This window comes from Sorex araneus, chromosome 6 (genome assembly GCF_027595985.1).
Source record: "Sorex araneus isolate mSorAra2 chromosome 6, mSorAra2.pri, whole genome shotgun sequence".
Lineage (NCBI taxonomy): Eukaryota > Metazoa > Chordata > Mammalia > Eulipotyphla > Soricidae > Sorex > Sorex araneus.
The window spans coordinates 143,315,822-143,460,000 of record NC_073307.1 but is presented as its reverse complement, the minus strand read 5'-3'; the positions used below and the strand labels follow the sequence as shown (position 1 = coordinate 143,460,000).

The following is a 144,179-nucleotide window of genomic DNA, read 5'->3' as shown; positions in this document are numbered from 1 at the left end:
CAAGCCATCTTAAAGGACTACTGTCTGGAATCCCTTTAAAGCAGGGTCTAGAGGACTTGCACTGTGATAGTCAAGTTGATTTTTATATAGGCTGGGGGGAGTTGGATCCAACAAATAATAACATTATATTGCCTTGTCAAAACAAGTCATATTGCACACATTACTATAACTTATTTAATAAGAAGAGTTTGGGCTATAATCTCATTGATGTCTATCAAAGTTTTATTAAGCAGAATTAATATTACAATAGAGTAATTTCCTAAGGAGTTTTAATGCAGCAAGCTATTATTTATACCGGCATATAAATTATCTTGAAACATAATTACTTGTATTTTATATTTTAGCTGTTCCTGTGATACGTTTTGTTAGCAAAACCATCTCTTTAATATAAAACAGATTAGAATCAACAGTAGCATAATACATTTTAATTTTTCACATTTAATGATTCATTAGTTAAAATGCATTCCTAAAAGAGGACACAAAAGAAGATATCTTTTTTTAATTGACCATATGGCCTCACAGAGTTTCTAAGAAGGTATTGCAATGATAAGACAAGATGTCATGAAAATAAATGAAAAATGAAAAAATGAAAAATGAAAAAGATATCAAGGAGTGATAAAATGTAAACTGTGAAAGGTGATATGAAGAATTGGATATGAGTAGATTTGTGAAGGAAAATCTATAGGAATTGGTATATGACCAATGTCCTGTAATAAAGGAGAAGCAAATGTTTCAAATTGATGACAACTCATGGAAATAACATAGAAAAAAAGAAAATAAATGTGTACATAATTCTGAGTAACTCCAGCTTATGTTTTAGGAAAAGAAGGGGTAAAACAAAGATATTAGTGACTAGAGAGAAGAATGAATTCTAAGGTATAGGTGGGCACAAAAAAATTAAGGAAAAGGATAGTGTCAAGTTTATTAAAATATGAAAATCAATAATGTTAATAAAAAGTCAAGAATCCCATTTTATTTTGCTTGGGGGCCTCAGGAAAGACCTGAAGGAACAGTATTCAGTGCAAGGAATCAAACCTGGATTGGCTGCATGCAAGGCAGGTGCCTTACCGACTGTACTGCTTTTCCAGTTCCAAGAGATGCAATTTATAATACTGTCTAAAAGATTCAGCAGTGATGCCTATTTTATTGCTCTTGGTTCTTTGGGTCCTCTGATCCTAGGGTGATCAGAAACTTCAGCTGTCAAATTCTCAGGAATACATCAACTGTCTTTCACTAACAGAAGGTTTTATTAATAATATTGTACTAAGGCTCTATTCTCCTTCTAGCGTGGCACTGCTGGTAAAGTTAGAATTTCTAAAGTTCCTCAACAGTGAAAAAAGGTAAGAATAAATAGTGGAAGGAGTCCAGGGATCATGAGACTGGAATAGAACAACAATAGAATCAAAGAATAGAAGCTTTCAATAATTAAAAGCATGAGAGGTACACAGGGAATTGAGATGTGTGCACCAATGTCAATTCTATTTTCTTTCCTTGAATCATCAACTTCCAAGTAGTTGTGACTTCCAGGCTTATTCTTTCCATTCTTATATTCTTCAAACTTTAACCTATATATTTTAGTGTCACAGAGGGCATATCTTGAACATTCAACAAGCTCAAAAAATTTAACATGAAAAAATATGAAGCCATAATCTCTCCCCATCAAAATCGATATAAGTTTAATTCACCTAGTTTTTTGGACAAGAAATTCAATGATGCTATGTCTTTCTCTGTTGTTACTTTTATTCATGTACAAAACTTTGTTAATTTCATTTACTAAATGCCACTCACCTACACTTATTTTTATCTTCCTAAAATTATTCCAGTCTAGACCACCTCACTACTTGTCAGATATTCTCAGCATTTGCTTACTTGTCTGCCTATCGACAGATCTGGTTGTTGAAAATCCACTCTATCTAGTGTAAGTGGAATGGTAATTTCAACATGCATCATCAATTTTTCCATTCTTATTAAAACTTTTCAAAGTCTTCCCACTGATTTTTTAAAAATAATGTTCAGTTTTATTCATCCAATATTAAGAGACTAATAATATGGGCCTTACTCATCTGAAGGCCCATATTATTTTTCTGTATTTTTCAATTATTTCCAGTGTTCCTATATCCAATCTTACATTTTTTTATAAGTTTTACAGTCTCACCCTATTGCTTGCAACCATGGGGCTTTTGTATAGTTTTACCTTGGTCTACAGTATTCTGTCTGATATATTTTAATTATATTTATTTATCTCGGTTGGCATCTATTCATTTTTTTCTAACTTAAAAGTTACTTATTATGTCTCATTGCATTTGTATATTTTTTAATACTTGGAAATGATTTATAGGTTTTATGATATCCAATAAATAAGTAGTCCTTTGGTAAGAAAATGGTGAGGTGTTGAACACCAGGGAAGCATTCAAGAGTTCATAATTTGGTCTCAATCTCTCAGTGAGAGATTGACAGTGCTTTGACTGTGCTTTGGTGTGCGTGTGCATGTGTGTGTGTGTGTCTGTGTGTGTCTGTGTGTATGCATCTTAAGTCTGCTGAAGTTGACTATCCCCCTTCCCTGAGGTAAATTGTATTTTGATTATACTCCGACAACTTCAGCTCTGGGTAACTATGACTGCATCACTGACATTTAATAGCTGGCATTCCACCATCCACTGAAGCCACAATCAGAGTCTAGGTGAGCCTTAATAACCATTAATGCTACTATTCCATTCTGACTCCAAGTGGAATAGTATAACCCTTAAACAGATACTGCCACTTCCAATTTCGTGTTTTTTCTTTTCATGTCCTGGTCTATGCAACCTAAATATAACTAATTATAGGGATTAGGAATCACATTTTTTTTACAAAAAAGTATAAGTAGCTATCTTTATGCTACAACACAAGGCAAGTCATCTTATATTTCATCCACTTTCTATTTTCCAATTTTTAAATTCTTTAAATGAAAGTAAATTTTAAAAATGAATCAAGGCATGAAAATAGAAGTGGAGGAAGTAGGAAGTAAAAAGTAACAATTGGCAATCCAGGGTCTAAGGTTACCTTTTCACAATAATACAGCTCTCTGAGCCAGTTGAGCTCTTTGTATTTAAATGTGGTTTGAAAATGGTGAGCTGCCTTCAGCAGTTTGCAGAATGTTGCTTGAACTCCTGTCGTGTAACAGGATATTCATTCATCTTCATCAGCTATAAATTTGGAATTCCAATTCAATTTAAAAATATTTATTGAGCTCTTAATATGTGCCAGGCATTCTGCCAGACATCGAAGCCACAAAGGCAAACAAGACACAGTCCATGACCTGTAGACTTTCCACTTAGACGGAAAAGACATGGGAAGAAAGAAACAAATGCAAATAAGCAAAACCCACCAAATGCAACATGATTGTTACAATAAAATCACTGAGGCACAGAGACTATATTTGTTGAATGTACCTTGCATCTTTGTGACAAAAATGGTGCCCAGATTGCAGAAGGCAACGGACAGTAATTTTATACTTTAAATTAATGAAACCTGCCGAATGAAACAGAAGAGGGAAAAACGCTAAGGTTCCACCTAGATAAGGGCTCGAGCCATAGCACAGCAGTAGGGCGCTTGCCTGGCACGCAGCCAACCCAGGTTCAATTCCTCTGTCCCTCTCGGAGATCCCAGCAAGCTACCAAGAGTATCTCGCCCCCACGGCAGAGCCTGGCAAGCTACCCGTGGCCTATTTTATATGCCAAAAACAGTAACAACAAGTCTCACAATGGAGACGTTACTGGTGCCAGCTCGAGCAAATCGATGAACAACGGGATGGCAGTGACAGCGACAATTAATGAACACAAAGAGAAACTCTCAAAGTATTCTCAAGGTATACAATATCATGAACTAGAGTAACAACTCCAAATGAATGAATGATTTTAGTCTATTTTGGAGAGAATTTTATAAATTTAATGATTAGGCTTGGCTTCGATGGGCTTTTATATATTTAGGTGAATGCCTCACTTAACCCAGGTCATTTTAGCAGAAATGAAAGAGCAGCTGCATATAGAAAATTTTCTAGAAAAATTGCAATTAGACTAGACATGGTCTTTGTTTCTAACCTATTTCACTACTTATTCCATTATAGAAACAATAAACTGTGGGAATGGAGATATATAAAGTAGAGCTCAAAGAGGGAAAAGTACTGGGCTTCTGAGTCAGATCAGCCTGGGTTTTCACCTTCAAGCTCTATCATCGTCCTAGGCCACCTAGAGTCAATTGCTGAATCTTCTAAACCTCAGTTTCCACATCATTCAGTGTATCACTATCATCCCGTTCATTAATTTGCTCGAGCGGGCACTTCACTTCCACTGTGAAGTCATGTGAAGATTAAAGTGGGCACATCTCCACTGTGAGACTTGTTGTTACTGTTTTTGACAAATTGAATACACCACGGGTAGAGTGAGCGATCGAGCAGTGGGTAGGGCATTTGCCTTGCATGTGGCCGACCCGGTTTGATTACACATCTTTTAAAATTAAAATTGGTAGATATTTTGCAGGACTATTGTAGAAGTTAATGTGTAAAATTTCCATTAAATTAGAGATAAGAAGCTAGTTAGGTCTGAAAAAATAGTACAGTGTATACAGAGCTTTTAGTACTCACAAATGACCCGGTTTGGTGCCTAGTACCACATGTGATCCCCAGAACACCTCCAGGAGTAAGCTTTAAGCACGGTCAAGTGCAGGCCCACAAAATTGCATATTAATTTGCTAGGATTCCATAACACATTTTCTTCTCATGTAACTGGGTTCCCTGACAGAATATTCAACCAGCCATGGATAGAAAATCCATGCCTGTGATAGTTGTATCTGTACTGAACATACAATTCTTGTCCTTGCCATTATTCCCTAAGGAATACAGTATAATAACTATTAATGTAGCAGCTAATTTGCATTATTCTAGATTTAATTTTTCTAGATATAATTTTTTTAGTATCAGGAGGATGTCCATGGGTTATAAGTTAATATTACTTCCTTTTATATGGCGACAACTACCAATTTTTTTTTTTTTTTTGGATCACACCTGGCGATGCACAGGGGTTCCTCCTGGTTTTGCACTCAGGAATTACTCCTGGCGGTGCTCAGGGGACCATATGGGATGCTGGGAATCGAACCCGGGTTGACCACGTGCAAGGCAAACGCCCTATCCGCTGTGCTATCGCTCTAGCCCCGACAACTACCGATTTTAGCATCTACAGGCATCCTGAAACTTATCCTCCAAGGTCACCAAGAGTAAAAGTACAGTTTGTACCAAGCTGCTTAAATAACAGAAATTAAATTCTCCACATTTTTAAAGAGTTGTGGGATCAAAAGATCAGCAAGGCTTGCTTCCTCAGAGCCTCCTCAGCTTTACTTTGTAAGCAGATGATTTCTTCCTGTGTCTTCATGTAAGTGTGCTTGGGTCCAATATCCTTTTTTATCATTAGGGTAAGAGTCATGTGAAGATTAAAGGCCATTTTAGAGATATTATTTTTAACTTTATTGCATCTTTAAGACCCCAAATTCGAAAGTCACATTTTGAGCTATATTAGGAGTTTAGCAACCAAATTTCAGCGGATAAAATCATCCCCTAGACAATGTAACTATTTGTGATTTTATTACCAATTTTTAAGATAATTTTGTTCTATCTTATTGATGGTACTGTTAAATAAAAGGTGCTCAACAGCACCATTACAAAAAGTAAGCAAATACATGGGTCTACCTGGTAGGGTGGTCAATATTTATTATAAGATGTGCCGAGTTTAAGATAGATCTATGATGGCAGTTTAGTCTTTATAAAAACATAAAACTTTTCAAAATATTTGAAGAAATTTTGAATGTGCATATATAACTAAACTTTAAATGGAAAGAAATTGGAGTTTGGGGGCTAGTTTTAGCAAATTTAGCTACTTTTAAAACATGATTCCCACTAACCTACTATATAAAACAGAATCAGATGCAATAAAACCCAGAATATAGACACTTCATGTTGCAGGACTTGCTGATTGTTCTGGCCGAGCTCAGACAGGTGCAATATTACCAGCGTCATTTTCTGTGCATAGTAAAATTGATATAAAGAGCAGCTCAATAGAAGAGATACAGTCTGCAGTGAAGAGTTTATAACACTTGTCATAATGGATCTGTCAGAAGAAAAAATGTTTACAGTTCATTGCAGAATATAAAATGTTTGCTAAATCAGCAGTAAAAGTCGAAGCTCAGATAAATTTGCAGCAAGTGTAGCAATACAACACAGCATAACATAAATACACCCAGCAGGAGAGTATGAGAAAAAAAAAAACGGCAGCAACAACTTAGTTCTGAGAAGGATTTGATTTATTTCATAAATAAATATAAGGGGTATTAGGAAGATTAGTGCATTAGAATGTTAACACAAATCAAGATGTCCTGTGCCAAGCGGGATTGCTTGCACAACAATAAACTGTGCCAATGCCAGGTAAGTCACTGCAGTATTTTATTGAGCTCATTTGAAGCTGGGAAATTTCTGTATGGGGGGAAGGAAAGTAATTATGGATAGTGGTGTTAAGATGTCCAACTGGAACATAAGCAGTTGCATTGCTGGTTCTGAGTAAGAGAGGAGAAAATAAAAAAATAATGTTACTTTAGGAAGTGTCTCTTCTTGGGTTGAAAGGAATTAAAATGTGTAGGTAATATTTAAAATATTTTGATAAGGAGAAGAACTTGGAAACTGTATGAGATCCCCGTGACAGTTTTCAATGATATTCATATAGATTAGAAACAATCAATAAACCTATTTCTGCAAGAATTTGGAATTGCCTGTGAATGGGTCATATCTTTATTATTATATCCATAAGTATGAATGCTCTTATGAAGACTCTATAGCCTGTTAGGGAGACGGGGTACAGTATGAACCCTCTCTGCATCTTCCAGTTGCAGAATCCAGCTCTCTCCCCGGCCTTCATACAAGTTCCCTATAGCCAATCTTATTACTTTCATCTATATCATTTCTTAATTTATTGTGAATTTAGCCTTTACTTCATTCACAGTTTGATTCTTGAACATTACCCTCATTATAACTAGGGGCGAATTTCACATATATCCAAATAATAGTTCCATTATCTTGGATTTCCAGTTCTTTACCTACTTCTAGCCAATAATTTTGTCCTCAAATATATTAACTATAGGTCAAAGTCATATCTTAACTATAGTTTAATATCCTGTAAATTCAGTACCCCCATTTTATAAATTTTATCTGGACTGCATTTAGACCCTCGTCTTTCTTCTTTCTAGGATATTCCTTGAAATATCTGATAAATATTCCATTTTGTCAGGATCGTTAATTTTTTGACTTCATCTCCTTTTAAATGTTTGTTATCTTTGCTACCTCCTAAATCTTAACTGTGATTCTTAAACAGTTTATATTTTGTGGCTATCACTGTAATAATTCCTTTTGCAACTCACTTCAATTCTCTCACTCACTTCTGATTTTTTTCTTTTCTTTTTCAATTCTCTCACTCATTTCTGATTTTTTTCTTTTCTTTTTCAATTCTCTCACTCATTTCTGATTTTTTTTTATATCACACCCAGCGATATACAGGGGTTACTCCTGGCTCTATACTTAGGAATTACCCCTAGTGGTGCTCAGGGAACCATATGGGATGCTGGGAATTGAACCCTGGTCGGCCGAGTACAAGGCAAACACCTTACCTGCTTTGCTATTGCTCCAGTCCCTCATTTCTGACTTTTTATTGTCACTTAAAATATGATTTTATATCATACTTTTTTCATACCTTACCTGAGCTTAAAGTTAAACATTCGTGGAGAAACATAAACAATCATCCCATTGTTGTTTTACTTTGCTGCTATTCTTTGGCTACTTTTTTTTTTGTCAACAATACTAGTTTCATTGCCCATTCATTTATTCTGCCAAACAACTTTTGCTTTCTCTTCTTTACTTAAAATCCAACATTTAATTTTCTTTCATTGTTCTTAGCTGTTTGCATTATGTTCTATTCCACAGACAAATTTTCCACTGACCTATCAATATATTTTCTCATGTTTTTCTTCCTTTCCTTCTGTTCAAGTGGAAAATTTATTTGCACCCCTCTTTGGAGAGAGTTTGACTAATGAATTGATCTAATAATTTTTTCTCCATTCAAGAGTATCATTTTGATTATTCTTATGTCTTTCATTATTAATTTTCCTATTCTACCTGACCATCATTCTTATAACTATGATTTTTCTCATCTTAATGAAGCAAAAACAGTCTTTTTTCCTATTTCTCCAGCTATTGCTGTGACTTTTCTAATCCTGACGTTTATATCTATAGTCTTTAATGCTATTTCATTGGGTCTCCTTTGAGCCATGTCTAATTGCTTCATGCATATCTACAAATGTGTAGCTTAGTAAATTGTTGACATGGAACTTCCTGCCACTAAATCTGACAGTATTCATTCTAGTTATCTGTTTATTAAAATTTTCAAATTGTAATTTTATTGCTTTTTTTAGAAAATTAAAGATTCTTGATTCACTCTAAACTTCCATAATTCTTAATCTTGGTGTCTATTACGGATATTTCTTTTATCACCCCTAAACTAAAATTCTCAATTCTTATATCTTTATATGTATACTTACACTCTCTTTGGATCTCTGTTCTCATGCAGATACTTAGTTTTATCAATTATCTGTTGTTGCCACCAAGTATATATCTCTCTACCCCGAGTTTCTATTCTCAAATTCAGAATCAAATATGGAATTTCTAACGTATATATACAATATCACATATTTCTGATATTATTCTGTTAGGTAGAATAAAAAGGACTTAAAGAAGGATGGAGGGGAAAGTAATACACAAGATGCCTCCCACTTTGGTCACCCAGTGAGTTTGAAAGAGCCAGACCTACTTAAAGTTACAAAGCACAATTGAGTTGGTACCTCTCAATATACTCTATTAATATACTAAGGAACCAACCAATAATATTGGTCTGTATCATTATCCTTCATTTATCCAGGAAAAATCCACTGATTAAGGGTAGCAACTAAGGAAAGTCGAGCACAGTAATTCATATCAGCTAAGAGATCTGTGTAAGGAAGTGATGATTCCATTAGGTATTCAACTCACTCATACATAGGTGTATTTGCCCTTTATCCACTGCATGAGGTATGAACTCTGGAAGAAATCAGGAAATGTAATACTGGTCATTCCATTCTTCCGATTGCTGAGGTCAGAGCATTTCTGCAAAGAAATTGTCAATGACTGGTTACTGGTTCCTGAGTTTCAAGACATAATTCAAAACTTGGTCAAGTCTTTCTTCATTATACTAACTCATCAAATTAAAAAAAAATGTAAAAGATCCAACTAGATATACACTCTGGCAAGTCTAATAGGTAAGATAACAAGTATTTCTACTTTATGTTGAGATTATTTTCAAGTAAGAACTAACCAATATTTATGAAATTGGGACAAAACTTTAAAACTGAAGAGAATACAGAGCTGACAGTTTCCGTAAGCTGATGCCAATCTTTTTCACTCGGTTTCTTTCAGAAACTTATGCTTGCCAAATGTAAAATGATTTGGGGGTTTTCAGTAACTGCTCACGTGAGTAATAATATCTCTGCTGTGCCATTGCCATAAATTCTACACTGACACAATACTGCATCATTTCTTAAATCTAAGTAAGCACCAGGACACTCAGTGAAACATTGCATCTGATGAATTTGAGTAACCTGAGACCAAGATCAATGCAGCTGTCAATTGTTAGGAGTTGCTTTTGACAATCACATTATTTTTTTTTAGCCTACAGATTCATTCAACAACTTCTGCTGATTTTATCTTCAGATATACTCAGAATCTAAAAACACATCTTACTCATGTTCACAATTTAATTCTCATCCACAGATGATTTTCTCCCCATGTTGCAATAGACTTCTCAATGATCTTCTGTTCTTTTCCTGCCCAATGGCCTTTTCTCAAAACTTGAGTTACAGTGGGATGTGAGTCAAATAATATGACTCTTCTCAGCATCCTTTCAATGATTTTTGTATATCATTGTAAGATTTTAGTTAGTCTGGCTGCTACCATTCCCTTAGGTCTCATCTTAGTTCTTTATTTCTTTGTGGAGAAGCTCCCAAGCAGTGCTCAGGGGACCCAGGGGACCTGGGGCACATGCTGTGACACCAACTGAGGTGTGTTTCAATGTGAAGGGCGAACGTAGTGCGCTCAGCAGTGTGAAGATCCCCAGAGAAAGATGGGCAGTCCATGAGGGGGCCATCATGAATGCATCTGATAGTACTCAGGGATCTTTAGAGCTCTACGTGATGCTCAGGGAAGTTATGCAGAGTTGGGGATCAAATCAGGATCAGATGCATACAAATTGTTTGCACTTAACCTCTAATGTTATCTTCATAGTACAAACCTATTGTTTTTATTCTCCCCATCAGTTTCTCTATTGCTGTCATACTGGCTTTCTTGTTACTTCTTGAAAATAACCAGAACTCCCACCTTAAAGTAGATACTAGCATTTCTGTCTACTAGAGTTTTACTCAGACTATTTATAGGACATGTCTACAGGCTTTCTCTACATCCCTACTCTAGTCCCAGCTTTTCAGAGAAGTTTTGTAGCCTTGTTCCAGATAACATTACAGTCCTATACCTTCTCTAGTCAAGTTTTCTACATATACTGACTAAAGTATATTATAGCATATTAAGAGAACCTGATGTAATGTATCTGCTGGTGGTTTTCATAGGTTACCTTTTCTGAATTAAGGTACTCATCCTCGTCTATTGTGAGTTTGCTGTTAATGTCACACAAATTTCCTTCTAAGATGAGTTGACTACTGCCTATCAGGGGTTGCTTGGTAGATGAACAATGACAGATCATAGCTAAAGCCTGGTGTACTCAATGGTACCAAAGACCATCTTTTTGCCTCAAAATGAAATTAACTTCTGTATGTCAATTGTTTTTGATACTGAACTCATACTGAAGTTGAACACATATTCCACAACAGCATTTTCTAGAGACATAATTTGGCTTAGCATTTTTCCTCTCTCTAAACTGGTTTCTTCAGTCCCTTTCTCCTCACTGTTCTTTTGTTTTCCCCAATAAATCACTTCAATAATAAATTCTTGTTTCAAGCTCTGGTGAGCTCAAAGAACTCATCCTAAGATCACTGAAAAGAGGAGGTGGCTTTATAAAAATGAACACAGACATCTTCTCATCAATCTATTTTTTTGAAGAAAAATAAAGGCTGTGAAATTGAGAAGGTTACTTCCATAGAACATGTCAATGAACACCCATTGAAAGTGACATAGTATGCAAACCAATGGACTCTGAGTATGTAGGAAGCATAAAATAAGACCTTTCAAACAGTCAATTCTGTTCTTACCTTTAATATACTACTTGGGGATCAAGGAAATTTTACTAGCTTTAAGACTAGGAATTTTTGGTAGACAATGAGCCTCGCATAAAAAGTTTGGAATTTAAAAGTCCTCTGTTTTCTGCGCTAAAGTAAGAATTGATAAGATCATGTTGGTGATATGACATAATACTGTTTCACATCTGCTTTCTATAAATTCCCTATAGGGAATGCCACTGAAGTTACAAAATATAGGTAAAATACCTAAGCACATTTTCACAATTAAAAAAAAAAACCTGTGCATCTTTAAAATCAGTTTATATTGACCTATGTGGAAATTAACCTTAAAAAAAGTTGGAAATATGTTTATCAAGAAGTGTTCCTACAATCAATATTCATGGGAAAAAGTAGATTTAAGCAAAAAAGTGGGAATTAGAAAATAGTATGTTAGATATGTAAGTCCAAAGGCAGTGTTTACAAGCTCTAAGAGAAGATACTTTAACAAACTCTTTAATTTACTACCTCTTTGGTTCCAGATAGTGAAGGCTTTATATTGATCATTTAGAACATTGACATGACCCACCATGTAAATATATGTGGCCTTCAACTAAGCAGATATTTTCATCTAAATTAGCTCTGAATTAATTTGTATAAAGAACTGGCTATTTACTACATTCCCAGTAGTAGTGGCAAAAAGTTGCAAAGAAATTGAAAGTTTATAACATAGATCCACCAAATTTTAATACTAGATGAAAAATGGGACACTCATTCAAAAGCACATATGCACACCAATACTCATTGTAGCACTTAGCACAAATACCTAGGATATGGAATCAATCCAGGTGTCTAATGACAGATGAGTAGATACTAAGTGTGTGGCATGTACACACATGAAATATCATGCAGCTTCAGGGAATAATAAAATCATGCAATTAGCTGCAACTTTGATGGAATTGAAAGATATCTTGTTAAGTGAAGTAGATCAGAATAAAAAGGAAAAGGACGGAGTGATCTCATTTATCTGCAGAACATAGAAGGATGTGTAGAGAGGATGCAATGAATCAAATGAGGGGGTACCTAGATTGTCATTGACCCTAGATTATAGAAATTGAGAACGGGGGGCTGGAGTGATAGCATAGCGGGTAGGGCGTTTGCCTTGCACGCGGCCGACCCGGGTTCAAATCCCAGCATCCCACATGGTCCCCTGAGCACCGTCAGGAGTAATTCCTGAGTGCAGAGCCAGGAGTAACCCCTGTGCATCGCCAGGTGTGACCCAAAAACAAAAAAAAAACAAAACAAAACAGCAATTGAGAAGGACAAGAAAAGAATGAAATAATTAGGGGGATAAGGTTGGCATAAGAAGAGGTCAAGAAGAGATAACAGGGCAGGGCCCAGAGTTTTACATTGTGCTATCAAATTGAGTTATATTTATAATTCTAAACCACAGAGCCAACGATACTGTAAGCATTAAACCCAACTAATAATAACCAAACTTAAAAATGTCCCTGTCAAGAAAGTAGACTGGTAGATGGGAAAGAACCCTTGGGGCATTGGTAGAGGGACACCGTTGGAAGGATTGGTGTTGGAACATTGCATGCCCGAAACTCTGTCATGATCAACTATTTTTATTTTATCAACTATTATTATTTATAAAATAATAGTGACTTAATAAAAACAAAAACCAAAAACAGTGCAATGGAAATTTCTATTCCTTTTAATTAGCTACTCAAGCAATATCTATGTACTCCAGTCATGTACATGATACAATTCCAGGTACTAGAGCTATGAAGAGAAAGATCATCCTTGACCTTGTGAAACGAATGGTCAAATGTGGCAGAAGAATTATATGCACACAAATAAATAAAAGCTCCTGAGTCTTATTCCAAAAGCCAAAGAAATGCTGTAGGAGCACAAATGACAGAACCAACAACTCATCATGGGAATATGGGGAACACTTCACCTTGGCTTCACCACTCATTTATGTATAAGTAGCTGAGCTGTTTCTAGAGACAACTACAAAGAAATTGCTTGCCTAATATATCATTTTGAATAGCTACTCGCTGAAACATTTTAAACAGTTGTTTGGAGCAAGGCTTTGTCTCCAGACAAATGTGAGCCTCAAACTATCCATTTAGCTTATGGCATGTAGCAAATCAAGCTCTTACTTAAAAATTACAAAGATTTAGGAATGAGTGTCGAGGGATTCATATTTTGCAACTTGGGGAAATTTTAAATGGCTGAATCTTAGAATCTTTAGTAAAATAAATAAATAATACTTATTTAGGGATAAAACCACCAGAACTTCCTATCAAATTGATTCAATATGGTGGCAGTTAGAGAAAGAAACCCAGCGAATGCTGATTGCTACCTTTCAGTAATCAAACTATTTATTCACTCAATAGGTAAATGAAGATTCAAGAACTGCAATTATTTCTGACATTATATATCTTTACATTCATTAAGAACTTGTCAAAAAAAAAAAAAGAACTTGTCATAAGCCTGGATATAGTACTGGGTTGAGACTCTTGCCTTGCATGCTACCAAATGCATTCAATTCATGGTATGTTCTTCTGAGTAACATTAAGAGTGTTCCCTGTGCACAATAAGCCCTGATTGTGAACAAGTGTAGCTCAAAAACAAGCTCAAAACAGATAGAAATGGTTAATCACATACCAACAATGTCGGTCTTAACACTGATATTTATCTGTTTGAAAAATATTGATTTTAATCGCTAAAGTCAATGTATATTTAAGAACTTTTGGGGATGTCCTAAAAGTATATCTCTAAAGAAAATTCCAGGTCAGGGGCTGGAGTCAGAGGGTAGGGTGTTTGCCTTGCATGCAGCCAAACCAAGTTTGATTCCCAGCATACCATATGGTCCCCAGAGCACCGCCAGGAGTAATTCCTGAGTGCAGAGCCAGGAATAACCCCTGAGCATTCCTGGGTGTGATCCAAAGAGAAAAAAAAAAAAGAAAATTCCACGTCAGTGTTCAATGAATCAGAGAAAAATTGGAACTTGACTTCAAAATTAGCCACAGAAAATCAGTACAGGATACTATAAACAAGGACTTCATGATCATATTAACATACAATTAGTTACTCACTACTCACCTTTGTAAGTTTTGTAAGTTTTAATTGCATTTGCTAGAAAGAGAAATAAATATTTTTTTTGGAATAATAATACAATTTTAAGATAACATCTGGTGAATACTTGTCTTAGGGGGAGTACATATTAATGTCCTGTGCTTTTCCATCTCCTAAAAAACACTTTCTAAAATGAAATTAAAGTGGTAGTTGCAATGCTTACCAGAGTCAGCTTCATCATTGAATGAAAATCACACTTTTACTTCAGCATTTCTAATGATGTCAGTTGCTATTATAAGTAACAACTTCATCCTAAGGACCCCTACTGTCAATAACATAAATGCATGAGAATAAAAGCAACTTGTAAATATAGAAGTCTTTGGTAGCCTTTTTAAAAAATCAGAAACACAATTACCATTACAAACTGTAGATTTGACTTTTAACTCCAGCATCTCTACAAAGTAGTTGTGTGACCTTGTAGTACTGATTACTGAGGCACTCTAAGTCTCCTTCATTCGCAAAAAAATTAAGAATTAATATTCTTATAACAGTGCTTCTGTAAAATGAACTGTTATAGTGTGCATTTAGTGTTGAATATATGTATGGTATTTTAGTTGTCAGTAAATGAGCATGAAATTTTGTGAAAGAAAAAAATTTTATATTTTTCTTTCGGTTTTTCTATTCTGTCCCTAATCTTAATAATTGTCTTGCTTCTTCTTACTTGATGCTATAAAAGTTTTGAAATAAATTCTCCCCATTGGTACCAATTCCTTCAGTGATGAACTTGACTGCAAGTTTATCTACTAAATTTTATTCCAGTTTACCAAACAGCACCTACTATCGTGGCTAATAATACAGAAACAGAGTTTCAGAATATAAACACTCATAGAATTGCAGATTGTTAAAACCGAAAGTGGTCTTAGAGATTTTACTCTCCTTGTCTCATTTGACAGATAAGGAAACTGTGTTGATCAAGTTTCTGAGACTTAGAATATCATTCGGTTAAGATACAGGCCGTTTACACATTCCAACTGACATCAGCAAGGGCCAGAGAGATAGTACGGGGCCTTACACACAGCTGACTTGGCTTCAACCCAACACTGTATTTGATGGTTCAATCTCTGCCCAGGGTCATCCCTGAGTCTCAAGACAGATGTAAGCCCTGAGCACCACTGGGTCTGACCCTCAAACCAAACCAAACCAAACTAGAATGTAACTGACACCAGCCCCGAGTGAATTTAGACTCATTGTCAACTCCTAACACTAATTTTTGGTAAGACACATGTATCATTTTGAAGTCATTTATATTTACATAAATAAGAGAGTGTGAGGCTGCTGAGGATTGAGCTCAGGCATAACAGAGACAACCACTTCTAGAAAGGAAAGGCAGGGGGAGGCGGGGGAATGGAAAAAAAAAAAGACCAAATACCACTCTGGAGTCAACCTAAATTTTTACTCAGTCTGGTCTGCACACTAAGGATCAAGCAGAGCTTAATTTCTAGCCTAATTTACACCACCAGCCACTAATCATAATTTGAAAATTTTCTAACTCACTCAGTCAGCATGAGATCTCTCCTGCCCAAAGTGGGCATGAACTCTACCCCATACCTACAACTCAAAGAGTCCGACTTTTGTGTCTTGAAGCTGTAGTGCTAGTGACATACCAAAGTAATCCTTATGTTTTGCTTCAACCAGGTGTTAGCTATTCTAGACAATATTTTGATGTTATGAGTTTCCTATAACCTGTGAGTTCAGATACATCTCTGCATATCAATATTTGTATTTAAGTGTGTAACTTTGGCCATAGTCTTTTACATTTGAAACCTCCATTGCAAATTGGAGGCAATAATGACGTTTCCATTGACATCTACTCCATACTATTAATCAGCTTCATAATTAGTCTTTTTTAATTTCCCACACAAGAAATTTTTACTTAGAATTATGCTTATTTGTCACTGATGTCTCTTTTAAAAGATTTTAAAAAATTGTTTGTTCTTTTAAAAGATGATACAACTTTAGTGCTATCTGCTGTGCTATCAGATAGCACAGCGGGTAGGGCGTTTGCCTTGCATGCCGCCTGACCTGGGTTCGATTCCTCTGTCCCTCTTGGAGATTCCTACAAGCTACTGAGAGTATCTCGCCCACACAGCAGAGCCTAGAAACCTACATGTGACATATTTGATATGCCAAAAACAGTAACAACAAGTTTCAAAATGGAGACGTTACTGGTGCCTGCTTGAGCAAATCAATGAGCAAGGGGATAACAGTGATACAGTGACAGCGATACAACTTTAGTAACTGCTTGCTCCAATTCTTTCTGAATAATAACTTATTGTTGGGCACTGATGTCTTGCTAAACTATAGTCTTTGTATTTCACATCTGTTAACCCTTTTGATCCTCTTAACAAAGATCTTTCTTGCAGATCTAAAGTTTCTAAGTTCACTTTTCTTATCAAGGTGAAAATAATGAAAATAAGTCACAAGTGTTAAATCATTTACCAAATTTCTCATATGCAATAAATAATGGGGAGAGCAAGGATTTGAAACCAAGCAGACTCATTGTGCACTAAAAAGATCATTACTCACAAAATCAATTGCTGCCATGAAAGAATAAAACAGATAATGGAGCAGTACTGTGTGTGCCCAGCAAAGGATAGAATAAAACATCCAAGGATATTTTAAATGTAGAGGGAAACATGGTATAATAGAATTAGTGGGCCAGAGTAATAGTATAGTAGGTCAGGCGCTTACCTTGATGCAGCTGATCCAGGTTTGATCCCCAGCATCCCATGTGGTTTCCCAGGACACTGCCAGAAGTGATTCCTGAGTGTTGAGCCTGAACTAAGCCCTGGGCACTGTTGGTTATTCACACCCCCGCCCCCAGACAAATGGAAAGAATAGGAAACTCATAATTTATACTTTAAATGAGTGTACTGATTATGTAAAATATCTCATTCTCTGGTCTTTATATACCCATTGAATTTTGATACACATCCTAACTGTCCTTAATGTCTTTTTCAATTTAAATAATGCTTCAATTGGGGACCAGGGTGGGCAGCGATATTCTATTAAATAAATGGCCATTGTGTAAGCTTACTCATGACTGTCTGGGTGACCCCAAATTTTGACCCATCCTTGTGTGTTTGTTTGTCTCATTCTCTGCATCTGACCCCCTCTGGATGGAGGTCAAAAATGCCAATCCAATTGGTTTTATTTTGGTAAATTATCACACAAAGTTCTGAATGCTTTATAATCCATGCTGTTGTTTTTTTAAATATTTTTATGTATCTATATTGTTTTCCACTTTATTTGAAATGATGGTAGCATAAGTATATGCCTACCACAGAACCTGACTGCCTCCCATCCTATGTGATATGATAGTCATAGGGAAAGCGCCTGCCCTGATCTAGCTACTTTCCATAGCATTTTATTCAAAGTCCTTGCTGCCCTTGTCAGCAGCAAAATCAGCAACTGTAGCCAGGAGTGTCAGTAAAGAGGCTTGATTAAATATAAATACGTCTATGGAGTCATATTTAACACAAACTTTTTAGGTCACTGCAGTTGGGAATTGAAAATGAATTTGGATTTTGAGTGTGAGATTAATTTCTAAATAAATGAGGCTGAAAAATAGACTACATGGCACCTAGGGGTACTTTGAATGCAATGACTAAGAAAAAATATTAAGAACAATTTAAAAAGCTTACCACATGAAATATACTGTCATTTCTTTTGTTTATCTTTCCTCATAAATATATCCCAAATAGGAAGATTGTAAGTGAAACATGTGAAATAACTTCTACTAGTGGTACCTCTTAAAATGAAATAGAAATTTCTTTTTCCACTCACCTAACTCTCTAAGCATAGTGGAAAATGAATAATATAAATAGACTGTGTGTTAAACTTATTGGAACATATGCTTGAAGCTTTTCTGAAGCATTTGGGCTTTAAAGATAATTTGAGGGGATTTCTTGTCCTAGACAAAATGGAATAGCCCCCTTTTCACAGGCTTTCCCTTTAACAAGTAAAAAGAAAATAAATAAATAAAATAAGACAAATCCTAATGTAGGACAACAATCAAACACAAGAAGATGAAATGTGCAAGATGGGTTTAAGAGGGATTGTCTCGATACCTTGGGAATTGTGGAACAAGAAAATAACACTGGGCTTCCTGTTTCCTCACCAGTCCCCATATATTCCAGATAGGGTACAGTTGAAGTCCTCAAAGCTAATAACCAACAACAGATCAAAAGAAATTTTGAGAAATTTCGTTATCTCTCTCAAATGACTAGAGAATTGGTGACCTAATGAGGGAGACAGGCACTTAAAACATTTTAATACCTATCTTATGGCCATCAATCAATTGCCAAGGATAAGTTATTATCCCCACTCTAAAATGGACTTTTAGCATTGACTAAGATTGTAATGTTTGTCCCCACACACTCAACCCTCCTAGGCAGTGTTGTAATTCCCCACATTGGGACAATAGTGCCCCTGAATAAGCGAATTCATCCCCAGCTCAGTACAAACAGATGGCATTGTTTTTCCAGTCAACCAAGATAGTGTATATGGATCTGAACAGGGAGTTGGTCTCCCATTATCCACCCAGCAGAAACACACTGTGGTTCACTGTCAGCAAGTTCTAGTGAAATGCTGAGTCTCTACCCTCTCCCGGCAGCAATTAGACTTTACTAAATGGTGAAAGTCAGAATAAGTCAGCATTCCCCTCTCCCCCACCCCTGTAGTCAGTAGGACCAGCCAGGGAGTTGTGTCTCTACAAACCCATCAGGTGCCATTGAGATGTTGATGTCAAGACTTTGACACTAAGAGCTTTGTAAAAAGTTCCCAACTCACAAAACTCCCCATCTCCATGGGAAGTCAAACTTCCAGTTCATCTGGTCTCAGTGATGCACAATGAGGTGGTGCCAAGTGGGATTAGTTGAGACTCTTGATATCAGACTCTGTTAGCTCTGTTCTTCCTTATTTTTCCAGTTTCCTATTCCTATACTAATGCTTCAGGTCCCAGATAACATCTTGGTGCTGTTATCCTTGAGGTCAACTTCAAAATAAGACAACATTCAACTAATATTTTTCTAAGTGGAGGGATTTCTGCATTTATGGGAGAAAAAAATGTATAAAGGAAATTGGCTCAGTGCTATTTAAGGAGAAAAGAGTTTGGCATATTTGACAGACATTCAGCATGTTAGAAAGAAACTAAAATTGTTTACGTGCTATGAGGAGAAAAAAGTTGACAGTGTTACAACATAAAGATAAAGATACATATTAAGCCTTTGGATTAATCACAATTCCTTCTCAAATTGTAAGTTTGAATCCAACATTTAAATCAATCTTTCTCCCTTCCAACTTGTTCTAGAAGACTTGCCACATAATAGGTTTTCAAAGTATTCATTTAGTTGTTTATTCATAAATCAAATAAAATCTTAATAAGACTCTAATCTGGGTCAAACACTGATGTAATTTACATCAATTTTGTTCCATGAAGCATTGAATTAAATAGGATATTTGTTGGATAATGAAGGATTGACTTAATGAAAGAGAATGACAGAGGAGAGAGAACTCCTTAGGTAGTTGGAAATAAAAAGGCTTTAGACTGAGAGGATCACCCCTCCTTGTCCATCAAATTAAGGCAGAAAATATCACAGTGAAAAGATATATTATTCTCTCCGTATTCAATAATGCATTTGAAAATCTAACAAGGTTTATATAAAAAAAAGAATGGAAGGTATAAAAATGTACTTGGCAAGTACATTTCAATTTATTTCAGTTCATTTTTCTTTATCTCTTTCATCTAAATAGTTCTTTTCAGTTAACAGGATGGAATTGTGAAGTATTCCGTGAGATCCCCAGAAGCTGCAGAAACCTGTTCAGTGATGGAATCAAATCTTTATGTCATTGTGCTTTGGTATATGCCCTGTTGTAACCTTCAAGCCTCAGCATCCTGATAGCGTTGCCTTTATTAACACATGCCAAATCTGTTTAAGAACCATTGCACTTAACAGCAAGGAGTTAAATCATCCCCTGGAGACTGACTTAAAATAGATTTTGATATAGGTTTTATTGATTTGCTTAATTCTGCTTAAAGAGCACAAGCAGCTTAAGTATGAACAATGCCTCCAAGTCAGTAGTGCGATTCCACCTAGGCCTCTCCTCTTTGGGTTTGTCATCTATGAAATATCTTCCCCTGGGTCACATCAAAATCTAATGGATTTTTTTGGTGTTTTTATTGTATTTTTATTATATCTTTTACTGTATTTTTACAATGCCAAGATATATCAAATATGTATCAGTACTTTGTCTATCAGATGTTTCTGATAGAAATACTCAATTTTTTTTTATTTTGACACCTTGACCTGATTCTAATTAAGTCATTACCTGAAGAATTGAGTTTAATTTTTCTAGTTACTGTTAATATTTGTTCAGTTTGTAAGGGTGGGTAAAGCATGTCTATTTTGCTCATCAGAGAATGTCACATTTTTAAAAAAGCACTTTGCCCAAAGTTTATTTTTCTATTTTTTTTTATAAGAATTTTATTTTATTGAATCATCACGTGGAAAATTACAATGCTTTCGGGCTTAAGTCTCAGTTATACAATGCTGAAGCAACCATCCCTTCACCAGTGCCCATATCTCACCTCCAAAAAAAAAAAAAAACCCACACAGTACACCTCCCATCCGCCCCCCCCGCACCCCCCCCGCCTTGTAACTGATAAGTTACACTTTACTTTCTGGTTACTTTGGTTACATTCAATATTTCAACACAAACCTCACTATTATTGTTAGGAGTACCCCACTAGAGTCAGACCTGTTGCGAAGAGAAATGAGGTTGAGCGGCCACTACTGTGGCCACGCGGTTTTGGATTTCTGTACTTTAACAACTAAGTCCAGGGAGATTTCTTCCAGATATTGGATCATTGCAAGCTTGTAAACCCCATCTGTGGTCGTCATATTATGGTGGTCCCCACGCCCTTCACCCCCAGCAAGGATGAGGCGAGAGAGAGAAATGTCTTTCCCCTCCTGGGCGGGCATGAGGCTGCGGCTTAGTTCTCAGGCTGGAGACATTCTGCGAGGAGCTGCCCATGCCGAAAGCAGTTTAGCTGGGTCTGGATTCACACTCTTGCAGCTGCGGAGAGGCTGCACACATGTGCGGCCGCGGGGATCACATCTCGGGGGCAGCCCAAAGTTTATTTTAATAAATATTTAATATAATATTTAAACAGAAAGCTGAGAAATCTGTCTATACAATGATTTGTTTAAAGTTTTGAACTATTTTAAAATTCTTGTCTTTTTACCCTTTCTTGTCAGACATTTAAATTATACAACTGTAGCATAACTCATGATTTTTATTTCCAGTGAAACGCAGAGCTTGGTTAAGCTATTGTTATGGTGTTTGGACACCATACTTTGAAAAGTTCTCATCTACATTGTTGGATTACTGTATATTGAATCTCTTTACTGTATGGCTGAAGAAACAAATAACAAAGTTCCAGGTCTGTACTTAAGTTATTATATATATAGTTAATGTATATTAATTTAAGTTAATTTATATCGAATACATTTGACACATTTACCTTAGAGATCAGGGATTCCTGGTTTTCACAGTAAAGTACAAAACTGCATATATACAATGTGTTATGGTTCTATCTGAGTCAAGAAGTGAGTCAAATAACTTAAGGGATTCTAAAATTCCTGGAATATTGTTAATCTGGAACTTTTCTCTGCACTACACATGCATTCTGATAAAACCTGATGAGAATACCTTAACAATGACCTTATATTTATTTTACACAAATATCTGTAATGATATTTACCAATAGACTCGTCCTCTTAGCATCTGACTTGTTTTCAAGGTTTGAAGGACCATTATTAATAAACTTGAGGTTCATACCCATGCTCCTTCACCCAGATTAATCACCAAATACCACATGCCAATTTAAATTTCAGGTTATGTACAATCCTGTACCTTTTATTGACTACAACTTGTTCATCTGATTACGGCCACCTTTCTTGTTTGCATTTTCTACTCGTAAGATCCAGTTTCAACTTTTGTATGGACCAAACATGTTGACCTCTCCGTGTGTGTTGCAAGCCATAATGCCCCAAAGTAGAGAGAAAGTGTGGGGAATATTGTCTGCCATGGAGGCAGAGGGAGGGTGGGCAAGGGGGGGTTATATTGGGGATATTGCTGGTGGGGAATGTTCACTGGTGGAGGGATGGGTGTTTGATCATTGTGTGATTGTAACCCAAACATGAAAGCTTGTAACTATCTCATGGTGATTCAATAAAATTAAAAAAAAATCCAGTTTTAGAGAAATTTGAATTTAGCTCATTGATTTGCTTTAAGAGTTCTATGTTGACATTTTAGTAGCTCTCTGGAAGACTGAATAGCTGAATGATTACAATGTACCTCTACCTCTACTGACCTGAGAAGTAACTCTCATATTTTAAGTCAGAAAAACATAGGGTCAAAAAAGCTGTAAGAAACGGGAAGTTGTAAAAAGCATGAATATACACATAATCATAGCAATTGCCATATTTTCTGCTCCTGTATTTTTTTGAGGGAGTTGTTTTAGTGGTAGTTAATGATATTGCTGGTGTTGGTGTCTGGGGTCACACTTAGGAAAACTCATAAGGTCCTGTGGTACTAGGGATCAATCCAGAACCTCCCTCTCCACCCATTCATTTGAGCTGGACTATAAATATAAACAGTTGTTTATTTCAGAAATCAAGGAAAACTATAGAACACCTATATGTTTTCACAATTAATCTTGAGTTTTTCCACTTCAAACTTTCAAACTGTTGTGTTTTTTTCTATATTTTGCCTTTCCTTTGCTTGAGCAATAAGACCTCCTGATCATTGCCTTTCTTCCCATTCATCAGCTGATTTCCCTAACTTTCACAGATCATTTTTCCCTAAAAACTTCCCAGTTTCCGAATTTCTTTAAAAAGAAGTAAAGAAAAAAATATGTGTTTTAGTTAGTATCATATCGAAAAGAAAACAATTGAACAATTGAATAAAAGTATTTTCTTTAATAACAGTAACATTTTTCAAAGTAATAATCTGCTTCTTGGCATCAAACCAGGTTCATAGAAACCACAAACTTCTCAGCCCGTTGATAGAATAGAAGACAGCCAAGTAATGCATACTAAAGGCAGTCATTTATCGCAAATTTACTTCATTGCATTGTGTCATAACTCCTAAGATCTGAAATGAGAATGTACTCCCACTTTTATTAGCACCTTATACTGGAGTTTCTGCTCTTCTTTTTAATCTTTCTATTTCATGTTTTAAATTCTAGGGTTTCTCTATTCTTTATTTCTTTGGTTTCTGGGCTACACCTTGTGTTCCCTAGGGGTTACTCCTGTCTCCGCTATCAGGAATATTCCTGGAAGTGCTCAGGGGAACCATATTGAATGCCAGGGATCGAACCCGGGTTGGCCATGTGCAAGGCAAACGACCTATCCACTGTACCAATGCTCTCACCTCCTTGATTCGATCAGTGCAATAAATTGTCTCATTTTACAGTCTTTCTTCAGTTTAATTTTCCTATGATAATCTTTTCTTGATTTCCCAAAATGATTTTTTTATCCCTTTATCATTTTTGGACTTTAGAAAATCATTACCTCCTCCTTTCCAATTACTTTAAATGCACTATCCAACTTCTCCAACTACAGAGGGCATGGAAGTTAGCACCTATGACCCATAAAACTTGAAATAAGTAATTCTAAACTCATGATAGCTTTGTATATAAAAGAGTTGATGTCTTTTTCTTGAGTACCTCACTGTCTCTGAGAAGGGTTATAGAAAAGTAGGGATAAGGAGAACAGTACCGTTCCTACCTACTACCTGTGAAGAGTCCTTGGTACTCATCGTCTCTACCAATATAAAGTTTTCGAATGTTCTTTTCAGTAAACAATTCTTCACTGAGGCACGTAAGTGTCCTTACCTACCAAAAGACAACTAGTCATGCAGATGGTTAAAAAAACTTGCTTGAAAACAAGTACCAGAACAGAGAACGAAACATCTCATCTTGATGCTCTGAAAAATATGCATTGAATTGTATAAGAGATCAATTTGGTGAAACATTTTGGAAGAGTAGGTGGAGATACAGCCAAAATTTATCTCGTAAAGTTTTCTCATCAACACAGACCAATAAAGAATAGCTGTAGAGAGTTAGGATGAGATGTCTTTGTTTCTTTACAGTCATTTTTGTATAAACATGATCCTCTGCCTTAGTTTGTCTCATGCAGACATGTGATAACTTGAAAAATAATAGAAAGAAGATAGCTCCTTCCGTCAAGGGGATGTGGCTGTTCTACAGGGCACGGAGCCTAGCAATATGCCTGCTTACAATAGGTATTATGAGAGGGACACTAAAGGGAGAATAAACACAGAGCCATGGAGGAGCTCTCAAATCACACCCTCACTGTTCAAATATTCATGAACTGATGAGGCGGAGAAATTGTTCTGCTCCGTTACAGTATCTGTCCCCATTCCCTCTTCCACACATGTAAGCAGCAAGCACTTACTGTCAGATTGTGACCCTGGGGAAGTCATTCATTTCCACTTGAACCAGCTGTTTCAAATAACTTGTGCATGTTGTATTTACCAAAGGAAAATTATACCTTTTTTCCCCCCTTTGATTCACTGAGGGATTTTTATTTGGAAAACATTTACTTGTATCTTGAAACAGCTGTGATAGATTTCACAGCAAGCTCCTCACCATGAGAGAAGAACCCCTGCAAATTCTTCACCTTCTTCAAGGTCTCCAGTTGTGCCAGCAGGGGGGCATGGAGTGAGTTGAAAGGGTATAGCATGTTCTCTGCTCATCAGAGCTCTGGAGGGGCAGCTTTGGAAACATGTATGAAAAAGCAGACTGTGGAGCACGAAAAAAGCTTCGAAAACCAAAACACCAGACCACCAGAGCCATCCATCAATCAGTGTTTAGCTTCAAAATCCATACTTGAAAATTACTAAGCCTTTTGATTCATTTCCTTGAGAATAGATGAGCATACCTACACTAGGTATCTATGATGTGTTTTTAATTTGTAAGAAATCCTCAAAAACTATAGTCACTATTTTTTTGTTTATCAGGGAAACAAAACTTGCTATATTTTAATACATAAAACTTACACATCAAACAAGATCCTTAGGACAACAATTAGGGCATGCCTTTACTGCATATTGTTTTTGCATTTGAGTTGGTAGAATTGCACCAGTAAAGACCAATCAGTTTCACACTAGATTTTTTTCCACTGCCCACTAATAACAGACAGCATCACTATCACTATTACTATCACTATCACTATCACTATCACTATCACTATCACTATCGCTATCACTATCAACTTTATCCTGTTGCTCATCAATTTGCTTGAGCAGGCATTAGTAATGTCTCCATTGTGAGGCTTGCTGTTACTGTTTTTGCCATATCGAATATGCCACAGGTAGCTTTCCAGGCTCTGCCGTGTGCGTGAGATACTCTTGGTAGCTGTCCAGGCTCTCTGACAGGGACAGAGGAATTGAACCTGGGTCGGCAGCATGCAAGGCAAACACCCTACCTGCTGTGCTATCGCTCTAGCCCAACAGATAGCATGTCCATTATAATTATATTAGGTACCATACAGCATGTTTAGAGGGCATGTTCTTTGTTTATAATACCTAGAAATTATCCTGGCATGTGACAACTATTCCAGAAACATGTGTTTAATAAGAACACGTGGAAATGAAGAGTGTGGATGGTGGTAATAATAAATAATACCATGGGATACATTTAAGTGAGTAGTGATAGAATGCAGGGGTTCAAATAATTACGTAGATAAAAAAGAGTGAGATACACTGTATTTGCCATCATCATCATTTGGGGGTTAGGCAAAAGTGTGTTATTTTTAAACTGTAATATCAGATTTCAGATTTAAGTTTTCATGTTAAATATGTATATTGAAATGTGTAAGATATAATTAAGGACTTTTTGCTTTCTCAGAAACCATCAAAAATGAGTGAGCCTGTGGGCAAAAAGGAAAATTCAGTCAAATGGGAGCAGTTAAAAGGTTATTGAAATAATTTATGGTGGCTGGAAAAACAATACAGCAAGCAGGGCAACTACCTTGCATGCAGCCAACCAAGGTTTAATCTCTGGCATCCTATGTGATCCCTAGAGGTATCAGGAATCATCCCTGAATACAGAACCAGGAGTGAGCTCTGAATATCACCGGGTGTGGTAAAAGTGAGTAAATAAAATATAACAGTCTTGTTTTCTAGGGGCTTGAGAGATGGAACAGTGGACAGGATGCTTTTAGGCAGGTTTTCTTGTTTTCCATTTAGAACCTACAGATTTCAAAGAAATGAATGTTAGAGATCTAAGATCATAATCTTATTTTGACCTGACTCAGTTTACTTTATAATGGGCTGTAGATTGAAACCTTACTAACCCAGGAATATGTGGTTTGGGGAAATAAGATAAGTATTGGAAATAAAGTTTATCAGAGAATAGATGATTGTTCTGTCCAGCTAAGCTTTATTATGACAAGAGATAAGTTTTGACATAAAGCTGACAGACTAAAACAGATCATACTAGCTATACATATACATGTTTATGTACTTGTACCTGACAGAGAAGAAGATATAAAAATCATGGGTATTTCCCTACTGCAGATAAAATTGACTTTATAAACCTGAAACGTGATGAGAAAACAAAATAAATAAATCATCCTGATCTATAATCAGCTTTTAATTTCACTTTATCACCGTATCACTGTGCTCCCGTTGCTCATCAATTTGCTTGAGTGGACACCAGTAATGTCTCCGTTTGTCTCTGTTGCGTTCAGGATCAGAGACATGAGGCCCATTATTGTTAGTATTTTTGGCATATCAAATACACCACAGGTAGCTTGGCAGGATCTGCTGTGCAATATTTTGCATTGCTATCTTCCGGGAGCTTTATTTTATAGTCTCTGGGTCTTGGCCATTGATGAGATTACATGGCACCGGGTGTAGTTTTTGGGTGTGACTGCCAAGCTACTGGAAATCTGGGGATCTGGGTGGAGGAGGCCCAGTCCTGATCTGAGCAGGCTCATATCTCAGTCATGGGTCCCGCATACCTGAGTTCCTCTGTTCATTCCTTCAAGGGTGAGACTTGTCCGTGCTTGAGGAGAGTGGCCTTGAGCATGACTGTGGCTGGGTTCTGGAGGTTATTGGCTGTGGGTCTCTGTTTGGGGCCCTCAGGGAAACTCAATCCACTCCCCTCTGAGGGCCCCCCCCCGCCCCGTGAAGACAGCTTGGCGCAGGGGCAGGAGATCCTCTGGATCTTGACTCTCACTCCAACCTCTGGATTCTGATTCTCACTTTGACCTCTGGATTCAGACTCTTCTAATTTAGAAGACTTATTTTGAAAGGTTTGGTATCCTTAAATGAGATTTTAAAGCCTAATGTTATAATTATACAAAATGTAAAAAATACTTTTTACATTTAAATTACTTTAACATGAATAAGGTGCTATCTTATAACATCAGTGAGCTTTAAAAATGATAACTTTTTTGAAGGAAAAGAGAACTGAACCACCTCTTCCCTCCCAGAAAGGACAAAATTAACTGAAATATTGTTTTTTCTCTTACCCCCACACCTAGCTGTCTTTCCCTGAGCCCCTCAGAGGGGGGCAGGTTGAGTTCCCCCACTCATCCCCGAGCAGAGCCCTGGCAGCTAAAAACCTCCAGAACCCAGCCACAGCCATGCTCAAGGCTACTCTCCACTCCACACACTTGGACAAGCCTCATGCATGAAGAACCAACAGAGAAACCTAGGTGTACGGGACCTGGGGCTGAGATCTCCAAACCTCCTCAGATCGGGACTGGGCCTCCTCCACCCAGATGCCCCATTTTCCAGTAGCTTGGCAGTCACACCCACAAACTGCCCCCGGGGCCACGTTATCCCATCAACTGCCAAGATCTAGAGACTATAAAACAAAGCTCCTGGAAGCATTCGGCCGCATTTGCAGTCATCCAACTTCCAACCTCTCGGAGAACCTGGCAGCTACTGAGAGTATCCTGACCGCATGGCAGAGCCTGGTAAGCTCCCCATGTTTTATTCAATATGCCAAAAACAGTAACAATGATGAATCTCATCCCCCTGACTGTGAAAGAGTCTCCAATGCAGCACCGTTGGGAAGGACGAGTAAAGAGAGGCTGCTAAAAATCTCACGGCTAGGATGAATGGAGACATTACTGATGTCTGCTCGAACAAATCTTGAACAACAGGATGACAGTGATACAGTAGAATATTTTTAACTCTTTAGAGCTTGAAACTATTTTTCTTCTTTTCTTTTCTTTTTCTCCCCACCCACCCCACAATAGGAAGTAAAGAAGAAAAGGAGACTTAGTGTCTTAGTTTCAAGGAAACAGATGGATGCTTTTTTTTTTATCCTTTCTTTCTTTAGTTATTTCTTTTCTTCACTGTTTATTCTTAGACTTTAGTGACATCCATATATAGGTGGACCATATAGACATTGGTTTAGAGGGATGACTCAATCCAGTGTTACCATAAGAAAATGTTACCACTATTATAAAAACATTTAGCTTTCCTTGCCCTACCCAGATGAGCTGAAATACATCTCAAAAGACAACATCCAAAATTCTATAGATTTAAGAGTTTCCAAATTGATTATTATCTACTCAGTTTGGCAGAAGTCTTGCAAAATTTTAGGATAATACTTGAATTAGTGTAGTTTGACTCTGAAGACATTTGCTCTCTAAGCAAACTAATTCGTTTTATTTTGTTCCATATTTGGAATTGTTTGTCTTTCACCTAAACTTATTTTTCTGTTGTATTTTTAAAACCCATATTAATTTTGTCTCTATTCTTGCCTTGCATTTCATGAACATATTTTAACTTTTTTTATTGCTTTGAAATCATTCACCAAACTCTGATGCAATCCTTAGTAACTGTCTTGACACTTTGGTTTTTGACCCTGACATATTTAAAAAAAATTCTTAAAAAAATTGTGACATAAAAATTAAGAATTCTTTACTAATTTACCTTTTTATACAATAACATAACTGGGGTGGTACTGGTTTATTTCATTTGTAGACAAAAAAATAGAACTTATAGGACTATTCAAGGTATTTGTGTTAAGATGCATTTATGAAGCTTTTTTTTGATTACATATAAAACTCAATCCTGCAAACAAAAAATGTATTTTGCCATTTTCTTTCAGTGGTCATGAAGGATGACCTTTGAGAAGAGCCCATCTTATGGTGTTACAAGACACTTAACAGGCCCTGGGTAGACTAGCACCCTACTTTCAACAACTCCATTTTGTCTTTGAACTACATTGTTATCTTCACCAGGAAAATGCATACACAGTGCTTTTAGTCTAAGATGGCAGCACTTAGATTAAATTCAATTAAAATATCTATTCACTTTTGCCATTCCCATTAGACTAGGTCGTTTTGCAAAGATAAAAGTAACCTGAGGAGGAAAAAAAACCCTTCAAGATTTAAAAAAAGAAAATCTGCACATGTATTGACAACATCATTTTCTTTTGTGAATTCACTTGGCATTGGTTTTCTAGGACTTTCAGTAGAAATTATTTGCTAAGTGAATTAAAGAACAATTGCAAGCAGCAATGTTTACCTGACCCAACACTTTCATGTCAAAAATTAAGACCACAGAGAATATGAATACATTGCTCACATACCATCAAAGTAAATATTTTGAATGTCTTAGAAGTTTAGCGCATATTTTATACCCCAATGGGGGACATTTAAAGGTTTTGACCTTAGCTCACAAAACTCTGGTAACAAAAGAAGTGAAATTAAGGGTCAATTATACATCTAACAAACTAAATTTAAGTCTTCTATTGTGAAGTATTTATTTAAATCAGCATAGCAGAATATAATGACCTATGGACTTTACATAAGGGACATGAATTCTAGATGTCACCTTGTAAACACTATGATGTCATATGTTTGATATTCAATCACTGTATCACTGCAATCCCATTGTTCGTTGATTTACTCAAGTGGGCACCAGTAATGTGTCTATTACACATAGCCCTGAGATTTTAGCAGCCTCTCATTATTCGTCTTTCCCAATGATTGGAGGCTCTTTTGGGGTCAGGAGAATGAGACTTATCATTAATGTTTGATATTCAATAGCAAGGCAGAAAAAAAGTTAGGCAGTTGGAAAGTCTAGGACGGGGTTCTAAATCTGGAATTTCTCATCTTGCTGTATCATGTGTAGTCTGAACATTGAAGTGATGCCTTGATCTAAAACTTAATCCATACCCGAGACCTCTCAGACTAAGCCAACACCTAATTGAGAGTGAAGCGACAATTTCAATCATCATAGAAATTCTTACAATGTATAAAACCTGACTTCTAAAGGAGACCAGGAAAAATACAAATTCCAACACATAAGATCTTTGTTATGCCAAAGTTATATCATTCTATTCATTTTAGCTCATGCTTTGGAGACAAATAAAGGTTCTTTGGAGGCAAGGGTTCAAAGTGGAATGCACATTATAAAAATTATTGAAAGTTTCTAAAAATTTCTGTAAAATGTCTGACATGCAAAATGTTATGCGATTATTTGTTTTATCATTGTTGTATTTATAATCATTATATAAAGGTCCCTGGGGGCTGGAGCGATACCATAGAGGTCAGGGCATTTGCCTTGCATGCAACCAACCTGGGTTCAATTCCCAGCATCCCATATGGTCCCCTGAGCACAGCCAGGAGTTAATTCCTGTGTGCATGAGCCAGGAGTAACCCCTGTGCATTGCTGGGTGTGACCCCTTCAAAAAAAAGTTCCTAGTAAAATTATCTTTAAGGCAGTTAGTCAAGAACTCTATCTAGTAAAGAAGTCCTTAAATTAGCAACTCTTTTTTTGTTTTAATCCCACCATCATTATTTCCATTTTCCCAACCACCCCTTAAGCCTGGACCCATAGCAGGTCCTCTATAATTTATTTTATATTGCTTATGACAAATAATTTACCTAAAGAATGATCAAAACGGTTTCCTTAGAAGAATTATAGTGAAGATTGGTGTATCTCACCACGGAGCCAGTAAGCCTTTGTATAATAAACTACTAAGATGTACAGGTTGAGACTTCAGTATTTATATTTTGTTGAGATTGGTTGTCTTCAACATTACATCCCATCCAATCTTTTGTGTTACCTCTGGTTTATCAGTGTTGTAGAGGATGAGAGGTTGTAGTGCTGCACACTCCAGGAAGCCCAACATTTATCATACAGCTGGAGTTAAATTTTTAATTAGGTGGTATATATGGGGCATGTGCAAGACTTCTGGGTCTTTCAGAAGAAGTACAGGGAGATGGAGCGGGGGTGGAGGGGTGATCAATCCCTGACTCTGTGAAAGTTGGAAGATTTCAATCATAAACCCGCATACCTGAGCATTTCAACAGATCATTTGTGAACAAAGCTTATCCAAGCAATGGACATCCCGTGGTCTCCTGAGCACTTCGAGGTGTAATTCCTGAGTCTAGAGCCAAGAGTAATCCCTAAGTATTGCCTAGAGGAAAAAAATCTGGGAAGTCATTTAGTAGCTTGTAAAATATGATTTTTTCTTTTTTTCTAAATTTTATTTTATTCTTATAAAGTTGTTCATAATAATTCATTACATTTAATATTCAAACACCAATCCCACCACCAATTACACCTTCCCAACATTATATTTTGAATCTTTCCACCCCAAATCCCAAGCCATGACCCCCACAGCAGAGCAAAACAATTTTGTATTGCTTATTCTTTTTTTTAATGATTAGTGTTTTTAAAGATGTTCTCCCCAATTCAATCTGCCACAGAGACAGATGGAAAGCACTGGGAGTTTTTTGATTTTACATCCTAGTGAATAAGAAAAAATTTTAAATTTTCTTTGTTGCAAAATCTGCTGACATCTTATTGCAGGAGCACACTGAGCAATGCTCAAGTAGGTAGGAGAGGCTGGGACCCAGTTTCCCCAAAACGTATACCCGGGATCTGCGACTCCCAATTGGAAGACTCAAATCCCAGAGCTTATCTGGAGGAGCAAAGCATTTGAATGTGAAATTAGGAACCCAGCTCTTAAGATCTGACCTCTAACATGTTCCTTTGAAAACTATCAAGGTTCTTCTCATCACACCCAGAAGGAAACCGAATTAGCAACTCTGATTGCAGTTTCTATTCTCAAAAGGCTCCATATATATGTATTGAGTCTTTAAGGAGATCAATTTAAAAAAAATGTCTTCAACTAGTTAATCCACACAGGACAGGTACCTCCCGTATGCAAAAATGTCTAACAAAATATCCAGGCACTGACCAGTTCCCTATAATTGATACGCTGTCATTTTGTGGACCATAAATAAATGCCACCCAACCGTTGGTGTGAACAGACAGAACAGATTAAATTGATTATCCTCAAGCAAGCCCTGACACAGAAATGCACTAATCAAACTGAGTTAAGTATACAACAGCCATTAGTCATACAGGGCCCACAGTGGAGATACTATCAACCTGTGTTCTCTAACTGATAGAAGCCACATCTGCACAGAGGTTAGCAAAGTCCAAATAAGTTATTTCCAAAGACACCATGTATTCTACTGAGAAAGAAATGCATGTGTGTATGTGTTTGTGTGCAAGTGTGTGTGTATGTGCATGTATTCATGAGGTGTTTACTAGCCTTCCTTCTGAAAACATGATTCCCTAGCCTTAGGGGTGGTCATAGAGAGTTTTAAATATTTTTAAAAATAACAGGTACTTATATAGTTCTCAAATCATTGTGCAGTTCTCTTTACAGTTACCTTTAGTTGTATGGGAGAGAGAGCTTGGAAGGAAACCATCTTTATTGTGTACTGTGTGTGTATAAAAAAATAAAATGGTAAAATACTTTCCCCAAAATACATATAAATCAGACTCAATCAATCCATTGCTCAGGATTGCCAATGGATTGTTAGATTATTCTAAATTTTCTCTCTTTTTTTTTTTGCTTTTTGGGTCACACCTGGCGATGCACAGGAGTTACTCCTGGCTCTGTGCTCAGGAATTACCCCTGACGGTGCTCAGGGGACCATATGGGATGCTGGAAATCAAACCCGGGCTGGCCGCATGCAAGGCAAACTCCCTATCCACTATGCTATTGCTCCAACCTCATAGATTTTCTCTTTGTAATCACTAAAATAGTCTTCTGTACCTGAGTTAATGCCATGGCCCAAGTGAAAGAGTCTTTACAGAAGAATATGGATAAGAAAGCCACTTGACTGTTAGTCAGATCCTACTAATTTGGAGGTTTCTTGAATTTGTTGGCTTCAGCACCCTGAGCAACATGATTGAGTATATCCTGACACTTTGACACTTTTCTGTTCCTTTGCTTCTTCCCGCTCTAATCTCTGAACCTGAAGCTGTCTTCTGGCAGAGAGACCAAGGGTTCTGTCCAAAATTTGAGTATTTTAGAGAAAAAAGTCATACAGAGGGCTGAGAAGTCAGGGGATAACAGGTGGAGAATGGTGGAGAGATAGAGCTTGGATACTTAACTTGAACTTTTGAAAGCGCAAGTTAGTTTTGAAGATCTTGCTTGTGGCCATGTCATCCTGCACTGGGGTGAAGTTGAAGATGGCAGGAAATGGCCCTCCTCTGGTGCATGTTTTATAGCCAACTATTTCTCTAGACCCTTAAATATGATCGACATCCCTGCAAAACAGTGTAGATATCCAGATATCCACATGTACAGCCTCCACTTCCTGAGGAGGCAGCGGGGACAGCAGTCCTGTGCTCTCAACTTGGGGCGACTCCCCTACCTTCTTCTAGCTGTTAAGTTTCTAACAATTAGTAGAGCAGACCAGCACTTCCCATGACTTCATTTGCAGGTGCAAAAGATAACCAAATGTATGTAGTTACAGCTCCTAAGGTTCTGTAGGGTTCAACAGCCTCAGAATTTTCCAAATGACCCATCTATCTCTGAGAAGCCATTGCGTTCACTCATCACCGGCCCAGAATCGTGTCTCCCTCAGGAGGCTATGTTTCTCCAGATTTCCTCAGCCCAAACTTTTATTTCTATTTTTCAGTATACTACGTCTCTCACCCAACCCCACCCGCCCGAAATACTTGTCTTTCATATAAATAAAATGCTCCTGGGTCAGAAAGCAGTATTATTTTAACCATCAAGAAGAAAGGGACCTTAAAACTGGCTGAGGGCAAATTTAGTTTTACTGTATACACTTGGTTACACAGTTCAGTTCCTCTCAGCTGGAACTGGCAGCTGAAGGACTCTGTTTTCTAATTATTTCTGTTATAATTTAATAGTTTTCAATGCAAATTAAAGAAAAGTCAAAGTGAGGGTAAAAACTTGTCCTTCTGCTTAGAATTCCATTGATAGAATTCTTTAATTCAATTCTGTAAGAGACTAATTGAACATTATTTCCAAACTAAATTCGTGAGACTAATCAGAGCGGCTGATGGATGATCACATCCAAGTGAAAATTTTCTAGATTCACCAAGGCAAAACAGATAAAGGCGAAAGATATTTGGGGCCAGTGATCCCCCATGAGTTTCTCACCTTCCTTCCGCAGGAAGCATCATTGATCATTTGTTCTCACTGAGTTAAGTCCGTTTTTAAGTAAAAAAAGAGACGACTTCTCTCTGAGCAGCATGTTTGTTTACTGTGATCATCCAGTCTAAAAACTGTACAGTGAAAATTGAGATTCTCTAAGCTACGGTTGCTTACTTGTAAATGACTTCCATATGTTTGTGTCACATAGCTTTTTGGAGTTTGTTTCATTCTAGAGAATCTGGATGTGTGAGAATCAGTACAGATGCCAGTGTGCTAGATGTTGCTATTTAAGCAGTAAAGTTATTTCTCTAGATTCCCAATGTCTAATGTCTGTCTTCTGCCACTCTCCATAAAGCATAACAAGTCAACCTTGGGAAAATTAGAAACATTTCAGACCATCGAGAGCTCTAGACAGAGGCCACCCAGGCAGAATTATAGCAATATGTGTTTTATCTTCATATGTTATTTTCCTATTATAATTTCTTATGATGTTTAATATGGCTTTATTGACAATTAGTAACTACTGTTAAGGAGTCTGTCTCTGAGATAAAGATTGACTTACCCGAGACGACCAAGTATAATTTTACCTCTCTATTGAGAAAACCTGCATTACCTAATGAGGACATTTTTATTTTAGTCTTGATTAATTTAGTCAAGATCACATGCCACTTACAAGGCAAAGATTTCTAAGCAAACACATGTCTTATGTTGTTTTGTGTTTTGGGGGAGCCACACCAGGCAGTGCTCAGGGCTTACTCCTGGCTCTGAGTTCAGGGATCACTCCTGGCTGGGCTCCAGAGGTCATATGAGGTGACAGGGGTGGAACCCACCTCTTCCATGTACAAGGCAAAGACCTTACTCACTGTTCTATCATTCTGCCCCTAGAAAACAGATTATCTGTAATTAGAATTCTACTCAACCTCTTTTGCTTAGAAAACACTTGTTAGGATGGAATAGGCTTAAGTTGAGGCAACAAATAATCCTCACAATCTTAATTGCTTAACACATAAAATGTAGTTATCACTCAGATCAATTTTGCCAACAACTCCCCTGACAAATTCTCTTATTCAGTGAACATAGCCATCTAGGTTGCTGGATCTTAGCCTTTATGTCTACCTCACTTACCTCGGGAGAGGAAAGTGTTGCAGAAATACATGTTACTGCCTCAACAGTAGAATCACGCATGCCATTTTACTTACAGTCTACGAGCCAGAATTAACCATTGAGTACCACCAGTCTCTAAGGAAATTTAGGAATATAATTATTCATATGTTTAAGAAATACAGTTTTTTATCAATTTTAATACAGTTGGCAGAAATTACCATTTGTGAAAATAAGAAGGATCATGTGTAAAGCTGTTTGATAATTTCTTAAAAATAAAAACAATGTAAATTCTATATAAGTCCCAAATATTACATAGGCATTTATCTGAAAATTTTTAAAAATACTAATGAAAGCATGCATACACACCCAACTGTTTTCACATTTTTACAACAGCCAAGACATGCAAACAACTTCAGTGTTTATCTAAAAGAAATAAATAAGATCTTTTGGTTCATATACTTTGTGGAATATACTTTTAATGTCCTTAGATGTAAAAAGAGATGAAATTTTGCATTTTCTGTGACATACAACTTGAACTTCAGGTGATTAGGTTGTGAAATACATCAGAGCATGAAAGATGTTTCAGTTATATGTGGAAAGTAAATTAGTTCAGCAAAGGAACAGGCCAAACTCAACAAAAATGACTCTTAGATTTCCAAAGTAGGAGACACTATCCCCTGAGGCTGTGAAAGTTGTGGGGTTCTGTATATATCCAGAAATATGGTTGTACGCCTGGCATAAGAAGGAAGAACTTTCTGGTTGTTCATGTAAAGGTGGATTCCCAGGAGGGACACCGAATAATTTTCTCCAGAAATCACGTTTTCTTGAAAAAAGTGGTGAAGTATATTTCTGGAAGGAACTGGTGTTTACTAAGGAAGAAAATGAACAAGAGGAGATGGGAGGAACAGTTAGAAGGGGTCAATTTGATAGTGAGATCTATTAAAACTTTTGGGAGGAAGTTATACAAATATTGAAACATGAAATTGTACTCCTAAATCTACTTACTAAACTGTATATAAAACATCCATGCTTGATTAAAATACAAAAGAAATAAAATTAAAACATGATAAATAAGATTTTTGTGTATATAATTAAAAGATTGAAAATATCTAGTTAAAAAGGTAAAATAGTATGTTATCATCATAATAGAAAAGGGAAATTGTGATAGAAGTTTATGTCTATTTTTTGATAGCGGTCTACTTATTGATGCTCAATGGGCCCAGATGCCCATCCCAGGAATTCTAGGCCACTTATGTTGAGCCCTGTGGTACCAGAGATATGTAGGTTAACCCAGTGATACTTAGAAATTGTCAGGGCCACATCTGACACTGTTCTGGCAGCTCAGGGAACAATATCACTTCTTACTTGTTACTTGTCATCCCGTTGATCTTCGATTTGATCGAGCAGGCGCCAGTAACGTCTCCATTTGTCCCTGTCATGTGCTAGTGCAGCCCAATGATATCTGCTCACTCAAGGAACAGAAAGAGCATCAAATCAGGAATTTGACGAAGAAATCTGACCATCTAGTTGGTGGGCGGCCATGAAGTCTTCTGACGTCCCATGGAATCCAGTCAGTAACAGCTCTAGTCCAGATGTCATCTCTGAATCGCATTACATGACCGGCCCATCTGATTTTTGATGCCTTGGCAAATGAGACAGTGTCCCTGATTCTTGACTGTCGATGGAGGTCAGAACTCTGATTCCTTTTCTCACTTGAGTGAGATGTGACTCTCCTAGCATAGCTCTTTTGATTCCTCTTTGGGATACCCCAATAGCGTTCTCATCCTGTTTGCGTAGGGCCCAGGTCTCTGAGGCATATGTTAGTGCAGGAAGAATGGTGAAATTGAAAAGATGTGCCTGGAATCGGAGGTTCTTCGTTCTCTTAACCACTTCTTCGACACTCTTGAAGGCATTCCATGCTGCTCTCTTCCTCCTACGCAGTTCTGGCACCAAGCCGTTCCTCATGTTGATTTCTCGACCCAGGTACACATAGCTGCTGCATTCAGAGATGTTCATTCCATTGAGAGCAAATGGAGCTTCAGGGACCAGTTTGTTTTTCATGAACATCATCTTGTTTAGATTGAGCTGCAATCCAACCATTTCACACTCGTAGTCAAAGTCGGCCAGCATTTGTGCCGCTTGGCTAGTGTTTGGTGTTATGAGAATGATGTCATTAGCAAAGAAGAGGTGGTGTAATTGTCGACTGTCTATCTTCACTCCTATTCCTTCCCATTCCAGTTGTCGCATGATGTTCTCGAGGGCGGCACTGAAGAGTTTCGGTGAAATGGTATCACCCTGCCGAACCCCTCTCTTTACATCAATGATCACTTCCTTGTAGAATGGTGAGAGCCTGGTGGTGAATCCACAATACAGCTCTCGAAGGATTTTGATATACTGAGTTTGAACATCCTGTTTGGCCAGGGCTTCAATGACCACCTCAGTCTCAACAGAATCGAAGGCCTTCTTTAAGTCGATGAACCTTAGACAGAGCTGCATCTTGAATTCTCGTGAAACTTCAATGAGTTTGGTCACTGTATGGATATGGTCTATAGTGCTGAATCCCCTTCGGAACCCAGCTTGCTCACATGGTTGTCCTTCATCTAGTTTCTGACTATTCTATTCAGGATGACACGAGTGAACAACTTGTAGACGACAGACAGCAGGCAGATTGGGCAATAGTTGCTGATGTTGTGGATGTCTCCCTTGTACAACAGAATGGCCCTAATGGTTTTCCACTGAGATGGAACCTTGCATCCAGACAGGTAGCGTGTGAAGATTCGAGCCAGTGTATTGATGAGTACTGGTGGGAGATTCTTCAGGTGTTCGGGTCTGACCTTGACCGGACCAGGTGCTGTATGTGTCTACCAACGAAATGGCGTGTCGGATTTCAGAAGGTTTAAATTTGGTGTGAGCCATGGTAACAACTCTAAGGGTGATTGGAGGCTGCCCTAAAAGCCTTCGTCCCTCTCGGAGAGCCCGGCAAGCTACTGAGAGTATCCCTCCCACATGGCAGAGCCTCGCAAGCAACCCATGATGTATTCAATATGCCAACAACAGTAACAACAACTGGCCTCATTCACCTGTCACTGAAAAGAGCCCCCAGTACAGCAGTGTTAAGAAAGATGAGCAAGGAGAGGGTGAAAAAATCTCGGGGACCAACTAGACTGCCAAAACGAAGAAAGACTAAAATAATTGTCTGTACTTTCAATGCACATACTCTGACATCAGAAGCATCCATCGAGGACCTGATGGTGCAAGCACAGAAGATCAAGTATGACATTATTGGTCTGACCGAAACAAGGAAACATCCATCACATCACGCCATTTTCGACACTGGAGAAGAATTGTTCCTCGGAACATGTGACAACAGAGGCGTTGGTGGCGCTGGTGTTCTTGTCAACACGAACTTGGCCATGAGCATCGATTCATTATAAATGCCTAACAACCCGAATTGGACAATTATGCTTGAATAGATGTGGCTCAGTGCCTGCACTGTCTGTCTTTGCCGTCTACGCGCCAACTTCCGACTACGATGAAGAAGAAATTGAGAGGTTCTACATGGAACTGCAGACGTTCTATAAAGAAGACCATACCTTCTACAAGATCATTGTTGGTGATTTTAATGCCAAGATAGGTCTGAGAAGGTCCTCCAAAGAACTCCACAGTGGGACACATGGCCTAGAACGGAACGATCAGGGTGAGAGACTGTTTGAGAGAGTTCATCATGTTGACCAAGACCATCCATGGTAACTCACAGTTCCAGAAGGCCAAATCTAAGCGCTGGACATGGGAGTCTCCTGGTAGACAGTTCCACAATGAAATTGACCAGATCATATTCAATTGAAGGTTTTGCCTGACTGATGTTGCTGTTGTCCCAAAATTCCAAATGAGATCGGACCACCGTCACCTTCGTGCAAAATTCTACTTCACAGAGAAAGGAGAAAAGTCTGCAAAATTTAAGTCTAAGAAGGCAACTCCCAGAATGACCACCAACTGGTTAGTCTTTGGCACTATTGCGGCAACTTGGAAAGATGCCGTCCTTGACAACATCGATGAGGAATACAATCGACTGTTTCACTACCTCCATGACTGTGCGAAGAATGCTGAGAGTGAGAAAGCCACAAACAGATGCCTGTCTTTGAAAACTCTCGAGCTCATTCATCAGTGTGGTTTGGCGTGAGCCTCAGGCAACCACAAGCTAACATCCAGCTCACAAAGCTGTGAAGAGATGCGATAAAGGAAGACCTCAAAGAGAGAATACAACAGTGTTGGCCAGTGCAGCAGAAGCCGGGAAACGTATTCGCAACATTCGCCTGTCCTTCGCCAACTACAAGACCACAATGACTGCCCTCCGACATCCCAATGGATCTATTACATCTGCCAGAAGGCAATAAAGAGGATTATTCACAACTTCTACTCGAATCTCTTTTGACAGGCATTTTCACCTGCCCATGTACCAAATTCTGCAGGATGGATATGTCGTTCCCAATGTTCTCCCTTCTGAAATCCGACATGCCATTTCCTTGGTAAAGGGAACCATATAGCACTGAGAATTGAACTGAATTTGCCACATATTAGGCATGTTAGCTTAAACACTGTACTATCCCTTTGGCTTATTAAATGAAAATTAATCATCTGCCTGATAAGCCTCGCCAAGTAACATAAGATCTTTTGGGAAGTGTGTGAATGTGTATGTGTGTGTGTGTGTGTGTGCATATGTATGTGTTGTGTGTGTGTGTTTATTTTGGGGTCATACAGAGCCATGCTCAGCAAACACTCTTGGCTCTGTGCTCAAGGATCACGCCTGAAAAGGACTTGTAAAACCATATGTACATGTAGTTCTGGGAATAAAACCTAAGTCAGGTGTGCAAGGCAAGGGCCCTACCCACTGTATTTCCTTTCCTGCCCCAATATATTTCTTATATGTTAAAGAATGTGCAGTTTCTGCAGTATGGGTTAGTAAGATAGAATACACTATAGCTTTATTGTTATTGATTAATGTACTTTTTGGAAGTTCTGGTTCTGATTTGTTTCAATTAATGATGAACAGTAGAAAAGTCAAATTTTCGATTCATTTGGTTTGTGGTGTAATTCAAAGTAAATTTTGGTACAAGTGCATTCATTGTCATCTCCCATTTTAGATTTATAAATTGTAAATTAAACTGCATGAAGGGGGGAAATGAGGTGAAATATCCTTGTTGTATGCTGAAATGTTATGTGTGCATACTTTGTAACACTTTATCTTTACTAATGTAGTATTTTGTAATCTCATCGCAATTTTAAAGATAAGAGAACTTCAGACATCAAACTGGTTAGTTTTCTCCACAGTCAGCCAATTAGATGGGTGAAAATTGGGTTTCTTCTAATTTTTCGATCACGATCACAAAATCCCGTTAATCGTCAATTTCTCGAGTGGGCTCAGTAACCTCTCAATTCGTCCTTTCCCTGAGATCTTAGAAGTCTCTCTCAACTCGGCCCTCCCAATGATGTTGCACTGGAGGTTTTCAGGGTCAGGGGACTGAGATCCAGCTTGTTACTGGCTTTAGCAAATGAATACACCATGGGAAGCTTGCAAGGCTGTCCCATGTGGGCAGGAAACTCTCAGAAGCTTGCCAGTTTCTCCCAGAGGGAGAAGTAGGCTACAAGATATCGTGTAGCCGCTTTGCAGCCGCGTGCTTCTGGGAGCTTGTTTTTAAGTCTCTGGACGTTGGCTGTTGATGAGATTACACACACCTGGATTCCTCTGTCGGTACCTTCATGTGTGAGGCCTGTCCGAACGTGTGGAGAAGGGTCTCAAGCATGGCTGTAGCTAGGTTCCGGTGGTCTTCTGCCCCCATGAGCTCTGCTCGGGCTGGGGAGGGAAGATGGGGCCCATCCCCTCCAAGGGGCCCTGGGGAAGACAGGCAGGCATGCGGGCAAGGGACTCTCTGCCCATTTTTTTCTATAGATTTCATAACTTAGATGCCCATATGAACACGTTCTGTTTATATCTTTCATGTTTCATGTTCACTGGAGGTTTCTATTTCATATGGGCAACTCCTTAGGATTAATTTGCTATTTGCTTTCACTTAATGAGAATAGTCTCTGTGAATAGTTTTTTTCATGTCTTTTCTACCCAAACAAGAATTGTGGATACTCTGTCAAGATCTTCTCTAGAAAATATGTAAATTCTGTTCACAACTGTAATGGCAAATTAAACTGTTTCCTTGAATTATCCACAGATATGTGTATTATAATAAATTCTTTTGAATAGCTTCTATTTATATTTAAAAAAGAGAACCTTGCCCCGCCAGGGCCGGGGCTCCACTCCGGCCGGCCGGGTTTTCGGCCCGGGTGCCCATGTCTCTGCAGAGCCGGTGGATGTGGAACGAGCGGGAACCAGAGACAGCTTTAGGAATCGGGGTTCTAGCATCTGGCAGAATTTTCCTGGACTTTATACAGAAATCCAAAACCGCGCGGATGCTGCCGCGTCTGCGCGACTTAACATTTATAATTGTCAGCAATGTGAAATGGTTCCTTTTGAACAGGTCTGACTTGGAGGGGAAACTCCAAATAATAACAGTAAGTTTTTGTTGAAATATTGAAGGTTTTTAATGTAGCAGCCACCTCTCTGGACTGTGAACTAAGTAAAAGCCCCACGCTGGCCGATGCGGCGTGTCGTACACCATACTATGAGGCGTGGGAAGGGGGATGAGGGGGAAAAAGAAAAAAAAAAGGGGGGGGAAAGGAAAAAGCAAAAAAAAAAGAGAGAGAGAGTTATGTACTTGTAGCAGTGGGGCTACATATCTCTTCATTTCCAGCAATGAAAAACTAATTATCAAATGTAGTAGGTCTGTCTCTCTTGGTTGGAAACTCTAACAACTATAGTGAGTTTTGTGTTGAATTATGGAATGTAATCAAGGTAAAGAAAAAATGAAGTGAAATTCATTAGTTATACAGTAGGGTGTAGGGGGTGGGGGCGGGGGGTATACTGGGGTTTCTGGTGGTGGAATATGGGCACTGGTGAAGGGATGGGTGTTTGAATATTGTATAACTGACATATAAACCTGAGAACTTTGTAACTTTCCACATGGTGATTTAATAAAAGTTAAAAAAAATAAAAAAAATAAAAAAGAGAACCTTGCTATCATGAAAGAAACCTAAAATTCTGAAGGGGGGGCATTTGAATTCACGAAGAACTAGTTTTGAATGAAAAAAGGATGCAGAATTTATGATTCTACATCTGGATTTAGGAAAATTATCATTTAGATTCAGTGCTGAACCCAACTGAGAACATTTGTCTTAGTATTAAGTACCCCCCCTTTTTTTTGAATTGTACCATCCCTTCAAACTAGGGTTTTATTTATTTGGGGTGTTATTGCATTTTTTCAAAAACATTGCAAACTAATAAAATCTGAGAGAATTCATCAGGTTTCCGGAGAGTCTGAATTCCACATGTGCGAACTGTCAGCTTTAAATAAATCGTGCAAAACCCTGTTTAGATGATTCACCCTTTCTGTGAATATGGAAAATGGAAAATGTTATTCAGCCATTTGAATAAAATGGTTTGAGTGGCGAGGAATAGATTAAAGCTGTGCATAGTCACTGCATAGAGATAATAAGAAATGATTTGAAAGTAGAAATAGACATTTGTGATGGAACTCACTATTAACACACTAGCATGTGTGAAGACATTAGAGAACATGCGTAACACCGGGTACACCCATCTTTGTAAATCAAGCACTCACCAGGGCATTCTTTTTACTAGGAATTTATAACATTCCCTGACTTCCATTCCTAACCCACTCAAAGAGATACTATGTAGGATAACATTGGGTTTGTCCTTCTAACCTTGCCACAGGGAACTTAGTTTACCTTAAAGCAATGCCCTTTCGGTATGGACACAGGAAGACAGTTAATATTATGCTTTGTAACTTGGGAGTTGATTGACTCCAATAATATTTACTCCTGGGCATTTGCTTTCATGACTCAGTTGCCCTTAGTTCCTAGCACCCCGAAAGCAGAGTCCTGACAAGGGACTGAATGGATCTAGGGCAAGCTGTGAACTACCCTGGCATCAAAATGGGCCAGACCAAAGCACCACAGTACTCAACTATAAGTTGAGATCATGGTCATAGACAAATGCTGTCATGATCCAAAAGTAATGACGAGAGTAGGACCCTACTGGGGTTAGGGAGACTAACCAGGCCTGAGGACTGTTGTCTGGAATATATAGTGAGATGTCCTCAGGAAGAACCAAACTTTAAGTTTGATATATCTCTTACTGTGCTCATACAGAATGGCATTGCTAGAAATATTAGAAGTAGATTTACTACAACTAATTAAGTGGATTACTGGCTGAGGAAAGAAGAATGCAACACACCCTGGATGGGATCTGCCCATAGCAGATCTCCTAGTAATCTGGAGTAATCTCTGTAGATTAGATTTTATCCTTGAGTTAAATCTCCTAGAGGAGTGGTCTTACCCCTCTTTGTTGACTTGTTAATGTTCAGCCCACCTTTGTGTCACCACCCTATGTGACTGCTCTATAAACTAAGACTGTAAGAGCAGAGGGGGTCAGAGTCAGAAGTAGGGGGTCAGAATCAGAAGTAAGGGTCAGAGTCAGAAGTGAGAGTGAGAAGGGCTCCAGAGAAAGAAGAAAAGCAGAAGAGCTCTGGAGAGAAAGAGAGATTGGAAAAAGAGAGATAGGAAGAGACCAGAGGAGAGATGACAGAGACAGAGTCAGAGATAGAGAGACAGACAGAAGAGAGCATGGAGGTACACACAGGAACAGAGCACAAAGGAGGAGCCATCCCTATCAGGTCCATACACAGCGCCCGAGAGCCCTCGAACACATCTCAACCTTCCACGTGCACGCCTTTATACTTTTTACAAGGAGGCCCCTCTCCCACATGTGCTGTTATGTGTGGTAAGCATAGAGTTTGTTACTTAGAAGGAAGCCTGTCTGTTTCTACAAGGAAGAACTTTGAGCCAATGAAACTTTAATTCCTCTTTTTTCTTCCCTTCTTTGAAAGAGGGAGTTAGTCAATTAGTAAATTGACCTTTCGAAATGTGAGGCTCTCTTTCTTCTTAGAAAAAGAATCATACTCCTTTGTATCAAAATGTTCCTTAAATGTGACTCCCTTTTTATTTGCTATTTTTAAAAGTTTTCTCATTCCTCTTGTCTCCTTTTTATAATCTTCTTATGCTAGGAAACTCTGCCCATGATTTTCTTTTGGGGAGGACTTGCCACATTCAACCCATCTTTTATGTAACAGCTCTGTTTTTCTTAATGGCATAGTTTTCTCTATATAATATTGATTGAATAGCTTCAGCAATATCTTCTTTTGCTAATGCCTCGGCTGCTCCCTTCACATGGTTGGAGGTGTGATGGAGCCAGCCCACCCGGTCACAGCCCCAGGGTCACCGTTGGTAGCAGTGCGCCAGTGCGCCCCGTCGCCTGGGAACGTGTGAACATTTGTGCCTGGTGACTGTGAACACGTCTTCGGGCCATCCCGAGTTGCGCACAGCCGCGGGAGGGGAGCAGCCGAGACATTAGTGAAAGAAGATATTGACGAAGCTATTCAGTCAATATTATATGGAAAAAATTATGCCATTGAGGAAAAAAAGAGTTGTTACATAAAAGACGGGTTGATCATATGGCAAGTCCTCTCCAAAACAAAATCATGGAAAGAGTTTCTTCACGTAAGAAGATTAAAAAAAGGAGACAAGAGGAATGAGAAAACTTTTTTAAATAGTAAATAAAAAGGGAGTCGCGTTTCGGGAACATTATGATCCAAAGGAGTATGATCCTTTTTCTAGGAAGAAAGAGGACCCCACTTTTCTGAAGGTCACTTCACCAATTGAGTAACTCCCTCCTTCAAAGAAGGGAAGAGAAAAGAGGAATTCAAGTTGCATTGGCTCAAAGTTCTTCCTTGTAGAAATAGATAGGCTTCATGAACAGCAACTGTGTATCTCATTTTATCTCAATTTTAAAAATTAATAACTTAAAAAAAGTTAAGTTCAATACCAAAACCAACTGGACTGTATCAATAGCACAGCAGGTAGGGTGTTTGCCTTGCATACCTTGACCCAGGTTTGATTTCTTCATCCCTCTCAGAGAGATTGTCAAGCTACTGAGAATATCCCGCTCACATGACAGAGCCTGGCAAACTCAACCTGGGGTATTCGATTTGACAAAAACGGTAACAACAAATCTCACAATGGAGATGTTACTGGTGCCTGCTTGAGTAAATTAATAAACAATAGGACAACAGTGCTACAGTGCTACCCAAACCAAATGATATCAAGCTTAAGCATTTTTGTCTGAATGCAGACACCTGTTTGCTGGTATTTTATTTTATTCTTTTTTATTCTCATTTCAGCACTTAAAAATGACTAGCGATAATTCTTTTCCTTTCCTTTTTTTAAAATTTATTCTTTTATTGAATCACCATGTGGAAAGTTACAAAGCTTTCAGGTTTAAGTATCAGTTATACAATGCTCAAACACTCATCCCTTCACCAGTGCACATATTCCACCACCAAGAATCACAGTATACTTCCCCTCCTCTCCTCCCACCTCCCCAGTCCCCCACCCCGCATGTGTAACTGGTAAATTTCACTTTACTTTGATTACATTCAATATTTCAACAAAAAAAATCACTTATTGATTTGGAGTTTCTCCCCCCTAAAGTCGACTGCTGAAAAAAAAAGCATTTGATAATTTGTTTTCCATTGCTGAGAATGAAGAGATATGAGGTCGAGAGGCCACACTAGCAGCTGCACGGGTTTGGATTTCTGTATTTTAATTTGATCTTGACCAGTTTTGTTTTAGGTTTCCTCAGCACTTTGTCTTGTTCTTGTTTAACTGAACCCTGAAATCCTCAAACATTGAAGGTGCAATACACTTACCTAGAAAATATTGCATTTTCCTGATTCCATAAAATCCATCATTTCCATACCCTGAGGATTTTGTATCTTAGCATTTGCAAACTATCGATGCTTCTCTGACACTTCTGCAAACTGCAACCCGCCCCCCCCCCGTGCTCTCCGCTGCAGGGAAGGTAGGAATCCCATTGCAGTTTCCTTTTTCTAATTCATCTCACCTACTTTAGAATATATTTTTACTGTAAAATGTTTCCTGTGACTGATAAGTGTCCTTGTGTATAAACACTGGTTAATTACTTTCTAAAGCATCTGTTGCTTGCTATGCAAATATCTTCCACATGCTTGCAAAATTGGATTTTCTTTCTAGAAAACTCAGTTGAGACATTTGTAATACAGTGAAAAGGACTGAATCCCTCTTGCATGTATGGTATTTATAATCTATCAGGCACTTCCCTAATGGTGTCTTTTAATCCGTTTAGCAACCCTATAAGAAGGTATTAATCACTGTTATCACGTTGTTCATCTATTTGCTCAAGCGGGCGCCAGTAGCACCTCCATTTGTCCCTGTCACGTGCTAATATAGCCCAATGGCGTGTTGGGGGCTCTTTCAGGATCAGGGGAATGAAGACCATTGTTGTTACTGTTTTTGGCATATCGAATACAGCACAGGTAGCTTGCCAGGCTCTGCCATGTGGGCGAGATACTCTCTGTAGCTCCCTTGGTTTCTCGTTGCCCCGCCAACGCCATTCTGTCCAAATCTTGCAGAACAGCCAGCGATGTCCATCAGGAATCATGCGTAGAGTTCCAGGCCTTTCCTGTGAGTCACACATTGTCTACCGTAAGATGGTGAGCCGGGTTCGGGTAATAAGAAGATAATAGTGTATCCATTTAACACATCAGAAAAATAAAGAGTTATAGAGATGAAATAATCAACTATCTACATTGAACACGAATTCAGATTTCTATTAAATCGATGTTCTTGGAAGCAATGCTTTGTTACTTGATATTTGAATAGTAAAAATGATGGATTACCTTCCTTTTATAAAGAAGAAGCAATGTTAACTCTACTCATAGCCATCTCACAGATGTCATCTAAAAGTTTATAATTATTTTAGGTTAGAGAACACCACCATTGAGCAAATGGTTCTGAACACAGGAAGTAATGGGGGGCAGGGGGAATGTCTTAGACAACATTCTATGGTTTCCAGAATCCCTTTCCCATGATACGCCCTATTATTAGTCTTACCCTTCAATGTGAGATAGTCTTGTGGAAAGGGGTGAGTTATCATACATGGAATCATATTATACTATTTAATTCAGATGTAATTAAGATTTTTAATCATTGGCTTTGAATTAATACAAAGGGAGGTATTCTGTGCTGCCCAGACCTAATCATTTGAGTCCTTTAAAGACATTTGATAAAAAAGTAATTTTAATCACTGATTATCAGGGAAATAAGAGAGTCTCTGGCCCTTGTGTCTGGCTGTATTCCCCGGGGCCCCTCAGAGGGGGATGAGTTCCAGCTTCGCTCTCTGCCCTGAGCAGAGCTCCCGTGGTTGAAGACCTCCAGAGCCTTAGCCACAGCCATGCTCAAGGCCCCTCTCTACACATTTGGACGAGCCTCACGCATGAAGGTACTGGCAGATGAACCCAGGTGTGTGGGATCTGGGGCTGAGACCTCCAAGCTTGCTTGGATTGGGACTGGGCCTCTTCTGCCCAGATTTCCCATTTTCCAGCAGCTAGGTAGTCACACCCAGGGACTGCCCCCTCCCTGCCCCTCCCCTCCTCCTGCCGCCCTATAATCTCATCAATGGCCAACATCCAGAGACCTAAAAGCAAGCTCCCGGAACCAACATCTTATAGCCTAGTTCTCCCTCTGGGAGAAGCAGCAGGCTACGGAGAGTTTTCTGCCCACGTGGGAGAGCCTGGCAAGCTCCCCGTGGTGTATTCATATGTAAACCAGTAACAATGCTGGGTCTCATTTCCATGGCCCTAAAAGAGCTTCCAATGAGGCATCCTTGGGAAGGACGATCAATGGGATGATGATGATGATGATGATGATGATGATGATGATGATTATCAGGGAAATACAAATGAAAACCACAATGGGATATTCATTTCACACCAGTGAGAATGGCTTACATCAAACACAATTGAAACAGCCAGTGCTAGTGAAGGTATTGAGTAAAGGGGACTCTCATTCACTCTTGGCAGAACATTTGTCTGGACCAGCATCTATGGAAAATGGTGTGAAGACTCCTCAGAAAATTAACAATAAAACTTCCACATTACTAAGCAATCCCCCTCATGGACATATATCCTAAGAACACAAAATATCAATATGCACTAATATTACTAATATTACTACACTTATGTTCTTCACAGCTATAACAATAGCTGAGGTCTGGAAACCATGCAAGTGAGCAGCAAACAACAGATCGTAGATAAGAATGTGATTGTTAATATATGCAATATATTACTACGCAGCCAGGGAAAAGATGAAGACTTGCACTATGCCACAACCTGAATGGAATAAGAGGATATTCGTGAAATGACTCAGAAGGAAATAAGATAAAATCCGACTGGCTTGCTTATTTGTAGAGCATAAAGAAACAAATCAAAGGTATATTGAAGATATTACTACAAGAATTGCCAATAAGGACTGCAATAGTCTGGAGACTGAAGAGAGCTTAGGATACTTGTGAAAGGTTACAGATACTCTGGCAGTTAGGGTACTGAAATAACATTGCAAATGTTTTTAAAAATAGAGAAAACTATAAATAATGTTATGAAAATAAAGTATCTCCATCCCAAAATAAATTTTAAAAATTGAAAGAAATTTAAATAGTAACCCAAGATAAATTGCATATTTACACATAAATATATACATATATAATTATATTATTTTTCTCCTGTTTACGTTAGCTCTTTACATACTATTTTGCTAATCTTTTCAGGAATTTATGTGCCAATTTCTTTCATTGTTATTGACTGAGGATCATATACACAACTGACTTTCAAAACTTGTTCACCAAGGGTCACTGCAATGCTTAGAAAGGTGCCCCTGAGTTCCAATTCCTGGTTTTGAGCACTTCTGTTGGTTATTTATTTAATTAATTATTTATTTATTATTAATGTAGGAGCACTGCTGTCTCTTCAGCCACTGATCAGATTGACTGTAGCTGGCATGAACTCTACATTACTTTTTAAAATTGTTTTTAATCTTTTAATTTTATTTTCATAAAGTAATTCACAATAATTCCTTATACGAAACATTTCAACCCCAATCCCACCACCATTATACCTTCCCCCCACCATTATTTTGAATTTTCACACCACCACCCAAGCCTGCCCAATAGGCAGATGCTAAATAACTTACTTTGTATTGCTTGTTATAAATAATATGAGATGTCATGTGGCCAGGAAACTGGCCACACACTGCTGGAATTCAAAAATTGTTTAAAATATTTGGAGTCTGGAGGCATCTCTGCGGTGAAATACTTTTTAGTAGTGGTGCTCAGCAAGGGTTGCACCACTACATTATGGTCCTCACATCTACATGGTTACACTACAGCCAGATATCCCTTACAAAGTAGCAGGACTGCTTCTGTGGGTCCTCATGCCTATGGTCACATAGAAAATGGAATCCACTGACCTATGATTACATGACTAGAAGTTCTTAGTCAGTGAACTATTTACCAAAGAGCCTCCCGCATTCTTTCCATTCTCATCTTTAACTATAAAGATAAAAATCTCAATTACCTGAAAAAAAAAGAAATCAACTGGATAGAAAAATGTGAGATATGATCCATACTAGCACTGAAGAACAAAACTGTTAGATTATGAAATGAGCATATGCAGCTACATAGCAGATACGGAATGCCAGTCTCTAGGAACTGAAATTATTTTCTGGTGAGAACTAGCATAGGAAAAATGCAAACTTTACTCTCAAAACTGTGAGGACCAGAATTCTTCTAAAATGACTTACTTTTGAAGAGAACATTATGTATAAATATGTATTATGTATTTGTGCATATAATGTATATGCAATATTGACGATACATATGATGTTAAATTTACCAAAATTTGTTACACAGAAACAATACAATGCCTTGGGTTAGGTGAAAAATTATGGAGATATGGTAGAATTATGAATTTTAATAAATAGAAATAAATAATATTGTTGAAGAAGTGATCGTAATATTGCTGCAGAAGATTTTTAAACTCAGTGGGGATTGATACTCTCTACCCAACTTTTCCATTCTATTCTACTTGTAATAACCTTGTCTTCTTAGTTTGGCTTTCTCTGTGTCAGACAATAAGTCAAGGGTTCATGTACAAAAACTTCATCATCATCATCATCATCATCATCATCCTGTTGATCATCGAATTTCTCGAGCAGTCTCAGTGACGTCTCCATTTGTCCTAACCCTGAAATTTCAGAAGTCTCTCTCTACTCTTCCTTCCCAATGATGCCGCATTGGAAACTCTTTCAGGGTCAGGGGAATGAGACGCAGCTTGTTACTGGTTTTGGCATATGAATACACCATGGGGAGTTTGCCAGGCTCTCCCATGTGGGCAGGAAACTCTTGGTAGTTTGCTAGGTTCTCCCAGAGGGAGAAGTAGGCTATAAGATATTGCGAAGCTGCAAATCGGCTTCGAGCTTCCAGGAACTTGCTTTTAAGTCTTTTAAGTCTGTGGATGCTGGCCGTTGATGGGATTACATGGCAGTCCCTGGGCGTGACCGCCTAGCTACTGGGAAATGAGAAATCTGGGTGGAGGAGGCCTAGTCCCGATCTGAGCATCCTTGGAGGTCTCAGCCCCGGGTCCCCACACACCTGGGTTCCTCTGCCGGTACCTTCATGTGTGAAGCTCGTCCAAACATGTGGAGAGGGGCCTTGAGCATGGCTGTGGCTAGGCTCCAGAGTCTTCAGCCACCAGGAGATCTGCTCAGGGTGGGGAGGGAAGCTGGAGCCCGTCTCCTTCGAAGGGCTTCGGGGAGGAGTACAAAATCTTAGTTATGAAAATTATCTCAGAAAGACTGGACAGGCAAACAGAAGAAACAAAGAGATGACTTCAGGCAAAATTCTAGCTGTAGTTGAATCTCATTAGGACAGCCCACGGTATGATATTACCTATTATTTTTTTAATGTGTGAAAATTTGCGTGTAATATTTATGCTTGGGCAGGTTCATCTATGATTAATCACAACATGGTGCTAACTTTTTTTTTTAACTTTTTATTAAATCACCATGTGGAAAGTTACAAAGTTCTCAGGTTTATATGTCAATTATACAATATTCAAACACCCATCCCTTCACCAGTGCCCATATTCCACCACCAGAAACCCCAGTATACCCCCCGCCCCCACCCCTTACCCCCTACTGTATAACTAATGAATTTCACTTCATTTTTTCTTTACCTTGATTACATTCCATAATTCAACACAAAACTCACTATAGTTGTTGGAGTTTCCAACCAAGAGAGACAGACCTACTACATTTGATAATTAGTTTTTCATTGCTGGAAATGAAGAGATATGTAGCCCCACTGCTACAAGTACATAACTCTCTCTCTCTTTTTTTTTTCCTTTTTCCTTTCCCCCCCCTTTTTTTTTTCTTTTTCCCCCTCATCCCCCTTCCCACGCCTCATAGTATGGTGTACGCCACACCGCGTCAGCCAGCGTGGGGCTTTTGCTTAGTTCACAGTCCAGAGGTGGCTGCTACATTAAAAACCTTCAATATTTCAACAAAAACTTACTGTTATTATTTGGAGTTTCCCCCCCAAGTCAGACCTGTTCAAATGGAACCATTTCACATTGCTGACAATTATAAATGTTAAGTCGTTTTGGATTTCTGTATAAAGTCCAGGGAAAATTCTGCCAGAAATTACATAGCCCAGCTCACAGTCCCAGTGCATTGCTGTAAGAAGTCTCTGAATTCAAAGTCTTTAGGCGCAGAGGGTCCGATTCGCGCTCAGCGGCTCCGGATTTATCTGGGCCGAGGGCGTGCCGGTTACGCCCCCTTCCCATGAGTTCCTGGGACCCCCAAAAGTAGCTAACTTTTCTTGTTCACTACTGTAGCACTGTAGCACTGTCATCCCATTGTTCATCAATTTGTTCGAGTGGGCACCAGTATCAGCTCCATTGTGAGGCTTGTTGTTACTGTTTCTGGCATATCGAAGATGTCACGAGTAGCCAGCCTGCCAGGCTCTGCCATGTGGGCGAGATACTCTTGGTAGCTTGCTGGGCTCTTTGAGAGGGACGGAGGAATCAAACCTGGGTCGGCCACGTACAAGGCAAAAGCCCTACCCACTGTGCTATTGCTCCAGTCCGTGTTCACTACAAAAAGAGAAAAATTGAAAGAAGCTCCAATGATATTTCATAGTAGAACTTAGAAAGGGGCACTGAGATGAAAAATAGAAGGAGATATAGTTTCCAATTAGCATGAAAAAAAGCCTGAAACAAACACCCACAGATAGCTAAAACAATTCTTGGGAAAAAGACGATGGGAGGTGCTCATGCTTGCTGCGGGGGTCGGAGGTCAAAGTGATTGTCTCCTGGGCCCGAGGAAGAAGATGGCAGTGGAGTCTCGCGTTACCCAGGAGGAGATTAAAAAGGAACCCGAGAAGCCCATCGACCAGGAGAAGACATGCCCGCTGCTGCTCCGTGTCTTCACCACCAATAATGGCCGCCACCACCACATGGACGAGTTCTCTCGCGGGAACGTGCCGTCCAGCGAGCTGCAGATCTACACCTGGATGGATGCAACCTTGAAAGAGTTGACTAGTTTAGTAAAGGAAGTTTATCCAGAAGCTAGAAAGAAGGGCACACACTTCAATTTTGCCATTGTTTTTACGGACCTTAAAAGACCCGGCTATCGAGTTAAGGAGATTGGGAGCACCATGTCTGGGAGGAAGGGGACAGATGATTCTATGACCCTGCAGTCGCAGAAGTTCCAGATAGGAGATTATTTGGACATAGCAATCACCCCTCCAAATAGGGCACCACCACCGTCTGGGCGCATGAGACCCTATTAAATTTTATTTGCTGTTAAAAAAAAAAAAGACGATGGGAGGCATCACCCTCCCCAACCTCAAACTTTATTACAAAGCAGTGACAATTAAAACAGCATGGTACTGGAACAAAGGCAGAGCAGTAGACCATTGGAACAGGGTGGAATATCCCTACATACAACCCCAAATGATTATCTAATCTTGATAAGGGAGCAAGAGATATGAAGTGGAGCAAGGAAAGCCTCTTTAACAAATGGTGCTGGCACAACTGGACAACCACATGCAAAAGAATGGGCTTAGACCTTGACCTGACACCATGCACAAAAGTCAGATCAAAATGGATTAAAGACCTCAACATCAGACCACAAACCATAAGGTACATTGAAGACAAGGTCGGCAAAACCCTCCACAATATTGAAGATAAAGGTATCTTCAAAGATGACATGCAACTGGCCAACCAAGTGGAAACAGAGATCAACAAATGGGACTACATTAAACTAAAAAGCTTCTGCACTGCAAAAGATACAGTGACCAGAATACAAAGACAGTCTACAGAATGGGAAAGGATATTTACACAATACCCATCAGATAAGGGGTTGACATCAATAGTATATAAAGCACTGGTTGAACTCTACAAGAAGAAAACATCCAACCCCATCAGAAAATGGGGCGAAGAAATGAACAGAAACTTTTCCAAGGAAAAGATACAGATGGCCAACGGGCACATGAAAATGTGCTCTACATCACTAATAATCAGGGAGATGCAGATCAAAACAACCACGAGATACCACCTCACACCACAGAGACTAGCACACATCCAAAAGGACAAAAGCAACCACTGTTGGAGAGGATGTGGGGAGAAAGGGACCCTTCTACACTGCTGGTGGGAATGCGACTGGTTCAGCCCTTTTGGAAAACAATATGGATGATTCTCAAAAAATTAGAAATTGAGCTCCCATTTGACCCAGCAATACCACTGCTGGGAATATATCCCAGAGAAGCAAAAAAGTATAGTCAAAATGACATCTGCACTTATATGTTCATTGCAGCACTGTTTACAATAGCCAGAATCTGGAAAAAACCCGAGTGCCCTAGAACAGATGACTGGTTGAAGAAACTTCGGTACATCTATAGAATGGAATACGATGCAGCTGTTAGAAAAAAGGAGGTCATGAATTTTGCATATAAGTGGATCAGCATGGAAAGTATCATGCTAAGTGAAATGAGTCAAAGAGAAAGACAGACATAGAAAGATTGCACTCAACTGTGGAATATAGAATAACAGAGTAGGAGACTAACACCCAAGAATAGTAGAAATAAGTACCAGGAGACTGACTCCATGGTTTGGAGGCTGGCCTCACATTCTGGGGAGAGGGAAACTCAGAGAAGAGATCACCAGGTATAATGTGGTCGGAGGCCATGCGGGGGAAGGGTGATGTGTGCGGAATGTAGACTAGAGACTGAACACAATGGCCATTCAACATCTTTATTGCAAACCACAACACCTAATTAGAGAGAGAGAACAAAAGGGAAGACCCTGCCACAGTTGCAGGGTGGGGTGGGGGGAGAGGGGATTGGGGGGTGGGAGGGATGCTGGGTTTACTGGTGGTGGAGAATGGGCACTGGTGAAGGGAAGGGTTCTCGAACTTTGTATGAGGGAAACATGAGCACAAAAATATATAAATCTGTATGTAACTGTACCCTCACGGTGATTCACTAATTAAAAATAAATAAATTAAAAGAAAAAAAGCCTGAAAGTTAACTTTATGTCTTAAAATGAAGGGAAAAAAGCGAATGTCAGAGCAATAGTACAGAGTTTAAGGCACTACTTTGTGTGTGAATGACCCTGACTTGATGTCTTTCACTGCATGGTCCCCCAAAGACTGAAAGGATACATTTTAAGAGTGGCTTTGACTGATGGACTTTATAGGAAGGGAGGAATGAAAAGACTAAGCACAGAAAAGAGAAGACGAAGCACAGCACGAAACTACCTACTATATTTGATATTATAATAATATCATATTATTATTATGATAATATAATATCATATATTATTATAATATGATATTATAATATTTGTATAACTTTAATCAGTTTGTAGAACGTGTAAGACCAAGAAAAAACCTTTAATAAGCTGTGGATTTGAAGTGACGCTATGTATAGGCTCGTTTATGGTAATAAGCAAATCACGTTGATAAAGATGCAATAATGAGAACACTGCAAAAGTGGGGATAGGGAGCCATATGGAAAAATCTCTGAAGTTCTCTATAATCTTACTAGGAATCTAAAACTGTTATAGAGTCAATTAAAACAAATGGGAGTAAAGCATTATCATTTGCTAAAAATTTATCAACGGATTCAAGTAAATCTGGGTGATATACCAGCAATCTCCATTGCAATTATGAACCATTAAGAAGATTACAATTAACAGATTAATAACTCTGTGGCACTACTTATAAACCTTAAAAATAGTAAGTTGATTAAGACTACTGTAATACTAGTAGGGCTGCTATTCATTAACTAATTTCTCCCAGACATTAGCTCATTAAATAAGAAACACAATTTTGTGACATTAATTCTACTATCATCCTCATTTTACACATGAGAAAATTTTGTTTTAAAAAGATAAAACAACTTTATTGGGTGGACAGGCATTGGAAGTGGGTTAGAAATGATCTAAATTCTGAGTAAACTTGCATGCTTATTCTACTACAAAAGACACAAATAATTTAAGCAAATTTGACATAAGATCTTGGTAAATTGTTTCAAACAATAACCCACTAATGCCGAGAGAGAGAAAGACAGACAGAGACAGAGAGAGAGTGAGAGAGAGAGAGAGAGAGAGAGAGAGAGAGAGAGAGAGAGAGAGAGAGAGAAGAGAGAAAGAGAGAGAAGGAAAGTACCTGCCACAAATACAGACTGTGTGTGGTAGTGGGTGGGTGGTAGGAGGGAAACTGGGGATATTGTTGGTGGGAAATGTACACTGGTGGAGAGATGGATGTTGGAACATTTTACTGAAACTTGACCATGAACAGCTCTGGAACTGTGCATCTCATGGTGATTCAATTAAAAAATAAAACTTGCCTTCTAGGGTCATATGTATTCCATTCCAAAAAGGATAAAAGGAAAGGAAAGAAAACTGTATAAATTCCTACAACTTAAGCTTGAAGAGAAGTTTAGAACAACAACCCCATTTTTATTCACAAAAAGAAAAATTGTGCTTCATTTGAAAGTCAAATTAGAAGGGATAAGTGGGATATTTTGACTTTTTGCCTTGGGAGAACAAAACACCATCAGCAGAAGGATATTCCATGATAGGAAGGAAAAAATTTCTGGTTTTCTGTACTATTGGAGCATTTCAGTTTGGCTGTAATAAAGAAAACATCAGCTGGAATAGCATACAGGTAAGAGCTAGCTTGTATTCCTTTAGTTGCAAGTATTTCCAGTTCAATTTTTGCTTCAAGTTTAGATTCTCAGTCTCTAAAACCCATTTGGATGAGCAGACTATCAAAGTCTAGACAATACTTAAATGTTTATTTTTTAAATTCGAGATAATTGTCTATCCCTTGATGCAAGACCAAAGGGATATTTAAAGACTTTGTTTATTTTGTTCTTTCACTAGATACCAAAAGAGAGGATAATGTGAGTTGAAGCTCCTCTAAAATATTTTCTTATGACCAAGGAACACCTGCCATGAGATTGTGTTTATTTTTGATGTCTTTTTAATCTGCTTACCAATTTGCAGCTAGAAAACAAAGCAACTAAAGCCGCATTAAGTCTGGAAGCACTGTAATCCTCACCTCCCTCTTAGATCGGCATTTCTTCTATTGAGCATGCTTATTTAGTTTTTGACTCTATTTAAGAAGGGGGATAAAGACCTTATTTATAAAACTTTCATTAATGACCCAAAATACCACTACAGAGAGCTGAGCTTTATTAGTTTTAATTTAGACAATTATTCACTCACAGTACTGGTATGTGGGAATGCGCGCGGAATAAAAGTTTATGAGAAAGCCAGTGGATAGAAAATATAAATCTCATATCCACCAAAAAACATCACCAAGAATGAATTTTTTCACTTTGCTCCAGGATTTCACTTAAATTGTCCCAAGAAGACTTCACTGAGAAGTTCTAACACTAACAATGAGTACCCATGTATTTCTATGGTGAAGATGACATTTATTATTCAAAGTAGAATGATTTGAACAGGTTAAACAAGGAAATATTAGTATGTTGTAAAAACTGCCAACACATAAACTGTCCCAAGAAACCTGGAAAACAGACACAGTGCATATGAACATACAAAGAAATTGAGGATTGTGCGTGTACCTTGAGCCAGCATCAACGCAAACTCTGAAGGCTGCATCTTATTTCAAATTCTTTGACAGGACTTGTTGATGTACAGGAGTTTGTGAGTTTTCTGCATTTTTATTCTGGTTATAACTCACACTGTCCTGAAGAGAAGTACAAATTTCATGGATAGATAACTTTTTCTTGGAACTAAACCCAAGTGTCATATATTATTTCTCTTGATAATAAAAGTCTATAAGAAAGAAAGACAATTTACAATTTCCTAGCTCAAACTCTTTAAAAACAAAATATTCAGAATTTAGCATTCAGAATCCCAAGCAGAAAATAGACTATGACAGCAAGATTTTCTGGTTCGCAGATTAATTGTAGTTGAGAACTTTCTAGATTGTGACAGGGAGTTAGCTAACAGGGAACTTAGTTTCTTCAACACACTATGGCTCTCCTTGTGAGCCAAACTTTCATAAGTGCGCTTTGCATAGATAATTTCATTCCAATTGTCACAACTCTTTGAGGTAGGCATTAGTAAACCTCCAGATTTAAATTATTAAATCTGGTGACTCTTATTTTGTTTGTTTTTTGCTTTTTGGGTCACACCCGGCAACGCACAGGGGTTATTCCTGGCTCATGCACTCAGGAATTACTCCTGGCAGTGCTCAGGGGACCATATGGGATGCTGGGATTTGAACCTGGGTCGGCCGTGTGCAAGGCAAACACCCTACCCGCTGTGCTATTACTCCAGCCCCAAAATCTGGTGACTCTTTAACATCTTTCAATTTTATTTTTTTTATATATAGCATATGAACCAGTATGTAACTCTAGTGGGCAGAAATTATGCTGATATAGTTCACTGTGGACACTAATAGTGTTTGATGCACTGTCTCCTCCCTTCACTCTCAATATATCACTGAATCACTGTCATCCCATCGTTCGTTGATTTACTCAAGTGGGCACCAGTAATGTCTCTATTCCTCGCAGCCCTGAGATTTTAGCAGCCTCTCCTTATTCATCTTTCCCAACAATTGGATACTCTTTCAGGGTCTGGGGAATGAGACCATTACTGTTTTGGGCATATCAAATATGCCACGGGGAGCTTGCCAGTTCTGCCCATGCAGGCAGGTTACTCTTGGTATCTCTCTGGGCTCTCCGAGTAATATGAGTAATATATATGTATACAGAGTCTCTTGCCTGCATGCCTGACTGTCTTCCTCGGGGCCCCTCGGAGGGGATGGGGTCCAGCTTCCCTCCCCTCCCTGAGCAGAGTTCCTGGTGGCCGAACACCACCAAAACCTGCCTACAGCCATGCTGGAGGCCCCTCTCCACACGTTTGGATAGGCCTCACGCATGAAGGTACCGGCAGAGGAACTCAGGTGTGTGTAATCCCATCAATGGCCAACATCTGGAGACTTAAAAGCAGCTCCCAGAAACGATATATTGTAGCCTACTTCCCCCTCTGGTAGAAACTGGCAAGCTTCTGAGAGCTTCCTGCCCACATGGGACAGCCTTGCAAGCTTCTCATGGTGTATTCATATGCTAAATCCAGTAACAAGCTGGATCTCATTCCCCTGACCCTGAAATAGCCTCCAGTGCGACATCCTTGGGAGGGCCCAGTTGAAAGAGACGTCTAAGATCTCAGGGAAAGGACGAATTGAGAGGTTACTGAGCCTGCTTGAGAGATGGACAATGAACAGGATTTCGTGATTGTGATGTACATATATACACACACATATATATGTATATATATATACGTATATGTACACACATATATTACTCTATGATTTGTTGCCTACTGTCTGAACTCCATCAAATATGGTGTGGTAATTATGTATTATGTATAATACTCTTGTATCATAAGTATATGTATATGAAAGAACAGTAAAGTGAGCAGGAGGGAAGAAGGGAAGAAGAAAATGAGAATGTTTCTAAATGTCCTGTACTTATAATTTCAATTTAGGAGTGGAAACCAGCTAATCTGAACCCCAAAGTTTACGTGCTTCATTGATCCTCTATACCATCTCCCTGCAATTCTAGTGCCATTGTGAAAATAAAATGAAAAATATCCTAAAACAGGAACCTAAAATATATTAATTTAGTGCCCTTTCCTACTCCCATTGGCTCTTGAATATACTAGGGTTTATGTGCTAGGAAAGAGAGATACATTGCTTTACCCAACTCTCAAGAGACTCATTCATACTAGAGAGCTCATTTAATGATTTACAGTAGATGAATATCTCTTCCTTTGGCAGGAAATCTATTTGAAAAAAACAAATTAAGATCAGTTACTTGATGCATTTATGGGACTTGATCCAGGAAAGCCCATAAAGGAATTACTTTATCAGAATTTGTCTCCTTCAACATTCTAAGCTACTTTTTCAACATTTCTAATCAGAGTAAACTCTTAATATTTATTGATATTAGTAATATCATCATTATTATTGTTAATAGCATTAGCACACTTGAAGGTGCCTAACTGAGTAAACATACTGGCAACATTTCCTAGTTGAGCTCTAATCTTGTATGACTGGAGACTTTTAGCTTTTAAAAATGGACAGCTTCAGCTGTAGTCAGTAAGAACCCTCATGCGTTGCCGGAAGAAATGTAAAATGTTGAAACCACTGAAATGTAAAATGTTGAAACTACTGAAAACAGTTTGACAGTGTGTCAAAAATATAAACACAGAATTGCCTTATGATATAATATTCCAATCCCACGTAGATAACCAAAAGAATAGAAAACAGGGATTCTAAACATGATTGTGTGGCAATGTTAATGGAAGGATTATTCATAATAGTTAGATTTAGACAGAAGCCAAATATGCGTCCATCAACACAAAAATGGGTAAAGTGTGGCATACACATCAAAATAAAATATTATTCATCTATGAACTCAATATAATAAAATTAATATAATAATATAATTAATATGAGCTAAATTAATATAATATAAAATTAATAATATCAACTTACCCAGTTGATATCTACTGGGTAAGAGGGTGAGCTATTTAATTGATTTTATCATTGGAGACAATAGAATTACCATCGCTATTACTCCTTTGTAGACAGTAAAAGTGGCAATTTTAGAAATCGATGAACAACTGGATGACAGTGTTACAGTGCAGTGCTACCCTGCCAATATCCCTTATATTTTACTATTGTTACTATTACTCTTAGAAGATTAGGCTCTTTCAGTAACTCCGTTATCTTTTCTGGGAAAATTGTTATTAATAATATGTATTATTAATGTAAATTACATTACATATATAGGTATTCTAAATAAGCATTAAGCCATAGGCTTTATATATCAAAATCACTTTATTGTGTTCTTACCGTGTATCACACTTTACATAAGTGATTTTTAATTTAGCTGAAAAATGAATATAAAGTAAGTGCTTTTGCACTGAGGAAATGGATGGAAAGCCTCTAATTGAAAATGCTAGATTAATTTGCATAGCACACATAGCTAATAAACTAAAGGTTATAATTTTAACTTCTCTTTATGCTTCTTTCTAGTACAGCATCCCTCCCCCTCCCCACCAATCTTCTCTAATGGCAGCTCAGTTAGGACTGGAGAGGTAGTGGAGGGATTAAAGAAAGTGTCTTACATGTGGCCCTCCCTGATTGGATCTCTAACACCACATATTCTGCCAAGCATTTTCAGATGCAATTCAGAAGGCCCCCAAGAACTGTATGAGTGATCTGGGTAATCCTTGATACCAAATAACCCAAGCAGCACTGCATCCTCAAAAACTTGCCTTGATTCTCAGTTGAACAAGAATCACTATGGTGGACTTTGGTTCTTCTGTGCATTGCTTGGGAAGTCCCCAAACCTGAACCCCTCCCTCAGTTCTAAGTAGGAGTTAATAAACCCTAGTCTTCTGTATTCTAGGGATATTTGGTGTGGTCAATAAAATGATTCCTGCAGAGCCTATACATTCTCTGCAGTACAAATCTGATTTGAATGTAATAAATTAAAAACTTACATTGGAACACAAAAAGATTTACTATGAATTATACTGTTAGCGTTTTACTATGAATTTTTCTTAGAATGAAAAAAAATTGCTTCATCAAGAAAGCAAAATTTCCTCAATAAAGAGAGCTGTGAATTACTGTTATGATTATTTTTTAACATTTTGTTGTAGTGTTGTATTATCATGGACTGGAGCAATAGCACAGCGGGTAGAGATAGCGCAGCAGTAGGGCATTTGCCTTGCATGCAGCTGACCCAGGTTCGATTCCTCCGTCCCTCTCGGAGAGCCCAGCAAGCTACCAAGAGTATTTCACCCACACAGCAGAATCTGGCAAGCTAGCCATGGCGTATTTGATATGCCAAAAACAGTAACAACAAGTCTCACATTGGAGATATTACTGGTGCCTGCTCAAGCAAATCGATGAACAACGGGACGACAGTGCTACAGTGCAGTTGTATTATCATAAGATAGCAGCATATCTTTCCTGTACAGGCACTCAGAGCATCACTGAGCTGTCCTCCTTGGTTTCTCTTCGTAGCTCTGAGTGAATAACACCATTATTCTGGACCTCAGGTTGCTTAATTGAAACTAGAAGATTTGAAGAAGAGTGACTTGACATCTTCTCCAGCTCTCGTTGTCAATAAATGATGATGAATTAGTTAGGAATAAACATGCATAATAGTTATAAATAAAATTAGTAAGCATCTCACTTTTCATGTGCCTGCCTAAGAAATGTCTAAAATCAATACATTTCCAAGGTATTTGAGGTGTTAGAAGACTGTATTTTCTCACTGGACAATATTTTAAGCACACCAGGATTAATTGTCATAAACAATATGATTTTGATAATCTCAAAATGCTGAGCTATAATTTAAATTATTTAATAAATAAATGGATTAATGCCAAGTTAGAGAATTACTGTGACTATTGGATGAATTCATAAATGCAATGGGTTAGTTAAGTTCCTGTTATGGTGTAGTTAATTTACAAATAGTATTGGTTATTAAATAAATATGTGTATTTTTTCTTCTGAAAACAAATAACCCTAAACTCTGCCTGTCTTTGTTGCTGGCATAGCTTCAGCCTATATTTGGCTTATCTGGTTCATAGGATAGCACTATAAACTTTAGAAGAGTTATATGCCTCTCTGAGAGCCCAACAAGCTACTGAGAGTACCCTATCTCGAGGAAGAGCCTGGCAAGCTCCTCGTGGTGTATTTGATATGCCAAATACAGTAACAATAATAGGTCTCATTCTCCTGACCCTGAAAGAGCCTCTAGTCATTGGGAAAGACGAGCAAAGAGAGGCTGCTAAAATCTCAGGGCTGGGATGAATGAAGACATTGCTGGCACCTGCTCCAGTAAATTAATGAACAATGGGATAACAGTGATGACAGTGATACAGTGACTTGGAAAAAGAAGTGTAACTAGTTAATATACAACTGTTGTAATTAAATAATCGTCACTGTCACTGTCATCTCATTGCTCATCGATTTGCTCAAGTGGGCACCAGTAATGTCTCCATTTTGAGACATGTTGTTACTGTTTTTGGCATATTAAATACGCCATGGGTAACTTGCCAGGCTCTTGGTAGCTTGCCCGGCCCTTCGACAGCGTCGGAGGAATCAAACCCAGGTCAGCTGAGTGCAAGGCAAATGCCCTACCACTGTGCTATCACTCCAAAAATTAAAATCTTGCATTTTTATAATTATATACCTAGTTTTGCAAAACTTCATAACAATGTCACTTTCAAATTCAAGTGCTAATCACCTAAGTACGGCACAATGTCTTAGAAGCTAGATTGGAAACTCTTGACTCAAACCTGTTTCTCATCTTTATTTTTTCCCCTGCCCATACAAGGTTACGATGGCTATCATAGCTGGGTAATTTAAACAATAGGAATTAATTTTCTCATAGATCTGTAGGTGGAAGGTGTTAGGTTGTGGTGCTGGAAGATCTGGTTTGTGCTCGGTCTCCTCGTAGTTTACAGATGGTGCTTCCTTGCTCTCTTTTAAACTCTCCCCTCTGTATGTGCATCTTTGATCTCTCTGATTATCTGAACTTCCTCTTGTCTGAGCCTATTTGTTTATATTTCATGGGGGATGCACATGACCCATACCTCGAGATGCTCAGGGTTGGTTCTTTGTTTAAGGATCTGTCCTAGTAGTGCTCAGGGGACCACGTGTCATGCCAGGGATTGAACCAGGATCAGCCACGTGCACAGCAAGTACCTTAACTCCTCCTTAACTACTATACTATTTATCCACCATCCTTTTTTTATAGAACAACCTTAATTATTAATCTCTTTCAATCACTTCCTTTAAGATCTTTTATCAAAATGATTCCATTTTCTGAAAGGATGAAAAATTCTAAGGATGCATTTGGGACCTTGGAGATAGAGAGAACAAATAAACCCTGAATCCTTTATCTCTTGACCTTGGATAAGCTCTATAACGGACCAGAAAGGCTTGAATGTGTATATAAGATTCTGATATATATAACTATATATATAATATATATTATATAGAATATAATCTATTCAGCCATAGATTCTGTTGTTGTGTACTTGTGTGTCTGTCAAAGGTAAACAAGTCTAAAACAGATGTATAAGCCCATGTGACATGCTGAATAGAAAAGTGAGGAAAGCATCAAAGACTATTGTGCTGGCTTCGAGTCATTGGTGTATTCCTTCCATCTTCTGCCATGTCTCCTACATACCTGTAGAAGAGGTTTGAACTGAAAGTACTATCACATTAGTATGCAATGCGGGATGCTTAAAAACTTCAGGATAGTATCCATTTTACACTTGAAAATTTATGTCGAGATAGTTTGCTTCTCTCTGAGGAGCAAATCTCAAGTGATATAGTTAAGGTACCTTCAATCCTTTGTTTTTTTGCCTTGAGGGTACACTGTGTTTCCAGCTGACAGAACTTTATGTCTCTTCTTTGGAATTGCATTTTGCACAACCCCCTGAATCACCACAGAGAATCACCATGATTAATCAATGAAGGCCAGAGAAATGAAAGAATAACCCCTTATCCGTGCAGTTTCCTTTGATGCAATACATACACAGTGAGCTGAAGTTTTATGAGTTTGAAGGCTTAATTCGATTATAAGCTAAGTTTCATATATATATATATGTACATATATATATATGGGGCTGTTTTATCTTTGCGGAGCTCTTCACATAGGGAATTTTTTAAGTAGATGGCAAAGAACTAATCAGAATTAATAACAGAACTATGAGAACCTAGTTCTAGAGATACATACGGTATTAAGGCAGACACATTATTTTATAATGTTTAAGTGAGCAGAAGCATTCATTGAGTAACATTTTGAAGGTTACCAGTATATATTACTCCCTCAACTCTACCTTTATAGCATACAGATTATTTTGAGCTAAAGGCGATTGAGAACCATCAAATGCAGTAAAAGCATATTTTCATTTTATGAAGAGAATTTATGTTGGTAGTGATATATCCATCTCTTAAATCAGGAAAAAGATCTAATGCATATTAATCAACTGTGTTCATTTAAATCTGTGTAACAGACTTTATTAATCATCCTTGTTTACTTTTCCTAATCATCTTCCCAGAATTTGTCTTCCCTTAGAGTCCTCAGTTCTTTAACCTTTGTTTCCCTGAATTTTCATTATTTATCTTTTAGTAATACTCTACCCTTTTAAAATAGAAATTCTTTAGACACTATCTGGATCATTCTGGGCCTACCTATAGTAGTTTCTAATCAGAAACTATTTAGAGTATTTTGAATAGGTTTTGGTAAAATCCAAGGGAGATGTCTTTAACCTTTTCATTTTAACCAGAGGTGTTCCTAAATGATCAGGTTTGAATACCAATTCAACAATTTGGGATCTCTGTTGGATCAATTGTTCTTCTTAGTTATATTTTAAGACTTGTCCTTTGTGAGTTTCTCAAATTGCAATGTTATGCATTTCTATAAAAAGAGTGAAGTAGGAATTCTTCAATTTTAATTGAGTGAGAAGCCATTTGGAAAATCCTTAAAAGCTGTGAAAATCCTCTCTGAGGAAATGCATAAAGGTACTTACATCTATGTTTTTGCACATCAGATCAGATAATGCTTGTCTGATATGCTCTTACTAATCCTAAGTGAAAAAAGTAGTTTCATAATAAATGAATTTGGTACTAAAACCTTTCTTGTATCACATCTTAGTTTTGTAAAAGGTGGGTCTTTTGTTTAGGGTTTTGTTAAAAATAACAGCATCCAGCTGGTGGTCTTTTAATAGTATCTCATCAGACCACCAAATAATAAGGCGTGTCTGGTCTGGCCGCCCTCGCTTGTTGGGATACCCTGGCATTGAGTATTTACCCATAAAAATAAAGTAACAACCATAGTAATACCTAGAGTAGTACACTTTAAATATCTAGTACAATTTATTTTTGCTTGAAATCAATTACATAGGAGCACTGCACTCAAATGACTATATATTGTAATATTATATAATAAACAAAAACATAGCAAAAATGAATACTGTTACTATGTGCCTAGAAATTTAAGTACACATTTTAACTCTCAAATTCTTATGAACATGAGTGGGACTTTATATCAATCAAGGTACTTGATAAACTTGATTGATATGCTATATGGTGAAGTATTAATTAATGCTAACCAGATGATTGTGTTTTAGCATAGTTAGAGCACTGTAGCACTGTCATCCAGCTCATCGATTTTGCTCGAACAGGCACCAGTAACGTCTACATTGTGAGACTTGTTGTTACTGTTTTTGGCATATCGATTATACCACGAGTACACGAGTAGCTTTCCAGGCTTTGCTATGCAGGCGGGATACTCTCGGTAGTTTGCCGGACTCTCTGAGAGAAAGATAAGAATCAAACTCAGGTCAGCCATGTGCAAGGCAAACACTCAACAACAAAATTCAAAATTAAAATTATGTATGTATATATGTGTATGTATACACATCTATATCCCCCTCCTCCCACACACACTATTGGTTAGGGGGCCACACCCAGCAATGCTCAGGGATCATTTCTGGAGGTGCTCTAAGAGCCATATGGGGTGCCAGGAATGAACTTGGATTGAATGTGTGCAAATACACTACTCGCTATACTATTGCTCCACCGCTCCCCCAATTTTTGTAACTAAGAACTGAAGATAGGATTCTAATTCACAATCTAATTCTTTGTGAGCCCTACTAGGTTTGACTCCAAGGTTCCACACCTTAATTTCTTCTTCTGAATCATGAGATACTGAGCCTTTGTTGATGTCAGTCTAGAATTATGCAACTTAGGAGAAACTGTATCCAAATGAGTAGTTGTATCCAGTTGAAGCTAGTGTCTTATCCTACCTGAGGGCTAGGTTCTCAAATTCTCTCAGTGAAGTCAAAATTACCATTTGAGAGCTTGGGGCTAGAGCAATAGTACAGAAGGTAGGACAATTGCCTTGCAATTGCCCTGCATCGCAGCCAACCCAGGTTTGTTCCCAGCACCCCATGTGATCCCCCCAGTTCTCCAGGAGTGATCCTTGAGTGCAGAGCCAGGAGTGACCCCTGAGTACAGCCGGGTGTGGCTCAAAATCGGAAGGAAAAAAAGGGGAAGAACCTGTATAACCACTAGGATTTAGCCTGCAGAGAAGCCAAGAAACCTAAATTGAACTCACTCCTTCCATTTGCACTGAAGCAAATGGGACAATGCAACCAGGTCAAGTCACTTTAAAAGATGCAAGCCAGAACACTGGGTAAACAGGGCAATGTCTCTCTCACAAATAATTGCATTGCCATAAACTATGCATTCAATCAAGGATACTTTTGGAAAGAGTGGACAGGCCCATTTTCTGGTCGCCATTAACAAAAAGGAGCTCTGGAACCTGTGGAAAAGCTACCCAAGAGAGGACGCTAGCTTTCTGCTTTAACTGCCTATCTCCTATTTCACAAATATCCCCTGACCTGAGAGGAGAGAAAATTTTTCTTAGCTTTCAAGTTTCTTCTTGGATTTACAAAGCAATCACATTAACAGTTTAGTCAGGGGGGAAAAAAAACCTTTAATTACGAGATTAATCTATATAAAGTGGACTCCAGAGACAGGGAGGTAAAGAGGGATAAATATCTAGAGCAATGCAATGGGAGGGGGGCTTGTGACTTCAAGGGCGGAGGGGTATCAAAGTAGTTCACAGGGTGAAGATGCTTTGCGATTAGGCTTTGCCCTGTAAAATAAATATGCTTCTCGAACACAAATGCCACTTTTGGTAAAATTTCAAATTATATGGTGGTAGTATCTCAAATACCATTATTATAGGTAGATAAGGAAGTTAGGGGACGGTAAAAGTTTCTTGTGCAGGGTCCTCACTGATCTCAGCTAAGCCATGTGCCCAAATTACACATGTTGGGGAAACTTATAAACATCTTGCAGGCAGTGGGATGTCCATATAAAATGTTCACACTCTTGGAATAATATGATTAATCATATTTTCCTGTTTTTACCAAGTAGTTCGCAAATACTCTACTGGATGGTGGAAAAGTCAATGACACTATGATATGTAAATGGACTGCAGGGATAGCACAGCGGGGAGGGCATTTGCCTTGCATATGACCTACCCAGGTTCGATTTCTCCATCCCTCTTAGAGAGCCCGGCAAGCTATGGAAAGTATCCTTCCCGTACAGCAATCTGGCAAGCAACCCATGGTGTATTCAATATGCCAAAAACAATGTCTTACAATGGAGATGTAACTGGTGCCTACTTGAGCAAATCAATGAACAATGGGATGACAGTGCTACAGTTATGTAAATAAGATTTGAAATAAATAAGAATATGAATAAAGATGTGTGAGGCTTGTCTGAACGTGTGGAGAGTGGACTGGAGCATGGCTGTGGCTGGGTTCCAGAGGTCTTCAACTGCTGGGACTCTGCTCAAGGCGGAGAGGAAAACTCAACCTGCCCCCTCCGAGGGAGTCTGGTGAAAATAGCCAGCGCAGGAGCAAGAGACTCTGCATCGCTCTCTTCCGGGAGCTTGGTTTTATAGTCTCTGGATGTTGGCCATTGATGGGATTATACGGCACTGAGGGCAGTTTCTGGATGTGACTGCCTAGCTACTGGAAAATGGGGAATCTTGGGTGGAAGAGGCCCTGTCCCAATCCAAGCAATCTTGGAGATCTTGGCCCCGGGTCCTGCAAACCTGGGTTCCTCTACCGGCATTATATATCTGTATGTGTATGTGTATATATAATATAATTATAATTTTAATATATATAATCTAGACACAGGGCCAAGATCTCCAAGGCTGCTCGGATCGGGACTGGGCCTCTTCCACCCAAGATTCCCCATTTTCCAGTAGCTAGGCAGTCACATCCAGAAACTTCCCCCAGCGCTATGTAATCCCATCAATGGCCAACATCCAGAGACTATAAAAGCAAGCTCCCGGAAGCATACAGCTGCATTGCAGCCATGCAACATCTGATAGCCTAGTTCTCCCTCTTAGAGAATCTGGCAAGCTACCGAGAGTTTACTGCCCACACAGAGAGAGTCTGGCAAGCTCCCCATGGTGTATTCAGATGCCAAATACAGTAACAATGATGGGTCTCATTTCCCTGACCCTGAAAAGCCTCTAATGTGGCACCATTGGGAAGGACGAGTAAAGAGAGGCTGCTAAAATCTCAGAACTAGGATGAATAGAGATGTTACTTGGCCCAGAACAGCAAATCCCAGTAGAGCAAATGCCCAGTAGAGCAACGGGATGACAGTGATACAGCAATACAGTGATGAATACATATCTGGAATGGCTAAGGAATTCAAACCAAGAATAAGCAGGGCTGAAGATATAGTGTAGCAGGTAAGGCATTTACCTTGCACACAGCAGATTCAAGTTTAATCCCTGGCACCCCACATAGTTGTTCCCGTGTATACTACCATAAGTGATCCTTGAGAAGGAAACCAGGTGTGAGCACAGAGCCAGTTATAAGCCCTAAGCACTGCCACACACAGCCCAACCCCATTCACCTCCTAAAAACTCAAGACTAAGTAACTTTAGGGATTAGGAAGAAGTAATTTAAAACATGAAAAATGTTTAAGTATTTAGATCTGGAAGTAATTTAAAATATCCAACAGCATTTTATCCAACTGATAGAGAAAGATCAAAAATGGTATAGTTCTATAACAGATAAAAATTCTGTCAACAAGAATATAGATAAATGGAAAGGTTTTAAATTTGTAGAAATATAAGAATTATTTGTGTAGAACTTAATACACTCACAAACATAGAAATTGCCACTTTGGTGAGGTAGGGAGATAATACAATGAGTAGAGTTCTTGCTTGCACTTTGTGTATTTACCAAAGGGCCGAGGTGCTTTATTTCTCCTGCCACTTGTGTTTGGTGGTCTTGGGTCACTTCCCTCACCACAGGAGGTGGATGGCGATAGGCAGGCGAAGGAAGGAAGGAGAGCCAGGCTGGTTGGTCTCAGTTGAAATTTATTCCATTCCCATCTCCATTCTCCTCCATTCTCCTCCGATTCTCCTCTTGCTTCTCCCTCCCCCATGCTAGTTCATTCTCCTTCTTGATCTTTCATCAGTCTCTTTCTGCCTCTCCTTCTCCTTCTCCTCTGGCCTCCCTTCTACTACTCTCTCTTGAGCCCTTCTGCTTCTCTCTCTCCTAAACCCCTCTCACTCTCACTTCTGACACTGTCTTTTACTTCTGACTCTGACCCCCTCTGCTCTTACAGTCTTAATTTATATAGCAATCACATAAGGTGGTGATACAAAGGTGGGTTGAGCATTAACAAATCAACAAAGAGAGGTAAAACCACTCCTCCAGGGGATTAACTCAAGGACAAAATCTCATCTAAGAGATTACTCCAGATTACTACGATATCCGCTCAAGGGTGGGATCCCAATGAGGGTGTGTCGCTTTCTTCTTTCCTCAGCTAGTAATCCATTTAATTAGTTGTAGTAAATCTACTTCTAATATTCCTAGCAATGTCATTCTGTATGAGCACAATAAGAGATATAAACTTAAAGTTTAGTTCTTCCTGAGGACATCTCACTATATATTCCAGACCACAGTCCTCAGGTCAGGTTAGTCTTTCTAACCCCAGCAGGGTCATAATCTCATTGTTACTTTTGGATCATGACAGCATTTGTCTATGACCATGATCTCAACTTATAGTTGAGTATTGTGGCACTTTGGCCTGGCCCATTTCGATGCCAGGGTAGCTCACAGCTTGCCCTGGGTCCATTCAGTCCCTTCTCGAGGGCCTGCTTTTGGTGTCCTAGGAATTAAGGACAAATGAGGCAAGAAAGCAGATGCCCAGGAGTAAATATTATTGGAGTCAATTAAGTCCCAAGTTACAAAGCATAATAGTAACTATCTTCCTATGTCCATACTGAAAGGGCATTGCTTTAAAGTAAACTATGCAAAAGACAAGAAAAAGCAGTGTTTAGCTTACAATACAAGTTCAATGTCCTAGAAGGATCTGATCTTACAAGTTAATTGAATCTGATTCAGGGGAAAAGATGATTAACTGGTTGGGGAGGCGAGCACAGAGAAGAGCTTTCAGGTAAACAGAGGAATGGGAGTGACTGGGGAGCGCTGTGATGGGTGTAACCGGATAAACCTAAGTTCTCTGAGGCAAGGCTGAAAGGACAAACCCAATATTATCCTACACACTTGGCTGACCCAGACTTGAATCCAGACACCCTCTATCATCTGCCAAGAGTGAGCCCTGAGCCCTGAGCACAGCCAGGTGTGTCCCCAACACAAAGATGAAAGCAAAAAAGAAATTGCCACTTTAGAATATGTATCCCTGTCACAAATTTCAAAATAAACATTGAAGCTAGTGCATATTTATGCTGCTTTTGATGATACAACATCGGAGGCACCTTCTACTTCATTCATAAAGGAAAAAGATAAGTAAAAGGGGAAGGACTCATGCCAGTTGTATGATGTAAGGGTCCTGAGCAATAAATTATGTATACATAAACTAATATGACTGTTTCTTTAAAAGATGAGATATATAAAAATACTTTTTTCATAAATCAAAATGGGCATGTATATACAATAATAAGTTATATTTTATAGACATTATAGACATGTTGTAATAAATGATTAAAATTAGAAGATGAAATGGCATAAAGGAAAAGATAAAATAGATCAAATAAAAAAGGGGTGGCAATTTTTAGAAGCATTGGTTTGTGTTTACCATAAACATTAATATAATTAAATCAGCTTCCTGAACTTTATGTCTAAGAATTTAAAAACAAAACATAAAATTATATGCTGAAACTAATTTGAGTAGCTAAGTTTTGAGAATTAATTTTTTAATTACAAAAATAAATATTAAATGAAGAAATAATGACCTGAAATATGGTGTTGCAGTAGCGATATCAGAAAAGTAGCAATTAAATACTTTGAAGTTTTGCCTTAGAGTTATTTCTGACGGATTTTTTTTTTAATTTGCTCCAGAGAAGTTATTAAAAGACTTCAAAATATTTTAAAGTTGTGTTTATTTGTCATATCCATTAAATTATACCACAGTCATAAATTATTATTGTCTCATTGGTTTACATAACTGATAGTCTAGCTTTAATTCTTGTTCCAAGTAAGTGGCTCTACCTAAGATAGGTCTTCCTTCTCTGATTCATGAATTACTTCCCTGCTAACCATGTTTTAGACTAGAGAAATATCCATTTGGAACATGCATATTGAGGGTGGGATGGAGAGTAGGTCTTCCTAGCAGTGCTCATAAAATCTGAGGCCATTTGCTGAGGTACTTGGCTTACCTAGCTGACAATTCAATGATAGGACCTAAAGATGTGCTGGTGCTCTATTAAGTGGTGCTAAAGGACTGTGGAGTGATGCAGTGTGAATTGGGTCCCTGACTGCCCCTCAGAGCAATCTCCTTACCAGTTGTAAGGAGCATGAATTATTAGTGGAATAGGAAAGAGCAAGACGGTTTGCTCTTCAATCAATGACGTTTCTTCAAGCTTGTGTCTAGCCCATCCAAACACAACTGTTGCCAAAGAAAGTCACATGGATCAAGTCCAATACCAGCTGTGTGAGAGACGTGTATTTCTCCCAGTGAAGGTGGTATATATCTCCTGGCAGCAAGAGACTTTTATTTTTCCTAAGGGATATTATTAATGAGAAGAGTTTGACCTTGATTGACCCAGCAATCATATTCATGCATTAGTCTAGTTCTTGATATCTCAACTTGTACAGATACTAATTGCATTCATTCCTTTAGGATAAATAGAAAAGGAGGCTTCTGTGGGATCTACTGTAAGATTTTCTCATGTCATAATGATAATTTTGCTTGAGAGTACCACTATACGAATTATAAACATTAACCATTTCCAGAAAGAATTCTCAATTTTCAAATATCTTGGTATGAATTTCTATAATAATTATATGCACTAATGTCTGTGTTGTGGGAGATGAGTATGTGTATATGTGTCTGTGTGTTGACATTAAAAGAATAGCCAACATAGAAATACCATGAGATTTTAATTGAGACTGTAAGTTTATCCTTGCTTTTTCTTCCCATCCTTGCTCTATAAGACATGATACTTGCTTATTTTTCATCTCTATCTCCATGTAGAATTTGCAACCTATGTTATTTTTAACAGTGATACAGAAATTAATGTTGATGCTTGTCTATTTACTAATATATGGCATTTATCTTGATATATTATAAAAGAGAACCAAAAGGGTTTTTAAGACATAAGCACAGAAAGCAGAAGCTAGAATAAAAGAAAAGGAGAGGAGGAATTTGTTTTATGAAGGGACAGCATTCCCTGTTATACAATTGTACTGTAGTCTCTGAAGAATGATAAATTCAGACTTAACTTTTGATCTAAAATATTCTCACCCCTCAGAGTCTGTGACTATCCACCTACCAATAATGAATACTTGCTCCTTCATTCTCTGGAAATCTAGTAGGAACTAGGTATCTGCATATTAGCAAATTTATAAATTATTTTTTTAAATTTAATCAATTATTTTATTTTATTGAATCATTGTGAGAACTTACAAAGCTTTCAGGATTAAGTCTCAGTCATACAATGATCAGACACCCATCCCTTCACCAGTGCACATGTTCCACCACCAAGAACCACTGTATACCCTCCCACTCCTCACCCTGCCTGTCTGGCAGATGATTTTTACTTTACTCTCTCTTTACTTTGATTACATTTAATTTTTGACAGAAAACCCACTATTATTAGTTGGAATTTTCCCCCAATAATCAGATCTGCTGAAAAGGCATCATTAGATCATTTGTCTTCTATTGCTGATAATGAAGAACATATGATGCTGCACGGCCAGAAAAGTGGCCATGCAGTTTTGGAATTCTGGTATTCTAGTAATTAAGTCCAGAGGTATTTCTGCCAGCGGCCGCTGCCTTCTGAGATTAGTTTTTGTGTCTCTGCGATTATGGCCGCTCAGGGGTGGAGGAGCCATCCCTGAGAGTTTTTTTGTATATCAGGAAAGGATATAGGATATAAATTTTGGAGATATAGTTCAGGTCCCATATACCAGGGAGAACCATGTTAGTAGAAGCTCAGTGTAGTCAGGATTCCATCTGGAGAAGGCGGGGACTCTGCAACTTCTCCGTCTGGGGCACCCCGGTGTTGATGGCCCAGTCTGGGGTCCAGAGCATTCTCCAGTTTGCAGTGCCCACTGGCCAGGATTCTTCACTGCTCAGTGCTGCAAGATGGCGCCGGGGCAATTCATAAATTAGTTTTGAATGAATAAAGTCAAAGAGAATATGTGGAGTGGTATAAAGTAAAAGAAATCACATGATTATTGCAGTTATAGAAATAAAATGAATTGGGCATGATCTTTTCTAGTGACCAGGCACCAACTTTATTGAATCATGAAAAAGTCAGACTCACTCTGGCATGTCCTATGACCTGTTTGTTTTCCTCAATGTATGGGATATTATATGATGTCAAGAATTTTAAATTCATTTTTTTCTGTGATGGTAAAACTATTAAATACTCCAAAGTAACTAATGTTGGTATAGTGCCTCAGTATCTAGAAATGTTCTCCTATTGTCCAATTGTATTGTCAAATAAGTCCTGTGTTGGTAGGATTATTTGTTTTTCTCATACTTCTCTCTCACCCATCATGCATAAAACTTTTTGAAATCTGAGTTACAGAAGGAATTTACTAAGGAGGGATGGTAGCTAGTTGATTGATAGATGGCAACTTGGTCATGGGGGAATATTTGATCTATTTCATGTGCCTTTTGGTATTTGTATTTCATCTTTGAGGAAGTTTCTGTTCATTTCTTCTCATTTTTTGATGGGATTTGGTGTATTTCCCCTGTAAAGTTCCCTAAGTGCCTTATATATCATTGATAATAACCCCTTATCAAATAGATGTTAGGTAAATAATCTTTTTCCATTCCATGTGCTGTTTGTATCCTGGTAATTGTTTTATTTGATATGTAGAAACTTCTTCGTTTAATGTAGTACCATTTATTTTTTCTTTACTTCTACTCTCTTGGTCAATGGTGTCTTACCTTGAAGATTCCTTTAGCTTCAGTGTCATAAAGTGTTATACAAATGGTATAGATCACTATTAATCAGATTATATAAATCCAAACAACACAGAGACACCATCTCATACCCCAGAGACTGGCACACATCAAAAATAATAAGATATACTAGTTACTGGTACAGAAGTGGGGGAGAAAGGAACTTATTAATTGCTGGTGATAATGCCAACTGACCCAGTTTGAAGGGAATATAAACATTCCTCAAAAACGTTGAGGAAATTGAGCTTCCATATGACCCAGCAATACTGCTACTGGTGGTCTACCCTAGGAGCCCAAAAACAAATTCAGAAAAGCAATCTAGACTTCTATGTTAATTACTACACTGTTCACAATAATTAGAATCTGGAAACAACCCAAGTACCCAAGAACAGATGACTGTATAAAGAAACTATGGTAAATATATAATAGAATACTGTGCAACCAATAGGAAAAAATAAGTCATAAAATTTGTTTAGATATGGATGAACATGGAGACTATTATGCTGAATGAAGTGTGTCAGGTGAGGGACAGACAGAATGATTGAATTTGTTTGTGAGATAAAAAAATCATAGTATGAGACTAATACCCAAAGACAGTAGAAATGAGGACCAAGAGGAATGGTTCATGGTTGGAAACTTGCCACAAGTGGGGGTGCGTGGTGATGGGGTAGGGAGAAAAAGGACAACTAAGACAATGATGGTTGGAATTGACTCACTCTGGAAAAGAACTGAGTACTCAAAGGAGGTAAAGTGATATGCATGATACCTTTCTGCATGTACCTATGTTGCAAATCACAAGACCTAAAGGGTTTGGAGGAGAAGAGAGAATAAGTGTCCGCTATCTACTCAGGCTGGGGTAAGGGTTGTTAGGAGGAAAACTGGGGACATTGGTGGTTGGAAATGTAGTGAAGGGTCGGATGTTGGAACATTGTATAACTGAAACCCAGTCATGAACTACTTTGTAACTGTGTATCTCACAGTGATTAAGTGAAAAGAGAAAAAACTTAAAAATTTAAATAAAAATAGTTTGATCTTAATCAGGTTTTTTTTTAATTTTAGAGAAGACCTCATAAGAAAAGGCAAAACGCTTCCTGCATATAAAAGGTACGTATAAAGGAGAAGTTATAATCAAACCCTCTCTTTCAGTCAAATAATAAAAAATGAATCATGATAAATATTTAAGAAGCACTAAACCACTACTCTTGGGAATCATGTATTTTCTATTGAGGAAAAACATGCATAAGCAAATATTGTATAAGGAAATAAAGTTTTATACCATAAATGCTCTTATAAAGAGCACTCCCAGGTGCTTTTTGTAAGATAACACCCCTATGTTACCATCATCACGTATGTATGTTATCATCATTGTCATAACTATTGCTTCTCAGAAGTGTGCTCTAAAAGGATGCTATGAATTATTTCAGTTATTGCAACATGAAAATTTGTTAATCTGAAAACTCTACATATAGATGATAGTGGTGATTAATTGGATATTGGATCAAGTGATGATCAATGGGATCAATTTGCATATCCTTTGGATATGCAAAAAAATGGTTTTGTCATTCAACCATTCTCTAAGTACCCCAGAAGACACTGAGCTTTCTTACATGACTGAGTTATAATCACAAAGTCAGGAGAGGGGCAGACAGAATGATTGTTTATGTCAAACAAGGTCTACCAGGATTGTTTCTTGGCTTTATCCTAAGTTAATATTCTAATAGAACCCTTACTGTGGAATTTGCAACAACCTACTTGGGGAGTGGGAAGAGGAGAGTTACTTAGGATAGTTCTTTTATGCCAACCAAAGCATGGCAATATAAATTAGTCCTTGCAAACTGCTTACTTCCCGTAATTAACTTTGCTCTAGGAATAGCTGTTTTATAACAGTTGCAAATCATTGTACTATGCCACTGAAGTATGCACTCTCCAGGAGACCATGACAACTCATCTTTTAAAGGTATGATGTTTAAAACAGCCGAGAGGCTCTTCTTCGTTTCTGTTTGAAAGATTGTTTCACTGAATGGACATTGCCTTGAGTTGTATCAAGGGAAATAGGAGTTGAGTCAGCAGCACTTGTACAATGTATAATTCCTATTACTCTGATCCCAGAAGCATAAGAATTTGCATGGCTTAGCAGACTGGAAGCTGTAATAATAGACTCAGACTGGGTTGACAGCACCAGAATGGTTAAGAATATACTAGGCCCATATTCTCAATTTTTCAGACTTCACCTCTTAAGAGACAGACCGTGCTTTTGAGGACAAAGCTAATAGTCCCTAATTCCTTGGGTGTTCATTGTGAAATGCTATTATCCATGCTAAGGTAATTTGCCATTAATATGGATGTAATACACAATGCTATCGAAATTTCCACTATAAAGCAGTCTTCATAAATGTCTATTACCTTTTCAACAGCTCCTGATTCCATACTTTGAATTAACCTCTTTGAAGATGAGTGAACATTATTCTGCACAGCACAGCATGTATAGCTGCTAATGGAGTGGGGGCTGAGGGAGCAATAGTTACTCACTTAGACAATGTCTTCGTCACATGGACATATGGCACTGCTCAGTGAAGTCAGTCCATGTATATTCCACAATTAAATATTAGAAGCACAGCAGAAGAATAAAACTTATGTTTCTAACATAATTTTCTCTATTTATTTCAAGTTAATGCTATCAGTTTCATATGTTAGTCATATATGTTTATATGCTCTGTTTTTATTTTTTTAAGAATTTTATTTTATTGAATCACCATGTGAAAAGTTACAATGCTTTCAGGCTTAAGTCTCAGTTATACAATGCTGAAACAACCATCCCTTCACCAGTGCCCATATCCCACCACCAAAAAAAAGAAAAAATCACAGTACACCTCCCATCCTGCCCCCCCGCCCCCTGCCCCCCCTCCCTGCCTTGTAACTGATAAATTTCATTTTACTTTCTATTTATTTTAGTTGCATTCAATATTTCAATAAAAACCTCACTGTTATTGTTAGGAGTTCCCCACTAGAGTCAGACCTGTTGTGAAGAGATATGTGGTCGCACGGTTTTGGATTTCTGTATTTTAGCAACTAAGTCCAGGGAGATTTCTTGCAAATATTGGATCATTGCAAGCTTGTAAACCCCATCTGTGGTCGTCATAATATGGCCCTCGCCATGCCCTTCACCCCTGGCAAGGAAGAGGCGAGAGAGAGAGAGAGAGAGAGAGAGAGAGAGAGAGAGAGAGAGAAATACCTTTCCCCTCCTGGGTGGGCATGGGGAGCGGCTTAGTTCTCAGTCTGCAGACATTCTTCGAGGAGCTGCCCATGCCGAAAAATTTAGCTGGCTTCTGGAGTCTCGTTTGTGCAGCTGCAGAGAGGCCGCACACACGTGTAGCCCCCGGGATCACATCTTGTATGCTCTGTTTTTAAATTCTTCTGATGAACATAACACAATTTTGTCCTATCAATTGTTACAACAAAGGACTTAAATTATCTGTGCTTGAGACACAGATCAAGTTAATGACAAATTAATGTTAGTAAATTTGGGGGACTTTAGCATAAGGCTTTGCAAGGGAATACTAATCTTGGAATAAACACAATTTCTAAATGCAGATAATTAAAGTGTTATCTTTGAATTAGCAAGTAGATATGAAGAAGGAGGCTCATGAAGAAGCAGTATATTTCAGCATCTGGCTGAAATTTTTCTATTTTTATTTGGTCAGATTTCATCTTTCATATCCTTCTAAAGAGCTATTTGTTTTCTTTCTTATACAGCAGGTCCATTTATTGGAGCGTGAACTCAAGGTAAGTTAGTAAGCTCTATTCCCCTCTAGTATCCCTTTAATGAATGTATTTTATTTTGCGGAGTATTTAAAAGCCATTTCTTGAATTGTGATTCATCTGACATTATGAAAATAAACACTAATCATATGTTAAATTTCTTTAACAGATCCCCTACTCTATTTACTTCAGATCTTTTTTTAATTTCACCAACATTAAAATTACTGCACACATTAAGTTGTTCTGGTTATTCATCACTTTATACTTACTAGTGAAAATCCCAAATTTTTTTGTGCCAAGTCTGCAAAAGTTGGTCAATAAACAACATAATGTGTACACATAAATGCACTGAGACAATATTATGTAATTTCTAATACGTAAAATATGCTCACATTGCATCCTTTAAAAAAAGTTCTTAGTCTGAAAAGCAATGTAAATAAATGTCCACAATTTGCAAGTATTTGCTTGGAGCTGACACTAGATTTATTTAATGCCATGACTTAAACATATTTTAATAGATTCTCAACATAAAGCAAGACCATAAGAGAGTTGCCCCACTCAAATAAAGTGATGAATAAATAAATATAGCATCTAATAATAGAAGGAAATATGACATAAATAATGGAAAGCTAGAAAGTAATTGTGGAGCTTTATGGTTATTGGGCTGAATCTAATATGATATTAAATTTCTACTGGCATTTCAAGAGCTGTCCTAATTAATCAATTGGTAATTGCAGCTATGATTACCGGCTGTGATTATGATTAATTGCCAATTTTGATTGATCCTCCAATAATTCTGGCATGTTCCTCAATACAGCATCTCTGCTGCATTAAGTAGGATTTGGGAGGCAGGGTTATTAAAAGCGAATGATCAAACTCTTCATTCTCATTATGGATATGTCCTCAGGGGAGAAGATTTGTGATGGGGGAATCATGGATAGATTCACAGTCGGAGAAAGTCAGGAGAGGACAACATTATGCCAGAGATTATTTTAATCAAATAGATTCATTGTGGAGATGGAGTATACGTTTTATAAATGCTTCATTTACTTCAGACTTAAATTCATCTCACCCCCTACTGACTAAGTCTTTTTATTATAACAGCCTGATCTCTTCAGTCCAGTCCAGTCATCACTACATTTTCAATCCTATGGGATGAATATAAATATCTTTTGGTTTTCCTTTAAACATTGCTCATTAGCCAGATATTTAGGACCTTTAGGAACCTAAGGTTCACAATAAGTAGAAATATTTCTGGGACTAAATCATATATGAAAAAGTTTCCAAGGTCATTTTTTTTTGGGGGGGGTGGGTGGGAAATAAGTCAGTCACTTGGTATAAGGTGCAAACACCCAATCATATCAATAGGGAATAGTAACACTTCTGAGCAGAAAATGGGAGCTTAGAATTGTGAGATCTTCCCCAAACACAGGGAGGATTTTTTGCACAGCTTCATACTTCAGGCTAAATTAATCAGTGACTTAGTGGAAAGTTAGATTAGTGAAAAATACAGAAAATCAGATTCACTTTCAATGAAGAAAGAAAAGGAAGCATACTACAGGTGCCACCAGGGAAAGGTATTTGTATTTTATATCCTGTTATTTCTGGGTCTCATTAAGTGTGGAGTCCAAGGTCACAAAGTTCTGCTTTACCTGGTTCTGTGGGGCTTCACTCATGTGTGAGGCTTGGCCCGAGTGACCGGAAAGCGCACTAGAGTGTGGAGGTAGCTGGGTAGTGGAAGTAGTGGAGGTCGGCCAATGAGGTATTTATCTGGTGCTGGTAGGGCGGGTCATCTGGGTTTGATCCCTGGGGCACTAGAGATTGGAGGAGGCCGACAGAGGATCTTGTTTCTGGGTCTTGTTGAGCCTGGAGTCCGAGGTCACAAAGTTCTGCTTTACCTGGTTTCATGGGGCTTCACTCATGCGTGAAATTCGGCCTGAGTGTCTGGAAAGCAGCCTGGAGCGTGGTGGTGGCTGGGTCATGGAGCCCTCTGATGTCATAATGGATTTATCACATCTTCCAGAAGGGCAATGGAGAGGATTATTCACGACTTCTACTGGATCTTTACTACAGCCACATCCACCCGCCCACATACCAAATTCCACAGAATGGATATATCGTTCCCAATCCTCCCTTCTGAAATCTGACACGCCATTTTGTTAGTTAAGACACATACAACATCCGGTCCAGTCAAAGTCAGACCCGAACACTTGAAGAATCTGCCGCCCGTACTCATCAATACAATGGCTCAGCTCTTCACACACTACCTGTCTGAATGCAAGGTTCTGTCCCAGTGGAAAACCAGCAGGACCCTTCTGTTGTACAAAAAGGGAGACATCCACAACATAGGCAACTATCGCCCAATCTGCCTGTTGTCCATCATCTACAAGTTGTTCACTCGAGTCATCCTGAATAGAATAGGCAGAACGCTAGATGAAGGACAACCATGCGAACAAGCCGGGTTCTGAAAAGGATTCAGCACGATTGACCATATCCACACAATGACCAAACTGAAGTTTCGCGAGAGTTCAAGATGCCTTTAAGAGCATCAAAGATGTCGTTAAGAGGACGAAGAACCCCCAGCTCTGGGCACAAATTTTTGATTCCACTGTTCTTCCTGCACTAACATATGCCTCAGAGACCTGGGCCCTATGAAAACAGGATGAGAACGCCATTCGGGTATCCCAAAGAGGAATCGAAAGAGCTATGCCTGGAGTATCACGTTTCAGTCAAGTGAGAGAAGGAATCCGGAGTTCTGACCTCTATCGATGGTCAAGAATCAGGGATGCTCTTGTTTGCCAAGGCATCAAAAATCAGATGGGCACGACACGTAATGCAGCTTAGTGATGACTGCTGGACTAGAGCTGTCACCGACTGGATTCCACAGGACATCAAAAGACTACATGGCCACCCACCTATGAGATGGTCAGACTTCTTCGTCAAAACCCTGAATAAATGGTTTGAGGCTCTTCTTGTTCCTGGGGCTAGCAGATACCATTGGGCTACCCTGGCACGTGACAGGGATGAATGGAGACATTACTGGCTCCAGCTCGAGCAAATTGAAGATCAACGGAATGACATGTGACAAGTGACATTCTGTTGTAACCTGCACATGTATAAAGTACCAGATTCAGGGGTAGAAAGTGCAATAAACCGTGAACAAATAAATACCCTTCCAGCAGCCTTCCAAGTGCTGTGACTTGGTATGCATCAAGAATTGACTCAATATAGTTGTGTATATATATTTTGCGTTACATGCATTTAATAGCCAAAACTGCTCTCTAAGGGAGCAACAATTACTAATCCAATTTTAGAAAATGGAACATTAATACTAGTGAGGTAAGTAACGTAGCTAAATACACATAATTAGTAATTGGCAGTCCAACAAAGACTTGAGCTAATCTCACTGTAGCTCCACAGATCAAGCTTTTAGCTGCTATGATATTCTGTCTAATTTTTAGAAAAGTTCAGAAGGTTAATGTATTTCCCTATTTCACAAAGCAACAGACTGGGTTATTGGTTTCTAAGAGAGTTTGAATTTGAGCCTATCACTCTGTTGAGAATATCCTTTCCTTCATCCCCATTGTTTTCCACCTCTTCTTTTTTTTTTCCTGTGCATTTACTCACTAAGGGGTTACTGTGCTCAGAACCTGTTCTTCCCGTTCTGTATCATGCACCTCATTTGTAACTCTGTGGTCAGTATTTGAATTAGAATTAATTTCCCTTTACTATGAAACATTACTATATCTATCATTTGAAAAACCATGCATTCCTTATTTTGCTACTCTAGTGTTCTTTTTGTTTTATGGACCACATATTGTGGTACTCAGAGCTTTTCTGAGGTTCTTCCCCAAGGTGTCACTTCTGACAGGTCTCCAAAGACCATATGGGGTACTGGAAATTAAACCCTGGTCTATGGCGTGCAAGGCAAGAGACCTATATATTATACTATCTCTCTGGCCCAACTATAGAGTTTTATATACAAAATTAGTTTCACTGCATGAAAGAAGTCAACCGAGATATTTGCATCAAAAAGAAAATCCAGTTATTGGTTTTTGCTTTTGTTTCTACAGGTCACTGTCTTTTTTTGACTCTTGACCCCTCACTCCAGTCTTAAAGCCAGAAACATCTCTGTTGACTACTCTATCTTCACAGTGAATGACTGCTTCACCCTCCCTTTAAAAAGGATGGAGAGATGGTACTCAAACATTTTCTGACTGCTTCATCCTCCCTCTAAAAAGGGTGGAGAGATCGTACGCAAACATTGTTTGACTGAAATGCAATCACAAACGTTTGTAAGTCTGTAACTGTATAGCACGATGATTCATTAAAATAAATAAACAAATAAATAAATAAAGGAATATTAAAGTACCTATGTGATTTAAGATAGCTTTACCATTTCAATATCCTGAATTCAGTCATATCTGAAAAGATTTTGGAGTGCTGGAGAGATAGTATAGGGGTTAAGGCCCTAGCCATGCATGTGACTGACCCTGGTTCAATTTTCAAAATGGCGTGGCCCCCAGAACAGGGCCAGGGGACACTGCTGAACACAGAGTTGGGAGTAATCCCAGAGCACCAAAGTGTGATCAAATCCACCAACTTTCCCCACCTCAGAAAAAGAATCTTGGTTCTCTGCAATAGAGTCCAGTAGTGCATTGCCTGTCTCACATGCATGATAAGGATTCGAGTTTGACGCCCAGCACATGTCAGCATAGCAACCAAGTAGGCCAAACTCTCTACACTAATACCAAATGTGTATAAGCATTGCGATGGTGTGAGGAACTCTGGAGGGGAGTGTGGGGGAGACGACAACAACAAAGCAAAAACAACACTTATAGCAGCCACAACAATAACAACAGCAGAAACACAAGGGGGAAGTCTCTTCTGACACCTCTAGATCTGGGGATTAGGACATGCCATTTTGAGGACCCACTATTTACTTTATTTTTGTTTTTGTTTTTGTTTTTGGCTTTTTGGGTCATACCCAGCGATACTCAGGGGTATGCTGAAGGCGATGCTCAGGCTTGTGGCTCCACACTCAGGAATTACTCCTGGCAGTGCTCGAGGGATGCTGGGGAATAGACACAAGTTAGCAGCGTGCAAAGCAAACACCTACCCGCTGTCCTATTGCTCCAACTCAAGGACCCACTATTTTCTGCTTATAGATCTGTCTCAACTGTGGTGACTCTTCCAGTAACAAAAACTCCAAGATCGAGATAGTTCCTTGGTAAAACAAGTTGGTTAGTTTAGAAAGGAGGGCAGCAAATGCACATGCAGGAAAGAATAAATAGAATAGTGTAAGGTCTTTCAGAGAAAGAGGGCAGCAAATGGTATACCCAGGCGAGAATAGAGTAGAAACTTTTTTTAAAAAATTTTTATTAAATCACCATGTGGAAAGTTACAAAGTTCTCAAGTTTATATGTCAGTTATACAATATTCAAACACCCATCCCTTCACCAGTGCCCATATTCCACCACCAGAAACCCCAGTATACCCCCCGCTCCCACCCCCTACCCCCTACTGTATAACTAATGAATTTCACTTCATTTTTTCTTTACCTTGATTACATTCCATAATTCAACACAAAACTCACTATAGTTGACATAACTCTCTCTCTCTCTTTTTTTTCTTTTTCCTTTTCCTTTTTTTTTTTTTCCTTTTTCCCCCTCATCCCCTTTCCTGCGCCTCATAGTATGGTGTACGCCACGCCGTGTCAGCCAGCGTGGGGCAGTTCACAGTCCAGAGGTGGCTGCTACATTAAAAACCTTCAATATTTCAACAAAAACTTACTGTTATTATTTGGAGTTTCCCCCCCAAGTCAGACCTGTTCAAATGGAACCGTTTCACATTGCTGACAATTATAAATGTTAAGTCGTTTTGGATTTCTGTATAAAGTCCAGGGAAAATTCTGCCAGAAATTACATAGCCCAGCTCACAGTCCCAGTGCATTGCTGTAAGAAGTCTCTGAATTCAAAGTCTTTAGGCGCAGAGGGTCTGATTCGCGCTCAGCGGCTCCGGATTTATCTGGGCCGAGGGCGTGCCGGTTACGCCCCCTTCCCATGAGTTCCTGGGAGCCCCCAAAGTAAAATCCGAATACCTGTGGGTTTGGAGTCACAGAAGATGGCGCCTGCCACATGGGTGCCGCCAGCCCGCCACTTTCCGTGCAGGAAGACAGGGTGGGGAGGAAAAAAAAATCCACCCCCGGCAGCACAGAGTTGTAGCCCAGTTTGGTGTCCCAGTGCATCGCTATCGGATTTTGCGCTGGATGCCCGAATGTGTTACATCTTTGGAATCAAAGTCTTTAGGCGAGAGGGTCCCTAGAGTAGAAACTTTTTATGGTTTACTTTTTACTTTAAAGATATCTGTTGATTAGTTCGAGGTGAATATCCTAGCCTCTGTTTTTAGTGTACCAAATTAAATTTTTAAGTGTCTATTCACTATGTTCACAGTATCTGTCAACTTAATGTCATGTGTTGCCAGCCAGGGTTTGGGAGCGATACTATATTGAATAAATGATCAGCCTGTTCAGTCACTCATAGCCGTATGGGAAGTACTTGTGTGTTGTTCGTTTCATTTTATGACCAGACCTACAGATTATAACTTGTAGAACCATTTTGGCAGTTATCAGTGTTACTTCCTTGATGTCCTGTGTGCCCTCTAATCCACACATATCCTTCATTTTAGGTAATGCCCACACTCTCTTCCCACTCTTGGGATTGGGTTAATAACTTACTCATCATGAAAATAATTGAGAAGAACAACAGTTCAGATGTTTTTTTATGACAATAGTGTCGTCATGAATGAATTTCCTAAATTATTATGAAGTAATTGTGTTTATGAAATGACTCTTTAAATGATTATGAAATGAATAGACTAATGACAAGATTGAAACATTAAGTAAAAGAAGTATTAGTGTCAACCTTGTAATAGCCAAACATTTGAGTAAATCTAAACAACAATGAAGGAAGATGAGTTTTTTTAAGGGGATTAAGGGGATTAAGAGCATGGTTTTCAACTTTCTACAGCACTACTATTTTCTTTTTGGGCTCTGGTTTCCTTAATGTGACCTCTGCTAAACACCAACTTCACAAATATTCTGTCAACTCTAAGTCATGCTTTATTAAATGTATCAAAGAATTTAGTTCACTTGCATTATGACATGCAAGAATCATTTCTAACCAAATCATGTGTATGTTTTGGATCCCAAACCACTTAGTATATAATAGAAAATTCCATAAAAGATTTATGATTTATAATAAGTTCAATAATGGCATGGTCACTAGGAAATCACCAGTTTCCTGATCTTCCTGGATTAAGTAATCTTTCATCTGAAGTACCAAGGAATTACAAAGAATTACTGAGTGCCTCTTTCACTCAACAAATATTTTGATCTAAATGATAAATTGTATAATTCCCAAATTTATATATGATACACATGTATAAATAGATATAGATAGATATAGATATAATAATCATGATAGTTTTGACTTGGAAAACATAGTTCCTGACTCAAAAACTGAGCAGTAAATAGTGTTAGACCGTATGGCCGGCAGAATAATTGCCCTCCTGACATGGCCATGTCCTGCTCACGTGAGTCTGTGAATATGTTAGGTCACATAGAAGAGAGGAGTAAAGTTTCAGATGAAATTGAGGTAGCTAACCGGCTGCTCTTAAAATAAAGAGATTATCTTGTTTTATCTGATGTATTCAATGCCTTCACAGACCCCTTAAGTGTGGGGGAGAAGTTGACGAGGAAAGAGTATGAAAATGATTATAAAATAAAACCACAGAGAGATGCCATTTTTCTGGCTTTAAAGAAGAAAGAACACAGGAACACAGGAACCTAGGGGTAGAGACAACCTCCAGAAGCTACAAAAGCCAGTGAAACAGTCTCTACTCAGACCTCTGGAAGAGCTGCAGGCCTGCCAATACCTTGATTTATTCTGGCAATCCCCACAACTTCCAACTCTTCGAACTGCAAGATAGTAAATCTGTGCTGTATGGAACCACTCAATTTGTCATAATGTGCCAGAACAGCAATAGAAAATTAATGAAGATTTACATTTTGCCTGGGCCTGAATACAGGATGGAGAAATGGAGTTGTCCCAGGAAGAGGAGCAGAAAGTCTGTTTAAGTAATGGGTGTGTGGCAGCATCCATTGTGCAGGGGGTTGATCTGCAGGCAATAGGTTCTGGAACCAAATTAACCCAGTGAGATGGCACAGGCAGAGAGGCATTGTGCTGGTTTGACTGATCGGAGAGCAGGCACCTCCTTGCTTTGTCCTCCACTTTATTATTTTGAAATCTCATAATCGTCAATTATTTAAGCATTTTTTTCGCTGTTTCTTTTCTCAGCAAGAGGACTGGCAATGCTAATGCCCAGAATTCCTTCCTGGTTTTGCCCAAGATAAAATTGTTTTCTAGGATGAAGGATTTCAGTGCTAAAATCAGAACACTTCCAAGAATTCTAGAATCATTTTTTCACCTTACACTTGGTATCATAATTCATTCACTCCAAAAAAGAAAATTTACTGAAAACGTTCAACATGAAGAGTAATAATAAAACCCAAATAGGGCCTGGGAGATAATACAGTTGTTACTGTTCAGCTAGGTTTGATTGCCGGCACCATCTGAACCCCGAGCATCCCCAGGCACAGACTTGGAGGACTGCTGAGAACCACAGAATATGTGCCTGGACACCTCCACTGGACACTGGAATTGTCCAGGAATCCCCAGCACTGCAGGAATAAGTGATGCTGTGTCCTTGGACCCTAACATTACAACACCATCCTGGTTATTTAAGAACACGCACTGGGACCCTGAACCTCCTGAGTGCCACTTAGCAGTCTCCCTCCTCCCAAAGAAAGAAAATAGAAATGAAGCATTCTTTGTTGATCAATTTCAAAACTTTGACTCACAAAACTAAAATGTGCAATGCATTTCCTTAAGACATCTTGTAATGTGTAAGATGTGTAACTGAGTAAAACAAAAACTGTGTAAGCTGAGTCTTGAGAAATAGTACCACATTTCAAAAGTTTGTGGACTATGTTAATGTATCAGAAGGCACAGGAAAGAAAATAAACTAAGTTTTTCTCTTTCTTTATCTTCTGGTTTTTGGTCCACATCTGCTGGGTTCAGGGTTGACTCCTAACTCTGTGCTCAGAGATTATTCCTGGTTGGCAGGGCTCAGGGAATCAAAGTTGTGCAGGTGATTGGACCTTGGTCTGCCACATGCAAAGCAAGTACCCTACCTACTGTACAATTGCTTGGCCCCCAACGAGATCTTGGGATTGCATAACTAAATGAATCTAGTTTTCACAAAATATGTTTATGAGAAGGTCATGCTTCCTAGGGAGGCCTTAGCAAACATAGGAGCAGAAGTGCCGAGTGAGAGAGGGGTTTTAGGCTACTCCTAAACAGAGAGAGTCATACATAGTCAATATTTCATATTGTCATTTGCAAAAGAATTTCTCTGTTGGAAATTTAATAGAGGCTACTATTCATCCTAACATACTCTACTGCCAATTCCTTTTACTTTAGAAATACACGACAGTGTGTTGGTTTGCAGTATATTTTATCTGATGTTTGAATAATAAAACAAGCACCAATCCTCTGCCGATTCAGAATGTAGGAAGATCCACAATACGTGTTTTTAGAGAAAATTCTAAGATCATTAAGTGTTAGAGTCAGAAGGAAAAGTTTCCTCATTTTCTCATTTTAAAATTAAAATCCTTAGAGGTTAAGTGAAGTTTCCTAAGGTCACTTAACTAATTACTGTCAGCATCAATACTAGAATTCCCTGGGCCTCTCATCACACCAAATTTCTTCTCTCAGTTGTCAGTTGTGATTGCACTTTTATTTCCTTAGATGAACATCTGCATAATTATTTAAACCCAATCATTTTTTTAGACAATAACTATGATAAATATTGCCAGGATACAATATTCAGGCAGTGAAACTTCAATTGCTAAATGATTAAGGAATAGAAAGGGAAAATGAAGACATTTTCTTATCAAGACCCATCTTTCTGTAAAGAATCCCTGATTTCAAAAGAAAACTTGCTGGTTTGATTTAGTGTAGTCATTTCACTGTACAGAAACAGCACCATGAATCAACTTCACTTCCTAGGGAAGTCGGAGCTCTGGTATTCATGATTCTGGAAAAGAAGATATTATATGTGCTGGGTAATCAGCTGAACCCCAGGCCTGATCAAAATATTTTCTTTTGTAGCTTAGGAGAACAATTGATATTGTTGTATTTTGCTAGGTAACAGCCATGAGGGAGAAACTCTAACTCAGTTGCTTCTTCATCTTAAACCTTTCCTAGATACACTCACCAACTTCTCACCAATGTAATTTGGGGAAATTTTGTGTTCTCTGTCACCCACTTTTTCAATGAACTCCAAAGTACTGCAACAGAGTGAACACTTCAAATAAGGCCAAAAAAAAAAAAGACTAGCATATGGAAATTCCAATGCTGGGTACTTTCCAGAGTATAAATCAGTCAATACATAAAAAACTCTAAAGATTTTGGGGGTAAGGTCTATTTCAGCTGTGGATGGAGCAACTTTAGGAAGAGACGGACTCATGAGAGTCCTTTTCTAATACAACTCATACAACTTTAGGAAGAGACAGACTCATGAGAATTTTAAAAGTGTCACAGACCTCCAGAAATGAGTCTTAGATTCTTCCATTTTTCTTATTCTCTTCAAGCTGCAGCATTTTCCCCCTGTACTCTTTCATTTTATGCAGAACAAAAGCAAGCATGAGTTTTTATATTTAATCTATTTAAATAGCTCAGAGGATAGTAGCTAGCATATGAGCCATATGACAAACTTTAATCAATATTTGGGACTCAGGACATGGGTATTCATATTGATCAGATCTCTGGCAAGTGAACATCATTAGAAAGAAGAACTAGCAAAGAACTAGAATGGGCTATCCCATGTAGACCATGATAGAGAGCAAGAAACAATTTCCACCCAAAAAAGAATTTCTAATAGAATAGAGAATAAGGTACTGAGTTAGAAAATATGAAAAAAAGTTCATTAGAAAATAATTTACATCTAGAAATGTGTAAAGAAAATATTTAAAATGTTTTATTATGATTTGAGAGTTTCTACATTTAAGGCATAAATGAGATCAAAGCCCAGTGTTAAACATTTTTGAAGTTTCTATTTTTTTCTTTTGTAGGCTCTTTGCCCATAATAATTACAGATCTTTGAAAAAGATAACTTTTCTAAAACAGTTATTTTTTTTGTCTTATTTGATAATAGAACTTAAATTGTAGTATTCAGTTGTAGGAATAATTTTGCTGGGATAATATTAAATGCCTGTTTGTAAATTGTTTCACAAAAAAACATGTTTTTTGTTGTATTTTAAATGTGTTAGAGGGACAGTACCATCGTTTTAGGCCATTAATGGAACAATTTAGTTTCTTCACATTTGTTTTTGCATAGTTTGAGGATGATTCTTATCTACTCAGCTCATCATCCAAATTGCTATCTTAACTTTTCAAATGGAATAAGAAAAAAACCTTTCTATGTAATAATGAGATTTCAGTTAGTCCAAATTTTTGGAATAACAAAACTTTCCCAGAAGGATCAAAATCCTGAAAAAAAAGAAAGAAATTTGTAACAAAAAGAATATTGCACATTACAACTAACTTTAAAAGATTTATCCTACAGAATAAATTTTTTCAAGGTAGTGTATGTGTTTAATTTCACAAGGTTTCTCTAAAATGTTAGGACCAATGGAGAAAATAAAATATAATACAGATATTAAAGTATAGAAGATGGAGAAATTATAACAGGAATAATACTTCACATTTACTGAAGCAATGTAATGGTTGTATGCTAAATGTTTTAAATACTATTTAAGTCACATATTTCACTATATTCTCACAATAAACTATATATTAATTGCATATAATTACTAGCTCCATTTTCTTCTTCAAGCTAAAAATAATAATTACACCTTATAACCATAAATTAATTAATTATAACTATAAAATAATTACTTAATTTTATAAAACTGGAAATAAATATTTTGCTCATTTTTCTGGATGTCATTCCATCCTCCTTTTAAATTCACCATGCTAGATACTCTAGTCACTGGGTTTAGATCCTTCACTATTTATACACAAACATTTCCAGAAGGAAAGATGTGATACTTTAGATACTAGGTACCTGGTTAACAAGATAACAAAATAGAATTTCTAAGGTAGACTGCTCTAGCTTATGACTGAATACGAATGCTTTTACTTGGAAACATCAGTAAAGGCTAAACACATTTTTAAATGAGGTAATCAAATATTTTTCAACCTCCAGAAATATTCAGGATTCATTCAACTCTGACAAATGATTAGGCTTTCTGCTTAATCCCCTGCTGAATTCATATCTTGCTAATCCTGTGCTGTTCCCCGTATGATTACAAAGCTCAAAATCACGAATGTGCTACTATTAAAAAAAATTCCTTGAACCAAGAGTACTTTGAAAAAACTGAAAAATATCCCTTTACATTTTAATAATAGGAAAAACAAAAATCAAAAGTATGATTAAAGAAAAGATCTAATTGAATCATTTACTAAATTGTTGGAATTGTTGGATATGGACTTTTGTGCCTCTGGAATTATAAAGTTTTGAGTTGGCTCTGGTCTCCTTTTCTCCAATGTGGCATTACTGCAAAGCCTAAACAGGATCACAATCATGTCCAAATATAACACCCTTCCTTGACAAACATCTAAGGGAAAGTAGTCATGTTTTTTTCATTATGTAAGAAAGCTTTTAAGCAAGATGCCTCAGTGAAGCATGGGTTTTAGATTGTACAGGACATCCCACAATACCCCATCTCCTATGTCTTCAATATTTTTCCTTCCTGAGATTGTAAGTCCACAGGGATTCTTGTCCCACATCTATGAATAGAAAAAAATAGCGTTTAAAATGCTCTTGAAGTTTTTGGCCCAGTTGCTAGATCTGTTACCATCATTTGGTGACAAGTCAAGATGATAGCAAGGTCATTTGTAGCTCAAGGAGCTTGGATCCTAGTCATATTTTATAAATTCAGAAAAATCTCCACTGAATTTTATTACCATTGAGAATCTGCAAGTCAAATCTGCATATTCTTTTTTTTCCTCTGTTGTGTGTGTCGGGAAGCAGGGTTACACTCTGATGCTGAGGGTTACTCCTTACTCTGTACTCAGGAAATACTCCTGGCAGTGCTTCGGGAACCATTTGGGATGCCAAGAATTTAACCTATGTTAGCTGCATACAAAGCAAGCATCCTATCCACTATACTATTGCTCTGCCCACTGATAATTCTTTTTTAGCAATGGAATTGTCCTAAAATGAAACCAAAGAAGGAATAATGCAGTTTTTCAATATTCATGGTCAAATTTGAATTATATTGCTGTAATGAAAGAAAAACATAATTTTCTGGTAAAATGCAGGTAAAAAAAGAAGTTAGAGTCAAAGATAAAGAATTTTCAAGCCCTCTATTCACTGTGATCTTATAAGGATTTGAGTTTGTACCAACTTTGACTTTACTGTCATTACATAATTTTACTTTCTGGAAATGTCTGAGCACACATAAGCAACATTGGGAAAAAGTGTTTATTTTGAATATTTAATAGGTTATCATACAGTAAAATCAGGAATATAAAACCCAAATGTAACTTTTGTGATTATCAACTCTATTTTAAAGAAACCAACCTACATATGTGTCTACTATCTTCTAATCATTGATAAATTCAGGACTAAACCTAACATCTAATCATTGGTATTATCGCTTTCTTATTGCCTTTTCCTTGACTAGTTATTGCTAATAGGCAATTTAATAAATAATACATGTTTTCATATAATCTTAATATTCAAAATTTGAAACTAAGTTTAGACTATCACCCAATATATAAAGCTTTAAATCTTTCTTTCTTTCCTTTTATTTTTTTCTGAGTCAAGTGGTACCTGGTACACAGACAATTCTAGGTCTTATGCATACTAGGCATGTGTTTTAACACTTGAGCTATTTCATTAGTCCCAAGTCCAACATTTTTTTTGTAATTGAATTAATTCTGTATACTGGTTTGTTTAGGACTGTCATTTCTGCCATATTGATACTTCAAATTTATGAAGAGTGGGTATTTTATTTTTTATGTGAATATTCTTTTTTTGACTGGATTTATAGTTTTCTTGTATGAACTATTTACCTTTTTTATTAATATTATTTCTAGGTACTTGAATTATTGAGGGGAAACTGAATAATTTTTTAAAAATGTGTCTCTCTTTTGTTTTGTTGTTAATATACAGAAATGTCAAGGACTCCTATATTTAGACATAGAGAGAGCATTTGACAAGACCCAACACTGACATATGATAAAAACTCTTCAACAAAATTGGGGTAGAAGAAACTTTACTTAATATAGTTAAAGTCATTAACCATGACCCCACAGCAAACACTAAACTTAATGATGAAAAACCAAAAGACTGCCCTCTAAGCTCAGGCACATGACAAGATACCCAAACTCACCTCTGTTATTCAATATAGGATTGGAAATACTTGCCATAGCAATTAGGCAGGAATGAGATATTAAAGGTATCCAGATTGTAAAGGAGAAAAAAATCTGTCACGTTTTGCTTGCAGATAACATGATATAATACCAACTCCACATTTTTGCAAGCCACTGTAGAGAACAATGTCATACAAAATAATAACATAAAACATTCTAATGCTTATTTAGTCTGTGAAAAAATTTTCAAAAACTGAATTAGGAGAGAGCAGGTTTGAATGAACAGAAAGATTAGGGGAAGGCTTTAAGTTTCTCAGTCAAAGGATGTTAAACTCTCAGAAAATATATGCAATCATTATAAACATTTTTTGACATTGGTTTTACTGGCCTCTTGTAGGAAGAGGCTAAAGGATTCTTCTGAGCACCCTTATAACGTACAAGACAGTTTTCCCCAAAGAATAATTGTCTGGTTCAAAAGTAAATAGCTTTGTACTTGTGACCCTATTCTGAGTTTTTTTTTTGAAAAAAGTCTCCTCCTCTCCTCCCCTGTTTTATCCATATCAGTGAGCTTCCCAAACTTTTCTTCTTTTTATAATTATTGGCATCAATTCTTGCTTAAAACAACTCATGCAACTTGCCTTCAGCTTTCTATTTTTGTTGTGATTTGAATATTTATTTTCATTTTTTATTTCTCTTAGTGTCATCTTTTTCCATTATAAGACACCTTAAAATTGTGGACAAATGTAAAAATCCTCTTAGAAAATCAAATATAGTATTGTCTTCTGTTGACCAAAAGGAAGGGAGAGTAAGTTGTGGGCATTAATACAACTATTTTATTTATCACAATATCATTCTACAAGACTAAACTTAAAAATTAAATTTATATTTTCAACTCTCCATTCTTAATTATAAAATTTTTCAATAAAATTTCCTTTCATATATGAAGTATAACAGAATACAAAAGGAAAGAAAGGTGGGAGAGGCAGAATTTTCTGTGGAGAATTCAGGGTAGTATGAAGATGAGACGTTGGAAACCATCAGCTGCAGGGACATCTGAAGAGCTCAAATGTGACCTTTCACTGAACTAGCTCTAATCCTAAATGCACTTGGATTAAGATCAATCACCATACTGGGAATAACATGTAAACAGATAAAGAAAATTTATGAATTGATGGGAATATATAAGTTGAAGGATAAATATAAATAAAATTTACTTCTAGAAAATAAGCACTTGCGGGGCTGGAGAGATAGCACAGCGGGTAGGGCGTTTGCCTTGCACGCGGCCGACCCGGGTTCAAATCCCAGCATCCCATATGGTCCCCTGAGAACGGCCAGGGGTAATTCCTGAGTGCAGAGCCAGGAGTAACCCCTGTGCATCGCCAGGTGTGACCCAAAAAAGCAAAAAAAAAAAAAAAAAGAAAATAAGCACTTGCATTTTTCTGAATAAGTTGCAATACAAAAACCCATAAAACAAAGTCTCACATTGTTTATGGACCAGTTGGACCTACCAATAGACAAGCAATTAATCAGATCATTTTAATATTTTGTGAAAATGTGCTAGACAAAATTTGATTTATACAGCAGAATGATGAGACAAAGTAAAGGGTGTGAATAAGCCCACTATATTTTAACCTGATAAGTATTTAATAATAATATTCTTGGGTCAGGAAGATAGCTTGATGAGCTTGAGTGCATGCTTTACATGCAGGACTCCTTGGTTGAATTTCCAAAAAATCAATCTCTAGCAGTACTAGGTGTCATACCAGGAATTTTCCCTAATACACCAGAACAAAGAATCAAACAAACAAGAAAGAGTCTAATTTATGCATCTATATTTTTTCATTATATTTATGGTACAGTTCAGTTCTTCATTTCTGCTATTACTATCAGTGGAAACTTTGATTTTTTTTTCTTGTGTGTTTGTTGTTTTAGTTTTGGGTCATACCTGGCAGTACTCAGGGCTTAACTCTGACTCTCTGCTCAGTGGGTGATCAGGGAGCCTTGTGGGGGTGCTGGGAATTGAACCCAGGTCAGCTTCATACAAGGCAAGTGCCCTATCAGCTCTATTATCTCTCTAGTTCTTCAGTAGAATTTTTGAAATAAAGATTCACAATTTATGGATCATAAAGTGTGAGTATAAACTCCAGTAAAGTTTTTTGAGTCTCTTCCTCAATATAAAAATTGTATTTCATCAATATATTTAACTATTTATTTTGTACACATTAAAATAATATTTTGAAGTATTTTACACAGAGGAATAAAGTTTACAAAAGCTTAATTCTAATTAATTTTAAGAAAATTATACATAACTATATAAGAATTTTTATAAAAATTCTAGAACAGTGACATCATATTATAATACTTTTTGTATAATTTTGAATAATTTTGCTTTCTTATTTCTGTATTTTCAACATCTTTTTCAGTGACCATACTTTAGTTCTAAGGAAGTAAAAAAATGAGTGCTATTTTTAAAAGAGCCTCATAGAGAATTTTTTTCTTTATGTAATGCATTGCTAAAACAATTTCCATATCAGTACCATCCAATCTATCTTGAAGAACAGGGAGGAAAATGCATCTGTAATAAATGAAGACAGCAAACAACAAAATGTGGCCAAATCCATAAATCCCTTTGCCTAGCAAAGCAATTTTTGTGACTGCAACAGTTGGAATCAATTACTGGGAACTTTCATATTGTAATGTCTGCACAGTCTCAACTTCTAGAGTTAGCCTGGGAAGAAGTCGCTTGCGCTTCACACAGAGGCTAAGAAAGAATGACCAATTTGATCAGAAATGACTTCATTTCACGAATCATTATGTTATTACCCTGTGCTCGAAGATAAGCAGTTTAGGCGGGGTCATGATTTAGCAGTCTCCTGAGAGGCGACTGTCTAATTAACGTGGCTCTCAAAAAACTGAGCTCAGCTCATTTCTCATTGGGCCTATCAGATAGGAAGGCGTGTTTTTCTCCACTGTCAGCATTATGCAAGTTTTATGAGTCCTGTGCTATTCATGTTGCAGATAGAAATTTATTTTTGGCTCAGAAAACTCAATGGGTAGGAATTTGGCCAAGATAATGATATCCCCAAAAGAGTCAAGAAAAGCACAATTTCCTAATGCTCAGGACCCACAGACTGTCCTCTCTGATGTTTCACTTTGGCAAAACTCTACTTGCATTGCTTTGGCACAGCAGCATCCAGCATGCTGAAGAGGTTTTATCAAAGCTCATTCGTTGCAGAAATCAATTGGTCATTTATATTGAATCACTATGAGATACTGTTACAAAACTTTCATGCTCGAATTTTAATCAAACAATGATTGAACACCTATCCTTCCACCAGTGCACATTCTCCACCCCCAATGTTACTAGTATACCCTCCCTTCCCAACCCTCCCTTGCTTCCATGGCAGACAATTTCCCTCATATTCTCTCTCTACTTTGGGGCTTTATGGTTTGCTATACAGATGCTGAGAGGTTATCACGTTTGGTCATTTATCTACTTTTAGCACACATCTCCCATGCCGAATGATTCCTCCAACCATCACTGTCTTAGTGATCCCTTCTCTATTCCAGCTGCCTTCTCCTCTAGCTCATGAGATAAGCTTCCAACTGTGGGGAAATATTCCTGGCCCTTGTGTCTACTTTCTTTGTGTGTCAGTCTCATATTATGTTATTTTATATTCCACAAATGAGTGCAGTCCTTCTATGTCTGTCCCTTTCTTTCTGACTCATTTTGCATGATACTCTCCATGTCCATCCACTTATAAGCAAATTTCATGACTTCATCTCTCCTAACAACTTCTGGGAATATATCCCAGAATATATAAAAGCACAGTAGAAATGACATCTGCATCTGCATATTCATTGCAGCGCTGTTTACAATAGCCAGAATCTGGAAACAACTCTAGTGCCTGAGAACGGACTATTGGTTAAAGAAACTTTGGTATATCTATACAATGAAATACTATGCAGCTGTTAGGTCATTTAAACTTAAACAAAAAATTGTTTCTAATAGTAATTGTCTCATCATTTGTTGTACCAAGGGAAGCAATTAGACATATGCAACTTATAAAAAATGCTTACAATGAATTAACACGTGCATGTGATGAGGCTGATCAGGTAGTTGTCTTTTTTCACCTACATCCTTAAATCTAATAACCTACTACAAATCTCCGTTGAATATATTTTATTCACGTGAAATCAAGATACTAAAATTGAACTCATTGCTTGTGTTCATATTAACTGTGGTAATAACACTTAGCAAGTTTGTCTTCAAAAACTTTTTTAAAAGTGCATAACAGCATTATTTAGCTATGTGCACAGTGTTGTAAAGCGACTGTCTAAAATTTACTCATCTTGCTTAGTTGATAATTTATGTCCACCGATTAGGGACTTCCCAATGAACTCATATCCTATCCTAGCATTTTTCTCATCCTACTGAAAATATTCTATCAAATAACCCTTTGAAATTCTTGACAACTTACTCTAATAAGAATCTCCATCCTATTTGTCAACAAAGCTGTTTGATTCAATTTCCAAATAGAAAAGCTGACCTCTTTTATCTCCACCTTCATGCATTTTTGTGTGACAGTCACCATTTAGGCTTCCTGAGTCTTAAAACTAGACACTCATTCTCTTCCCATTCACATTTGTTTCCCAAATGGTAGCCAAAGTACTTCATACTCATACCAGCATAGGTTTGTATAGACTGAGATACTCTTCTTTCTTCCTTGATTTCTTTGTTTCTCTGATAATCGAGTCAATAGAAAACAGAGTAGTAATAGGAAAAAGAAATATAATTTTGAATCAGTAGAAGTTTCAAAGGTATGAGATTTAAAGCTAAAGTAAGGCAATTTAGTTCACTATCATAACTGGACTGAGAAATGGGACAGGAGTTTGGAAATTCCTAGAGAAGTAAGGTTACTCAGAGATTATGCAGAATGGGTATTTGTCCTCTATTATAAATAAAACTTTCCAGTGAAAAGTTTAACTGTAATATATTCTCCTAAACAAGTCCTTACCTAAATTCTTTCACTTAAAGGAGAAGCAGATTTTTTTCCCCTGATATTGTTTTGATATGGTCTTTAACTCAAAATATTCCACATGGTAATGCGGTACATCTTGAGATACCATATAATGATGTTCTCCTTCATAGTCAACCACTTACCTAACCACAACTTAGCATCTCCCCATTTCACGTATAGTGACACCCAGTATCTTTTATGCATGCCTCATGGTTTCATGATATCTAACTACTCCACACACGTTCCCATTGCTAATTTTCCTTCTTTATGCTACACTTGTTGCCCTGAATCACAGCAATGTTTTTTTCTAGCATTAAATCTCACCTGCATGTAAGCATATGCCATTCAGGTTTTTTTGGCCTGTTTCTAAAATCACAGCCAAAATATTCTTTTCAAAGCACAGTCCTGAGTGGATAAGTGAATCCTTGTCCAACCTGAAGCCTGAGGGTTTAATTTAGCACTAAGTTGTAAGGAGGATCCTCACAGATTTGCATGAGTAAAGCTACACAGAGTTCAAACTTAGACTTGAAGCGTCTCAAATACCCTGCATTAACTAACCCTATTTTCACCACTCCAACATCCAGCAGGCATACAGATCTAAAATTTTCTTGGACTCATTACCCTACCAAGATAGTTAAAAGTGAACTCCTTTTAGTGCCAGTAAGTATTTTCAGATTCTTATTATACCATATATCAAATCTGTCCTCTCAAGACAAGTATAAACTTTGGATACAAAATACATATTATTTTTATAAGGACCTTATTTTTTCAAAAGTGGAGCAGAGTGTTGTTTTAATGGCTCAGCTACTACTTTTAAGCATAGGAATAAATATAAATTGTGCATTAACACCTGCAGAGTTCCAGGGCCTGATGTTACCTAATATTTGATTTACTATCATAAGTCACCCTCATAGAAGAAGCTACTTTGAGTTATACAATCTGCAGAGACATATGCAGGAAGTGCCTATAGACACAAACCCATTTTTATAGTGTCTCCCTTCTGTATTATTTCAACTCCTACACTACTTACATATTTATAGAAGCCTCTGGTGTTTCTTAATGATGTTGTTCAGTTTAGTTTCTTAATAATTTCCTTGGTTTTATGCTAACGTTCCTGCTGTTGATTGTTCTCTTATTTTAATTATGCTGCATTCTAAGCAGTGCTTCCAGGAGTGGGTTGAAGTTTTCACTGCGGAACATTGCAGGTGAAAAATAATTTTTAAATTCCCCCTAGATTCTCATCCTCTGCACTTTGGGAGAAGTAGGTGGATAAAAGCCATCAATATTGGAATAGTTATGTACAAGAAACTAAAGGAGTGCAAAGTCAGATGTAGTAAGCTAGCAAATAAAAGTTATGGTAAATAATATATGCAGGATACCTATTACGTGCAGAGACTGGTGTATGTGCTTTCTGTGCATTATTTTATTCTATTATCATCACAACTTTTTTTTTTAATTTATGTGCTCTTAACACTTGTGGAAATAGAAATCTGGAGAATCTCAATTTGTGTCCAAAGAAGATGAGTTGCCAAGCAATAGTAAGAAAGGAGATAACATTGCTCTCTACAGTCCACACTGTCACCCTCTCTCATTTAGTTTCTTTTAGGTTAAAGTAAATCTCCATCCATCAGAAAACGAGGAAGAGAGTCATGTACCTACTAACCCAATCTTTTTCTTGCTTGAAAGCATGGGGATTAAAAAAATATTTTCTTATCCAGATATTAATAGTAAAAAAGAAATTATCCTGCCAGTTTGAGACTAAAGACAGATCAAGTCAGTTTTACTCAAGGATAGATGAAATATCATGTTCCAAAGAACATCACTTTGGAAACAGAATATGAATTTTGGATGCTCTGCTACTGTCAATGGCATTAGGTAACTACTTAAACTCTTTGAATCTCGTTTTCTTCTCTGCTTATCGAAATAGTAATAGTGGGTATAATAATCACAATACATTTGCACAAGCAAATTGAGATTATATGTATGAATATATATATGTATACGAATATACATGTATATGATGCTTCATAGTAAATTCTACTTCAATATTAATCTCCAATTATTTTTATTTCCGTTTCCACCTAAAGATCAATGAGCAAATATTTTCATATTTTTTTTCTCTCAGAGATATCACTTAGTACAAGCTGTGGCCCTAGACTTCACTGATTCCATTGATGAACCTTGGCTCTACTATATCTATTTTCTCTCCTTAACATAGTGCAGACATCCAAGAATAAAGTGGACAAGATGTGATAAGGAATCATCTTTCCTTGATACCAACTTAACTTGCATTTTCTCTCATCTTCACATTCAAGTGCCACATTTTTGGTTGAGTCATGTAATAATTATTTAAAACTGGGCAGATAGAAACTTTATCCTTAATTTCCTGATGCTGGCTGTGATATTTCTGTCTCTCACTTAAAAAATATTCATTTTTAATTGAATCATAGTGTGATACACAGTCATAAAATTTTACATGACTGAATTCCAGTCATATAATATTCCGAACACCTATCCCTTCACCAGTGTACATTTCCCTCCATCAATGTTCCAAGTTTCTCTCCTGCTCTGCCTCCCTCCACCCACATGCTTTTATGGCTGACACATCTCTCTCTCTCTCTCTCTCTCTCTCTATCTATCTATCTATCTATCTATCTATCTATCTATCTATCTATCTATCTACCTCTCTCTATCTCTCTTTATCACGCTGCACTACTTTTATCCTTTTAGGCACTGAGATTTGCAATATTGCTACGGAAAGCATATTATGCATATCACTTTATCTTCTTTCAACATTCAGTTCTTGTCCAAAGTGATGATTTCCAATTAGACTGTGATTTTTCCTAAAATATTATTTAATTTATGTATTGTAGTCCTTTCTCACTCACTAAAATGTAAATATATGTGGAAAGGAATATTTGTTTTATGCACCAAATCTCACTGTCTAGGACAGTAGCTGATACATACAAGCTGCTCAATAAATGATTGTTGAATGAGTATATGAATAAATTAATAGTTCTAAAATAAAAAATTAAAAAGCGAAGGTTACTGCAGAATACATTCAAGTGAATATTTGATGAGATTGGATGAAAGATGAAGTATTGCTATAAGCAGAGGAATTCTATTGGCATAACTTAGATTTGAAAATAGAGGTGGCAAAACAAAATAGCTTACTTTTTATTTTATTTTGTGAAGCAGATAGTTTTTATCGAATGAAACTTGCTTAGAAAGATGTGAGAAAAAAGTGAGGGAATATGTGTTCAATACGGAACACAGCTTTCTCCAGAATAGAAAAAGCAAACAATGATACATATAAAGAAGCAAATGAGATATGTGTTCAAGGAACAGCACAGGTTTGAAGAGCCATACTCATGAGATAATTGGAATTCATTCTAAAAAAATAATTGGGTATTCAATCTTGTATCTACTCTGAAGCCCCAAAGCTTTTTGGTGAATATATTTAAAATAATACTATCTAAGACTTATTCCCATCCATGTTCCATTTGTGTTAATAGCAATATGAATTACAAAGCATATCTTTAAGAAACAATTCAGAATGTAAATAAAATTTAATTATACTGAGTACAAATCTTGACATTTGTATCTTATTCTTTAAAGTTGAGAAAATTCCATAAGTTACTCTTGTGTAAACAGAGAGGATATACCTATCTCTTATTGTCAATTCAGTTTAAGTTTTAAATATAGATAACAGATTTAAAACAAGCACCTGACTCATATTATGTACTCAACATGTTTGTTCTTACAAATTTTACTGTTTATCTTGAAAAAGACTATGAACATAGAAAAAGACTTTACTTCTTATTCATTATTTTATCCCCAGAAGTTGGATATATGTAAATTTTAAAAATTATTAAATGTATAATCATGCCACTCTCATGACAGACTGTAAGAAGAGGGACAATGAAGTTTTTAAAATATGTCATCAATACTCAAGGAAATTATAATATAATTGAATAGATAAAAATATATGTAAGAATATAAGGTGTATTTATATATATGTATATGTATATATATATATATATATATATATTTGTAGTTAGGGGACTGTGAAGCTGATGGAAGTTGAAATAACAATGGTTGGTTAGGTTAGATCTTCAAAACCTCACCTGCAGCTAATATCCCCATTTACTTACCAATAAGTTAGCACTTATGGGCGTGGTGTTTTGAAATATACACAAATTCTTCACAGCTTCCAACTTCTATTGGATTCTAGTTGCCCTTTTCTAAACTAAGTGACTTGCTCTAGGCAAATAGAGAAGTGACAGTAATTAAACACTGTACTAGTTCATAAGAGGTATGGAGTTAAACATTTTGTTCTTAAATCTAAATGGTGGATGTTTGATTTCGGAAGGGTCACACTTGCAGGCACTTAGGGCTTACTCCTGGCTCCGTGCTCAGGAATCACTCTTGGTGGTAGTCAGGGGACCATATGTAATGCCAGAAAATTAACATGGGTGCGCCAGGTGCAAGGTAAACACTTTTCTTTATTGTACTATTATTCCAGTCCATTAAATCTAATTTTTAAATGTGTTCTTATAGTTTAGGTAATCTAAATATAATAGAGCTTAGGTTTGCATATACAATGTTACTACCCGTTACCTTCTGCATTAGTATACTTACACTTCATTTCTTTTCCTAACCTACAAATCCCTTTAAGATCATGCCTTACCAATTCTTCTGTCTACCTTATCGCTTATTGCCTGGTTTTAGATAGTGAACACTGAATCTCACATTTGATTTTTTTATCATTTCTATGATTTTACAAAGGTTTTTTTCCCAACAAAATAAATTTATTTAGAGGAATGAGGCCATATCTTAAAGTGGGGTGCACTTGAGCAACCCTGATGAGGGTGGCCAGACTTCTGGATGTGTTCATTCACTCACTAATGCTCAGTTGCTCTTCTCCTGGTTCTTCCATTGACCTGCTCTGGAACTCCTGGCTGCCTCAGGTACCTTTTGAAAACACCCCAGCACTCTCAGCCCCAGAGTTCTTGATTATACACACAATTTAATAGGATAACTCATTTGTCATTGTGATGAATTTTTATGTGTTACATTGAGACTTGGAAAAGAATGCCAAAGAACACACAAGTAGAATTCAGAAATCTACCTCTAGATTTTATCATGTTGTGATGAATTCAACATTGAAAGAATCAGTGAACATGGTTGTCTGGAGCAGAAAAGCAGAATATTATCTTTTGTTTTGTGTTAATGATAGACTTCTCTTGAGTTAAAAGATCTCTGTGGAGTGCCCCAGAGTTGGTAATTAACTATTTATGTAAAGTTGAAGAAAGAGAGGTAGTACCTGAAAGGGGATTCTGCCACCTTAATCTTTATTCACTCCACTCACATTGGCAGTGTCTAGAAGTGGAAGGGACTTGTGTTTACGACTGTTAACATTTGGTTCAAACAGCCCTCAAGGTATAGGATCTTAAGTGTCATCAGTTCCGCCAGGCAATCCTAAAACTTTTCTTAGTCCATTTAATTTTTACAGGAATGTGAGAATTTGTTCCCACCACCCAATTTCTCTGGGCTCTTTGGCCTCAGACTGGAATAAGGAATTTGTTCTTTCTAGGCAAAGAAAAAGTCAGTCTTGGTATCTGTCCAGATTTATCTGTCACCCGTCCTCAAAGCAAAGAATTTCAAGAAGGAGAATAAGAAAAAGCAAAGTAATACGATCTTATTTGGGAAACATGAAAGGAGATAAAGAGCCTCACGCACTCAAGAGACAATGTGGACTTGTCATGTGTGGAGAGAGCTCCTAAACATCCCAAGTTGATATCATCATCCCAGGATAAATGCACACAGTAAAGTGAAAGCAAGTGGTTGTACATCTCAGGAAGATATGAGGGCAACACCCGGAATAGAGGCATATACAACTTGGCTCTGTAAAGTTCAGCTTCATATAGTTTTTCTCCTGAAGTCTGTTGCTAAGGTAAACAGGTAAAGTTTGGAACTATTGACGGCTTTTCTGATGTGCTTGGGATGCCTTTATTCCAGCATTGAAAACTCTCTTCCCAAAGTGTCCAAAAAATGCTCTTGGCCTAGAATTCTGAAACTCTAAGGTTTTCCAGGCTCGTCTGATGGGCCTATGTTTCAAAAGTCTCCATGCTTTTGTTAGCTCATGACTCAGTTTCCCAAAAGACTACCAAGGAGCTGACTCTTATGGAAGCTCAAGATGATCTTTATTGACTAGCTCGAACTAAGGCTAGCCGGAGGTAAGTCCCCGGTCCCGCTCACTGACACAGAGGCATCCTCTGTATGAGCAGCCCCGAGCCACAGAAGTGCAGGGTTTTTATACATAACAGCTACATCACAGGGGTTTTCTGTTGGCAACGGTCTACGGCACTTTCCCATTACTTAGTAACTTCTGATTGGGTGGGGGTGAGGTTACATGGTGCGAGTGGTGGGGTCTTTCCTGGTCTGATTAGATTAGATATTCTAGCTGGCATCATATCTGATTAGTTGAGCTGCTGACCCTGACACTTTATTTCTGGGAATCTGCAACTCAAGTTTAGAGAACTAAAACTTAGACCTAGCTCCCCCCCCCCCCACCCGCCCCCAAGACTGTCGTAGCAATGCCTGGGCCTCTCTATTTTACTTTGGGCCTGGTTTGTGTTCCAGACTGTTTTATCCCAGTCCACATTACCAGCTCCCCCGGGCTCCCTACCTGCAATATATTTAAGCCTTATTTATTTCACCAAAAGATGTGTGTTAACCTACGTATCATTCCAGATGTAATTTGCTAATCATCCCAAAGCCCTTCCACACATAGAGATGATCTTAGTTTGCTAAGTATATTTTAAGTAAGGAAGTGAAAAATAAAGATCAAAGAAAGCTGAAAGCTAAAAATTTGGCCTAGAAACTTGGTCAAATTACAGCGAAGGAAAATGTTTATTGGTGGCTTAGATGTAGCCCATAAACACAGTCCCAGGAAGACCTTGAGTTGAGTGCACATGGTACTCTGGGTAGGGAGCTCTCCTATACATCAAATCTTCAGGCCAACTCACATCGCTGTCACACTGATGCAAGTGAGGTTTTCTGTCAATGCAGATCAGCTTGGTCCACTCCATACCTCTATTGCAAACTACAACACCCAAAAGGAGAGAGAACAAAAGGGAATGCCCTGCCTCAGAGGCAGGGTGGTGTGGTGTGGGATGGGGTGGGGGTGGTGGGAGGGATACTGGGATCATTGGTGGAGGTGAATGGGCACTGGTGGAGGGATGGGTTAACGATCACCGTATGACTGAAATGCAAACACAAAAGTTCATCAGTTTGTAACTGTACCTCACAGTGATTAATAAAAAATTTAAAAAAAACCAATTCCTTTCACTAGAAGGAACAACATAACTAGTCATATTTTTAAAATCAATATAAACTATTCATATTCAAAACACAACAGCCTGATTTAAAATACTTCCAAGTATTTTTCTTTCATCTTGGTAACTATCTCATGGTGATTCAATAAAATAATTTTTTTAAAAGTTTATTAAAAGATGATTGATCACATTTCAATCTTGTTGGTCTGTGGTAGCTTATTCAACTTTCAGACATAGGTAGTCTGTCTTGAGTACATCTGAATTTGTCTTCTCATTTCTCTGTTGCTGATGAGCTCAGTCACGGAAGACAGGACTGGGGAAATCTCTTTGAGCTCTGGCAGTTATCTCCCTGGGGACCACTGCATCTGCAGAACCTGGGAGTTTGTCTCTGGTACCTGGTCCTCTGTCAAGATAAGACAAGCTGATAAATAGAAACGATGCTCATTATTTAATGATGTTTTATTTTTATTTATCAATTATTTATTTATTATTTATTATTTTATTATCAGTGGAGCGATAGCACAGCAGGTAGGGTGTTTGCCTTGCATACTGCTGACCCGAGTTCTATTCCTCTGTTCCTCTTGGAGAGCTCAGCAAGCTACCAAGAGTATCCTGCCCGCACGGCATAGTCTGGCAAGGAACTGTGGCATATTCAATATGCCAAAAACAGTAACAACAAGTCTCAAAATGGAGATGCTACTGGTGCCCGCTTGAGCAAATCCATGAAAAAAGGGATGACAGTATTACAGAAAGTGCATGCCTTATTATGGAAAGATATTAGTCCTACAGACTTCACGAGAAAGACAGAAAGACAGACAGAGAGAGAGAGAGAGAGAGAGAGAGAGAGAGAGAGAGAGAGAGAGAGAGAGAGAGAGAGAGTACAATAGTATAAAATACAAGAAAGAAAGCAAACACCCAAACTCCAGAATGAAGTACCCCTGATTGCTTTGGAAAGGTTTTATAGAATCTTTTATAGGATCTTTCCCAAAATGTCTTAGCTTAACCTACTGTGCATAGGAAAATCCTTGTTAGGCATGCTATGAAGGAAAAGTATTTTGAACGCTAGTGGTCTCTTTACTATTCACGAGACCTCTGTTCCTACTTGTGAATTGTCTTTTGAAGGATATAGTCTTTGGTTTTGAACTCGTGGCAGGATGAATCCTTTACAGACCATATCCTTTGGGGGCCAGACAGTTCTTGGATGTATGGTTTTGTGAGGTTTGCTGCCATCAGAGCTCTTACCAGATTGCCGACCTCGGTATGACCATGCCAGGGGCCTGACTCTCCAATCCATTTTAGTGACCCTCTCTCTGAAGATGCATCTTAAGTGTTTTCTTTTTTCTTTTCTTTTCTTTTTTTTTGCTTTTTGGGCCACACCCGGCGATGCACAGGGGTCACTCCTGGCTCTGCACTCAGGAATCACCCCTGGCGGTGCTCAGGGGACCATATGGGATGCTGGGAATTGAACCCGGGTTGGCCGCCTGCAAGGCAAATGCCCTACCCACTGTGCTATTGCTCCAGCCCCTGTTTTCTTTTTTCTTTAATGTTTTTCTAATCTGCCTAACTGGTCATCTATGAGACAATATCGGAGGAATTAATATTTATTATACTTCCAAAGCTGTAGGCAGTGTTTGTAAAATATCCAGATAAGAAGATGAAGAAAGAAAAAAAGTAGATGCAGAGAGGAATTCAAGGAAAAAGTCTTTCCCAGGTGCGCATTGTTATGCAAAGAAGATTGCTGGTCATCAACTACACAGAAGGATTCAAGTAAACATATAGTAGACAACAGTGCTATTTGCATTTTTGTATGAATAACTTTTTAATGATGTCACAGAGAAATGTTAACTAATTTCATTTTTAATTAGTTTCTGGGGGTAGAAGAATTAAAAGTGGTTATATTTAGAACTTATTTAATTAAAATGGATAAACTATATTTCAAGTGCATAATATAGATAATCTCACTAAGTTCTACTGCTGGCTATACTACTGATTTAATTAATTGGAAGAATTGCAGCATATTAATGGTGAAAAAGAGAAATGGATGCTTTCTCGGTTGTGATTGCAATCAAATCCAGGTTCTGGGTAAGTGCGTAGTTGATATTGAAGGCAGGAAATGCTTATTATTCAATGCAGTAGGCTGCAGTGACATTTCTTATCATTTTAGCATAACTGTGCCAGAGGGTCTGTAAATAGTATTTGCCAAAGGCAATTTTACACATTTATAATATTCTTTGATGTCTGGGTTGGGTGCAACTGACAGAGCCCTTGGGGCTATCTTTCTGCTTCTCCTGCAGGCTGATAAGCCCTGATGGGGGGCTACAGAGAAACAAAACAAACTTGTGGAATTTCACTTAGTAATTTTTCAAATTTATTTTTCAAATATATTTGTCTTAAAGAAGGCAAGGAGATAGTGGTCATTTAATAAGTAGTTATTGAGAAAGGAGGAGGCTAAGTTGCATGAAAGTTACAGAAAATCTTCTCAAGAGAGAAATTTTACTTTCAGGGACCATCTTAGGCAGATGCGCTTTTATCCATCTTTTGCATAAGAGAGAAAAGATGGAAAAGTGAATCCCTTATGTCAGACATCTTAATAGTTTATGAGTAATTAACATACATTAGTTAGTAATTTCTTACTCCATTGACTGGTTAAAAAAAAGTGTGTGCCTTCACTTAGTTATTGAGGACAGAAGTCTTATAAGGTAGATCACAAAAGCGACTAACAGATAGCAAAAAGTTACATACACTGATACTAGGTGTTAGAAAATCTAAATAATATTTAAGATAATATTAAGAACAGTACCTTTGTCCTATTGTTAACCAATACGATTATGTGTTTAGGCTCCAAATCATCCAATCCACTTTCCTTGACTCAGAAACTATTCATAAAAATTACTGTGCATGTTTTCTTCCTAAAATACACATTTTTAAAAATTATTACATTTATAAACTGATGTTTTCTATTTGTTTCATATATATGTTTTATTTATCTCTGTCAAGTAGAATGTAAGTTTTAAGAAAATAGGGATTTATTTTTCTGCTTTCTCTACAATTTCTAGAATACTTCCTAGCAGAGTTGGCAAACAGTAAAATATTTATTGAATCTATTAATTAGTGACATAAAATATTTCAAAGAAAGTGCTCTTAAAGGAATAAATACTAATTTTCATCATGATAAAATAGTTATATCATTATATCACTGTATCACTGTCATTCGTTGCTCATCGATTTGCTCGAGTGGGCACCAGTAATGTCTCCATTATGAGACTTGTTGTTACTGTTTTTGGCATATCAAATATGCCACATATTTGGGTAGCTTGCCAGGCTCTGCCATGCAGGCAAGATACTCTTGGTAGCTTTCCAGGCTCTTCAAGAGGAGCGAAGGAATCAAATCTGGGTCAGCCGCGTGCAAAGCAAACACCTACCAGCTGTGTTATCGCTCCAGCCCAAAAATAGTTATATAGATGCAAAATTTAATTCCATGAATAATCTTAAATTCTCATCCAAGGGGCCAGAAAGATAGACAGGTTTAAGACTACACTGTACTTTAAGACTTGCCCATCATGAGGCTCACCCAGGTTTGAACCCCAACACGGTAAACAGTTCCCTGAGTACTCATAGGAGTGATCACTGAACACACCGCCAGGAGTAATCCCTGAGTACTGCTGGACCTGCTCCCAAAATAAAAGTTTAGAAGGAAATAATATTAAAATCTGAAAACCACATAGTGCTTCATATCAAGGTGAACATTTTAACTTTCTTATTCTTTGAGCTTTTTTTTGTGGTGGAAAACCACAAACAGATGCTTTAACAGTAAGCAAGTAATAGAAGAGGCATGTGGGAGACAGATGTGGATTCAGTTCTCAGCTTCAGAATATTTTTGTTCTGATTTTGGAAAATTTATATTATGTTAGGACTTTGAGTCTAGCTACTTTTTCTTGGTATAGAATTTCAGAAATTTCACCCTTCCCTCTTGGCAACTCAATCCATAAAGTGGTAATTTAAAGTCATGAACGGTTTCATCTCTACCCTTCCAAAGTTAATACTTTTCAAAAGCTCTGCCTTCATTGTATGATATTCATCCACAAAGGTCCAGCTCTATATTGTATTTTTATTGATGTTCAGTGTCTTCAATATGGCACATAATCATTGTATCATCTGAAACCCCTTTTTCTACGCATGTGTATTCCCTCTGCTGCAGTGCAAATGCCCTGCTGTCTTCTCTGGAGATGTGTTCAGGAGGTACATAGCCAGTCACCCCACCAACTTTAACTTAACTTTATTCTTAAAGATTCAACTTCTCTCCTTGTCCTTCTTTCTGTTGATTTCAATATTTGTCACTATCTTCTCCAAGCACCTTCGATAACAATTCTTGTTCTCCTCTAGAATGTTGTAGCATTCTCTTTTATCTAGTTGTTTGTTTGGGTTTTGTTCAAGTAGATGCTGGTTTCAGATTTTATTTCTGGATCTGTGATCAAGGATCGCTCCTGCCAAGGTTTGGGGGCTCGTAAGGGATAATAGGGAGCAAATCCAGGTAAGCCACATGCATAGCATTCACCTTACCTACTATGTTATCTCTCTGTCCCTTCTACTTTATATTTTGATAGTATCAAGTGAGAATATCTCAAACAAAATGTTCCGTTTTGGTTAAATTTTATTTCCATTCTTTGTCTAGTTGTTCAGACACAGATTATGTTATGAATAAGATGTTATTCATTGCTTTTTAATAAAGCATGCTTATGGCTTTTTAGCTTAAGATTCTATGCCTTCTAGACTACACTTGAGGAACAGTAAATTTATTTTTCCAACTGTTAAAATTGTGTTAGACAGAGCTGTGACTATTTGTTTATTGCTTCTATTCCAGAGATCCTCTTTGCCCAAGAATGCATATCCCTTTCTGAGCTTCAAGTAGTCATGACTGGTTCACATGAAATATAAACCAGAGAAGATCGTACATCATCATCCTAATTTTTCCTTGAAATATTTATGTGGGTCATCATATTTTTAAATAACAGACTGGAAAATAAGGGAGGAAGCAAATGAAAATGAGAATTATAACCCCGTCACAAAAGTAAAATGGTGATACTGAGTTAGGCCTTTTCTTATTCAAAAAAAAAATATCTAATCTGAAGGAGTGTTAAACCTGCAACTAATTTTAACTGAGAAAAAAGAGAAGTTTATAAGAAATGTCAAAAATATTCTCTATGTGCTTTAATAACACCAAATTTGGGCATATAACCTGTCCTGAAATAGGAAAATTATGTCACCACCTTTATGAGCAACTTACATATTTGTCGTTAAAAGACTCCAGCAACATGTGTCATTGTGCTTTTGTCCCTTCAGTGATATTGACCGTGTATTCGCTAGCAGCACCGACTAATTGGCTCAGTTCTGCCAATAAGTACATTGGCAATGATGCTACTCTTTAGTTTTATAAACATTCAAAAATATTCACTCAAATTGGCTAGCTCCCTAGCAACCAACTTTGAAACTATGAACACCTTTGGTGGTGAGAACAGGCACTTCAACCCCTTGAAAATAACAGCAGAGGTGTTTTTCCTCCTACTTTCCTTCCCCAATGAATATTAAGCCTCTTTTGCTTGAAAAGAAATAACAAATCCAGTGCAGAATTTTCATTTCTCAACTTCACGTTCATGGCAATGGAAGGTCGGAGAGTGTCTTTGGGGGCAGCCTTGATGCCTGTTTTTCCTTCTGAGAAAAACTGCCTGAGACACAAAAAAAATCCCCAGAGATTTAATTATCTTTCTATATTATTTTTCACTACAAAGCCACTTACTCTTTTATTGTGTTGCTCTGTTAAAAAAATCTTTAGCAGATGCATCATTTTTTTTTTCTAATGGTAAAGGCAGTATAACTTCAAAGATAAAGAACTTTCTCCCTTTCTTGTGTTTGACAAAAGGGGCTGAGCTCTTTGAATAAATTCAAGGTAACATGAAGGTTTGTGGTCAAGATCAGTATTTTAAAAAAAGGTCTGGAATTAAACTTTTGAGTTTATTGCCCCTTCAAGTAACTCCTATTTCTGTCTCTATATAAGGGCTATTTTAATTGCTGGTAACACAAACTGTATGCACTTAAGTTTTTTAAAAGAGAGTTCTTTTCTTGAAAGTATGAATTGTTTTCATGCACTGAAAGAATAGCAATGAAAATGGGCATCTAGAATATTCTTTGTATTGATAGGGAGCTAAGGGTTTTTCTCTTCTTGATCATTTCTATTTTTCTTTGCATGTCTCCTATTTTCATTTTTTTTCTCCATGTTTCCCAAGACACCCGGGTGAAATTTGACCTCCATGGTGTAATTATAACCTAAGCATAGTTAGAATTTTTACTTCATAAGTGCCAGACTACGACTCATCTGCCCTCAATTTTGAATTTCCGTAGAAAATTATTCTCGATTAACATTGTAGTTCCTTTTGTCTATAGTATTTTTGGAGGGATATCTCCCAAGTGGTACACAGAAGGTTTAGAGGTCTCTCCCAGAGAATATGCCAATGAGACTAGAGATGGAATACTACAGCTCTATAGTGCTGCAAATGTCCTGTGGTACTCGGAAGTCTTCAGGGGTAATTCTTGAGTGCAGAGCCAGGAGTAAGCCCTGTGCATCGCTGGTTGTGACCCAAAAAGAAAAAAATAGAATAATTACATAAAAAGTAGGGATTGTGAAAGAAATATGAAATAAAAAAGAAAGAAAGTAAAAGAGGAAAAAACAGGGAAAGAAAGCTAAGATAAAACAGCAATCATTGCATTAATACTTGACTCCTTGTGTCATAAATATCAATTATTATTTCTAAAATAAGGGAAACATAGGAAGTGATATTTAGGCACAAGACTAATTATTTCAGAGTTTTAAACAACAGCTTATGCTTGAGTCTGTCATTATCCTGTCATGGAAAGTATCTGTATACTTAATCAATTGTTACTTAATTCACCTTGCATCTCCCCCTATGCGTCGATTCACTCATCCATGACTCATGCTCAATTTCCTTCAGTTTATTATTGAAAAGATACATGACTAGTAGTAAATTGGGGCATTTAAATAAGAAATGCATTCAGAAAAAACTCAAGGATAGGAGATGTGTGAAGATTGGCATGCTAACTACAAACCCATACACAGTGACAAAGACACAGAGGAACAATGAACCAACACAGAATCACTTTATTGGAGTTTGGGGATTTCTGCTTCAGGCTGATATTTAAGGACCAGAGTCTGATAGGCAATGATTCTGTCATTCTCTAGAATACCAGTGTTCTGTTGGCTTTTTTTGTGTTTAACAAGATGATGTATACATTGAGAATGGAAAGATCTTATGGAACTTTTATAGACCAGTTCTAGAACTATCATTCTTCACTTCCTCCCACATCTGTCTCTGTCATAAAGCAGCACCCAAATCTTAGAAAACAAAACTATGAAATCTTTGGAAGAAAAATCACTAGCTCCCCTTTTGAGCCCTAAATGGAGGAGGATGCTTCTGTGGGCCTGAGCTTTGGAATAGAAGTTCTTCATTTCCTCCAAGCTATACAGGAATCTGAACTTTGGGTGTAAGAGCCAAGGTTAATGGGATCCTAGAATTCTCTGAAACTAAGAGTTCTTGCTACTCTTAGGGGTATCTTGATGTTCTTTCCCGAGTTTACCTTCCCAAAGGTTGATAGCATTGTCTATGTAACAGTTCTTTAGTACCAACTGCAGTGAAAGGCTGATCATTTCTGAGGATTTGGAAAATCTTGCAAGAGAAGACTGGGTGTGCTTGACACCTTCTATAGTGAAAAGAAGCAGGCTATAAGGGGAGGGGCCATGTTAGACTGGGGATAAGTGGTCCTTCTTTTTTTTTTTTTTTTTTTTTGGTTTTTGGGTCACACCCGGCAATGCACAGGGGTTACTCCTGGTTCTGCACTCAGGAATCACTCCTGGCGGTGCTCAGGGGACCATATGGGATGCTGGGAATCGAACCCGGGTCAGCTGCGTGCAAGGCAAACGCCCTACCCGTTGTCCTATTGCTCCAGCCCCAAATGGTCCTTCTATGTTGCCATTTTCTAGCATAGAATTCTGAAGCCAGAATTCTAAATTCAAACTTGGACTGTGTTTTTTCTAAATGTAGTGTGGAAAGAACATATTTTATTTAGCAGGTTGTCTGTTTGGTTTACGATGTTTAAACATTTATAACTCTTAAACACTAAGATGTGTTGTATGTGAGTTTCATTCTGTGCTTTTGCCCTGGGCCTTGAAAGTATTAGGGATGTTCCTTGTGGTGAGCTCTAGCAATCTCTGACTCAGCACACCACCAATGTGATTTTATGCTTCACCTCAAATGCTTCTGAAAGGCAGGGGAAACTTAAAATAGATGTTTCTATTAGAAAAAAAATCAAATTTTAATTGCTGGATTTCTTCAAGCCTTATTCAATGCACCATTTCAGCTTCTATTACCCTAAGCACTAATAAAATTTAAAAAGCAACCAATAAACATTAGTTTCATTTAATACTAGCTACCTAGCCTTTTAAAAAAAATAAATGCAGTGTGCCTGATACTATTTGCTATAATATAGCAAATTATATGTATTAACAAATTGAATTCTCTAGCAGTTGCATTAAACATGAACATGTTTTGAGCTTGAATACAGGTTGAACTGAGTCACAAGTTTTCATTCTTTCCAGGCATGGTACTCTACTATTTTAGATGGAAATGAACTCTAGATATTAGAAATTTTAATACCTATTAGACTTATGCCGATTCCCTGATAATCTTTTGTTTTAGTCTAATCATGCAGCTTATCTATCTGGATAGAAGCACTTCTAGTGGTGGGAGAAAATTTAAAAAAGGTGAAAATGCATTACAAACAAGGGACTAGGACACACACATAAATAACAGTTCTTTTTATTTGTATTATACACTAGAAAGGAGACTGTTTCAGTGATTTCCCCAGGGCCACTCGTAGGGGATGGGCTCCAGCTTTCCTCCCTGCCCCAAGCACAGCTCCTGGTAACCGAAGACCTCTGTATCCTAGCCACAGCCATGCTCAAGGCCCTTCTCCACACGTTAGGATGAGCCTCATGCATGAAGGTACTGGCAGAAGAACCCAGATGTGTGGGACCCGGGGCTGAGACCTACAAGCCTGCTCAGATAGAGACTGGGTCTCTTCTGCCCAGATTTTCCATTTTCCAGTATCTAGGTGGACACACCCAGGGATTGCCCCCAGCTCCGTGTAATCCCATCAATGGCCAACATCCAGACACTTAAAAGCAAGCTCCCAGAAGCATGAGGCCACTTCACAGCCGCACAATATCTTATAGCCTACTTCTTCCTCTGGAAGAACCTGGCAAGCTACTGAGAGTTTCCTGCCCACATGGGAGAACCTCGCAAACTCCCCGTGGTGTATTCATATGCCAAAACCAATAACAATGCTGGGTCTCATTCTCCTAACCCTGAAAGAGCCTCCAGTGTGGCATCGTTGGGAAGGATGAGTAAAGAGAGGCTTCTAAAATCCCAGGGCTAGAATAAATGGAGATATTACTGAGACTGCTTGAGAAATTAGCCGATCAACTGGATGATGATGATGATAATTATATATGTGTATATATATATATATACAGATAGATATATTATGGAAAATTTGTAGGGAGTGTCTTATGATGTGTTCACGGCCACACGGTCCAGGATTATGTTCACTCATGCGTGAGGCTTGGTCCGAGCATGTGGGAAGCGGCCTGGAGCATGGCAGCAGTTGGGTTAGTGGAGGTTGGCTGCAGGGGCTGGGTCCCTTGGGTCTGGGACGGCTCTCACCCGCCCCCCTTCCCTCTGGGGCGCCCTGATTGGAAACAACCTCTGGCACAGTGTCCAGTGGCATGGTTATGGGGGCCTCAACTTATGCTCCCTTCCGGAAGAAGCAGCCATGAGTTCTGGAGGGTGGCCCATGAGGAGATTATCTGGTGCGGCAAGAGGTGGCTTACCTTACCTTACAACTGTTAATTCTAAGTTCCCAAATTACCTCTTTCTCTGTGGTGATCCTATAAGTAAAAACATGTTAAATTTTTGGGAACATGAAATATTTCCCTTTCCTCAACCATTATTTTTCTTTTGCTTGTGTCCATTCACATTTTCTCTGAAGATTCTTTTACACAGACGTGGGAGCCATCATCCAATGCCCTTCCTTATATCTACTCACTAGAAAAGAATTGGCAGTCACTTTCTTCTCAAATTGACATATCCTAAGCAAACTAAACTCCAAATGCCTATTCACTCTCCCAGATATGTGCATACATGTCTGAAAAATTCTTTTGCTTTCAGCATCACATTAAAAATAGATCTAGGGCAAGTGAGGGTAGAATATTCAGCAGCCAATGAGTTTTTTCCAATATCGATCATTTATAGCCAAATTTACTCATCCATCCATTCATCTATTCTCCCACTAAGTTTGTTGGAGTCTCTTCTTTGTAAAGAGTCCTTTATCAGACACTGATTTGTGCAATTTACTGTAAAGGGCAGTGGTTCTGTGACTAGTTTCATCAGTGTTGAGTAATTTTGTGGGTTCAAAAAAATGCAGAATTCTGGATCCACACATGATTTTCTGATCAAAATCTCTCAAGAAAAGCAGGGTATCATCTAAGGTGTTGGGTTTATTTTGTTGTTGTTGTTGGGTTTCTTTGCTTTTTGGGCCACACCCGGCTGTGCTCAGGGATACCTCTTGGCTCCACACTCAAGATTTACTCCTGGTGGGCTGGTGGACAATGTGGGATGCTGAGAATCAAACCCGTGTCAGTTACATGCAAGGCAAGCACCTTACCCACTGTACTATCTCTCTGGCCCCCAGGAATTAGGTTTCTTATTGAAGACAGGAAATGAATTAGACAATACCATAACTAATATTGTTAAAGAATTCCTGGTGGAGACAATGGCAAACAAAAAAAGAGATGCGAGTGCTTGCAGAACTGCACAATTGCTTACAGTGATTTCAATCCATGTTACAGGAAACTAATGAATGGAGCACTTATGAAATTTTCCATCTGGTAGGTCTGGCTATAAACTGAACTAAATGTTGGACAGGAGCACAGTGAGACTTGAAAATTTTATTCTAATGAGTGTCTAGTGCTTGCATCCTAAGAAGAGAGCAGCAGAATATGATTTGATATTATCAAGCCATTTTGCCAGAGAGCATAGCACTGGTAGTTTGCCTACTCGTGATGATTCTATCAGCTCTCCACAGCGAATTGCCTGCGACTTTCCTATTCAGGTCATGGTGAGGAATAGACCCCAAGGAATGTGCTCCTGAGAGTTATTACTGATGCTTCTCCCTTCACCGGCTTGAAGCTGTGGCTGCCTTTCAGACAAGACACCTGACTGATTTTTCTATCACTTTTTAATAGTTAATCCCCAGCTTGTCAGTTAAAATATTCTAGCAACTCCCTTAGGCCAGATGAATCCAGGTAAGTTTAAATTAGATGGCTCAGCAACATCAGTCATTGAGAAAGTTTCCAGATAGAACAAACCTCACCATCCCCCTCATTAGAGACAAAGGGTCTTGAATAAAATCCCATAATGGGCCTTCTTCTTGGCTTTGGGGCAGAATGGGATACTTTTGTATGACACCTCAGTCAATTTTTTTTTTTACAAACTTAAGGAAGGGTACATTTTACATTAATATGAAACTTACATTTTTCAATACAGTTGTACAAGTCTGCTTTTAGCAGAATGCTGTTAGTAATGCAGAAACCCAGTCAAGTTGCTCTTCTGCTAAAAGACTTTCGAGGACTCTCGCCATTTACTGAATGGTGTTCTCCCTCCTCTCGACAGAATAGTCTATTCTAATGTAGGCAGACACTCTCTGGCCAGTGTCACCTCCACTGCATATCCCAAAGCACTTTCATACCTCCAAGCAGGCAGCTCATGCATATCCCTAAGTACATGACTTCCCTGACTCCTAAATCTGGATTGAGTTCTGTTGCCATTTTAAAATGATTTCTTCTATATCTTTGATTCTCTGTAACCATTTTTCTAACCATGTTAGCCACCCTCTTCTCTATGTTGCCTTTCTATATGTGAAAATGGATAAAATGTCTCTTGACCTTCACTACCATTATCTAACAAATATGCAGTGAGGCAAATACACAATTTCAATGAGCCAAAGTTTTGTCTTGGGTCGGGTCAAACTCTTTGGACATCTACTTCAGATGCTTTGTACACAGTAGCTTCACAGTTCTCAACAATGAATTTGACATTTTTTTTTGTATATGATTATTTTTTCCATAGCTCTTTTGGTAATCTTTGAACATCCTATCGAGTTTCTTTTGTCTTTTGAGACGTTTACATCAAACCAACCATAGGTCTAATAAGAAAGCTATTAAGTAAATGGCAACCTCACTACAAACTGAAGAAGAAATAAAGAGTAATTTGGGCTAGGAAGATGAGACAAAGTTTGTAAAGTCCTTGGAAAGGGAAAACTTCTTTAAATATGTTCATTATTATTATTAGTGACTTTTCAGTCATTAAGAAAGGCACAGTATTAAAAGTTCACAGGAGAGTTTGCATGACATAGAATCTTAGGAAACATAAACTGATGAAAGTATAAATGACAGAATCTCACCAGAAGAATAATATATAAATCTTACCTGAAGAATAATATATAAATCTGGTCAAAATGACAACGGTATCTACCTGGAAAAATAAGAAAAAATGCATCACGAGCCCATAACATCAACTTATGTTATGTCCTTAAAATTGGAAGTAATTCTGTTTGTTGGTGATTTCTCTTTTACAAAGTTTATGCTTGTGAATGCTTAATGAACACATTTTTTTCTAAGCCAATTTTTAAAAATGCATGATGATAAATGCATAGTGATAAAAATCTTACCTCTGTCTTGAGACATTTTTGTAACTTGCCTCAGGAGGCCATTTTCTGAAATTGTAGAGTGAGAGTTGATTTGCAAACTGCATAGCTTCTGAGGTGCTTTCAAGGGAGTCAGTGCTAAAACAGAGTTGAAGGCTTTCATTTATCTTCCACAGAGACAGTTAAACAGTAGGTATCAAGATGAAGGAAATGCGACTAAAGTAAACCATGAAAACGTGCTTTCAGTTCCTTCAATCTCTCTACTCAAGAGATTTAGACCATAGAAAACATAGCAATAATCTTTCTCAAAATATGATAATTCCTCTCAGCACATACTTTGCAAAAATTTAAGAGCATAAGCAAGTAAAAATACAATACTTTAGGGACAAAAATCTAAACCATAGAACAATGATAAAGAAACCGTCTTTATTTTTCTTCTAAGTACACATGGTTGCACATATTTCTAATATTCAAAATATTTCTGATTCCAGATTAAATGGAACTTGACAAATAAATTGGTAGGTTTCATTTAAAGTAGGACTGTTTGATAGCAATTGTCTCTAAAATGCTAGAGAACTATTTATCTTTGGAGAGAAAATTTTATTCTCCATTATTTTTTTTTGTTGTTAATTAATTCTTTTTTTTTTATTTTTAATTAGTGAATCACTGTGAGGGCACATTTACAGATTTATACACTTTTGTGCTTATGCTTCCCTAATACAAAGTTCGGGAACCCATCCCTTCACCAGTGCCCATACTCCACCACCAGTAAACCCAGCATCCCTTCCACCCTCCCCAATCCCATCTCCCCCCACCCCACCCTGCCACTGTGGCAGGGCATTCCCTTCTGTTCTCTCTCTCTAATTAGCTGTTGTGGTTTGCAATAAAGGTGTTGAGTGGCCACTGTGCTCAGTCTCTAGCCCTCATTCAGCCTGCAACTCCCTTCCCCAACATGGCCTTCGACTACATTATAGTTGGTGATCCCTTCTCTGAGTTGCCCTTTCCCCAGAATGTGAGGCCAGCCTCCATTTAAACTAGTTTGTATTTTTTTTACCTTTACTAACATGTACTGAGTCACAGTAAGAAATACATGCACTGGGACCAGATAGATAGTACAGTGGGCAGGGGGCTTTCCTTATACACAGCCAAATGGGGTTTGGTCCCCAGCACCATAAGTCATGATCCCTGAGTACAGAGACAGGAGTAAGCCCTGAATAGTATGTCTCAAAAACAAGGAAAAAAAATAAATGTGATTTATATGCACATGTAATCAATTTATATAATATTAGCAATATACAGATACGCTATAAGCAATGTTATTTAGGTTGATGAATCAGCAACGTGCTATTCAAGAGACCTTGTTTGTCTCTAGCCTTAATGTTCATCCTTAGCCTATCCATACCCTATCTCACACACTTTAAGATATAATCATTATCATATAACCTAAATTAAATGAAGAATAGAATATAAAATGACTCAAAGGAATAACTCTCAACAGAATGTTTTTATCTTTGTCCACTAAAATAATGAACAATACAGCAGAGTTACTCAGTCGCTGAGGTGCACAAGATATTCCATTGGGTATGACAAGTAAAGGATATCTATCCTTATTTATTTTTATTTTGTCTTACTTTGTTTTTCATGTGCGTTCTAATGTTTACACTATATGAATTTTGGATATAAAATTTATGAATAAATAATAGGACTAATCTGAGAGTACTTGTTCTTTCCATTTTTTGATTCTATGTACACAGTATAAAAATTGCAGACAACTCATCTGGGAATTGTCAAGTCACTGAATGATTTTAAAATTGCAAGAACTTAGACTGATCTATATTTTAGAATTTTTTTGACCATCTGGGGGGTAAATAGAAGAAAGTGAAAACAGATCTAAGTCAGTTGAAGGTGATGCATTTCTGAACTAAAGTGAAAATAAAGAGTAGACAGCACTTGAAATTTATTAGGGAAAATGATTAAACAGGACTTGTGATGCATGAGAGAAATGAATGTTTGGAGGTACTCCCAACATTTTAGGTAATGTGACAGAATAAACAAGGCCTCAACTGAAACGCTTAATTTTAGAAATGATCAGTTCTAATTTGGAATAATAGGAATCATTTGATTTGGAGGTTTGTGTAGATCATATAACTAGAGATGTTCAGGTAGGATTAAAAAATTAGATTTCTTACTGAAAAGGAACCAGATGGTAACAAGATTTATAAGTACTTTTAAGATAAATGCTAGTGAAATTGTTTATCTTTAAAATAGAGGGACAAATTTTAGATTTCCTGAAAGTGTTTTAAAGTCTCATGCAAGAATGGAACAAATAATTGCTTCTATAGTATCATTTCTTCATGTTAGAAAATTATCTTTCTAAAACCAATGATGTGATGCAAAGGCCTCAATGCTATAATCTTATAGATCACATATTTACAAGAATAAACAATATGGTCCAAGCATTAGCAAGGATGCAGAAACAATAGCAGGGTCAAATACAAAAATGAATTCAAAGATAGGGCAAGGATAGAACAGCGTGGGGATAATAGAGAAAATGTTAATGAATTAGGGTCAATAGAAAAGTGAGAAGTGTTTCTAAAAAAATGAGAGAAAAGGGACAACCCTTGAACTTAATCAAATGTGCTGGTCCACTCTGTCCTGTCCATGGAGTTTGATTCCTCTGAACCTCTCAGAGAGCCCGGCAAACTACGGAGAGTACCCCGTCCGCACTGCAGAGCCTGGCAAGCTACCCATGGCATATTTGATATGCCAAAAACAGTAACAAGTCTCACAATGTAGATGTTACTGGTGCCCACTCAAGCAAGTCGGTGAATAGGACAACAGTGCTGCAGTGCAGTGCTACTCACTCATTTACATCAACACTGAACTCGGGTTCCCTTGACCCTTGCTTCCCATTGCTTCTCATCTATCTCTTCTTCTCCACCCCTCCATCTATTTCTTTCCTTCTCAATCTTTGTGTGTGTATGTAAGTGTGTTTGTGCATTTTAGTGATAAATCTACATATGAATATGTAAATATCTCCTTATGGTACTTTCTATTTCAGTGCATCATAGAAAACCAATATATACTTGTCTTACATTAAATTTACCACTGAAATTCAGATTCTATCGTTCACTATACAGTTGTTTAACTTAGCCCCAGTTTACGTCTACCTACCATTTACCCTCTTTATATTTTGCCATTAATTTATCTTATAGTCTAAAAGTTTGTTTTTGTTTTATTTATTTCACTTATTCAACCCATTTCCTACATAGCATGCATTCTAGCTCCATCCATGTTGTTAATGGTGGATTTCATGTTTTTGGTTAAATGGTATTCCTCTGTGTGTGTGTGTGTGTGTGTGTGTGTGTGTGTGTGTGTGTATGAGATATTCTTTGTCCACTTTTCAGTTGATGGGCATGCGAATGCTTCTAGTTCCTATTAAGGATAATTCTATAATAAACATGAGAGGACATTGTAGTACAGCTCTTTAAATTTGATTTTTTTAAAAATTCAGGGATAAATCCAGAAGTGAGATAAATGAACCATATACAATTCTTATTTTTAATTTTTGGGGGTATCTTAACACTAATTTCCCTAATGGCTGGACTAATTTACATTCCCATTTACATTCCCATCAACAGTACATACATGTTCCCTTCTCTTCACATTCTCTCCAGCATTTATTATTTACTGTCTTCTAGATAATAGCCATTGTCATAGTTATAAGGCAATAGCTTTTTGTTGTTTTTATTTGTCATTTTTCCTAATAATAAGAGATTATGAAAATATTTTCATTTGTCTATTGACAATCTGTTTTCTTTCAACAAATGTTTATTCATAATCTTAACATGTTATTTGTCTTTCATGTTTGAGTTCTATGAGTTATTTGTATAATTTGTATATTAATTCTTGCCAGAATTATTTTGTGCAAATATCTTAAGTGATATTCAACATAATATCATTTAATTTACATGAAAGTTTATTTTGCTTTGTAAAAGTAATTTATTTTTATTTAGTCTCAGTGAAAGAGAAATAAAAGTAAATTTTAACATGTAGTTAAGGCTGATGTCAAGGTATATGTTAATATCTTTTTGTCTATGCAGATTATAATTTCAGGTTGAAAATCCAAGTTTATTTTTATTTATTTAAAATTATTTTTGTGAATAATGTGAGATATTTCTCAGTTATTATTTTGCAAGTATTTATCCAGTTTTCAAAACACAATTTTTTGAAGATATTTTCTCTACTCTACTGTTATTTTTTGTTCCTCTACTATCCTTTAACAGGTATAGGTTACCTATATCTGAGTTCCATGGGCTGAAAGGATAAACCCAATATTATCCTACACAAGACCACAAAATATATTTACATGTCTCCTATTTTTAGTGTTTTCAACAGTTTAAAAAAGTCCTTAAAATACATAGACTATACACCTTAAATATCATCCTCCTCAGTGAATCCAGGTTCTGAGTCACAAATAATATAATCAACCCCCAATTATCTTTTCATTTTCATCTAAGAGATTTTCCATTTGTGGCATGTAGAAACTGTCACATAATAGGTGGTGAGCAAAACTAATTTTAAAGGGTGACTGACAAAATATTTGTTATATTATGTTCAATAACATTGGGTTGTCCTTGCTCCTTTCCAGGGAGCTTAAGGTTTATTGAACTACTCCCACAACAGGGCCCCTGAGGCACACCCAATCCCATCAAGCACTAATAATCCTATACTGCTTTTCTCTTTCCTTTATGTCATTTGCATGGTTTATTTAGCAATGCCCTTTTTGAATAGACGCAAGAAAGACAGTTAACTCTATGCTTTGTAACATGGGAGTTAATTGACTGCAAAATAATATTTACTCTTCACCATCCATATTTACTTGATATAAACCTCAGTTGCCCTTAGTTCCCAGCACTCCAAAAGCAGGGTCCCGATGAAGGGATTGGATGGACCAAAGCAAGCTGTAAGCAACCCTGGCATAGAAAAGAGATAAGCTAAGTGCTAAAAATATAATATGTTAAGAGCATGGTCAGGGAACCAACTCTGTCATGATCCAAAAAGAAGTAATTGAAATAAGGACTCTGCTGGGATTGCAAAAGACTAACCTGGCTTGAGGACTATGGTCTGGGATATATAGCGAGATGTCCCCAGGAAGAACCAAACTTTAAGCTTAATATATCTCTTACTGTGCTCATAAACCACGACTAGAAATATTATAAGAGGTAAATTTACTATGATTGTTTAAATGGTTTACTAAGTGAGGAAAGGAGAAAGCAATACACCCTGAATGGAATCCTGCCCTTGAAGGGATCTCCTAGTAATCTGAAGTGCTGAATCCTCAGGTGAGATTGTTATCCTTGAGTTAATCTCCTAGAACTTCCCTTGAGGGAGTGCCTTTACCTCTGTTTGTTGTTATGAAAATGTTCAACCCCACCTATGTCTATCCCCATCCTTCACGATTTCTATATAACTATTCTTTAAGGGGTAAGAGGGGACTAGAAAAGTCTACAACTAGAAAGAGGATGAAAATGGAGCTTTTGAGGACTGAGGGACAAGAAGGAGGACTAGATGATGACGATTACTGAAAGTAGAGGACTATAAAACTACGATAAGACTAAGATGATGGAACTACGATGATTGCGACTACAACCAAAACTACGCCAACGATTGCACTGTAAGGGGAGAGATTGGATTATGGGGCAGAGAGAAAACAGAAATAAACCATCTACCAACCAGCGTAAGGTTCTAATCCCTGTTTCTCTGTTCCCCAATCTTTCATCCAATCGCCCATCCTCTGGCCTGGGGAGGCAGCTCTTGGCCACGAATTGCTCAAGTCCCTTGAGTACTGCGTGCCCACCTTGTTTTCTTTGGAAACTCACAATATTACATTCACTGTATCACTGTCATCCCATTGCTCATCGATTTGCTCAAGCGAGCACCAGTAATGTCTCCATTGTGAGACTTGTTGTTACTATTTTTGGCATATCGACTACACCACGGGGAGCTTGCCAGGTTCTGCCGTGAGGGCGAGATACTCTTGGTAGGTTGCCAGGGTCTCTGAGAGAGGCGGAGGAATCGAACCTGGCTTGGCTTCGTGCAAGGCAAATGCCCTACCTGCTGCGCTATCGTTCCAGTCCACAATATTACATTAAGATAAGTAATATTTTTCATCCAAATTTCTAGCAAATGTTTTATAAATAAGTTTTATTGGCTAGAATATCACTACTCCATTATTTTGGTCATGATAAAATGAAAAAAACTAATAATCAGGTATTAGGTTATGAGATGTGATACATTAAAGAATATAATTTGATAGAACATATGTAATAAAATAGGTATTTTTGTACCTATCATTCTGAACTACCTAATGAGGTGTCTGATACTTTTTTCTTTTCTTACAAGTCACCAACTGTTAAAGAAACTACTTAATTATATACTGATAAATTTTGTATGATTTACCTCTTTCATTCTGGGATTTCAAGGACCTTTTGGTTAGTACACATAACAAAATCTGAAAATGAAACTATAGATCTTTCACAGAAATTTTGTGTGAGATTTTTATTGAATATAAATATAAAATATAAAATATGGGGCTGAGAAGATTTCTTAACACTTGATTATTTTTTTTTCTCTTTGGATCACACCCGGCAATGTACAGGGGTTACTCCTATCTCTGCATTCAGGAATTATTCCTGGTGATGCTCAGTGAAACATATCGGATGCTGGGAATCAGACCCAGGTCAACAGTGTGCAAGGCAAATGCCCTACCTGCTGTGCTATCACTCCAGCCCCTGATTTCTTAACACCTGAGCATATGCTTTTTATGAGGGAACTTCAGGTCTAACTCCAAGCACCACAGAATCTCCTGAGCACCTTTGGGAACAAGGAGTGGTGCTGCTTGAGCGTTACAGATATACTCCTCCCAAATAAACCAAAAATATAAATATGTTTTATACTTAATCATATAAAAAATGTTCTAAGTTCTGAGTGATGGTTTAGTGGGTTGGGCCCTTGCCTTCCACATGACCTACCTTGACTTAATCTTAGCATTTCATGTGATCCTCTGAGTCTGCCCAAAGTGATCCCTGACTGTAAGTAGGACTAAAGTTGAGCACTGCTATGTATGGCTAAAAAGTAAAAACAAAAAAGAGGAGTGTTTCTATTTCTAGTCAAATTGTACATATTTTTCTTTCTAGATTAATCTCTACTACAATTCTGTATTAAAACTTGGCCAGAGAAGTTTTCCTAAAGGTCCAAGATTATTTATTTTTTTCAGAGGAAATAAAAATTTTTAAACATCTTTTTTTATGGAGGATGTGAAAATATAACTGAAAGGAGAAATTAACTTCAAAGCTGTGATCGTGCACAGAAATCCGTGCTATAGTTTCTTCTTCATGATGGAGACATATCTTCTGACCTTATTAAGAGCTTCAAGATTAAACTCTGACTGCTGATGCCAACTGCATATAGTCATTTGAAAGCCAAGGGGAACTTAGTTGCTTATCCTATCAACTTTCTCATCAGCTCTGGTATTGGTTTGTGATGTCTTAGAGATGACATAGAATAAATGTGTCAAGAATGCAGGAAGATCTGTCACCCATATGAAAGAAATGAGAGAAATGGTGTTCTGTCTTTAAATTGACTTTCGTACTAAAAACACTTAAGCTTATACATTGAGCCCTGAGAATTTGCCTTCCTTTAGGTCAAAACTCAGAAATACCAATATGTAATTCAATTGAATATGTCATCAAATAATTGGTAGCAAACCATGTGTTTGAGAAGACACTGTAAACTGGGATAATTTTGTTCCTGTGTGGTTTATGCTCATATGTTGCTTAACCAGACCGTTGTTCATTGATAGTGCTAAATAAACTTTAGCTCAAGCATAGCTGAAGTATCACAAATATTTAATTAGTGTGGTCTAAATTAATGAGGTTGAGGTTCTGCTATGTTGCCTTGTTTAACTCAAACACATTGACTTCTTGTGTGAGGAGAGCTTTATAGAAAGTTTTTTTTTTAACTATTATCCAGTTACTCCCACATTCCAATAATACTGGCTTTAGCATCTCATCATGGGAAATTGACATAATTAAGCACTCTTCAAAGAAAAATAGACTCTGATGTCTTTGATGCTATTAAATATTTACTGTGCTCATCACTGCACTATAGTCCCTGACAGAAAGTGATTCTAACAAAGTAGATCAAATGAGAACATCACACCGCCTTGTAGCAAGTGTATCCAGCTCAATAAATTATTAAGCAATATATATCTATATGCATAAAATATAAATGTAGCTGCTGAATAATGTGAAGGCAGAACAGTCTATGAAAGTATGTCTGGAATGTTTCTCAGTTCTCTCAATTTTCAACTCAGACAAGGAGTTTTCTGTTGCTAATCACTGTCGGCAGGGATTCCCTTATGCTGAATATCAGCCCTGAGCTGCGATTGCTACTAAGGGGTAAATAACTATTTTTTTTGTGTAGTAAGGATAGTTTTGAAAGAAAAGAAAGGAAGAAGGAAGGAATAGAAAGATTGTGAGTATAGAGTAGATATCTCAAAGGACTCAAGTGCATATCTGATATTCGCCACACCCTAAGTTCAATTCCTGATCCAAAATAGGCCCCCAACAGTATTGGGGGTGATATTGACCCCCCGGCACTGGCATGCCACATAATAGAGCATCCCCCTTAATAGACCACAACCAGTGTGAGTGAGCCTTCACCAATGACCCCCCTTTTTAAATAAATAGAGTAAATTCAAAGCAACCTAAGTGTATCAGTCCCAAATAAACTATTTATATAAAATAAATTTAATTTAAGTAGGTAAATGAGAGAAAACTAACTTTTATCTAGTAAGATTTTATAGTTCTCACTTTTCTGAGATACTGGAATCATCAGTATAACTGAAGTAACCGAAAAATAACATTCTCTTTTGTTTGATGACCATTTTATTTTTAACTTTTGAATGTCTCTGGGTGCCAGATGGGACAAAAGAGGTGCAAGACACTTTTCAAATAGATTTTATTTTTAAAAATGATAATTTTTAAAAAAAATGTGAGACATTTGTAAAGTCTAAAATAATTTATACTAAGCTACCTTGAATTCTCTGGACTCATTATTTTGTTGATTTAACTGGACAAATATAACCCAAATGATTTTTAAAGAAAATCTACTTGTTTTTAAAGTTGAGTCATTGATGTGGCATTTTGCCATACTATATCCTATCTAGTTCAGTCCAATACGTTGACTTCTGTCATGTTGGTGGAGTGGGGCTCTATCCCCTGCAGTCACAGAGAATTAGACAAATTTACAAGAAGAGAAACTCACATTGACTGCTCAAGATTTAGGGTCTCTTGCATAGCCCCAAGAGAGAAGTGAGCTTGCACTGCTCACTTACTCAGCACAGTATTGCTGCACATGGCTTCCAACGTGTGAGTTTTTCTTTCAGCTGACAGAGATGTTAAGAACAATTAGTAAGCACATAAATAGCAATGGATAGAAAAGCAGAATTTGTGGTATGTAGGTAGCCAATCAGCACACACCTGATAATTTCATATTCTATTTTTGTTTATGTTGCCTTCTACATCCAAAAAACTTTTAACTGTTTTTCTACTCTTTCATGCATGCATTTTTGCTAGTCTGACCAAATTCTAAAAGATCTAGATTGTTTTGTTCCAACTTTGAGATTTTGGTTAGGGGTATAATGATTTCAAAAGCTGATATGATAATAGAAGAACTTTTTAAGAGCATCATAAAATACAAATGTGTATCAAAGGGAAAATTAAAATATTATAAATGTAAACCAACACCTACTTCAAATGAAAAGCAAAATGCAACGTAATCCAAGAGGAATTTGAGATCACTAGTGTTATTCAATTTAAAATGAAAAATTTAAGATCCTACGGGAAAACACTTCATGCCTTGAGTTCAAAGCCAGATTTATTTCAAAGATCTGTGCTCTACTTCCTATATAATGCTGTTTTTCTATATATAAATTTGAACCATATATAAATTAAAATAATAATTAATAAAATAATAAAGTTAAAATAATAAAACTATATATGAATTTTCGGCAACGTGGGAAGATGCCATCATTGACAACATCGATGACAAGGAATACGATTGACTGGTTCAGCACCTCCATGACTGTGCAAAAAATACCGAGAGTGGGAAAGCCACAAACGGACACCTGTCTTCGAAAACTCTCGAGCTCATTCGACAACGTGGTTTGGCACGAGACTCAGGCAATCACTAGCTAATGTCCGAGTTTGCAAAGCTGTGCAGACAAGTGATAAAGGAAGACCTCAAAGAGAGAAGAGCAGCAGTGTTGGATGATGCTGCAGAAGCTGGGAAAAGTATTCACACATCTGCCTGTCCTTCGTCAACTACAAGACCAATATGACATTCTGATGCATCTATCACATCTTCCAGAAGGGCAATGGAGAAAATTCTTTACAACTCTACTCAGATCTCTTCGACAGCCATGTCCACCTGCCCACATACCAAATTCTGCAGCATGGGTATGTCATTCCCAACGTCCTCCCTTACAAAATCTGACATGCCATTTTGCAGGTAAAGATGTGTACAGCACCTGGCCCAGACAAGGTCAGACCTGAACACCTGAAGAATCTGCCACCAGTACTTATCAATAGACTGGCTCGGCTCTTCACATGCTACCTGTCCACATGCAAGGTTCCATCTCAATAGAAAACCAGCAGGACCGTTCTGTTTTACAAGAAGGGAGACATCCACGACATCGGCAACTATTGCCCAATCTGCCTGTTATCCATTGTCTACAAGTTATTCACTCAAGTCATTCTGAATAGAATAGGCAGAACACTAGACGAAGAACAACCATGATAGCAAGCTGGATTCCAAAAAGGATTCAGCATGATCGACCATATCCAAACAGTAACCAAGCTCATTGAGGTTTCACGAGAGTTCAAGATGCCACTCTGTCTAATGTTCATTGATTTAAAGAAGGTCTTTGATTATGTTGAACTGAAGCAGTGATCGAAGCCCTAGCCAAACAGGGCATTCAGATTCAGTACATCAAGATCCTCCCTGAGCTGTATTACGGATTCACCACCAGGATCCCACCATTCTACAAGGAAGCAATCATCGACGTAAAAAGAGGGGTTTGGCAGGGTGATACAATTTTACCAAAAATCTTCAGTGCCATCCTAGAGAACATCCTATGACAACTGGAATGGGAAGGACTGGGAGTGAAGTTAGATGGTTGGCAACTACATCACCTCCGCTTTGCTGATGACATTGTTCTAATAACACCAAACATTAGCCAAGTAACACAAATGCTGGCCAACTTCAACCATGAGTGTGGAAAGGTTGGACTGCAGCTGAACCTCACCAAGACAATGTTCATGAGAAATGAACTAATCACTGACATTTCATTTGCTCTCAACAGAACAAATATCTCTGAATGCAGCAGCTGTGTGTAGTGGGTTGAGAACTCAACGTGAAATATGACTTGGCGCCATAACTGCATAGGAGGAAGAGAGCAGCATGGAACGCCTTCAAGAGCATCGAAGAAGTTGTTAAAAGGACGAAGAAACGTTGACTCCTGGAACATCTTTTCGACTCCACCATTCTTCCTGCACTCACATATGCCTCAGAGGCCTGGGCCTTATGAAAACAGAACAAGAATACTATTCTGGTGTCCCAAAGAGGAATCGAAAGAGCTATGCTTGGAGTATCATGTTTCACTCAAGTGAGAGAAGGAATCTGGAGTTCTGACCTCCGTCGATGATCAAGAATCAGGGATACTGTCTCACTTGCCAAGGCATCAAAAATCAGATGGGCCGGACACACAATGCGATTTAGAGTCGACCGCTGGACTAGAGCTATTACCAACTGGATTCCACAGGACGTCAAAAGACTGCATGGCTGCCCACCTACGAGATGGTCAGACGTCTTCATCAAACCCTGAATGAATGTTTTGAGGCTCTTTTTGTTCCTGGAGCGAGCAGATACCATTTGGCTGCACTAGCATGCAACAGACAAATGGAGACATTACTGGTGCCCGCTCTAGCAAATCGAAGATCAAGGAGATGACAAGTGATATCATTACATGGCAAATAGGTTACCATGTTTACTCCTATGAATACAATTATTTTCATCATTAGAAGCACTTACAGTCAAAAGTTTAAAAAAGTCAAAATCTGTATTTTATATGTATATATATATATATATATGTATTGTTTACTCAATATATCTTTGGGGACAAAATTGATAGAACTTGAGGTGATTATTCTAAGTGATTATGCAAGTGAAAGACAATTTCCAGAAGATTTCACTTATAGGTTTACTATAAATAACTAAAGCAAGTAACTAGCATAAAATGTCAAAACTAATTCCAGGACTCAGCGAAAAAGATCAGGAGACCCAGGGAAAAGAGAGTGGCAAGAGATACAGGGGGCTTTTAGGTGGTGGTATGTCATTGAATCTTGGATGTGGGGCAAATACAGGTGTAAACCGAGACCCCTGGAATTCTATCACTTTGTAAACCAATAATAAATAATTTTTTGAAAACAAAGAGTCAGTAAAGAGACTTATTTCTGAGTCATTTTTAGGTTTTTTTAATTTAACCTTGCATTTAATCTTAAAACTATAATCTCAAAATAGAGTGTGCATGTTATACCTGTAACCCAGAGATGGTCTCCATTATAATTTCCTCAGTGAAATAATAATCTGATTTTTCTCTAAGTTATATTATTAATAAATAGAAAGTATTTGTTGGAATTATTCTAAAATAGCCTAGGATATCTCTAAGGCACAAAAGAGCTTTATGAAATTCTTTGAGATGTACTTATACTTTTTCTTTAACTTATTATTTAACTTTTATAAGTAATTCCCCCTCTCATAATACTAGTTTGAGGAGTAGAAACTATGAATGTGTAAATACTTTATCCACTCAAAAAAAGTTTCAGTGCCAGTATGCAATGTAAAAACCACGTTTATCTCCACAAATATTTCACAAGCTCAAAACTAAATGACTTCTGTAAAATAACTAGAAATAACTTACCTAAATATCTTTTTCTCTTCTTACTAGCTATCAAATAAACGTATGAATATGTACTAGAGAAACTCTGAGTGAGTTGTAAGCATAGAGAAGCTGAACAAAAATTGGCACATAAGGGGAATAAAGTTTTTCATTTTGGTATACTTATTTTATAATACTTCTATGGATTTTATTGTATGCTTCATATTATGTATGTAAACGTTTTTTGTAGCATGTTCATTAAATGTGAGAAATTCCTCCACATCACTATAAATTCTCTGTAAGCATCCTCATTCAAAGTCCATTAACACTTCATTTTCTTGCATGAATTATCATGCTAAATTCAGGCACCATGTAAATGATTCTTTAGTTGCTTTTTCTTGCAAAATTATTTTGTCTATTCTTCTACTATTGTCAAACCAGTGTTTTCAAAAGGAAGCACATTAAAATAAATAATAGGAATTTAAAAAAATTGAGATATCTGTTCTAAAAATTTAAATCATGTAAAAGAGAGAGAGGGAGAGAGAGAAGGAGAGAGAAAAAGAGAGAGAGAGGAAAAGTGCCTGTCATAGAGGCAGGCAGGAGGTGGGGTGGGTGGGGAAGGGGGCTGATGGGAGGGAACCTAGGGACACTCGTGCTAGGAAATATACACTGGTGGAAGAGGGGTGTTGGAACACTGCATGACTGAAATGCAATCATTAACAGCTTTGAAAACATAAAAGATAATTTTTAAAATCACATAAAAGTAACATGAATAGTATAATAAATATTCATCTATCCCCTCACATATAGATCACAATTGTTAATTTTTGTTCCCTTATAGTTTATTTCCTTTTTTCTATTTTTTGGCTATTTTGAAATATGTTTTGCTGAAACATTTTCCACTGTAATTTGAAAATAATTGGTATATATCACTGCCTAACATATATAGTATAATGGTTTGATTTACATACATCTTGAAATTATTACCATAATGGTTCAGCTAATGTAGAAGCATTATAGATGCAACCCAAAATATTATTCTTTACCGCTAAATTTTTTAGGAGTGATAGCACAGCAGGAAGGGCATTTGCCTTGGATGCAGCTGACCCAGGTTCGATTCCTGCATCCCTCTCAGAGAGTCCGGCAAGCTACTGAGAGTATCCCATCCACACGGCAAAGCATGACAAGCTACCCGTGGCATATTCAATATGGCAAAAACAGTAACAAGTCTCACAATGGGGACGTTACTGGTGCCCACTCAAGCAAATTGATGAACAACGGGAGGGCAGTGCTACAGGACATTGCTACAGTGCTACTAAATAAGAATGGACTGGAGTGATATCACAGAGGGTAGAATGTTTGCCTTGCAGGTGCCCGACCCGTGTTCGATTCCTCTGTCCCTCTCAGAGAGCCCAGCATTCAACCAAGAGTCGCACGGCACAGCAGAACCTGGCAAGCTACCCGTGGCATATTCAGTATGCCAAAAACTGTAATAACAAGTCTCACAATGGAGACCTTACTGATGCCCGCTTGAGCAAATCGATGAAAAATGGGATGACAGTGCTACAGTGATACTAAATAAGAATATGTACTAAATAAGAACAGAGAATTTTGCACAATGTTGAAATCATTATTGTACACAAAAGTGAGCAATAATTCTGTATTAACAAGCACCCAGCTCGTATCTAAACTCAAAAACAAAAAACTCTGATGGCATCCCATTTGTTAAGTAGAATCAATTACAATTTTTTATCCACTTCATCTAGTTGTCTTCTTTGCATCTCTTAAATGTCTTTAATTTATGAGTTTACTCATTTCTACCAGACTTTCCTATTCCATGAACTGATTGAAGAAATATGTCAGTTTCTCAGTCTATCTTTCTCACATTTAATTTCTTTTTATTCATGGTGTCTATCAACTAATCTATATATCACTTTTTTATATAAAGGAAATTGGACAAGATTACTTTTTTTAAAACTTATATTTTGGTTTTAGGGCCATACCTTGCAGCCCAGGGCTTAGTCTGGGCTCTGTGCTCCAGGATGACTTCTTGGTAGTCTGCAGAGGATGTATGTTGTGCCAGGGATCCAATCTGGGACTGCCACATGCAAGGCAAATGACTAACTTACTCTCTTATCTCATTAGCTCTAAGATTACTTTCTAAATGCATTTTATTCTTCACATAATAGGATGTCATGAATCACATGGCATCCTGCTTCTCACAGTGATGAGATTATTGAATTCCTATTGTCAGCTTCATTCAATTATAAAGTTAGTTGTGCAGTTCCCCGTATGATCAGTGAGTCACTCATCGAGTAACGTTTTATTTTCTGCAGAAGCTCCATGTTTACTTTGTTGAGGAGTTTACTTATTTGAGATGTTAGCAAATATTGATGCATATAGCTTAAATCAATTATTTCATTAGGGATTGCAAAATTAAAATATGTCTTTTTATTATATAGTTTAATTGCTTTTCTGAAGCATTTCATCAAATTAAACAATGTGTCAATACATAATTATAGTTTACCCACATGTCCTCACCATATTGCTATTTCAAAAATATTTTCTTTTCAGTATTAGATTGTATATATATATATTTTCAACGGTTTTGGTATTTTTGTGTCCCTTACTATGGTCACATCATTTTATAATTTAATTAATTTAAAGTTAGGAGTTATCCCTGAGTCCAGAGCCAGAAGTTAGCCCTGACATGACCAGGTGTACCCCTTTACCCCATAACCAAGCTATTTTATGATCCTGAATTAGAAGATAAATATGGAAGTTGTCATAAAGATCATGAAGACCACTGATACATAGATTCATCACAGTCTGGGTGGAGAAAGAGTTTTCTGTTGTTAAATATGTTTGTCTTTACATTCTGCAAGGGAAACAGTCCTTTGTTGGTGCAGGGGGAATTGAGGCCACACTCTGCTGTACTCAGAGCTTACTCCTGGCTTTGTGCTCTGAGATCTCTCCTAATAATAGTCAGGGGACCATGTACTGTTCCAGGGATTGAACTTGGTCAGCTATGTGCAGGGTGCCTTAACTCCTCTCTCTGTCTCATACCCATGTTTCATTTTTGTTCCTAAATACTCAGACTTTTCAGTGTGCTGCTTTGTGTTGTTAATCTTCAAACATGGATAAAGTATATTTTATTTCTCTAAAAATTTAATTCCTTATAATCAGGAAATGCTAATGAATGTAAAACAAGATCATTACACTTTTACCTTGGAATTTTACACAATGAAGTCATCTTTAAAGAACCTGAATTATGTGGGATATTAAAAAAATCACAGAAGAGCCTGGCCAGCTCTCTGTGGCATATTTGATATGCCAAATACAGTAACAATAACAGGTCTCATTCCCCTGACCCTGAAAAAAGGCTCCAATCATTGGGCAAAACGAGTAAGGAGAGGTTGCTAAAATCTCAGGGCTGGGATGAATGGAGACCTTACTTGCGCCCTCTCGAGTAAGTTGAGGAACAATGGGATCATACTGATACAGTGAAAGTTAGGTAGCAGAAAAGCTTGTGAAATAATTCATTTTATTACATATTAAAACATACTTTTTATTTTTCTCTGTTTTTACATTCTAATTTCTGATCAGAGTTAATAAGTTCTCTGTAAATATTGCATACTGGCTCCTGTGCTTGCTTGTTTTTGAAATATTTTTAATACCAGTTATGACCTTAACACTTTTAAGGTGCTTTTGTTACTCTTTGTTCTCAGGGGAAGTACTTTTTGCCACACTATTCTAATAAGGACTGATAAAAACCATCTACTTTAAGATTCATGGTATCTTTATTATCAGCCCCATTTTGAATAAGAGGACATGAAGGTACTATAGCTGATGCTTTCATCTATGATTCAAAGACATGCTATTTCTTAAATTTGTATATTTAACTCAGATATACTATACTATTCTTTAGCTAAGAGAGTTGTTATTGTCTTATTACATTATTTGTGTTATAGTTGTCAGTATACTAATTTTTTATCATTGGTCATTTACCAACGTCAATGATAAAAGCCTTTTTCAACATAAGATATTACTTTTGACATGGAGCACCTAATGTTTTAGCCTTAGGGTGAGAAGCTAAATCAAAAGACTTAAAATCTAGATCATTTCTCCTTCCAACTCACAGCAGAAAATTGAGCAGAATCTTTCAAATTTGTATTTTAAGACACTACAGTTCACAGTAGTATTAATATTTTAGAATACAATATCACTATACCTAAGTTTTAATAACCCCTGTCACTGCCTCTGCGTCCATCGGATGTCCCTTCAATTTAGCAGACCCAGACTCAGAGTCTGTTATATTTGACTATTTTTTTCTCTTACTATGTTTCCTTATATTCCACCTATGAGTATAATCATTCTACATTTGTCCTTCTATCTGATTCACTTCACATATTGCTATCTCCTTTAGTTCCACTCAAGTTGTAGCAAACAGTAATATTGCGTCTTTACATAGAGCTGATAATGTTACATTGTGTGTATCTGCAATACAGCTTCTTCATGCACTTCTCTGCTGTTCAGCACTTAGCTGGCTTCCAGACCTTAGCAATTGCAATAAAGCCCTGCAATGAGCGTAAGAATGCAAATAACTGTAGGGATGAGGTCAAGAAGTTGAATCTATGGGTCATACAGAAGTTCTCATCTTAATGTTTTGAAAAATCTCCACTCTTTCTTTCAGAAAGACTGGACTAGAGGATCAACCCACCAGAAGTGAATGAGAATAGCATTTTCACCACTTTTTTGTGTTACTATTTATAGATGTTTTGAAGTGACTTCAGTGTAAGGTGATAACTTTGTCATTTTGATTTGCATTTATTCATTATTTTTAAATTTTATTTTATCTTTTGAAGGGACTGGAGTGATAGCACAGCCGGTAGGGCATTTGCCTTGCACGCGATCGACCAGGGTTCGATTCCTCCAACTCTCTCGGAGAGCCTGGCAAGCTCCCGATGGCTTATTCAACATGCCCAAAACAGTAACAATAAGTCTCACAATGGAGACGTTACTGGTGCCCACTGGAGCAAATCGATGAACAACGGGACGACTGTGCTTTTTAAGGGCAGACCCAGTGGTAATTAGGACTCCCTCCTGGTCCTCTGCTCATACATTTCTCTTTGTAGTGCTTACGAGTGCATGCTCAGAGGACCATATGCTTAGGTGACCACTTGTGGTGGGTAGGATGCATTTCTTTCATGTGGCTGACTGGAGAACAAACTCAGGTCAGCTGTTCGTAGCATGCACCATACCCACTGTACTGCCTCTGGTTCGAGCATTTCCTTTTTAATCAGTGATGCTGAACAGTTTTTCATGTATCTGTTTCATGTATCTGTATGCATGTCTTCTTTGAGTAGATGTTTATTCATTTCAATTTTTGGATAGGGTTATTAGTGTCTTGCTATTGAATTTTAATAGTGATTTGTGTATCTTGGATATTGGGAATATTGGTTCTTGGTCAGGTGTATAGTGAGGAAATATTTTTTTCCAAATGTGTAAAGAATCTTTTTTCATCTTGTTGCTCTTTAAAATGAATTAACCTTTTAGTTTGATGCAGTCCAATTTTGTTAGCCAAAGGAATTGGATCATTAAAGATGCCAAATCAATATCATGATGAGTTCTGCCTACATTTTTAATCTATTTTATGTATTGGAATCTAATATCTAATAAAAAAGGATCTCTATGCCATTTTAAATTGACATTTCTACATTGTATGAGATAGAGGTTCAGATTCATTTCCGCTTCCACGTGTACCTAGCCACTAATCCAACACCGATAGTTGTAGAGGCTTTCCTTGTTCCAATTCATAAGCATAATTACTTTGTCATATATCTGAGGGCTTATCTCATGACTTTCAGTTCTGTTTCATTGGTACAAAACCCCATTTTTATTTGAATACCACACAGTTTTGTAATGGTTATTTTACCCAATATCTATATTATGCTCTACCATTCCCTCAGACCTGTAGAGCTTCATTTGACACTACTGTAAGTCCATGGGAAGAGAGAGATGCAGAGAGTCTCTTGCCCGCACGCCTGGCTGTCTTCCCCGGGGCCACTCGGAGGGGATGGGCTCCAGCTTCCCTCCCCGCCCCGAACAGAGTTCCCGGTGACAGAAGACCACCGGAACCTAGCGACAGCCATGCTCAAGGCCCCTCTCTACACATTTAGACAGGCCTCACGCATGAAGATACCGGCAGAGGAACCCAGCTGTGTGTAATCCCATCAATGGCCAACATCCAGAGACCTAAAAGCAAGCTTCCAGAAGAGTAAAGTGGCCGCTTGATATCTTGTAGCCTGCTTCTCCCTCTGAGAGAAACTGGCAAGCTTCTGAGAGGTTCCTGCCCACATGGGACAGCTGTGCAAGCTTCCCATGGTGTATTCATATGCTAAATCCAGTAATAAGCTGGATCTCATTCCCCTGACCCTGAAAGAGCATCCAGCACAATATTGTTGGGAGGGCTGAGCCGAGAGACTTCTAAGATCTCAAAAGGATGAGTGGAGAGGTTACTGAGCCTGCTCGAGAAATCAACGATTAATGGGATTTCGTGATTCATGATTCGTGTAAGTCCATGGGAAATTTCTATGTTACTATCTTCTTTTCTTTTGCTACTCAGGATTCTATTTCTATCTTTGAATTTTGCCATTTAAAATACTATGTGTCTTGGTGTTTTGTTATCCGGGTTTGTTTTGTTTGGAACTCTTGAAGAATCTATGCTGGGTGCATGACTTCAAATCTCAGATTAGTAAAGTCCTCATCTATAATTTCTTCAGTAAATAATTCTTAAGCATTCTTTACTTCTGATGCCCCTACAATTAAGATGTATTGTTTCTTTTGAAAGTATTGCAGAGGTCACTTATGTTTTCTTCATTTTCAGAAATTATTTATCTCATGCTTATTTTTTAAATGATTTTCATGTATTTTTATTCTCAAGCACACTGATTCATTCCTTCTCTCTGAACTTTTGATCTTCCAATAAGTATTTAGTTCACCTATAAAGCTCATCTCAGTGACCCCTTACCAATTTTCTCTGACTCTCTCCCATTTTCTTTTTCCTTATTGGAGGCACTTTTTATTAATTTCCTCATTTTTTAAACATTCTTACCATTATAATCTTGATATTTTTCATCTGAAAGTTTGGAGAACTATTTGGTGCTTGGGGACTTTTCCAGGCTTTTTTCTTTGTCTACTATTTTTGGTGGGCTCTCCTGCTTCTTCATTATATCTTATGTGCTGTGAGGTTCTTGCTGTTCTGCAATTACATTAACTGCCTCAGATCAATAAACTGATTACTCCTCAGTGAGGTAACACAACGTGGGGTTATGCAGTCACTTTGTTTTGCTGTATCTTGGAACTGATATAATTTCATCAGCGCACCCTTCTATGCTATCTTTGTTGGAACTGATGAATCTTAAGGTTCCATTTTCTCTACAAGCTTACCTATAGAACCATGTAGCAGAGCAAAGTTTTATATCACTGCTTAAACAAGTTTTATGTGCTTGTACTAATACCTTTTGAGAATCTTCCCCAAGCTGTGAATATCAACAATGGTCTGTGATTTTGCTGTTATGCACTCCTTGACTTTAAAAAAAAAAAAAGAGACAAACTTTCAAAGTCAGCTATCACATAATTCTTTCTTGCATCAAAAATCTAAACCTCCAATCTGGGAGTTTTACCACTGACAGTAAAAATTTAAGTTGCTCTTATAAGCAACTGGAAGGATCAAAAACTAGAACATCAGATGATGATGTTTTGTGACCTTCACAAATAAATGTACTGAATCATAAACCATTCACCTTCAACATTATATACAAACACATTTAAATAATGTTCAAAAAAAAGAAACAAATGTTGGGTTAACGAGAAAATATAGAAGGTAGGGAACTTTTGTATACAGCAAATCCCAGTTTCCCAAGAATGACTGTTTCAGGCTGAGTTCTAAACTGAGTCAGGAATATCCACTTCATGAACCATTCAGAACCACTGGGTATAGCCTAATGTCCTCCAATTGTTATTATATCACTGTATCACTGTCATCCCACTTCTCATCAATTTGCTCAAGTGGGCACCAGTAACGTCACCAGTGTGAGACTTGTTGTTACTGTTTTTGGCCTATCGAATACGGGTAGCTTGCCAGGCTTTGTCATGAGGGCGGGATACTCTCGTAAGCTTGCTGGGCTCTCCGAGAGGGATGGAGGAATCAAACCCGGGTCGGCCACATGCAAGACAAATGCCCTACCCGCTGTGCTATGGCTCCAGCCTAATCAAGTAATGAAGGGAGTTGTACTTATTTATTTCCTCCTCCTCAAGGTCCAGCAAATTTTTTCTACAAAATTGCATATAATAAATATTTTTAATTTTATATGTTGGACAGTCCTTGTTAAAACTCCTTAAGTCTCCACTAAAAAAACACTTAAAGATAATATATGAATGAATCTGTGCCTGTGTTTTAATAAAACTGCATTTATAAAATCAAACAGTGGAACATATTTTAGTTCTTGGTTATAATTTGAGATGCACTGATTTTATTCAACTTCTTTGTTTTCAAAATATTGAATTTGTTCTTAAGCACTATTACTTTTTAAGATGTTTTCAGCAAAGATTATTTTATACATTTCTTGATAGTAAAATATTTTTTGAGATGGTGTATCTCATTAAATTAAAAACTTTGTTCCTTTACACTGATTTTCAGTTTTACAGAGAAATCTAAAGAAATTTGACATGCTTCATTATCTATACCCCCTTTCTTTTTATTTTAATTCAAAAAAAAATGTTATCTTCCCAGATACTTGTCAGATACTTAGAACAACACTACTTTCATTATGTGCTTAAGCAAAGTACTGCTCTGTGCTATAAGAAGAAAATTCCTGATATCTGTTTTTTAATAACAACCAATTTCTCATTCACTTGGGTGGTCCAGACCACAATAGGGTAAATATACAGTGCTATAAATGCATAATTTTTAATGATAAGATAACAGCAATCATCAGGCATAACTGAGTAGATCTACTCTACATAAGCTTTTAGAAACTAAGGGCTTTTTACTAAAACTACAGGTAATCCAATTTAATTCAGGTAGAAGATGGAAAAAAATGGAAAATCATAAGGGAGGTTTTAGGGATTAACCTGAAAATATTGTAATTCAGTTCCTCAAGTGCTATATAGAATAAAACTCAGTAACTTGGTCATGCCTAACTGCATTAGAGATTGGGAAATATAATGTTTTTGTGAGTAAATGAGTTTTCTTTAAAAGGTATAGTCATGATATTGTGCCAGAAGACTGCTTTCATACATTTTGGGTGACATACTCTTTATAAAAACAGATCTGTAAGTTATTATGAAAACTGCAAGCTTAGTGCTTTAAATCAGCACCCATTTCCAATCTCCTACTTCCTGTGGATCAAGAGGGCAGATAAAGCAAAACTGAGCACTTTGCAGTCTCACAAATCTACAATTAGTGAGTCAGTGAGATCTTGTTACTAACTGGAGATTGAATTGAGAAAGACTGAACTTTAATAGAGGGTAGGCGTTTGCCTTGCACGGGGTGACCTGGGTTCGATTCCTCCGCCCCACTTGGAGAGCCCAGAAAGCTACCGAAAGTATTTTGTCAGCATGGCAGAGCCTGGCAAGCTACCCGTGTCGTATTGATATGTCAAAACTAGTAACAACAAATCTCACAATGGAGATATTACTGGTGCCCACTTGAGCAAATCAACGGGCAATGGAATGAGAGTGCTACAATGATACAGTGATAAAGAATATTCCTTGTGTGTTTTTCACTGAGAAAACCAAGTACTTGCCGAAAATTCACTGGAGACTGCCTTCCATAACACAAAACCATGCAGTTTCTGAAATAGACTTCCTCAATGTGAATGCTTGATTGATCATACCAAAAAGATAGCTAGTTAGACTCTGCTAGCAAGAAGCCTTTAGCATCTAATTTAATCGTAAAAGTAGCATTCCATTGCATTTTCATGTTTTGTAAGTTAGAAACAGATTGTGTGCTTCCATAGTAAAGAACGAGTATGATAGGAGGAATTGGGATTCATGGGAACTACCTCAGGTTTTGATTACCTTTCTATTTTTAGACTTAATTGCAAATACCTTAATTGCAACTTTGAATTTTAAGGAATGGTGTTCTTTGTTTTTCTGGGTCTTTTGTCTAAATAAGAGAAATTCCTGGGGCTTAACATAATCTATTTAGAATAATTAATCAAGTGCTTTCTGCTCCTGCCTTTGTGTGGTCTTTGTCCTAGGTTGTGACTTACTTAACTAATCATTGTTACTCCAAACATTTTCCCAATTGTTTCTTTTATTGATTTTTGAGAGAAATTGTTGCATCTTTCAACTATACAGGTACAACAGTTTCTGTATGACATCTTGTGTTAATAATATTTGAGATCGCAACTTCTCTTGAGTCCTCTTGATTACTTGATTACGCTCTAAGATTATTTTATCTCTTATACTGTAACACATCTATATAATAATGATGAAAAAAATTTTGAAAATTCAGTTTTTGGGCTCATTTGACTAGAATATAGAAAACATTTACTTTCCAAATAATCTCAGGGAATTACTGTATCCCTGTATCACTGTCATCCCGTTGCTCATTGATTTCGAACCAGTAACGTCTCCATTGTGAGACTTGTTGTTACTGTTTTTGGCATATCAAATATGACACAGGTTGCTTGCCAGGCTCTGCAGTGCAGGCAGGATACTCTCAATAGCTTGCCGGGCTCTCCAAGAGGGGCAGAGGAATTGAACTCGGGTCAGCAGCATGAAAGGTGAAAGCCCAACCACTGTGCTATCGCTCCAGCCCATATATATATATATATATATATATATATATATATATATGTGTGTGTGTGTGTGTGTGTGTGCATATATATGTATATATATATGTATAGGGAATGATGTAACAAAGTATTTTGCTATTGCACAACAGTATTTGCTTGAAGGAGAAAGTACCCAAATCTCATATCTGTTTCCTCACTGTTTAACACCTATCCAAAAGTCAGTGTTATATATCTCTGATGTTAATTTCGAATAATTTCCCACATATTAGTATAAATTTTTATTTACTATGGTGTACATTATTGAAATTAATAATAATCATCATCATCATCATCATCTAAGGGGCTTAAATGGAAAATGCATAATCTTTATAATGCAATGAGTCAATTGAGGGTTCATGCTGAGTCTCCTATTCAACTGTTATTCTTTCCTCATGTCAAAATTATAGAATCTTTCATAATCTTACTGCATCTTTAGTAAGATCTAAATATAAGGAAATTTGGGGAATGTAGCTGATTTTCAAAGTGTTATCACCAAGTTATTATCAATTTGTTGCTAACAATTTCTGAGAAATAAATTATTCTTGTTAGAAAGAACAAACCTTGCAAATTCATCATCTCTTAATTGGTGTACAAAGTGAAAAGGAGACTGTGAAAAATGGGAGAGGGAGTCTGAGAACAATAGCAGAAGGACAAACATCTTGCTGATAAGAAGTTAAATGTATACAGTGAAAAATTAAATATGTCTTTGTATATATGTTGTATGTGTATGTAAATGTTTGCATGTACATAGTTATATAGATAGATAGTTCGACTTCTTTTAAGGAAGCCTCTTGCACCAAAACCAAACTTTTCTTAGAGCTTTAATGGTCATTTGGACTATTCTGGCTCAGATACAGAATGTGTTGCTGAAAGTATTTGTTGTAGTTCATATCTATTATGTTATTATGGAAGATTTTCTTCACACCTTGATTTGTGGTGCTTATTTTTATTTATAGTCTGGTTACTGTATATGTAAAATTATAGTATTATATTAATATTATGTATAATGTGCATCTCTTTATGTGTTGCTCTACCCCTCCCCCCTTCTCTTGCTATCCTTAGTAAAACTTTTGGAACATCTAATGAGAATAATCTGTGGTTTTGCATTAACTTACATTTATTTTCC

At 37.5% G+C, this 144,179-nt stretch overlaps 1 protein-coding gene and 2 pseudogenes across 1 annotated transcript; 2 read left to right on the top strand and 1 right to left on the bottom strand.

The window, feature by feature from the left end:
- Window positions 1-32,219: 32,219 nt before the first annotated feature.
- On the bottom strand, window positions 32,220-32,329 carry LOC129406324 (small nucleolar RNA SNORA31; annotated as a pseudogene).
- Window positions 32,330-39,267: 6,938 nt separating this feature from the next.
- Window positions 39,268-129,698, top strand: LOC129405717 (craniofacial development protein 2-like; annotated as a pseudogene).
- LOC129405718 (histone deacetylase complex subunit SAP18-like) lies at window positions 53,460-53,993 on the top strand. Its single transcript, XM_055142862.1, has one exon. It carries the CDS (start codon window positions 53,460-53,462, stop codon window positions 53,976-53,978), a length of 519 nt encoding a protein of 172 aa, XP_054998837.1. The 3' UTR covers window positions 53,979-53,993.
- Window positions 129,699-144,179: the final 14,481 nt, after the last annotated feature.

Coding starts and splice junctions, on each gene's coding strand:
- LOC129405718 (XM_055142862.1), top strand. CDS start 53,460: ATGCTTGCTGCGGGGGTCGGAGGTCAAAGTGATTGTCTCCTGGGCCCG.